The following is a 144,179-nucleotide window of genomic DNA, read 5'->3' on the forward strand; positions in this document are numbered from 1 at the left end:
AAATACAGAGAACTAAAACTGTCCTTTCCCAAAGGAAAGGGTATTAAGACTATCATTTACTAAGGGAAAGGGTACTTAACCTAGGCTTTCCCTTAGGAAAGGATACTAAAACTACCATTTTCAGAAGGAAAGGTTACTAAAACTACCTTTTGCAAAGCAAATAGTACTAAGATTACCCTTTATCAAAGGAAAGTATACTAAAACTAACCTTTCCCAAACCATTCCTAAAGGAAACGATACTAAACCAGTACCTTCCCCAAAGGATAGGCTACTAAAACTACCCTCTAGTCCCAAAAGAAAGAGTACTAAAACTACTTTTTAGTCCCTTTCCCAAGGGAAAGGGTACTTAATCTACACTTTCCCAAGAAAAGGGTACAAAAACTACCATTTTCTAAAGGAAAAGGTATTAAAGCTACACGTTTCCAACAGAAGGGGTACTAAAACTACCGTTTTCCAAAGAGAAGGGTACTACAATTCCCTTTCCCAAAGAAAATTGTACTAAAACTACCCCTGCCCAAAGGGACGTGTACTAAAACAAAACCTTTCTCAAAGGAAACCGTACTAAAACTAACCTTTTCCAAAGGAAAGATTACTAAAGCTACACTTTCCCAAAGGAAAGTGTAAAAAACTACCCTTTCCCAAAGGAATGGGTATTAAAACTCATATTTCCCAAAGTAAAGGGTACTAAAACCAACCTTTCCCATAGGAAAGGTTACTAAAACTACCCTTTTCCAAAGGAAAGCGTACTAAAACTACTCTTTCGGGTACTAACACTACCCTTTTTAAAGGAAAGATACCTAAACTACTCTTTTAAAAAGAAAGGATACTAAAATACCCTTTCCCATAGAAAAGTGTACTAAAACTACCCTTTCCTAAAGGAATGTGTACTAAAACAACCCTTTCTCATAGGAAACGGTACTAAAACTAAATTTTCCAAAGGAAAGGTAACACTTTCCCAAAGGAAGGTGTAATAAAACTATTCTTTCCCAAAGGAATGGGTACTGAAACTTCTCTTGCCCAAAATAAAGGGTACTAAAACCAACCTTTCCCATTGGAAATGCTACTAAAACTACCCATTTCCAAAGGAAAGCGTACTAAAACTACCCTTTCTCAAAGGAAATGGTATTAAAACTACCAATTCCCAAAGGAAGGGCACTAAAACTAACCTTTCCCAAAAGGAAATGGTACTAAAACTCCATGTACCCATAGGAAAGGGTACTAAAACTACCCTTTCCCAAAGGAGAGAGTACTAAAACTACCCTTTCCCAAAGGAGAGAGTACTAAAACTACCCTTTCTTATAGGAAAGGGTACTAAAAATAAGCTTTTTCATAAGGAAAGTGCTAAACCTATACGATTCAAAAGGAAAGTAACGTGTAGGTTTAGGTTTAAACTACCATTTCCCAAAGTAAGGGGAACTTAATCTACCCTTTCCTAAAGGAAAGGGTACTAAAACTAACCTTTTCCAAAGGACATGGTACTAAAGCTCCCTTTACCCATAAGAAAAGGTACTAAAACTACCCTTTCCGAAAAGTAATGGTACTAAAATCAACCTTTCCCATAGGAAATGTTACTAAAACTACCCATTTCCAAAGGAAAGCGTACTAAAACTACCCTTTCCCAAAGGAAATGGTATAAAAACTACCTATTCCCAAAGGAAGGGCACTAAAACTAACCTTTCCCAAAATGAAAGAGTACTAAAACTACCCTTTCCAATGTACTAAAACTAACCTTTCCCAAAGGAAATGGTACCAAAACTATGCTTTCCCAAAGGAAAGGATACTTAAACTACGCTTTGCCAAAGGAAAGGGTACTAAAACTACGCTTTCTTAAAGAAAAGAGTACTAAAACTACCCTCTCCCAAAGGGAAGGGTACTAAATCTTCCCTTTTCGAAAGGAAAAGTGCTAAATCTTCCATTTCCCAAAGGAAAGGGTACTAAAACTACCCTTTCTTAAAGAAAAGAGTACTAAAACTACCTTTTCCTTTGAGAAACTAACACAACCCTTTCCCAAAGTAAAGGGTACTAAAGCTCCCCCTTCCTAAAGGAAATGGTACCAAAAATAGTACTAAAGGGAAGTTTTCCTTTCTTAGGGGAAAGGGTAGTAAAACTACCCTTTGTTTGCGAAAAACATACTTAAACTCCTTTTTGTTTGAGAAAAGCGTACTACAACAACCCTTTCTTTGAGAATAGCGTACTAAAACTATTTTAACTTTACTTACTATACTTTACTACTTTACTTTAAGAAAAGCGTAGTTAAAACTAACCTTTTTTAAATGGGAGTGTTAAAAACTGCGCATCTTTAAAGAAATGGTACTAGAATTTCAGTTTTTTTTAAGAAAGAGTTAATAAAAAATATCCTTTCTTCAAAAGCAGGGTGCAAAAACTATCCTTTCTCTAAAATTGGTGTACAAAAAATAAACTTTTTTAAAGAAAAGGGTGTTAAAACTACCCTTAAAAAAAAAAGATTACTAAAACGACGAAAGAAGAGGGTACTAACCTACCCTCTTCTATAGGAAAGGGTACTAAAACAATCGTTTTCTATAGCAAAACTAAAACAATCCTTTTTCAAAGGTAAGAGTACTAAATCTAGCTTTTCTAAAATGTCGCAGAATTCCTGTTTCAGGATATTTAGCGGAACCTAGCAAAACTAATATGGACAAAGACATACCATACTTTTGCAACAACATTCTTTACAACTCATTGAAAATCCAACCAACTTGAACTTCACTTTTCCATATAGTTAAACAACTTATAATGTTTCATTTTAGTTTTGATTCTTTATTTCTTCTTTTTTTATTATTTTATGATTTTTTGCTAATTTTTATTGCAGGTTTTTTTGTCAATATTTTTTAAATTTTTTATATATTTTTTTCAAAAAGTTTTTAAATTTTTTTCTATACTTTTTTTGCTTTTTATCAATTTGTATATTGTGGTTGGTCTCAATATACTTATATTATTTATATATGCTGGGGCTTAATGTATATACAATTCAGAAAACTTAACAAAACAATAATAGTAATAATAATAATAATAAAAGTGTATAATTTAAAATACCACAAGACGACAATTATTATTTTAAATTAAAATTAAGAAAATACTATACGCTTGATTAAACTTTTTTTTGTAAAAATTATTTGGTAATTTGTTTTGGAAATAAACAAAATATATATAGTTTTTCTTTTTCATCTCTATATAAGGATTAGACTCATAAATACTGCTGTAATTAATTGAAAGAACAAAAAAAAAACACAAACATCTTTAAAAGAAAATAGCGGGGGGAAGATTTAAAACAAACAACAAAGAAAAACTATGGAAAACAATTTTTTACACCGGAAAAAAATCTATAGAAAATGGTAACATGAGAAAAATATCAGCAATTGTTTTAACTATTTAAATAAATTACTACAAATTATAATAAAAAAAAACAATTATATTAACAGAGCTTTACTTTAGAAATTATAACTTATAATAAATACCATATAACGCAATATGGGGGAGGGAAAACACACACACACATTTTTTGAGTCATAATAAACCTCGGCCTAAGAGGATGTTGAGTACAGTGATGTTTATTATTATAGTTTTTCAATTATATATTAAATTTGAACTTTGTTAAAATCATGAAATTTTTTTTTGTTTTACTTAAACTATATAAACTAAGTGTGTTTGTTTTTTTTTACAATTATTTTTGATGCAAAAGGTTAAGCCTTATTATTTGTTTTTAATAAATTTTTTCTTAATTTTATTAAACTAAAAAGTATGTTGTATATTTTTTTTTTAATTAAAATATGTGCTTCCTTTCAAAACTTAATATTTGTATATTTAATTGCCATTTATGTGTTTTGTTTTGGTTTTTTATATATATTTATATAGTTTTCTTGATTAACATAGTAGCTCTTTTCTAAATTAGTAAACAATATATGTTTATAATTATTAAAATTAATGTTAGTGCTCCCCAAAAAGACAATGATTAATTGTTCATTTGAGTTTCGTTTGTTTTCTTTTTTGTTAAATAATTTCATTTAAAATCTAACTTTTGAACAAATCACAAAATTTCAAAATTTTTCGCTTATTTGTTTGTTTTTGTATTAATTGTCGAGTTTTTGTAAAAAAATAAAAATAAAAAAAATTTTAAATTATTTTTTTTAATATATATTTAAGAAACCTTTATTGGGGCTTCAAAGAATTTTTTTGTGATTTTTTGTAAAGAAATTTTTATGTTTAGATAATTTAGAGTTGTCCTACGGAAGATCCATATTTGAGAAAATATATTTAAGATTCAGCAAAAAAAAATTCTTGTGAAAAAGGTTTACCGCCAACAGAGGGCGTAAGTAGGGTCAACTTTGACATTCTATAGCTTACCCTGTACTAAAGGTATGTGCCAATAAACAATCGAAAGCCTATGTCCTTCTTTACAAATGTCTACAAGTTTTTGTGTTGACATCAACGAATCTTAAATTGTGCCGTTTTTTCTTTTTTTTTCAGTTTGGATCATTGCATGGCGACAGTTACCTACACATCGAAATACAGAGGAGGTCTATAGATTAGACTGCCTTGTACGATGGGATGTACTTCGTATCTTACAGGGAAACTCCTGATACATTGACTTCAGCACGAATACTGAAATATGATTCGAATAGTCAGCTATGGGCTGAGAGCTATGACATTCTCTTAACTGTGTAGTGCGGAGAACCATCCCTACGAAACGTCTCAGACCAAAGGAGCTGTCATACTTAAACCCAAAGAGCTTTTAGCAATGTGATAACAAGTCTAAGCTGAGGAGACAAATGTTCCGGTTCAATCCATTTGTAGAAAAAAAAAACCGAAGCAGTTCTTCTGGTGATGGAGAAAGCCGTAAAAAAAGACAAGTTTCGAAATGCGCTAACCAAGGTAAGTTTAAAACAGCAACAGTAGTTCGAGGTCGTAGATTAAAGACGAGCAAGAAATGGAATCCCTATCGGCAGCATAAAGTTGAGAACTGACCCTAAATTCTCGCACTCAAATGCCACTTGTTCCAAAGCAAGTGCATGGTATGCATGCCACATCAAAATAATGTTAGCTAAAAACGTTCTTCATATGACAATAGAGCAAGAGTTGATCGAACATTTCAGCAATCGTTGAGTGAATGTGCTTTTCAAATTGAGTGTCGGACATCGGATGATGTTTGCGAATGAGCACTACTCAGATGAGTGCCATATAAGGCCAAAGCACGTAAAGAAATGCCACAACAGACAAACAAACGGCAGAGACACATAGTTCAGCAATGTTCAGCCCTTCACGGTAGCGTTGATGCCAAGTCACACGCATTCAGTATAGAGCTGGCAAACTATCGATAATCGCAACATTCCATATTCTCTATAGTTTTAATAATAAATATCCATAGTTTTAATAATAAATATTAATAAGTATCGATACTATCGTTAATTTCCCATCTCCTATATTCAAAGCAAATGTGAGAACTAAAAATCAGTAGATCGATTTATATAGGAACAATATCAATTCACATCAATATCAATTCCAAGATTAATTAAATCAGTTGCAAGTCATGAGAGAAATCACTCTATAGGGGGGGCCAAGAAATAAAATCGAGAGATCGGTTTAAATGAGAGCTATATCAGGTTAGGAACCGATTCTGATGATATTTAGCACGTATGTTTAAGGTAATAAAAGAAATCGTTGTACAAAATTTCCATATTGGATAAGAATTGCGCCCTCTGGGAACTCAAGAAGTCAAGTTCTAAGATCGGTTTATATGGAAGCTATATCAGGTTAAGAACCGATTCAGACCATACATGGCATGTTGTTGTTGTGTTTGTAGCCACCATACTTGGCATAGTTGTTGCAGGTCAACACAAAATACTTGAGGCAAATCGGATAAAAATCACCCCCTCAAGAAATATAATCGGGTGATCAGTTTATATGGGTGCTATATCCGGCTAAGGACCGATTTGGACCATACTTATCATAGTTGTTAAAAGTCATAACAAAAACCTTATGCAAAATTTTGGGGCAAATAGGATAAGAAAAAAGTCAAGATCCGGGATCGGTGTAAATGGGAGCTACATCAAAACATAGCCCGTCATAGCCCATGTACAATCCCAATCGACCTACAATTATAGGAAGTATTCTTTCTTTCGACAGACGGGCGGTCAGATGGACGGACACGGCTTAATCGTCTTAGAATGTCAACACGATCAAGAATATGTATACTTTGTTGGACCTCAGCTCAAAAATTGGATGTGTTTTCAACGGAATGACTAAATTAGTGTGCCCTCAATCTATATGTGGAGGGTATATAAATCCGTCCTAATCAAACTAGAAGAGGGTAAGGAACATTTTGCAATTATGCAATTTTGCCCATGAATATTCCATTAAAGAACAGGGGCACACTTCTCACATTTCAATGGATCTGCCCAATTCAAATTTCAACTCAATGATAAGGGTCCTCCTATATAGTATGAACCAAGTTCGAACGGCGTACCGCAGTTCGACACTTCTTTGAGGAGAAATTTATACATAGCATAGCACCGCACAAATGTCGCCAGCATTAGGAGGCCTGAAGACACGCACTGTTATGGTAGACAAACCTTCTTGTGATGGAAAAAGGTTACGAAAAAAGATGTTTCAATATGGGCCAAATAAAGCAGCCATAGTTAAGGCTCTTAAATTGAAGAAGATGTCATCATTAAACCGGTTGAGGGTTACAATTATCAGGCACAATTTGAAGCCCAAGGAGACAGACTATGCGGTCCAAAACAACAAAGTGAGGTAATTCTCCTGATGATGGTGAGAGACATCGTGAAAAAGCCAGCTTCGATATGTAGTATACCTCAATTCTAAAGGAAACTGTATTGAACTAAGGGTGTACTGAAGGTAGGTGAGGGTCGTACGTAAAAGAAGTGGTAAAAATCAAACCAGCAGATCTTTCATTAAATAGCTCGGAAGTTATAAGCAGAATGTAAATCCTAAAAAGATAGGCGTTACTTGGTGATGTGGAAATGTTGCCAAGAAAACAGCAGGGCTTAATGGCAGAAGTAAGTACGCTTAAGGAGCCAGCGTTAGTTCAGGGTCCAAAACCAAAGAAGCTGCCATAATAAAACCACCAGGGACTCACATCCTAGGTAAGCCAATGTGCTCCGAAGTCTCATGCAGAAAGTTAAGCCTAAGGAGACTGACATAGCAATCCAATTTATTAACAATACAAAAACGGAAAAACTATCCTGGTAATGAAAAAGCGACAGATAAAACGAGTTTCGAAATGAGCTTAAGAAGTGTGCGGTTCGAAAAGCAACAGTTGGTCAAAGTCTTAGATTTAAGGAGCTATCATAACTAAACCAGCAGAGGTTTAATCGACTTGCTTACAAGCCTCATGTAGAAGGTGAAGTCTGAGGATCCAGGAGTGGCAGCATAGACAAAAATTGTAACAATTCTCCCTATTACGGAAGAAGCGAAGAAAAAAAACGACGAATTTCAGCATGCATTTAATGAAGCAGCAGTTGTTCAGCGCCATAGAGCAAAGGAGCTGCACGAATCAAACCTGCAGAGGGTCATAGTTATGCTCTTAGGTCCGCAGGCTTTGCCAGCTGACTCAGAAGTCTGGGTCTGAATATCAAGCTTGCGGAATTCGATGTTCGATATCATCTGATGTGCATGTCCTAAGGCGTCATATGTTGTCGTAGAGACACAGATGATACAGAATGAAGTGGACGCCCAAAAGGTCTAGTAACATCCGAAGCAAATGGATGCGTGGATCCAAACGAAAAAAATCCTTGAGCTAGGCTACAAACTCCCCGGTTGTAGAGTTGGAAGCGTACTCGCACAGCCAGTGCAGGGGTTGTGGGTTCGATTCCCACCATACGCCTAGATTTGTCGCTACTGTGGTATCACAATGGACTAAAATTGTCTCAAGTCAGTTCGTTTAAAGACTGTCTCTAACTTTACCTAGGCTTCAAATCGTTTGGTCAAAGACTGTTGGAGGATAATTACACGCAGGTGTACACAACACAATTTAAGAACATCACAAGCCTCGCTTCATACTAGGCAATTTTTTTTGCTTGGTATGAGAGAGTTATATATCTGTACTAGTTAATTTAAGCAAGTTATCTAATTCAGGTGACTAAGTAAACCAGTTCACTTAATGAACTGGTTTAGTGAATTAAATGAACTGGTTCGGTAAACTATATGAACCAGTTGAAGAAATTAGTTCAGTATTCTAAGTTCAGTTTACTTAAGGAACTAGGTTAACTTCATAAAACAGCTGAAGTAACTAACTAGTTTAGTGAACTATATAGTTCAGTAGATGAACTAGTTTTGCTTAGTGAGTAATTATATCATTGTTGCATAGTAACACAAGTCTTAAAAACTTATAGCGCAAATAATTTAGTCCACATTTATACTACCCATCTATCGAAAGTAAACTTCACAAAAATTTTCTGGCGGTATCATAAATGTACAGAAAATATAGGATATCGTATAAAAAATCTCAACGACAATAAATATTTTCTCAAATCTCACATGGATCATTTCTTAACAGCTAATGGATCTCCACATTCGATTGTCAGATTGGATCTTTAAAAAGAGTATTAGCAGCATAAACACCACCACCACCATCACCACCACTTGAAGTACTAGGGGTGTGGCGATGCATTACCGTGCCATCGGTACCAATCACAGCGGTGGTACCGCTGGCTACCACTACAAAAATGTGACTAAAATAGACCACATACAAATAATAGACAAGTATTAAACAAAAAATACAAAACAAACAAATGGCTAATTCTTATCTCTTACGTCTTTTGGTTTTCTTTTTTAAAGCCCCCGCCGCAGCTGAAGCATTCAGTGTCATGGGCGCATGAGAGGCAGAACCACCAGCGGCTACCACAGCTGCCATGGACAAGGGGGGAAGTATAGAGGACGAGGCTGCCAGAGACGAGGCAACACTAGCTGACGAGATCAATGAAGAGGGGCCACACAGCACAGGGTGATCGTCGGCATCGTGAGAGCGGCCTCCACCTCCCAATTCAACGCCACTTTCTTCAGCCGATGAGGTGGAAGAGGAAGTGGCCGCTTCTATGGCCGCCATTAGATTGATTTTATGTTCCAATTTTTTTGTCTTTATTTTATGTTGACCTCCACTGCCGGAGCTGGTGCCGGTGCCGGTGTTCGTGGAGGAGGGCATAATGAAGACATTGTCATCTGAGGTGGTGGCCGGCATGGGTCCCTCACTGTCTGTGGTAGTGGAGTGGGTTAGAGTATTTGATTTGGTTATTAAAGGTTTAAGGGAGAAACTTTCATCCAGCAGAGAAGGCATAGTGGCGGAGGAAGCACTGCCTACGGCTATATTCTCTATTTGAGATTCACTCATGGCAATCAAAGGTCTCAACTCGTCATCATCCATTTGATGGTGATGGTGCTGGTGGTGATGATGATGTTGCTGCAATTGTTGCTCCTTTTGCTTTTGCAATTCCAACAACTGCTGTTGTCTTTTACGTTTTTGTTTTTTGGTCATTTTCTTCTCCTCCATAATGATGATCTCTTCGGTGCCCGAAGAGTTAGTGGACGAAGAGAATTTGTCATTGGTTGTATTGGTGTTGGTGGTGTAGGTATCCTGGGAACTTTGCTCCAAACTGATGTAAGGATCATCATTTTCCGTTAGCGATTTATAATCGGCCATGGAGGGTTCATCCAAGGCCGAAGAAGAGCGATTAGACGAAGAGGGGGTGGTGGGAGATACATCCGATTTTTCGGGTGTCAAACGAGAACGTTGTTCATTCTCATAGTGCAGCGAACCGCAGAGAGCAAAAATGAGATTTTGTTCGGTAAACCCTCGCGGTGGAGGTGTAATTTTGCGCTCCAATGCGGGATTTTCTTGCAAAGGACTTTCAAAATTAATCAAACTGACATCTTTGCCTGAGCGATTTGCCGCCTCGCCAATCAGTTCCAAAGGTTCTAAAGTAGGCAGAGGCGGTAAAGCATCCAAGGGTTTCAATATGGGAAAATCATCTAAGGTCGAGGAATTGGATTTAGATTTTTTGGGCGAGCTTTTTGTTAGAGACATTGGTTCTTTCATTTCCTTGGGAGTGGGTAGTTCAGGAAGTAATTTTTCACTGCTTGGGGCTTTGGTAGCTTTTGGTATGGCCCCTCCCAGCGAGGGAAAGGCCTTATCAGTTTTTGTATCTTGTTTATTGAGATTTTGGGCAATCATTTCAGCTCCACTCATGGTTTTCCAGGCTGAGGTTACGGGGGGTGGTGGTGGCGGTACAGAAGGGGTTGGGATGTCCTTCCCAGTGTTGCTGGATGATTTCTCTGCAGACTTCCTGGGTGAAGTTGGCGTTATCTTTGGAGTTTTACTCTCCAAGGTATCTTGGCTATGAGACTCACTAACCTTCACCTTATATTCCTTCTCAAAATCATCCGCTTTTACCGGTTTTCCCGGTTTGCTGATGGAGGCCCAAGTTGGCTTTTTGAATTCCTCCTCTTTTTCTGTGTTTGTTTGTATTTCCTGTTCACCCTTTGTGGTGTTTGGAGGCGTGGATTTTTGCAAAAGTTTTCCTGCATTGGTGTCTTCTGCTTCTTCAGATTTACCTTTGCTTAACTTTTCTGCCTTATTTTTGGGAGATGAGGGAGGTGTAGGTTTAGCCTTGCTGCTTATCGTCGCCTTAGATGGTTCCTTGGTTGTTTCCTTTTCCATGGCTGCCATTTGTTTTTCCATTTCTTCCTTTTTCTGCTTGACTTGCAATTTGGGTTGTTCTACTATGACTTCAGGTTTGCTGCTAAGCTTGGAGGCAAAATTGTCGACTTTGGTGGAAGTATCATCTTTGGAGTTGGTTTTTTTTAATTTTGCCTCTTCCAAGGATTCTTTTGCTTTGGCAGCATCTGGGACCTTGGATTTGGTTTCTGAATCTAAAGGTTGCATTGCTTTTGCACTCTCCTTCGCAGCTTCAGCCAGTTTTTGATCTTTCTTTTTGTCCTCGCGGGAGTTATCATCCAATGTCTTTCCTTGGGGTTTCTTTTTTGCCACTTCTTCATCTTTTTTGGTTTCACATTCTTCTACCAACTTTATATCTTTGCTGCTTTTAACTTTATCTTTGCCGCTCTCTTCTGATTTCTCCAAAACTTTGGCTTTTCCCAATTTTTTATCTTCACTTTCATTTTCGTTCTTATTATTGCCAGAGATCTTTTTGCCTTTTGTAGACTTCTCTTCAGTGGACTTATCATTGCTCTCTTTAGCATATTTCTCGTTATCACTCGCCTCAGAGGACATTGACTTCTCTTTTACGGTTTTTTCTTGTTTGCTCTTTTCACTATCTTCAATATTCTCTTTTGCCTTACCGGCTTTTGTGAGTTTCTCTTCTTCGCTCTCAGCAGTGTTGTCTTTTACATTCGCTTTTACCTTACTGGCTTTAGCACGTTTCTCTTTATCGCTTTCATCGATCTCTTTTAATGTACTGGCATCCTCTTTTCCTCTCTCTTTGATTTTACCGAGCTTCAAGGATTTCTCTTCTGTATTATCCTCTTTTGTTTTTATACTTTCCTTCTCTTTGTCGGATTTCTCTTTAACGTTCTTATCACTCTTACTAACCTTAATGGAACTCTCTTCATCACTCCCCTCATTATCACTTAGGGGTTCTTTAGTTTTCATATCTTTTAAAGAAATCTTCTCTTTCGCAAAGGTTTTACTATTCTTCACTAATTTCTCTTTGTCACTCTCTTCGGTGACATTTTTAACTGATTGTGTGTTCTCCTCTGCAATGCTTTCTACACTGCTTTGCTTTGACAGTGGCTTTGTTTTTCTCTCTGTGGTTTTTTCAGCTAACTTGGGAACAGTTTTCTTTTCATTTTTCTCCTCAGAAATATTCTCACCAACGATTTTCTCTGTTGCTTTTTTATTACTCTTTAATTCTGGATTTGAAAGGGGAGACTTTTCCTTGTTGGAAATCTCTGTTTCTTTGACGGCTTTCTTGGATGCTAGAGAGTCCTTGGAGTCTTTTTTTATGACTACCTTCTCCTCTTGTTGCTCACCAGAGAAAGATTTCTTTCTCTTATTTTCTGTTTCTTTCGACTCTTCTTCAAGTTTTGCTAGAGATTTCTCAGCTTTCTCTTTCGGATTCTCTTTCTCTGCTTTATCTTTGGGTTTCTTACGCTCTTCAGTCAGTGTGAAACTAACATACATGGTTTCCTCCATATCCTTATCATCTTTTCTCTCCAACAAACGATCGGCTATATCCGGAAAACTCTCTTCCGAGCTAATGGAAGATTTTTTCTTTGAAGTTTGTGGCATTTCTATAATTTCTTCAGTTTCAGAGCTTGAACCTGACTTATTGCCTTTCTTTTTATTTTTCTTAGAAACTTTGGCAGTGGCGGTGACACTTGGTATGGTGAAAACCTCTACCGTCTCCAAAGGGGACGTTAGTTTCTCCAGCTCGCTGGTGGAGTCCTCTGTTTGAATTTCCATCAAGCTATCGGCTAAATCCTTAACATTCAATTGTTCCGTCTTGATATTGATTTTCGCTTCTTTGTTAGTGGCAGATTTTGTTATTTCTCTTTTGGATGGCAGCTCTTCTTCAGTATTCTCTTTGACGATGGTGGCAGTTTTTTCAATTGAGCTTCTTTTAATGGTAAGGGCAGCTTCTGTAGGAGAGTCCTTGTTAGAATCCTCCCTTTTTATATTTAAGTTCTTGGAGAGTTCTTCACTTTTTACAGAGAAGTCCTTTAAAGTTTCTTTAGGTTCATCGGTTTTGTCTTTTAATTTTTTCTTTGAGGGAGTTTCAGGAAATTTTTCCTCTCTATCCCCCTTCTCCTCCTCTACTTTCTTTTGTTGTTCTTCTTTTTCTTTATCTATTTTCTTTTTCTCATTTATCTTGGCCTCTTCTGCTTCTTTGGCCTTCTGCTGCTGTTGCTTTTTTAATTCTTTTTTTGAGAGAGATTTTGTTGGAATAGCCACAGTGGCTTTCTCCACCTTGCCTGGTGTCATCCTCATAAATTCCAAAGGCTTATCATCTTCTGAATCGTCTGTAGTTGAGGGTTTGGTGGCCTTTTTATTTGTTACCTGCGGCTTGGGACTCATTTCCTTGTCTGCTGAACTTCTACTGCTCTCTTTCGTTGAATCTCTCTCTAGTGAGTCTCGCTCTTCACTTTTTCTTTGCCTTTCTTTTGTTTTGGCAGAGTTTTTTGTTTCAGAATTTTGCTGAGCATCTTTCTCACTCTCTTCTCCTAATTTGCTGTTTTCTTCCTCAACTTTGGGTTTATTACTCCTTTCACTATCTTTTGTTGCTGAGAGACTAGTATCGCTCTCTTTTCTTGACACTTTGCTAATCTCTTTAGTTTCATGAATCTCTGATGTTGACTTTGTTTTCGATTTTACTTCCTCTTCATTTTCTTTAGGTAATCTAGGCTTAATCTCTAAATTTTGGCTCTCTGCAGTACTGGCCTTATCTTTGTTCTTTTCTAAGGAGAGTTTTTCTTTTTCCTTCTCTTTCTGTTTCTCCTTCGTTGTCATGGGTTTCTCTTCTTCATTTCTGGACTTCTTATTCAATGCTGACATTTCTTCAAATTTTCTCTGCTCCTTTCCCCCCACAAAATCTTGCTCTTTACCCTGTAATGGCTTAATTTTGGAGATATTCTTCTGTTTCTCCTTTTTGTTGAGAGCATCATCAACTTCTTTTGCTATTACAGGCACTATCAATTTATTGCTTATATTCTCTGGAGGCTGACACAGCTCTTGATTTTTTAGAGCCTCTTCCTCCTGCCTGAGACGGGTCTTTTCATCACAAAATATGGCAACTACAGGACGGAAAAGACTCTCATCACAATTCTCATGTATAACAGTATCTTCGGCGGCCAGCTGAGAGACCACCTCATCCAAAATATCTTTTTTCACCTCGGCTGTTAGACACGAGGTCACCGTGGTCACTGTACCCAAGGGATTGACAATTTTCTCTATGGAGACATTGGGCTTTTTTAGTGAGTCTATGGACTCATAACTAGAGCTGTTGTCATACGAATAGATGTTGGGCAAAGCACTGGCCAAGGCGGCAACCGAGGCATTACGATCGTGTAGAAAATCCGATTCCTGGTCTTGATCATCGTGTTCGGCAAGAGCATCGTAGAAGGCTATATTGTCACTTGAACACCCGGTTTCACTAACACGACCTCCTCCTGGTTTGAGAGAGAGATAGAGAGGGAGAGAGAGAAAAGCAAAAAAAAAGAGAGAAAACAAATACCATGAGAAAGAGCACATTTATTTATTGTTTAATTTTTTTTTTTTTTTGGTAAGGGGAGAAGGTTTAGAAAAAAAGCCAAAGGCAAAGTTTTTTGGTTTTTTAAAGTTATGAGAATGATTTGTTTTTTGTTGTTGTTTTTACATTGTCAATTTACTGTGAGGCATGGAACGAAAGCTTTGTTTTTACTTTAGTTATGGCTTCTCAATGCATACTGTCTAAGCAATACTTTTTCTCATTTAGTTGAGGTGATTTTTTTTGAATTATTAACAAAACATAGTGCAAAAATCTAAGTTATTTGTTATAGAAGAAAAAATTACAAAAAAAAAATGTAAATTCATAAAAAATAATTTGTAAAATTAGGTTAATTTTTTTTTAAATTCAAAGCGAGATAAAAGAAAATTAGAATACCAGGTGAGTTTTTATTTCTTAATGTGTGTAAAGTTTTGGAAAAAATAAATGTGGAGTTTTGTTTTTAAAATTAAATAATAAGATTTTTGTGTTTTTTTCTTGCTTTAGTAAATTTAAGGTAAATAAAACCAAATTTAAAATTTTTTTTTTATTATTTTCTTTTTGCCAATTATTTTGTTTAATTGATTTGTCATGCTAAACAAAGGCAGTCTTGGTGATATTGAGTTATTTTCAATGTAAAGCTTTAAGCTCTTCAACCGTTAGTTTTTAAGATTTTTTCTGTTGATATCGAAAAACATACTAACACCATAAAGAAAAAAATCGTTTGGCGCAAACGAACTCATGTTGTGCTAGCAAACATACTATAGTGGTTTGTAGTAAACGGTACTTAAAAACATAGAACATTAAGAAAAAAGCCAATTGATATGGAAAACATTTTGGCAAGTAAACATTTTGAAAGGTCGGGTTTTTAACATTTGTTTTGTGTTAAATGATTAGAGGGTAAAGGGGAAAACATTTATCGAATCGAAAGTAAAGAACTAAACTTTGGCTTTTTTATGTAAGGGGGGAAATAAATTTGTACTCTGGCTTATGGCAGTGCTTTGAAAAGAATTTTCACAAAATTTCTTTCTCTCAGTGTAGTGATGATGCTCTCGCTCTCTCTCATTCGCTCTCTTGCTTGCTTGCTCTCTGCGATCACATTTTCTCTTCCACTCGTTTTTCACTCCTTCACACTTTCATTCGAAAAGCACTTATCACTTTATCAATTTCTTTAGAAAATAAAGAAGTAGTAACACTTTATTTGCAATTTTTTTTTTAATTTTTTTTACTGGTTCATTTAAAAAAAATGATTTTTTCAAAAGAAAAATCAATTTTGCAAATTTATAATTTTTTTTTTTCAAAAACAAATAAAAATATTAAATGGATATTTTTCTTAAAAAAAATATTATTAAGAAAAAATATTTTTTAAGAAATAAAAAAATATATTTTTTAAACTATTTTTTAACAAAAAAAATATTTTTTTTTTTAATATATTTTAAGAAAAAAATTGTTTTTTAAGATTTTTCTTTTTAATATTTTTTAAGAATTAAAGGTTTTGAAGAAAGACTTTTTACTTTTAAATATAGTTTTTTCAAGAAGGAAAATTTTTATGAAAGAATATTTCTTTTTAGGAAAAAAAATTATTTAAATATTATTTAAGAAAAAATTAAATAATACAAAAACAAATGATTAAAAATATTTTTCTTAAAAACAATATGTTTTTTTTAAAACAATATTTTTAAGAGCTTAATGACCATAAGAATTAAAAAAATATTTTTTTCTAAACAAAACAATATTTTATAAAAAATAAAATACACTCAAACAAATTTTAATAAAAAAAATTTAATAAAAGTTTTTTTTCTCAAGAAATATTTTTTTCTTTCAAATAGGCTTTTTAAAAAATATTATTTTTTGGTAATGTTTAATTAATAAAAAAAACTGAAATAAAATAATTAAAAAAAAATATATTGAAAAAATCTTTTTCCTAAAAAATTATTGTAAAAATATATTCTTTCACAAAAAAATATTTTTCCTTAAATAAATATTTGTAAACAAATTTGTCTCTTAACAAATATTATTTTTCTCAAAAAACAAAAAAAAATTCTCAAAAAATATTTTTTTACATATTTTTTATTAAAAAAATATATATATTTTTTTTAAAATATTTTTTATCAAAAAAAAATATTTTTTTTTCTAAATTTTTTATCAAAAAAAATTTTTTTTTAATTTTTTATCAAAAAAAATTTTTTTTTAATTTTTTATCAAAAACAAATATTTTTTTTTGATAAAAAATATTTTTTTTGAGAATTTTTTTTTTTGAAAAATAATTAATTTTTAAGAGACAAATTTAAGGAAAAATATTTTTTTGTGAAAGAATATATTTTTACAATAATTTTTTAGGAAAAATTATATTTTCAATATAATTTTTTTTAATTATTTTATTTCAGTTTTTTTTATTAATTAAATATTATAAAAAAATTATGTTTTTTAAAAAGCCTATTTGAAAGAAAAAAATATTTCTTCAGAAAAAATTTTTTTATTAAAATATTTTTTTTTTTTAATTTTTTATCAAAAACAAATATTTTTTTTTCAATTTTTAAAAAAACTATTTACTTTATCAAAACAATTTAAAAACAAAACATATTTTTCTCAAAAAAACTAAACAAGGTACTTAAAAAAAAATTTACATTAAAAAAAAATTTTATAAAAAAATTTTTTCTTAAAATTTTTTGTTTCTTATTAAAAAAAATAATTTTTGCTAAAAAATGTTTTTTTTTATATTACTTTCTTAAAAAAAAATATTTTTTTTGATTTTTTGTTAAAAAATATATTTTTTTTTGTCTTTTATTTAAAAAAAATATTTTTTGCTAAAAATAATTCTTTTTTTATTAAAAAAGAAGAATATTTTTTGCAAAACAATTCTTTTTTTATTAAAAAAATATTTTTTCCTGAAAAAAATTCGTTTTTCCCAAATAAAATATTGTTTTTTTAAGTGTTTTTCTGAAAAAAATATTTTTTTTTAATTTTTTTGCTTAAAAAAATATATTTTTTTTAGTTGTTTTATTTAAAAAAAATATTTTTTGCCAAAAAAAAAATGGTGATTTTTTAAAGTTTTTTTCTATAAAAAATATTATTTTTAGCTTTTGTTAAAAAACAAAATATTTTTTGTTTTCTTAAAAATATTCTTTAAGGAAAAAAATTTTAAAAGCAAAAAAGTATTCTTTTTAAAAAAATATTTTTCCTTAAAACAATTTATTTTTTTTGAAACGATATTCATTCCTTAAAATTTTTTTCCTTAAGAAATTAAAAAAAAGCAATTACTTTCTTCAAAATTCTTAAAAAAACAATACACAAGCATATTAAGTTTTTTTTTTTGTTCTCAATACACTCTTAAAAATGTACTTAAACAACAGAAAAGAACAAGAACAAGCAAAACAAAGTTGTTTTTGTTTCTTATTTAGGGGTTTCGGTGGGAACGAATAGTGATTTCGGTGGGCGGGAGTAACATTGGAGGGTGTTGGAAAGAATGGTTCACAATGAGAAAGTGGTGTTTTTATTTCGGTGTAAGTAAGAGTAGAGAAGGTTTATAGCATGGTTTTTCTGGCGCCAAGCTTAAGCCAAGCTTTAAAAAGTGGTTAGAATAAAGGGTAAACAGAATGGTGTTTCACTGATTGGTCCATTCTATTTTGTTGTTTTTCTTCTCAATTTTTTTTTTTTAAAGAAAATGATTATTATGATTTTATATAGTTTTTATATATAAATGTATATTATAAATAAAATATTTTTTAAACACATACTAAGTAATATAAGTCATAGAAAACAAACACCAATGAAAGTTGAACATAAACATATTTTTTTTAATATTTATTACACAACACATTTATGCGGCCTCCAGCCAACAACCGAGTTTTATCCACAGTATGAACGGGTTTAAAAAAAATTTATGATTTTTTCAAAATTAGTATGTACATGCAATGACAAATAATTTCAATGATTACGTAGTAAACAAGAATTAATAAAAATAAGAATGGAAATGAAACATATAATACAAGAAATGTTTCCCTACATCAGGTTTAACAAAAAAAAATTAAGCTTTAAACAAATATTTCTAAAGATTGTATTTCTGATAAAAAAAATGAAATGCTGCAAGTAAATCGTGATATTCATAGACTTCTCAAAGAGAAATTTTGTCATTTCTTAGAAATTTTTTTTGGTAGAAAAATTTGTCAACATTTTATTTCTATCGAAAATTGATGCAGCCGCTTACTTTCTACCAGCCGGTCAAATACCATAGGCAGTCAGCGAAACTTGCAGACGAGCTTTATAGGTTGTGCTGTTGTTGTTGGAGCAGTGTGTTATATACTGAGGCGGCAGCCCTTGCTGATGAAGAACTCCATCGCGTCAATTCGGTACGTACAACCGGCTGCAATGGGATTGGTTGTTATAGCTTTATAGGATTCCGAGAAACAACATCAAACAACATAAGAAGAGTTTGCACTTGAAGCACTGTATCTTTGACGTCTGAATTGAAGAGCTGTGATCTACGGTCACTCTTTAACTCTGGCACTTTTGGCGAAACAACATTGATTGATCCGAAAAGATGCGCCCTGTTGTTAAACCACCTATTTATTGATCATGCCGCTAGTGAAAGGGCGAGGAAAAAAGCCAGTCCTCTCATGGAGGAACAACCATCATAATTTTCAAGGAATGACGTTGCAAATGACAACTATAACATCTAGTCATCCAGGGAGGCCACCGTAGCGCAGAAGTTAGCATGTCCGGCTATGATGCTGAACGCCTGGGTTCAAATCCTGGTGAGACCATCAAAAAAAATTTTCAGCGGTGGTTTTCCCTTCTTTTGGGGTATTATGCCATGTAAAACTTCTCTCCAAAGAGGTGTCGCACTGCGGCACGCCGTTCGGACTCAGCTATAAAAAGGAGGCCCCTTATCATTGAGCTTAAACTTGAATGGGACTGCACACATTGATATGTGAGAAGTTTGCCCCTGTTCCTTAGTTACGTGTTCATGGGCAACATTTGCATACAGGACGTTGGGCTGCCCTACGTAATGCGACGGGCTGTCTCCTCTGTTGTCATTTGCATCACCTCCATCATGCGAGGGCACAACTACATGCTGTCTAAGCAGTATCTACTGGGCTGCTACCGCAGAGACCATCCCAACCGCGATTATGCGTAAGGTTCTGCGCTACAAGAGGGAACCTATAGATTAGATCTACATATTGGGTTGCCCAAAAAGTAATTGCGGATTTTTTAAAAGAAAGTAAATGCATTTTTAATAAAACTTTGAATGAACTTTAATCAAATAAACTTTTTTACACTTTTTTTCTAAAGCAAGCTAAAAGTAGCAGCTGATAACTGAAAGAAGAAAGAATGCAATTACAGAGTCACAAGCTGTGAAAAAATTTGTCAACGCCGACTATATGAAAAATCCGCAATTACTTTTTGGGCAACCCAATAGAATTCACGCAGATACTATAGCAGAAGCGGTGAATAGCTACCGAATGACCGCAGTCCTTTGAGATCCAACTATACCCATTGCACATGAAGAAGTAAGCCTCCCTTGGCAAACCAGAGTAGTTTCACTTCAATTGCGCTCAGACATATGGAGCCGGCCCAATTATTACATATATAGCTAGGATCGAGGCTGCGGAGTCGACTGGAGTCGAGTTTATGAGACCGGAGTCGAAGTCGGAGTCGGACAATTGAGTCGGAGTCGGAGTTGAGCACGCTAGCCCCGACTCCGGCTTAATACTCCGACCCAGGGTTGGGGTCGAGGGCTAGACTCCTCAGCCCTAGCTAGGATTAATGCCAGCGTGTTTTATGTATGTCCCAATTATAACCTGGGACCACACGAGACACTCCCAGGCAGTCTTACTCGACTTTAGACCAGATCCCTCTGGACTCACCCAATTTAGTCGCAGAGTTCCTAGGTCTGAATATTTAACAGAATCTAGGAGACGAATGGATGAAACACTATAACAACAACAACAACAACTCTTAAAGCCACGGCTCCAGGATGCTATTATTGCAGGTGGTGGACTCTCATTGAGACAACATGGCTTTCGGGCTGGAATGTCTAGGATCATATCATTCAAATCCGCCGTGGGATAAATATGAGCACCGCACAGACTGGAACTTTGAGCACTGATCTTAATGGAGCTATGCAATGGCATCAATCCCATCTCAGCCGGTTTTATGTAGCGGATTGACCCGGTGAAGTGCTTCATCAGCAAAGGGCTGCCGTCTCAGTGTACAACACACTGCTACAAAAACAACATGCACGATTGCAGAGGAAGGCAGCTCTTAGGGTCACATCATATCATGTTATAGCTGGAATGGTTCCGGTTTATCGGAGCCAGGCTTTACCGAGAGAAGTCAAACCCCCGAGCCGAGAGGGGACAATCGAGAGATGACAACAAAGTTCGATGAATTGGAGCAGGGGCAAGCGGACAAGACGAATTATCTCAGATATACGGAAGTGGAGAGATAGCAAACACGGCGATGTCAACTATAACATTACACAGATGTTAATTAATCCCATGATAGCCGGTTGTACCCACGGGATTGACGCAATGAAATCCTCATTGGCAAGGGCTGCCGCCTCAGTGTACGTGTTCGTCCTTTTTTCGTTATGGAAGAGGCACATCCTCGAGTGCCTTAGCCGCACGCCCGGACCCTGGTTCTGTTCGATTTGCCAGAACCACCTCCTTCATCAGTCGTTGTCGGTGAGATGTAACCGGTGCATGGAGTGGGTACGCTTCCGATCTTGCTCTGGTCTTACGTCGCTACGGGACTATAGTCACACTGAATACGTTGCAAGGTGCTGTGCGAACATAGACAGCAGTGAGTCACAAGCGTCGTGGCCTTCGGCGTCCTTGTCGTCGGACTATGTGACCCCCCCCCCCCCGAGCTCCCCTTTTTTGGCAATATACGTAACAGCAGCATCCCAGTCTCAATATTGCCAGACCAGTGCCAGGAAGTGCATCTTTTTTGCAATTGAATGCAATGGAGGCCACTGTGGCGCAGAGGTTATCATGTCAACCATGTCAATTCCCGGCGTGAACAACAACAAAATTTTCAGCAGTGTTTATCCCCTTACTGAATCTGGAAATAAACAGGGTAGTCAAGTAACATAAGCGGAATTTGTGGCTGTAACACTTGGAGCAATGTAACTTAGGTACCGGTTTAGGCAAGCTGTGGTCTATTGTTAAGTCACCCTTATACGCCGGTAGACGGGATGGCAGGACCTCAGTCACTTTGGCGACGTAACCGTGACTGATCCGAAGAGATGCGTCAGGTTGTTCAACCGTCAATTTAATGTGCATCCTGAGAGTGACAATGCAAGGAGGAGAGCCATTCGTCGTATAAGTGGTCTCCGAGCCGATGTACAGCCACCACAATTTACCGTGGGCGAAGATACAAATATCATCCGTGGCGCCAAATCGTCCAGGGCGTTGGGCTCCTATGGAATCTCTATATTAATGCTGAAGAATCCGAATCTACCTGGAGTTGAGTACCTCTGTCCTCAACCTGTCTCTACAATCTTATATTTCCCAATGTCTGGAAGATGGGCAGAGTGATCCCGCTAATGAAGCCTGGAAAGGACCTGAGTTTGGGGGAGTCGTACAGACCGTTCTCCCTTCTTACACCAGTATCCACGACTCTTGAGGGGCTACTCCTCCCGAGTCTCGTTGAAGAATTTCTTTTCGCTGGGCATCAGCATGGATTTCGAAGACTGCATAGCACTACAACTGCTTGGCATACCATTACCGCACACATTTGCCGTGGCTTCAATCAGCCCATGTGATAGGACGGTCTTCGTGGCACTGGATCTATCGAAGGCATACAACACGGTCAGCCATGTCTACCTCAACGAACTTGCCTCATAATTCGCTGCAAGAAATCTGCCACCAAATTTTCAGCCACATTGTTCATTACAAATACGCTTGAAGTGAATACCGAGCTGTCTGAGATGGTCGATGGAGAAATGATTCCGACCATCAAGTGTCCCAAAATACTTGGCGTCACATTTGACAGCTCATACATATTCTCCCCACATGCCACAGCAATTTGCGATAAAGTCAAAAGTAGAAACAGGGTCCTTAAGTCACTTGCCGGCAGCACTTGGGGCGCAGACAAGGAAACCATGTTGACCACGTACAAAGCAATTGGCCGGTCTGTGGTAAGTTATGCAGCGCCAATGTGTTCTCGTCAACTTTGTGACATGCAGTGGAATAATATTCAGATCTGTCAGAATGCCGTCCTCCGAGCTGCGACGGGCTGTCTCCTCAGCTCTCAAGTGGTCCACCTCCATCAGAAGACAAAGATCCTACATAATTATATGCTGTCTAAGCAATACCTTTTGGGCTGTTATCGCAGAGACCATCCAAATCATCATCTTGTGGCTAGATATCCACCGTCCAGAAGCCTTAAGGTAGATCTACATGATCTAGAGCGTGAGGTTCAGCGCTACAAGAGAGAACCTCTAGATCAAGCGGCATATCACGCAGGTCTAGACAACATTCATGCAGACACGGCAGCAGATAGGGTAAATGGCTACCGGGTGAATGTGGTCCTTGAAGAACGACCGCCCCCAGTTCACCTGAAGAAATTGACCTCCCCCGACAAACCAGAGTAATTCTGGCTCAATTAAGTTCCGGCAAATGCAGCCGCCTCAACTCCTACAGAGCAAGGATTGATGCCGACGTGCAAGATGTATGTCCCGATTGTAACCAGGGATCGCACGATACACGTCACCTGTTTAACTGTCCAGCCAGACCCACTCGACTCAGACCCAGATCCCGGTGGACGCATCCCATCTTAGTCGCAGAGTTCCTGGGTCTTGACACTCAACAGAATCGAGCAGACGAAAGATAGAACACAACAAACTGCTACAACAACAACAACATTGTCAACACTTCCCTCCAGCCAGCCTAAAAAGCTGGGTCGCAAATCATCTGTGTGGTCGCCTGTCTTTTGTGGAATTTAGGGATAAAAAGTCGAAGCATTGCAGGAGTTCCCCAAGGCGGGGTGATATCTCTGGCACATATTTAACCTGTACTTATCCTCCATTCCATACTGGAGAAGGGAGTGTCAAGAACAGAGTATAGAATAAATGGTGATAGCAGTCATGAATAAATTTAAGCGGAAACAGTGAACGCCACTCTGCCGTTCTTGGTGATCGTCCACCTCCCCCGTTACATCTGATATAGTAAGCCTGTTATGACTAGAGAAGGGCGATGGGTGAAAACCCAAAAGGTATTTACCCGGTAAATGAGGTAAATACCCGGATATTTACCCATTTATACCCAAAAGCTGCGTATTTATAATTTGGCAGATATCTTGGGTATAAAAACTTTTTCAAAATTTTTTTAATGATTTCGTATTCTTTGTATATGAACCTGACTTTCTGATCTTATAAAATCGGATTTTATTATATATAGCCGATATATAGATCGATTTTCAGACTAAAAGTCTTGATGAAATAAATTGGTAATTTTTCATCCGATTTCTGGTAGACTCCTACTCATTTCTGTGAAGTGCGGTTCAGATCTGACTATATTTGGATATAACCGAGCGACCACCCGATCTCTCGATATATGGTATTGAGGCCATAAAAGATCCATTTATTACCCGGATTCGATGAAATTTGGCACAGTGTGTTCTGGCAGACCCCTACCCGTCCCTGTCAAATGTGGTACAAATCGGAACATATTTGGATATAGCTTATATGGCCGATCTCCCGATATTGTTGTTGTTGTAGCAGTGTGTTGTACACTGAGGCGGCAGCCCTTGCCGATGAAGGACTTCATCGGGTCAATCCGGTACGTACAACCGGCTGCCATGGGATTGTCCCGATATTGTCTAATGAGCCTGTAAAAGGAGCATTTTCATCCTTCAATGAAATTTCAATGAAATTTGGCCCAGCGAGTTCCGATGCGCCTCTAAACCTTTTTGTTGAATATCGTCCAGATCGGACCATATTTGGATATAGCTGCCATATAGAGCGATCTCCCAAAATAGAGTATTGAGCCCATAAAACGAGCATTTTCATACGATTTTGTTGAATATCGTCCAGATTGGGTCATATAGGTAATGTGGACTAGATACTCTACACAATATTTTATACAATTTTCTATATTGGGAATTCGGTCTATATGGCAGCTATATCCAAATATGTTACGATCTGAACGATATTCAACAAACAGTTGTAGAGGTCTATCAAAACGCATTGTTTCAAATTTCATCGAAATCGGATGGAAAAATGCTCTTTTATAGGCTCAATACTCTATATCGGGAGATCGGTCTATATGGCAAATATATCCAAATATTGTCCCATCTGGACCACATTTGCCAGGAATGCGAATGTGTTTGTTCTCTTGTCAGAGGGTGCCAATGCTGGCTTGTTTGGCTGTATGTAGAACTGTTTCGACAGATGAAATACAGGTATTGCTTGCCCGCCCCCGGTTGATTTACTCGTGAGTTACATGGCCGTTTTGTATAGTTTGAAAATGGGAATAGAGGATTGGCTCACTGCTTCTGAGCTTGCGGATGAGGATGTTAGGCGGCTCAAGATACACCTTTTGGAGCGGCTTGATGATAGGTGGAAAACTAGATGGATGAGCGGGGGCGGGCATGATTTATTCGTGAGTTACATGGCCATTCTGTGTAGTTTTAAAGAATGAACTTCCATTAGTGCATGAGGATTGGGTTACTGCTTCTGAGCTTGCAAATGGGGATGTTAGGCGGCTCAAGACACTCCTTTTGGAGCGTCTTGATGATACGTGGAAAACTAGATGGACGAACAGTGACAATGGTCGGGTGACTTACGAATTTATATGTGACGCGACGTTCGTAGGAGACCGCGCGGACTTTGGCTTCGGCCTAGTCTGGGTTTCATATTCACGGGACATGGTTCTTTTAATGCATTTTTGCACCAGAGGAATTTGTCCGCGACTGATCTGTGCGACTGTGGGAGACCTGAGGACTGCAGGCATTTACTGACGAAATGCCCGTACTATGCATACATTTGAGATTCAGGCGCGATGGGGATTAGCCAGGCGGTGTGGGATTTTAGTAGGGCTTTTGAAGACGAGACGACTGTTGCAAGGCTGGCCACCTGGAAAGTATTTCTTAGGAGACTGACAAGACTTAATAATCGACTGATTTGGTGTTACGCATGACATGGCCTGGCACCTGCCTTGCCCATGTTGATGCTGCCGCGTTTGCCCATCGTTGTTTCCCGTAGCTTTTGTGGTTCTTTTCGGTCATCCGTGAGGGTGGCCACTTTGATTGAACACACTGGGCTAAATTTTATCGAATTCGGGTAAAAAATGGATCTTTTATGGCCTCAATACCATATATCAGGAGATCGGGCGGTCGGTCTTAGTGCAGCTATATCCAAATATGGTCCGATCTGAACCGCACTTCACCGAAATGAATAGGGGTCTACCAGAACTCACTGTGCCAAATTTCATCGAAATCGTATAAAAATGACCAATTTATTGCCTCAAGATTTTAAGTCTGGAGATCGGTCTATATAGCGGCTTTATATATAACTAAAATCGGACTTTATGAGATCAGAAGGAAGAATACGAATAAAAATTACAACAAATATGTAATGTGTAATGTGTTTTATCGATGGATGGTTTAGGGGAAGCATTAAATTTCGATCTAAAACATTTCGCTTCGAAATCCACAATGATAATGAAGCATAAACTTTTTTTTAATGCATGAAAATTAAACAAAAATTAGAGAATTAATCATAAATAAATTAATAAACACGAAATAGATAACAATAAGTATATTTTTGAAAATATGAATAAACTCGAACTACAAGTGTAACTCGGAGCCATCTCAAATAAATACATCATAAAATTAAACTTAGATTTTTGCAGATGTTTTTTGTAAAACAACTCTCATTTGAGAGTACAAAATTGAAAAAATATACAACAAAACCAATGGAAAAATTAAGAAAAAAACAACACAACAAGACGTCTAAATAGCAAAACTAAAAGCCAATATCAAAAAAACAAGAACAAAACAAAAGTTTTTCATTTCAATTACACATGACAAAATAAAAACAAAATTAATAAAATTAGCAAATCAAAAACAAGAAAAAAACACAACATCTATAGCATTAAAACAAATGAAATTAACTGAAACAAAAACCAGGGAAGGGAACAATAGAGGAAGTAAAAACAGACAAAGGAAGTGATTTAGAAAAAAAGAAGTTTAAGTTGCACTTACCCGATTCTTTAGAGGTGGCCGAAACAGAGGGTGATTCGCGCATAGCATCGGCCAAGTCCTCCTTTAGACGTGTGTCACCATGAGCTACAGAGTAGTCTGAATCCAAGTGATCGTGACGAAAACGATCCATTAATTTGGGACTTTGTTCAATGCTGCCTAAAAGAGGAAAAAAGGGGGAAAAATATTATAAGAAATTGCAGCAAATATATGAGAAGGGGAAAAATTAAAAAAAAAAAACAACTAAAAGAGTGCTAAGTTCGTCTGGACCGAATATTGGTAACCCACCACAATGGATTCTGATAAAAATTTGTACAAAATAAATTTTGTTGAAGGGCATTATTTGATTATAAATACCAAAATTCTGTCAAACCAGCAAAAAAATCAAGCTTCTAGGAACCAAACAAGGACCGGTTTACATGGGAGCTATATCAGTTAGTAGACTGATTTGAACCGTATTTGGCGCAATTGTTGAAAGTCGTAAAAGAACACCACATGGAAAAAAATTAAGCCCAATCGGACAAAAATTGCGGCTTGTGAAAACTTAAGAAGTCAAATCGGAGGATCGGTTTATATGGGAGCTATATAAGGTTATAGATCGCTTTAGACCGTACTAGGCACAGTTTTAGTCAAATAGGTCAAAATTTGCTGCTTGCAAGGGCTCAAGAATTCAAATCGAGAGATCGGTTTATATGGGAGCTATATCAAGTTATAGATCGCTTTAGACCGTACTAGGCACAGTTTTAGTCAAATAGGTCAAAATTTGCTGCTTGCAAGGGCTCAAGAATTCAAATCGAGAGATCGGTTTATATGGGAGCTATATAAGGTTATAGATCGCTTTAGACCGTACTAGGCACAGTTTTAGTCAAATAGGTCAAAATTTGCTGCTTGCAAGGGCTCAAGAATTCAAATCGCGAGATCGGTTTATATGGGAGCTATGTCAGGTTCTTGACCGATCTGAACGGTACAGTTGTTGGAAGTCATAACGGAACACTACTTGCAAAATTTCAGACAAATAGGACTTCCACGAGCTTAAGAAATCAAATTTCGAGATCGGTTTATATGGGAGCTATATCTTAATCTCAACCGACATGGCCCAATTGCAATCCTCAACGACCTACATCAATACTAAGTATCTGTGCAAAATTTCAAGAGGCTAGCTTTTTTTTTCTTTTTTTTTTCAGTCAGCCAACACACAGGGGATGTTCCCTATGAATGCAGTGCATTGCGTTGGCGAGAGGAAATTAGGAATTGGAGGGGGGAAAAGGATCTAGTGCTTATTGACATTTGTCATAAATCGTTGGATGTCAAAGTGGGTGGGAAAAACATTAGCCGGAAGTCGATTCTACATACTAACGAATCGGGCGAAATAAGAATTTTCTCTATAATGCATTGTGCGGTCCGCTGGCCAATCAATTACAAACGGGTGTGAGTTCCTGGAATGTCTGGTATCCCTGACATACATCCTTACACCAGGAATGAGAAGACTAATATCAGACGAACACACACCATGAAAGTACCGATAGAACAGCGCCAAACAACCCACATTTCGACGATGATGAAGGGAGGCAATAGAGTTGGATACCCCACTGTCCCCAATCAACATCAGCCATCGCTCTCCTCCGTACACGGTCCCGTAGCTGCAGGGATGATTTTGGAGCTCCAGCCCATACATGTGAGTTGTACTCCAATTTTGGCATTATGAAAGTGGTGTAGATGTTAAGAAGATCAGACGGAGTGAAGTATTTCTTACACCGTTTAAGGAAGTCTAAACACTTGAATGCTTCTTTCGACACTTCAAATACATGTTTAGGCCAAGGGACATCACTTTGTATTTTCATGCCCAGAACATCAAGAGCTTCTGATTGCTCAACATCTACATCCAGGATTCACTGAATAAGGTTAAGCCAAGCGATCAGCCGATATACTTTTTTTTAATATTTGGCAGTACTTGGCATTGAGGATGTCAACTTGTTCTCTTTTTACATTCATTCTTTGTTTACGTTTTCTCCTATATGATGACATTTTCAATCGTCAGATTTGACATCCTTAATGATGTTTATGGGGCCTATCCACTTTGTGTTTTGCATGTGACCTAACCTTCTATTAGTGAATCCTGATCTACACCGTTGATAGACAAAGCGAATCGTTTGTGTGACAACAAGCAGCACTGAGTCTTCCGTGCTCTAAAATCTACTCGATTCATTCGACCCCCACTCGAAGACTCGGACTATGGTCGAATGACAGAGATTACTGTCATCCGCAATTGAGTAGATCATATTCGATGTCTGACCCAACAGATCGTTGATGAAAATTAGAAAAAGTGAAGGAGAAAGAACAGAGCCGTGGGGTAGACCTACGGTCAATTTGTGCTCATTGGATGAGAACCCATCTATAACGACTCGAATAGTGCGATCTCTGAGAAAGCTCGAAATAAATCGAACGAAGCCATTGCCGACGCCAAATGCGCAAAGTTTTGATAGTAGTGCACCGGGCCAGACCCTATCAAATGCCTTGGAGATATCTAGAGCCACAACCTTACTCTCACCAAACTGGTGGATTGAGCGACTCCAACGTTCCGACAGAAGTGCCATGAGATCGCCCGTTGTGCGATTTCTGCTAAGAAAGCCATTCGACTCTAAATACCTCACAAGATGGTGATTAACCATGCTCTCCATGACCTTGGAGAGAGCGGAGCATATCGCGATTGGCGGATAATCCGCAGGGTTATTTGCCTCACACTTTCAACGCGGCGAGAAGACTCCCGCACGGTAGGAAAGGTTGAAAATGTTGCGTAATGGACGAGCGAGCCTCGAAGAACAATTGCGTAAGACAAGTGTTGATATGCCATCCGGGCCCGGGGATTTATTTACGTCTAGATTTTCAAGAACCCTTTTAACGGCACGAGTTCGAAAAAAAATTTTGGGCCATGACGCCAGATACATTTTCGATTGAGGGGAGTGGTTGATTGCTATCCGGCAGGGAAGAGTTCCCTGCAAATATATCAGCCAACAGGTTAGCCTTATCAAACGGGTCAGTGAACGTTTGATCGTCCTTAACAAGAGTTGGAATGGATGAAGAACTACCCTTTACTCTTTTCACGAACGAACCTTAGTACGCAGACGCTGTTCGTAAAGAATTTTTTCGCGCCTAAGCACATTGACACACGAAGATCTTGCCTGCTTGTGCAGCAGTTCAGTGTTGGCATTTATATCCAAACGCCATTACCTGAATGCCACCTCTTTCGATCTGACAGCATCTCTGCATGTCTGGTTAAAACAACTTTGTCGTCTGATTTAGCCGATATAGTCTTAACTGGAATAAATGCCCTCATTCCATTTAAAATTATCTTCTCAATCGTTTCAGCAGTAACATTTATATCGTCATCTAGAAAACATAGTTTCCAATTAAAATGTTATTCGACCGCTATCGTGATTTCGACAGACGGGCGGACGGAGGGACGGACATGGCTAAGTTGACACAGAACATCGAGACGATCAAGAACATATATAGTTTATGGGGTTTCAGATGAATATTTCGAGGTGTTACAAACGGAATGACTAGACTAGTATAACGCCATTCTATGGTGGTGGGTATAAAGATCTAAAGACATCTTCTACATCTTCTTCGAGAGAAAAAGGGGTTTCCTATGATTTGAGTTAAAAAAAAAAATCCGCAGGAAGAATGATGCCCTATAAGGGCACTTTAAAACATAACAGCATGGCCAATAATGTCGAGTCTAAATCTCTGATAATGAATATAAGTTGCTCAATCGTGAAATCATTTGGTTTAAAATATAGGGTGTCCTGTTTATCGGTTTTCCCCCCACTATAACTTCCCATCTTATTTTCTATGGTTCTTCCTTCTACATACTGTAAGATCCTGATTCAATGAGTACAGGCACAGCGCTCGAACGTCCTGCAGCCGTAAGTGGCATATTTAAGGGACTTGAATGCTCGGGTTTTGTTGTAGTTGTAGTTGTCTTATTGGTGCCGATTTCAACAGCCTCAATATCAACGTGGCTTAAATTTGACCTTAAAAAGAAAAAAAGGATATATTCCATTTAACTCCAAAGCTTTATAAGTCAACTACAAGTTCTTACCCGCTGGGTGTATTGTAGGTTTTAAATACGAATTGTGGACCCATCCATAAACGACGATGTGGTCCAGCGTGAGTTACAATTTCTACTTGTGCCAGCCATGATTCACCCCGATCATCGGAGTCATCATATTGTCTAGTGCTATCGGTTAACATGCAGGAATTACGATTTTTAACCAACCAATTGTCCAGTGTTAGCGGAGGTGTTATCTCTTGAGATCCTTCTTTGCGACGTCCTAAATTCCATTGAGCTTTAGCTTCGACTTCCAATTCAATGGGAGTATCATCACATATCTTTTCTTTGGCAACATCTGAAAACAAAGAAATTATTAAAATAAAAAAAAATAAATGCGTTGTTTATAAATCCTATCTCAGTATAGATTTCCTTAAAAATCCAATGCCGATTCTTTCTCTAATTGTTTTTTTTTTTGTATATTTTTCCATACTTACTGGAGGCAAGCTTTGTATCCAAATCGTATTGTATCAGTGCTCCATGCCCGGCCATTACAAACAGCGAGTCAACAGCTTTACGCTGCATACGATGCGGAGCTTCTCGTGTCACATTTGGCGGATCCAAAAGCCATGAACGTGATTTAGCAAATATAGCACAAACACTTAGTGGTTTGCCACTATCATCCGACAGCGAGGATAGCCTTTGTCGCTGAGAACCAGAACCCTGAGCACCAGGACCCGACTTCCCACTTGCTATGGTGGCCGAACCTGGTGGCGAGCCGAGAGCAAAGGGTTGCCGTAACTGAGCCAAAGGCATAACCACAGTGGGACGCGGATAAGGTGGCAATGTGGGATTGTGATACGGTTGCAGCGACAACGAGAAGGTGGTACTTTCCGAGTGTGTGATGGGTGAGTTGGAACGACCCTCGGCTGAGAGACCGGCAGAGCGATGGAATCGTGACAATTTGTTAACCACATGCAGTGATGTATGGGTTCTTACACCCATGGGGCCACCATATGGGGTGATGGGGAACACATGGGTAGTGCCGCGCAATGTGGAGACAGCCACCCAGCGTGAGTCCAAAGAAAATGAAATATTTTGCACTTTGGCACTGGTGTCACCGCGATGCAAAACATACAGATGGTGGACAGCGGCAAGGCTGGAGCCCACCGGATTGGCTTGTATGCGAAAGACATGGAAGTCATGGCCACGGCGATCGGCTGTAACTAAAAGCATGCCAGAGTTATCAAATTCCATGGCCACCAAAGCCTCAGAGTGGGCTATGAAATGGGCCACTATGGGATCGGTGCCGGCCGATTGCGAGCTGGACATGGGTACACCGGAGGTGGGACTAAAATCCCTTAAGGGGTGCTGTTAAAAGAGTAAAGTTAAAATTAAATTCAACACAAAATTGAGTACAACCTACCTTTATATCTATTATGGTTACAACGCCGGATTGTTTGGAATCAGGCCCAATGCCAGAATCGAATGAGGGATTCTTGGAGCTGGAAGTGCTGCCTGTGGTACCCGTCAAACCGGCAGCCACTTGTTCACCCAATTCCCTTAGACCCTTAACCAAAGATTTGGAGGCATTTAATACTGTGGCCGTATAACTGGCCACTCCCTCACCATCACAGCCACCTCCACTACGCTTGGAGTGTAGAAGTTTGTGTTCAGCATAGGCCAGCCAGCGGGGACCCAAGGCAATGGGATTGGGGTTGATGCTAAAAAAATGAAGAAAATTTTGTATCACTTTTTTTTTGGCAAAATTCTTAGAAATAACCTACCCTGGACTGGGATAACAAGTTGTTATGGACAAACGATCCTCCAGTGTGCGAGCATCAAAAACCGCTATGCGTTCATGAAATGTGATCACAATTGAGGAGCGATTGGCCAGCACATCTATGACGGGATTCTTAAATTTGATGGCTTTTACTTGGGTACCAGTCTTAAGGGAAATGAAATTAACAGCACAAAATTGTGGCTGGGCGCCCGACGAAGAGCTGCCATCAACCAAGGCTATGAGGGGTCGTTTGTCAGCAAAGACATCTATGGGCTCATCGGCCCGACCATTCTCTTCTATGGCCCCTGTTGATGTTGAAGGTGTGGGTAAGACTCTTAAAGCTGAGACAATGCCATGACGCCAGGATAGAACCTCAACAGCTTCACCATTGGCGGGTATGGCCCAAACTTGCACGCCCAGACCATAGCCTAGTATAAGCAACAAGGGAGGTGCAACATTTCCATCCAATTCCCAATCTTCACCAAATCGAGGATCACTAATATCGGCTGCGGTCTCAAATCTGGCCCATGTTATGGTGTCTTTGGGATCTGTGTGAGGTGGATGGGCCAAGGTGACCTCATTGATGAAACCAATGGCAGAGTCCAATATTGATCTGTCACTGACTACTTGTGGTGGCACTATCGAGGGCACAGCTACCAGGCCACGTGATGTATTGCCCGTTGAACGTCTTGGTGAATCTGCAGACATTTTGTAATGCTTTGTCCTTAGAAATCAATGGTGTAGGGTGAGTGGGGGGAGCAGCCTAAGGGCTCTTCAAGCTTGGCTCGTCTTATTACTCTTTGTGTACGGTATATCCCTTTCTCTTTCTCTATTGTTGGGGATTTTTAAGATTTTTTCAAGACTCTCGTTCGAAGCATAAAAACTCCAAGAGAGTGAAAAAATCGTAAGAGAAAGTCTAAGCAAGAGAGTTTGGCAAAAGAGAAATTTCGTTCGACAACAACAACTCCTTTCCTTTTACTGTTGTTTAAATCGAGTTCTCTTTGAAGATATTAATTATTTATTTGTGCTTTTTTTAATTAATCGAACCTTGGTAGTTTTTTTCTTTCCTTTTCAGTTTTATTGTGCAGCGAGTGTGTTGTGTTTGTTCTCTTTTATTTCTTGTATTGCACTCAACGATGTGGTTATTGTCACTTAAATTTCCACATCGGTTGGAGACAAACTGTCTGCCAAGTGTTTATGTCTGACACCAAGAAACCTTTTGTTTCCTTTTTTTTTCGTATACTTTACGAACGCTGATCGCAATCGATGGCTGATTTTGAAACGTTGTTACAGCTATCAACGAAATAATTTTTGTTTTTTCTTATTTCTGCTTTTATGGTTGTGTGTGTCGTCAGCGACCCCAATTATCTGCAAAGAACAGGAAAATATAAAAATTATTAATGGTATTATGAAAATTTTATAGCACTTTTATATCGTGTTTATGGTAAAGAAATTTCATAATAGCAATTTTTAACAATCCGGTTTCATTTAATTGAATAAACTTGTAGAAAATTTGTGTGAGTGGGATTTTTAGATATAAAAAAAGTTCAGTTTATTGCTTTCACAGACACTGGGGAGAATTTTTTCGGAGTGACTAACTTTTTTCAACAAGCAAAGCAACACTACAATGTATTGCTATTAGGAGTTATTTCATAAGTTTGTAAAATTCAAATGGATGAAACAAGTTCAATGTACTTCCCCAGCAATATTAGATTAGCTTTTCTTGTGGCTTCTTTCACAGCCTAGAACTATGCTACGATAAATTTCACTTAATCAATATATTTGATAAACTGGTAAACTAACTCAAAACTTGGAAGAAAAGAATTATAGGAAAATAATTTGTGTAGAAAACATATTATGTATAAAAAAAATTAAATTTGTTTATTAGAAAATGATTATTATTTGTTTTGGAAAATTATAATTTTTTAAACTGTTTTTTTGGATTTGCTTTAGAAAAATTTCTAATAAATTTTTAAAATATTCAATAATTTTTAAATATGTATATTCAAAATACTTCAAAAAAATTATTTGTTTTAAAAATTTTTTTTTTATTTAAAAAATTTTTTTTCCGCAAATGATTTTTTTCTGATATTTTTGTATTATTTTTTCAGAAAGTTATTTTCGCCAATTTTAGTTTCTTCCACAATTTTGTTTTTTAATTTTTCTGATAAAATTCATTTTTGAAGCTTGGTGCCATTTTTAAAAATTTGTATTTTTTTAAAAAAATCAACCATTTATTAAGAAAAAATCTCCCATGTTTTAAAAAAATTTTTCCTCCCAACCAATTTTGTTTTCGTAGAATTTGTATTTTATCAGCATATTTTATTTTTTTGGGAGAACAAAATTGTTTCAGAAAATAAATTATTTTGATTTGTCTGTTTGCGATCAAAATAAAAGAGCGCAAACAGACAAAATAAACGAACCTGCTGCTGGTGAATGTGGCGTAAGCACAAAAATCACTTGCAGAGGCATTCAATTAATGTTTAAGTGCACTGCAAAAAAGAGTTTGGCAATGTTGATGTGTTTGTTGTTCTTAGAATTGACAAGTCGGAATAGTGGAAAGTAAGGCTTTCTTCTCTCTTACTGCGCTTAGGAGAGTTGGAGCGGTTATTGGGCAGTGTTTCAAAACAAAAGCGCGCTCTACACCGTACTTAATACTCGTTGGGTAGGTAGAGCAACTACAACTTTGCCCCAGAACATTCCATTGAGGAACAGGTCAAACTTTTCAAGTTTAGCACTAGAAAGACCAACCGGTCATTATGACCGATTTTTGAAATTCATTCCAAATTTTCTTCGAAAAAATTTTTTTTCGGAAGTTTGTGTAGCTTTTTATTGAATTGATGTAATCTTACTATGTGGTACACCTAGACCGTTCATTTTGACCCCTTGTATAAAAATGTACCAAATTTTTATCAAAATACTACTACAACCCAATTTGGTCCCCATTATTAGGACCTAATTTTTAATGTCATATCTGTAATCTACTTCCGAATACCTTTCATTTGAGTTCCATATTGACATGATCGTACAATATGCCTATTGTGGTAGTTTAGGGGTCGGGGAGGACCCCTAGGTACTTGGATCTAACTTTCAATATCATTTTCCTACTCTACTTCAAAATACTTTTCATTTGAGTTCCATATTGTCGCGATCGGTACACTTTTGATTTTGGGTGTCGTTTTATCGGAAGGGGGGATGGTCCTCCCCGTAAAAAAATTTGCACGTGGTGTTATATTATGACTTCCAACAACTGTTCCAAGTATGGTCAATTCGATCTATAACCTGATATAGATTCCATATAAACCGATCTCCCAATCTTTGACTTCTTGAGCCCCAGGAAGCCGCAATTTTTGTCCGATTTGGCTGAAGTTGAGCAAGTAGTGTTTTGTTATAACTTTCGACAACTGTGTAAAATACGGTCAAAATCTGCCTATAACCTGATATAGCTCCCATGTAAACCGGTCTTTCGATCATCCTTGTTCGGTTCCTAGATGTATTAATTTTTGCTAGTTTGATTCCAGCGATTTCGCTTAAATTGAAACATTGAGTTGAAGTAGGCTTCCCCTAAAAGCTTCATTTATTACCCGAATTGAATGTTTTTTTGAAACAGTGATCCGATCCAAATATGGTTCATATCGGACTATGTTTAGATACAGACCGCTCTGCTGATAAAGGGTGTGAAGCCCTTAAAAACTTTTTTATTACCCGATTTCGCTGAAATTTTAAACAGTAAGTTGTTGTATGCTTCCCGACTTCAGATCCAAATACGGTTCAGATCGGACTATGTTTAGTTATGGCTGACATATAGACCGATCTGCCGATGTAGGGTCTGAAACCCATAAAAACTTCATGTATTACCCGATTTGAATGAAATTTGAAACAGTGAGTTGTTGTAAGCTTCCCGACATCCGACCCAAATTAAGTTCAGATCGGAATATATTTAGTTATAGCTGGCATATATACCAATCTGGCGATTTAGGGTCTGAAACCCATAAAAGCTTCATGTATTACCCGATTTTAATGAAATTTGAAACCGTGAATTGTTGTAAGCCTCTTGACATCCAATCCGAATATAGTTCAGATTGGCCTATATTTAGAAGCTTCATGTATTACCCGATTTTAATGAAATTTGAAACCGTGAGTTGTTGTAAGCCTCCCGACATCCAACCCAAATATGGTTCAGATCGGACTATATTTAGTTATATCTGCCATATAGACCGATTTCTTAATCTCATAAAAAGCGGATTTATTGCCTGATTTCGCTCAAACTGTGACTTGTATAGGAGTTCTCGCCACCTGATTAAAATGTGATCCAGACCAGACCCTATTTATATATAACTGTGGCTATGGTAGTGGAGTTAATAATAAAATAGGATGATTAATATATCCATGGTGGTGGGTATCCAAAGTTCGGCACATTTTTCCTTTTTTAAATTTTCAAAAAAACTGTTTAGACAGGCACCTAATCAACCAATAAGCCCTCGAGCACTTTAGAGTACTTAAACATTACACATCTTTAATCACATTTCTGCTTATCGAATGGCCTAAGGCAACTCACTGACCCAAATTTCAACAAAATCGGATAATAAATGCGGCTTTTATGGACCTAAGACATTAAATCTGAGGATCGGTCTATATGGCAGCTATATCCAAATCTGAACCAATCTGGGCCAAATTGAGGAAGAATGTCGAAGGGCCTAACATAACTGACTGTCCCAAATTTCAGCAAATTCGGATAATAAATGTGGCTTTTATGGGCCCATGACCCTAAATCGGTGGATCGGTCTATATGGCAGCTATATCCAAATTTGGCCCGATCTGGGCCAAATTGACGAAGGATGTCGAAGGGCCTAACACAACTCACTGTCCCAAATTTCGGACAATAAATGTGGCTATTATGGGCCTAAGACCCTAAGATCAAGATATAGTCAGATATAGCCCATCTTCGAACTTAACCTGCTTATGTACAAAAAAAAAGAGTCTGTGCAAAATTTCAGCTCAATATCTCTATTTTTAAAGACTGTAGCGCGATTTCAACAGACAGACGGACAGATGGACGGACATGTCTAGATCGTCTTAGATTTTTATAGGGTCGGAAATGGATATTTCGATGTGTTGCAAACGGAATGACAAAATTAATATACCCCCATCCTTCGGTGGTGGGTATAAAAATGACACTTATTTTGTTTTTTTACCCCCCTAAGCGTTGACAGACCAGTATCAGCTGGACCGCCGTCTCAGGAAGTGCAATATGAGAATACAACAACAGGTACAACAGTTTCAACAGAGGTCTCTCACAGTTTTACAAACCTTGTGACCACTAACAATTCTCTCGATCCCATGGTTCGAGTGTATAAAAGTGAATCACGAAATACTTTTTATTTCCATTCGCAATTTTTATTTTTTCAATTCTATTCTCTTTGCCATTAAACAAAAGAAAACAAAACCAAAATGCTGTAATTCATTAACTAAAATTGAGACGCATTACGTAGAAATTATTTACATGTGCATGCACAAAGTTCCCATGCATTTCATTAAAATATTTTCATTTTTCAAGACGACACTGTCAGCGACCGTGCATGCAATGGTTGACACCTAAGAATGATTAGTCACTGGATAGTCATTTCTTTGTGAAGAACTACAACAATATAAGTATTATTTAACAAAAATTAAAAAAAAAGAAACAAAGAAAGAAAAAAAAAAAAAAATAAAAGTCTGATGGAAATGTACACACTCGTGCAGAAAGGCAAAAGACAAGTTTTTTTTATGAAATTTTTTTAAAATACCAAGCACTGCACGATCTGTGTTTGTGAGTCTATGGGTTTGGTTTTGTTTATTTTATTTTGTTTAAGTTTGAAAAAAAAAAACACATTACGTTTCAAAACGCACACAAACAATGGGTGAAAAACGCAATAGAATACCCTGTCTACATACGCCAAGATTACCACCTCATTCGTTGTTTATGGCCACACTCGACTTGTTACGACTGTTTACAATTTCGTTTTGTTTTGAAGGAGTGGCGATGCTGATTTCTAAGAAAAACATTATTTTTAAGTCTTATGCCATCCTATGCAAATAAAATGCATTTTAGTAGATTTTATAAGGGGCAAGCTTCTCGCATATCAACAAGTGCAGGCTGATTCAAATTTAAGCCCAATGATAAGCCTCTTTGGAGAGAAGTTTTTTTTACATGGCATAGTACCTCACAAATGTCGGCAGCATTAGTAGGGGAAAGTCAACGCTAAACATTTTTCTGATGATCTCGCCAGAATTCGAACCCAGGCATTCAGCATCATAGGCGGACATGCTAACCTCTGCGCCACTGTGGCCTCCTACTAATTTAAAGTATTTGTACAAAATTTCAAGCCCTTAGTATTAGGTTGGTTTGGCTTGAAAAGCTACATTAACATTTGCCTGTGGAGGTGGCGACCCTCCCCAAGCTCCTGTAGGTGAGCAAGCTCGTTCCTGCTCAAAGAACCGATCGCCGTGGGAACATGTTGGCCGTTGGTTATTTAAAGGCGCCAATAACTCGCCGTGACATATTGAGCATCATAGGCACTCAGTATTTATGCAAGAGCCAATGCCGCCCGGCCTCTCACTGAGACTCTTCGTTCGATACTGCTGATTGTCCGCGACTGCTACTCTGTAAGGAGCATTCCATTATCGGCAATCTGTGGAAACGACCGTTAGCTCAGAGTTAAGCTTCTTGTTACAGCTAGGAGCACCACACAGATTGCACCTCAAAGTTCCAGCCTGCGAGGTGCTCAAGCTATCCCGTGCCGGGCCGTACTGGTGTCTATTAGCCGTGGAAGCTGGGCAATCAAATAGGAAAGGCGCCAACGTCTATCATCTTCCCCATAAGCCCTACACATGCTATTACTTGCCACACCTATTTCGAAAGCTATACTGACCTTCGTCTTACTTCCTTTCAGTAATAGCATCATCTCCCGAATCGAATTTCCTTATAGGATTTTCGTCGTCCTACCGACAGTTTCCCTGCTCCACAGTGTTACATGCGCGTTCGTCGCCCACTCTCTTAAGGCTTCGGGTTAGCCAAGTTTATTGACGGCAGTTCTCTGGCCCTTCACTGTTAAATCGTTTGTTCTTTCATTCCCCTTACTCCGCTCAGGCCCGGCACTTAAAGCGGAGTAATGGGTAATGGAAGAGCAGACAATTTGGCTATGAATTCCCGGTAGAACATTTATAGCAGGATACGATGCGACATTGCTGCTGTCATCACGTGCAGCAATAAGGAAGAGATCGAACGCAAGCTAAGGCTGGTGGAAATAAGGGCTAAGAACCGGCTGCACTTACACTATTAGTAACTGGCGATGCTCAAGACAGGATTACTCTTTTTACCAAAAAGAGTATCCCAGTACAAGCTGCGCATGTGGATAGTTGATATACTTGTAACGACTAATGGACCAGTCAAGTACTTCAAAATCTGTATGGACACGAAGCGGACCACGCATTCGACGTATGATCACAAAGGCTGCAAAGGTAACGGCAAACTTCTAAGGGATACATGTAACAAGAGTTGGACGTTACCTAAAAATATTGAGGGAAATCTCTACTTTCGGTAAGGAGAATTGTTGATCTAAGGGTTACAATTTACAGAAGAACTATAGCGAAGTCCGTAGCCCTTGTCATAGCTGCAATGATCCTCAGAGGCCTACAGACTAGAGAACGGGCAAAACTCAAACAAGCGTACAAAGTTCGGCCGGGCCGAATCTTATATACTCTCCACTATGGATCGCATTTGTCAAGTTCTTTGCCCGGTATCTCTTTATAGGCAATCAAAGGATAATGGATAAGAATTGCTATGCTATTGTAGCTATGCCAGGTTGTTAACCGATTCGGGCCATACTTGGCTTGGATTTTAGATCCCATTGTGCAAAATTTCAACCAAATCGGAAGAGAAATAAAATGGGGAGATCGGTTTGCATGGTAGCTATATCAGGTTATACCGATTCGGACCATATTTGGCACGTTTGTTAGAGGGCATAGAAGAAGTCACTGTGCAAAATTTCAGCCCTCTAGAGGCTTAAACAATAAAATCGGAAGATCGATTTATATGGAAGCTATATCAGGTTATGGACCGTTTTAGACCATATTTGGCACGTTTGTTAGAGGTCATGAACCGATTCCGACTATATTTGGCACGTTTGTTGGAGGTCATGGACCGAGTCAGAGCATATTTGGCAAGTTTGTAAGAGGTTATAGATACAGTTACAGTGCCAAATTTCAGCAAAATCGGATGAGAATTACGCCCTCTGGAGGGTCAAGAAATAGAATCGGGAGATTGGTTTATATGGCTATATAAGGTTTTAGACTGATTCGAACCATGATTGATACATCCATTAAACGTTGTACAAGACGCCATAGTAAAAAATTCAGCCAAATCCGATGAATTGCACTCTCTAGAGGCTCAAAAAGTCGTATCGTGAGGTCGGTTTATATGGAAGCTATTTCAGGTTTTGGGCCGATTTGAACCATACGTAAGTTGGAGGTCATTGGAAAAGTTATTGTGTAAAATTTCCCTCTAGAGGCTCAAGAAGTAAAATCTGGAGATCGGACCTTCACTTATAGGAAGTATTTATGCAAAATTTGAAGCGGATGGATTTACTCCTTCAAAAGTTAGCGTGCTTTCCACAGACAGACAGACGGACGGACATGGCTAGACCAACTCAAAATGTCAAGACGACCAAGAACATACATTCTTTGTGGTGTCTTAGATCAATATTTCGAGGTGTTACAAACGGAATAGTGAAGTTAGAATACCTCCATTCTATGGTGGAGGGTATTAAAAAAAATAGGGAGACCGTCTATCGGACACAGTTTGCAATTCGACAAGTGACAAAATACCGTAACCTGACGATTAAAATGGTCAAAACTTTGGATTCTCCAAAAGGTTCTTCCATTCCTTACAAATCAGTTTAAGGTTGACGTGTTAATTTATTTTAGATCTATATTTCGTCGCATTACAAACGGACCGAATAAGTTAATACTCCTTTTTTGAACAAAAACACAAATTTCCTCCTAGGAGTATTAACTTTTCACTTTATTTGTTTTCGTGATTTGTTTTCTTATTTCACTCTTGCAAAAGTTATACTTAATATCATAAAACTTGGATATAATTGATATAAAGTGATAGCACTTTTTTGTGGGACATAATGTTGTCAGTCAAACATATGCATAAGTATGTACAGTGTTGGAAAAAATAATAGAGACAACAGTTACTAAGAACAATATTGAACAAAAAGAGTAAGAACAAATTTTTGCTTCTGTTAAATTCTGAATCTGGTTGTTCGTAGACCTGTTGAGTTTTTAATTATAAATTAAATTTTAATTATAAATTAAATCTCATTTAATTCACGGATGCTCGTTGTGGTGAAAAAATTTTCAGCGGTGTGTATCCACACCTAATGCTGGCGACATTTGTGAGGAACTATTCAATTTGAAAGAATGGTATGGCAGCCATGTAAAAACTTCTCCTCAAAGAAGTGTCGCACTGTGGCACGCAGTTCGGCATCGGCTATAAGAAGGAGGCCCCTTACCATTGAGCTTAAACTTGAATCGGACAGCATTCATTGATATGTGAGAAGTCACTTTTCCTTAATGGAATGTTCCACATTTGCATTTACTTTATATGCCTAGGGATGCCAACATAGATAACTGTCTCACATCTTTATAATGGTTGTTGAATGAAGCAGAGCCTTTTTGTAGCCTTTTTGATAGTTATCACACACACACATGTTTTTAATCCCATAAATTTATTTTTAACTTTAATATCTTTAATGTATTCATTATTGACATGATTTTAAGTGAAAGTTTGAATTTTTTTTTAAATTTTTTTCTGCTACTTTCTATAAAATTATTTATATCTTTAATTCGCATATTAACTTAAATTTGTAGCAATTGATCCTGATGTCTGGTGGGAGCAAATTAAAATCGCAACACTTGCACTTGTGTCGACACATTGTTTTAAATATTTTTTATACCAATATAAGTAGATAATTTTTTATACTTTTCTTATTACTAAATAATAATAAATTAATATTTTTTTATACGCATTATATTTTGTTTTTGTGGGTTTTTTTCATTTTTTCTTTATGTTTTAGCCAAAAAATACAGCTATCCCATTTTCAGCAGAGTTTCTGCTGCTACAGCGAAAATTTTTGCTGTTTTTACTCACAATTTTTTTTGAGTGGTCTATTTTTTATTATTTTTAATATTAGTGTTTTATCTCATTTTTTTAATGTTTTGTTTTTGTTTTTATTATTTTTTATTTATTTCCTATTTCATTTTTCTTACTTCTTATTATTATTTTTTTTTAACAATTTGACACAAGTTGGCATCCCTGCACTCACACGTTTTGCACTTCTTTATTAAAATATATATAGATTAAATTATTTATATCCAAATTCAATTCAATCTATTATAGTTTTACATGCTTAATTTTATTTTTTTTTCTAATTTTGTTATTTATTTATAATGTATTTTTTTCTAACAAAAATTTACTCTAGTTGGCATCCCTGCACTCACACATATTTCCTTTTTGTTATTAAAAGCTACCTAAACAATTCCATTTTTGTTTTTTTTTTATTTGTTTTACACACTTCAAACGAAATCTTAAGAAAATATATTCATGTATAATCTACGCACTTTTTGTTATATTTGATTTGATTTTTTTTCTTTTCTCAAGATTAGCGATATTTATTGTTGTCACACATTATTTTTTTTTATTATACCTAATAATTAAAATTCACAAGGTTCACACATTTGTATTTGATTTCCAGTTTTGAAAAAGTATTTCCGCAAAATTTTTAATAATTTTATACGTTCCGTAAGTATTTTGTAAAATTTTTGTTTGTATCACTTAAATTGCGTGAAAGTTTTTGTTTCCGCTTGAAACGCGTATCTATTGGCTTTTATCACTAAACTTAGACTAATTTAAGTGTTTTGTGAATAAATTCGCGTTTACCTCTCTTTTGTGTCTAGTTCCCCCACATAGTTCAAAACAAAGTATAAATAATAATAAAAAAAAACACACATATAAACAAAAACAAAAAATATGTATGATGAAATCGAAAGAAAAACAACAGCAGTATGAAAACAAAAGGGGCCAATATAGCTCTGACGATGTTGTTATCACAGAAAAACAAAAACATGTCTAAAGAGTTGTTGGTAGGATCTCTCTTCTTTGCTTGCCATTGCGTTTGACGACGATTGTACGTACGTCCGTCTGTCCGTCCCTCAGTCCGTTTATAAGTTTGTGGTCGTTGTATTCAATGTATCTGCGAAGGCAATAACAAAAAAAATTGCGTTTTAAGTGATGTTAATATAGAAGTCTTTGAGAGAGCAAGAGCATAGCAAAGCGAGAGAGAGAGAGAGAGAGAGCAAGCAAAAGAGTTATTGTGAGTGTATGTTATGAATCGATCGAGTTAAAGTGGGTGGTGAGAAGGCTTCTTTATGAATCAACGCCGTAGTGGCATTAGTTTTACTTGAAATAAAAACAACTATTTTGCGCGCCATAATATGCAAACGCACAATAAACAACAATAACATCGACCCCAACGTGAAGGAATGATGGAAGTCACTCAGTCGTCCGCACACAACTCATAGGAAGGTATTATAATTCCTCAATTCCTAACTATCAACAAAGTTATTTACTGCGTGTCTTGATTTGAAGTGTGAATGAGAGAGTTACTCAATGGCTGACTGCTGAGGTTTTTGGTGCTTGTCGTACTTTGACGTCAAGGTTTCTCGTACGATTGATTTCCAACATACCAGATGAAAAAAAACTAAAACTGGAACTATTTTATAGGTATAAAAAAAACAAACACCCGAAGTAAACAATAACAACTTTTAAAGTTTTTAACAGTGAATGTTAACAACAGTATTTCTACAATAGATGAGAGAACCAAATGCAAAAGATATAACGAAAAACCCTTTGTTTGTTGCAGAGACAAGCAATAAAAGATTGGTCGATTAAGTCAGATGCCAGAAATAGTAACTATTTATTTTTGTAATTTTGTTTTTCATTTCTTTTTATTCTCTTTTTTTTATACCCACCACCATGGGATGGGGGTATATTAATCTAGTCATTCCGTTTGTAACACCTCCAAATATTGATCTGCGACCCCATAAAGTATAAAGTCCGTCCGTCTGCGAAATCACGATAGATGTCGAAAGCGTAAAGATAGCCACTTGAAATTTAGTACAGAGACTTAATATCGATGTAGGTCGTTGGGTATTGCAAATGACCTATATCGGTTCAGATTTAGATATAGCTCCCATATAAATCGATCTCCCGATTTGACTTCTTGAGCACCTGGATACCGCAATTTTTTGCCCGATTTGGCTCAAAATTTTGCATGTTGTGTTCCGTTATGACTTCCAACAACTGTGCCAAGTACAGTTGAAATCGGTCTATAACCTGTTATAGCTCCCATCTGAAGCGATTTGTCTTCTTGAGTCCCTGGAGCCCGCAATTTTTGTCCGATTTGGCTAAAATTTTGCACGTGGTGTTCCGTTATGACTTCCAACAACTGTACAAACTACGGTAAAAATTGGTCTATAACCTGATATAGCTACCATATAAACCGATCTCCCGATTTGACTTCTTGGGCCCTTACAAGCCGCAATTTTTGTCCGATTTGGCTAAAATTTTGTATGTAGTGTTCTGTTATGACTTCCAACAACTATTCCAAGTACGGAAAAAATTTGGTCTACAACCTGATATATCTCCCATATAAACCGATCTTCCGATTTGACTTCTTGGGCCCTTACAAGCCGCAATTTTTGTCCTATTTGGCTGCAATTTCGCAAGTGGTGTTCTTTTATGACTTCCAACAACTGTGCCAAATACGGTCCACATCAGTCTATAAACTGATATAGCTTCCTGATATAGCGGTATCTCGATCATTGTTCGGTTTGATAGAAGTTCGGTATATAGAATAAAATAATGCCGTTCAAACAAATTAATTTTGTATAACTTTTTTGCAGAATCTATGGTGGTGGGTTCCCAAGATTCGGTCCGGCCGAACTTATCACGTTTTTACTTGTTTTTCATTTCTTTTTATTCTGTTTTTGTTTTTTTAATATTTAATTAATTGCTATACCCTACCCTTCGCATGGGGAGTTGGCAATGCTTATCGCGTCATTGCTTATAATATTGATTTGAGATCGTATTTACATTTATTAAAATCCCAATACTAGTGTTGCCAGATGCAAGCTCGTGTTGCTATTGGAAGGCACCACCGCTAGTCATTACATATGTAACACCTGAAGAACAATCTGCGACTATTTATGAATTAAATATTCTTGATAGTCTTCACATTTGAAATCGATACATGCAAGTCGGTTAATCGAAATCGCTAGAGTTCAACGTTGAAATACAATATCGTTAAACACAGTACCGTTAGACACACTACAACCAAAATGTTTTTAATTTCTTATTAACAAAATTTCTTTCAATTAAAACTGACATTGCCCTAACACTTCACTTTTCTCTAATAAAAGGTTTAATTACAAATTAGGTATATGTTAAAAACTTAGGCAAATTACGAAACCTACAAAAATAAAAACACCAAATATGAAAATAAAAGGGGACACCACACACACACACACATTAGAAGATGACCCACAAAACCACCCCCATTTGTTTCAAAAAGGGGGAATGAGATAAAAAAAATACAAATTACAATGTTTTTATATTTTTATTATTAAATTAGTGTTGATCATGGCGATAATAAAGACGACTTTGTTCATTGACCCACAATCTGTGTGAGTGTGTGGCGTATGCATTTTGTGTTGTTGCTGTTGTCGTTGATTGTCTAATATTTACATATTTAAATTAGTTTTTAACAACAACAAGAACAACACACGAGAATACAAACAAACCCACTTAGCAGGCATGCACGTATTTACATACACTGGCGTTTTGTAATCTAAAGAGAGAACAGATATGTTATGGTACATTGTACCTTTGATGGTAGGTGAAAGCATGGGAGCAGAGAGTAACTAACATTAGGGTGATAAGTTTTAGCATTTAAAACTAAAATTAACCAGTAAGGAAAGGTAAAAGTCGGGCGGAGCCGACTATATAATACCCTATGCCAACTAGTCTACGTACTATTTTTAATATATAGAACTTATCTCCAAACCTAGTCAGACTTTAATATTGCATACCTATTGATATATCAAATAGAACCTTCTAAGATTTTCATACGATAAGACAAGTAAAATTGTCCTATCGGCCGGGCCGAAATTTGGACACCCACCACCTCGGGTATATATGTAAATCACCTTTCGTCATAATCCGGTTAAAAATTTATAATTTATGCCCCCATAGCAGCTTTATCGAAATATGGTCCGATTTGGATATTGAGAGGTCTAATAAGTACAAGTCATTGTTCAATTTTGTAGAATAAAATATTGGTCTTTTTGGTGGCCATATCCAAACATAGACTGATCTGAACCATATACGACACGGATGTGGAAACGCCAAACATAAGTCAAATTTCAGAGAAATCGGATTATAAATGTGATTTTTATGGGGCCAAGATTTTAAATCGAGAGATCTGTCTTTATGGCAGCTATATCCAAATCTGAACCGATCTGGGCTAAATTTCAGAGGGCTTTCGAAGCGCCTAACACAACACCCTGTCCCAACTTTCGGCGAAAACGGACAATAAATGCGCCTTTTATGGGTCCAAAATCTTAAATCGAGAGATCGGTCTATATGGCAGCTATATCCAAATCTGAATCGATTTGGTCCAAATTGCAGAAAGTTTTTGAAGAGCCTAACGCGACTCACTGTACCAAATTTCGGCGACGTCGACTGTCCCAAATTTCGGCGACATCGGACAATAATTACGCCTTTTATGGGTCTAAAACCTTATATCGGGAGATCGGTCTATATGGCAGCTATATCAAAATCTGGACCCATCTGTGCCAAATTGAAGAAGGATGTTGAAGGGCCTTATACAACTCAATCTCCCGAATTTCGGCGAAATCGGAAAATAATGCGCCTTTTATCGGCCCAAAACCTTAAATCGAGAGATCGGTTTATATGGCAGCTATATCTAAATCTGGCTTGATTTGGCCCAAATTGAAGTGACTCGACTGGCCTAACTGTCCCAAATTTCAGCAAAATCGGATAATAAATGGGCCTAAGACCCTAAATCGGCGGAACGGTCTATATGGGGGATATAGTCCGATATAGCCCATCTTCGAACTTAGCTAATGGACAAAAAAGAACCTGTGCAAAGTTTCAGCTCAATATCTCTATTGTTAAAGACTGTAGCATGATTTCAACAGACAGACGGACGGACATGGCTAGATCGTCTTAGATTTTTACGCTGATCAAGAATATATATAATTTATAGGGTCGGAAACGGATATTTCAATGTGTTGCAAACGGAATGACAAAATGGGGGTATATTCACCTAATCCTTCGGTGGTGGGCATAAAAAAAATTGAATTTCTTCAGCCTCAAAAGGCCATATCGGATAAAAGATTGCAAAATTTGCAATTAAGACGACAAATAAAATTCTAACGAATAAAAATCTTAATTTTTCGGTCACCTTTTTTTTCAGTGTAAATTTTTGTATTTTTTGTTGTTTTATAATTTTTTTCTATATACAATTTTTGCATACAAAAAATTATTTTCAACCAAAAACAAAGTAACATAACCGAATATTTGAGTTTATTTAATAACCTCCATTTTTTGGCTTCTGTTTTTGTTGTTGGAAATATTTTTTTTTAACTTTGCATGGACTATTAAGTTTTTAAGTTTATTACAATCCATAAGGAACATTTTCAACATATATGGTCATATCAAATAAATCTTCAACACCCATTTTCCACCAACATCATATCCATGGATGATAAATGAACAAAACGAATAAGTGAATAATAAAAACGTTAACATGATAAATGTAACAACAACATGTTGCACTTTAACAAAGTAAAAAGTAATCAGTGGCCATATTTCGCCAGACTTCAAACTGCCATTGACCAGAACTATATATAATTTTTTTTTTTTTTTTTTTTTGCTACTTCCCTAGAGAATAATCGAGTCATTGGTATGGAACAGACATAGCAATGACCATATTGTATATCGTACGAGTTGGTTTATTTTTTTCATTTGCATTAAAACAAATGCTTTAAAGTTATGCACTCTTTACTATATACACTGAAAAAAAAGGAAAACAAATTCTACATAAAATGAACTTTAATAAGAGCCTTCCCTTTTTTTGAGGGAAATTGGAGTTGGAATTCAAAATGTAAATTATGTAAGGAAAACTTTCCTATTTTTAATAATGACTTATGTTTTGTAAAGGGTGATTTTTTAAGAGCTAGAAAAATGCATGAAATCTGAGTTTGAATCGATAGAACGGTCTATATAACTTAGGCGACCAATTGATGGGTCCCAACCATGAAATAAAATGTTAAAACTTCTCACATATCAATGAGTGCAGTCCGATTCAAGTTTTTTTAAGCTCAATGATAAGGGGCCTCCTTTTTATAGCCGAGTCCGAACGGCGTGCCCCAGTGCGACACCTCTTTAGAGAGAAGTTTTACATGGCATATTACCTCGAAAATGTTGCCAGCATTAGGAGGGGAAAACCACCGTTGAACATTTTTTCTGATGGTCTCGCCAGGATTCGAACCCAGGCGTTCAGCGTCATAGGCGGACATGCTAACCTCTGCGCTACGGTGGCCTCCGTGTGGCATGTAGCACCGTCTTGTATAAATTTGCTGTAATGCCCAATAAAAGTTAAGAATTTTTATATCCACCACTATAGGATGGGGGTATACTAATCTGGTCATTCGGTTTGTGACACCTCGAAATATTGCTCTGCGACCCCATAAAGTACATACATTCTGGATCGTCTCGACATTCCGAGTCGATCTAGCCATGTCTGCCCGTTCGTCTGTAGAAATCACGACAGCGAACGGACGCGTCAAGCTAGCCGCATTAAATTTTTTACAGATACAAGTATCTGTAAGTATAGATGCGGGTCGTTAAGGGTTTGCAAATGGGCCACATCGATTCAGATTTGGATATACCTCCCATATAAACCGATCTCCCGATTTGACTCTTTTGGCCCCTGGAAGCCACAATTTTTGTCCGATTTAGCCACAATTTTGGACATTGTGCTCTGTTATGACTTTAAGCAACTGTGCCAGTTACAGTCGAAATCGGTCCATAACCTGATATAGCTCCCACATAAACCGATCTCTGCATTTGACTTCTTGAGCCCATTGAAGCCACAATTTTTGTCTGATTTGGCACATAGTGTTCTGTTACGGCATAGTGTTCTGTTACAGCTGTGCCAAGTACGGTTCAAATCGCTCTATAATCTGACATAGCTCCCATATAAACCGATCTCCCGATTTGACTTCTTGAACTCCCAAAAGCCGCAATTTTTGTCCGATTTAGTTACAATTTTGCACATATTACTCAGTTATAACTTCAAACAACTGTGCCAAGTACTGTCCAAATCGGTCTATAAACTGATATAGCTCCCATATAAACCGATCTCTCGGTTTGCCAATTTAGCTGAAATTTTGCACATATCGTTCTGGTATGACTATCAACAACTGTGCCATATATGGTCTAAATCGATGCATAACCTGATATAGCCACCATATAAACCGACCATCCGATTAGACTTCTATGGCTTCAAGAGGGCGGAGTTCTTATCCAATTTGTTTGAAATATTGTATATGTCATTTTGGTATGACTTCCAAGAACTGTTCCGTCTTAATCCGTTGATAACCTGATATAGCTGCCATATAAACCGATATCCCAATTTTAGTTTCTGAGCCTCTGAAGAGGTTGTGTTTTTCTATGACTTTAAACAGCCATGACAAGTACCGTCAATATCGGTCAATAATTTGATATAGCTGATATATATTTCAAAGAGGCATACAAAGAACTTGACATGCGATCCATTTTGGAACTTAGCACGTTTTTACTAATTTTTATATTGTTAAAAAATTTGTTCTACATGTTGTTTTTTTTTTTTAAGTTTTTTTTATATAACAATTTTTAACATTGTCTTATTTTTTATTTTCTTATTTTTATTTTTTATGTTTTGATATATTGGGTTGCCCAAAAAGTAATTGCGGATTTTTCATATAGTCGGCGTTGACAAATTTTTTCACAGCTTGTGACTCTGTAATTGCATTCTTTCGTCTGTCAGTTATCAGCTGTTACTTTTAGCTTGCTTTAGAAAAAAAGTTTAAAAAAAGTATATTTGATTAAAGTTCATTCTAAGTTTTATTAAAAATGCATTTACTTTCTTTTAAAAAATCCGCAATTACTTTTTGGGCAACCCAATAGTAAACATTTTTTAAATATTTTAATAATTATTCTTTTTTATATTGTTTATATATTCGTTAAAGTATAAAAACCTTTTTTTATTCATTTTACATTTTATATCTTTTCTTTTTTTTGAATTTTTGATTTTTTTTTTTATTTCTCAATTTTTTTTATATTTTATATATTTTTATATTTTTTTATATATTTTTTATTTATTTTTTAATTTTTTTATATATATTTTTATATTTTTGCTATTTTTTTATTTTTATATATTTTTTATATTTTCTTTGTATTCTTTTAATAGTCTTCTTATTTACATATTTTTTTTAATTTTTTATATATTGAGATTCTTTTGGGTTAAATCTTCATTATTTATTTTCTTGTTTTTTTATTTTTTTATGATTATTTTAAAATTTTTTTATATTTTTATTATTTATTATATTTTTATAATTTTTTATATTATTATTTTGTTTTGTATTTTTATAATTTTTTATATTTTTATTTAATTTTATTATTTTTTGTATTTTTTATACTTTCTCTATTTTATAGGTTTTTATATTTTTCCATTTTAATAAAAAATATTTTTTTTTTAATTTTTTTTGAGTGTGTGTATCTATCTTCATCTGTTATGAATATGACGGCATATGACAACAACCATGACATCGACCGGCGTCAAAAAAGACACGCCGTCGGATGATATTGTATCCCATTACAAATATGATATCCACCAAATGGGGGTGCATTGTCCATGACTTTAGTTTAATTTTTGTATCTGACACCTGCCTAACAGAGGGTGTGAACAACAAAAAAAAAAACACACACACACACACAGTCTATTACGAGAAATGTTGAAATATTAATACAAACGTTGTAAGGATGTAGACTGGCTCCAGCATTTTCAGTTGCAAAACTAAATATAAAGTAATAACATTTTTCATTATACACAATTTGTATATTGATTTAAGAGTTAGATATAATTAAAGGCAGAAGCACTAGATCCGTCAAACGAAATTGTTTCCTGCGATCGCTCCATACCACTTTCAAACCCCAGGATTTATGTGGATTAGCCCAAATATATATACTTTTGGACTAATCAGTGAATATGTATATGCTATGTATCGGTCTCGGCAATCAAACCAGTAACCAACATCGTTTACCTACCATTTATGGAACTATTCAATCTGCACGCAAAAAAAAAAAAATTGGTTTAACATAAAGGAAATTTTTATCTACCAAACTTCTTTTCTGAAAAACGTTGGACTTTGTTTACGATAAAAGTACATTTTTTTGCGATAAATTCTTGTAAGAATCGGTGACAGATATAACGTTTTTTTACCCTGAAAATACCTTTCATTGTTGATATATAGGACTTGTTATTCGGGGTTTCACCTGGTTTTTCTTTATTTATAAATTAATTCAGCGTCATGCTTATGTTTAAGTATATTTTTATACCCACCACTATAGGATGTGGGTATACTCATTTAGACATTCCATTTGTAACATCTCAAATATTAATCTAGGACTTCATAAAGTATATATATTTTTGATCGTCTCGACACCCTGAGTCGATCTAGAGATGTTCGTCCGTCCGCCCGTCTGTCGAAATCACGATAGCGGTCGAACAGCTTTACGCGTTCGCTGAAATTTTGCACAGATTCTTAATATTGATGTAGGTCGTTGGGGATTGCAAATGGGTCATATCGGTTCAGATTTGGATATAGCTCCCATATAAACCGATCTCCCGATTTGAATTCTTGAGCCCTTACAAGCAGAATTTTTTTTTCGATTTTGTTATGACTTTCAACAACAGTGCCAAGTATGGCCCAAATCGGTCTGTAACCAGATATAGCTCCCATATTTTAGCAGAATCCATGATGGTGGGTTCCCAAGATTCGGCCTGGCCGAACTAAGCACGTTTTTATTTGTTTTATTTTAATTTAAAAATAGGTTTTGCATATTGAAGAGGATGTCAAGTTCAATTTAAGGTTGTAGCATAATTGAAACTCGATATTTCATCAATTATAAGCATATCTCTAATTTAAAGTCTTCCATAGTATATTTGGATTTATTTATTATGTAATGATACACAATTATATAACTCGCACAACTCCATTATGTTTTTGTATTATAATTTGCTGTATTCATTATGTTACAAATAAAACAAAATAAATACTCATGGGAGTTGTTGTTTTCGCACATTCAAATAGCTACTTTGAGATGGATAGTTCTTTATCGCCAAAATGTTACTTAACAATGAGTGTGCCTTAGAAATTCTTATTTGTTTTTTTTTTTTTTGTACCTGGCAGCTATTTGTGTGCGCTTGTAGTGGCCCTGGAGAACAATCGGGCGACATATGTATATATGGGAGATATATCTAAATCTAAACCGACTTGCATCGACAGAATCGGTAACAAATGACCACACCAGAGACGCATCAAGGATTTTATTTTGGGGGGGACCAACCCCACATTTGTTTCAAAATCTAAAAATGCCAAAATTTGTCTGTTACAGTGAAATTGGTTAAGATACCTCAATTTTCTTTTTTTTTTTGAAAATTGTCGTAGCTATTGGGTGCAGGAATTGGCTCATTGGCGGTGACATGTGGTTAAAGTCAGAGCTAAATTTTGTACGGTTTGCCAACACACTATTTTCAGGCCGCCCCTAATCTTGCAAATCCTTCAAAATGTGATTTTCTTTGCGAATATTGTAGTTTTATTGTGATAGTTGTGGCTTCAGTATTTTGATGAAATTTTTTCTTTTGCGCATATTCTAATTTGATCTCAAACTAGATTTATGATTTCAAAAGGTTATTGTTTGTTAAATGACATCTATTTTCATAAAATTTTACGCAAATGAATTAAAAAAATTAAGGAACAATAAAAGTTAAATATTCAAAAAAAAAAAAAAAAGTTGACCAATTTCTACGACGAGCCATCTACGTTCTACTTAAACCACAAATTTTATGGTGCAATCCGCCAACCAAAGAAACTTGCCCTCGTTTACGTACGTGCGCCAGTTAAATGAGAGAAAGAGACACTTAAACAAAGAGAACAAGCAAAAAATGGAATAGTTTGCTGAGAATGTAAACACAGAACTAACATTTTAATGCCGTAAAACTGGATGTCTGTTTCAGCTGATCGTGACACACCACCTTCATCTACCCACGTTGTTCTCCTCCGAACTTTATTAAAATCGATCGAAATCGGATTTTGCGGGAAAAGATGTGCGATGTGTGTTCGGACTCGGCTATAAAAATGAGACCCCTTATCATCATATGTGAGAAGTTTGCCCCTGTTCCTTAGTCGAATGTTCATGGGCAAAACTTTCATTTGCACTGTATTGTGAAATTACAAGGAAAAAAAGGAATGGTTTCATTTAAAATAATTATTTTAAAATGTAAATCTGGGTGACACGGTCTTTAAAGAAAATGTCATTAACCCATTTAATACGAGAGGGTAGAAAAATACCCAAGAATGGAGCTGTCTTAGTAAAATTTCATTTATCCTAATGAAATTGGGATTGGCGTAAAAATTTTTATTGAAATTTTGTCGTTAGGAAAAATTGAAAAGAAATTTTGGGGCTGATGAGAATGTTATGCTGAATTATTACAATTTTGTCTTTAGGAAAAACTGTGATGAAGTTTCGTCTTTAAAAATATTACGATGAAATTTTGTCTTCATTAAAATTAGTTTAGAAAAAATGTCATTAAAATGTTGATCTTAGGAAAAACAATTTTGAAAATTGCGACCTGTACTTTGTACGCAAGTCAACATGGACAGGCAGACAGGCGGACATAGACAAATCAAATCAGAAAGTGATTCCGAGGCGATGGATATACTTATCAATGGGTCTAGCTCTCTTGCTTATGGGTGTTACAAACAAATGTACTTAGTTATAATACCCTGTAGTGATGTAGGGTATAAAAAAAAATCTCCGATTTCACAATGTAAAGACAAACTGAACTAAAAACCTAATGGTTGCGGGCGGGAGGTGGGGAAAGCATTTCGTTGTCGTTCTTCCTGCAACTCTATTCAGCAAACTTATTTGAATTTGAATTGAATTTCACTGTAGCTGAGTGTGTCACGTTTTTTGTTAACGTTACTCGCCGCGTATACATTTCACAAAGGCCACCAATAATTGAAATAAAAAAATATATATTTTTTTTGTTTGTTCATATAAAACCCGCTTTAGTTCATAGACATTGTGGCGTATACTCATGCGATATCTTTGTTATTTTGGTGCATAGTTGTTTTTTTTTCTCAAATCTTTTTGTTTTGTTTTTTTTTTTGCCTCAAATGCATTTCAAATAGGTTTTACGTCGAAATTGAATAGATTTTTTTTTTTGGCTCTGTTTGTCTGTCTTCTGCGGACACATTTGATATTCTGGTGTAGTTAGTTGCCAGTATTGATTATGGCTGCTGCTCTAGAATTCGTTTGTTTTTTTTTTCTGTATTTTTTGCAGTTTGTGCATTTTGTGTGTAATGATATGAAATTAAAATTGATTAATTAGAACAAAAGCCTTTGTTGCTATTGTTTGTGCTAATGACATTTGTGAAAAGCGGCATTTGCTTGCCCACTGATTAAATATTTGCTCGACTATCATTTAGAATAAAATCAAGGCAATATCAGTAGAACCTTATCATTTGAAGATTTAGGGCTTAATCACGAAAATGGATGAATGTGCTAAAAATAAAAATTTAAATGCTAATTTAAAAACAAATATTCATTTTGTCCTATCGAGCTGACTAACAACACGTTTGTCGTTATGAATACGAATAGTTAATTTTAAAATTTTATACATTTCTGCTACAAATCGAAATATTCATCTGGTTACGTCTGTATAATATATTCTTGATAGTCGTAAAATTCTAAGATGATTTAGCCATGGCCTTGTGGCCGTTCGTTCTAATCATACTTGAAACTTGTTTGGGATTATTTTTTTTTTATATTCAAAGATGAAAGATGAACATAGACCGACAGCTCGATTTACCATTTAAAGCTCATAAGAAGCACATTAGTCATACGATTTCGCAGGCGTTTGGAACAGTGCTCAGTGATAGATTTTCCTACATTTGAGTCCAAAATGACCGAAATCGGATCATATTGGTATATATGGTAGATACCATATAAACCGATCTCAGGTATTGAGACCGAAAAATGTATTGTGTACCCGAACATTGTATTAAGGACCAGGTGAAACTTTTCACATATAAATGAGTGCTGTCTGATTTAAGTTAATGATAAGGAACATCTTTTTATAACCACCACCAAGGATGGGGTTATACTAATCTAGTCATTCCGTTTGTAACACCTCAAAATATTGATCTAGGACCCCATAAAGTATATATTTTCTTGATCTTCTCGACATTTTGAGCCGAACTGGCGATGCACATCCGTCTGTCGAAATCACGATAGCAGTCGAACGCGTAAAGCTAGCCGCTTGAAATTTTGCACAGATATTTACTATTGATGTATATCATTGGGAATTGCAAATGGGCTATATCGGTTCAGATTTGGATATAGCTCCCATATAACCCGATCCCCTGATTTGAATTCTTGAGTCCCTGGAAGCCGCAACGTTTGTCCAATTTGGCTGAAATGTGCTAAATACGGTCCAAATCGGTCTATAACCTGATATAGCTCCCATATAAACCGATCTCCCCATTTGGCTTCTTGAACACCTGGAAGTTGGAATTTTTGTCCGATTTGGCTGAAATTTTGCACATAGTGTTCGGTTATAACTTCTAACTACTGCGTCAAGTACGGTCCGAATCGATCTATAACCTGATATAACTCCCATATAAACCAATCTCCCGATTTGACTTCTTGAGCCGCTGGAAGCCTCAATTTTTGTCCGGTTTGGCTGAAATTTTGCACATACTGTTCTGTTATGACTTCCAACAACTGTGCCAAGTACCATTTTAATCGGACTTTAACCTTATATAGCTCCCATATAAACCGATCTCCCGATTTGACTTCTTGAGTCCTTACAAGCCGCAATGTTTGCCCGATTTGGCTGAAATTTTGCATGCGGCATTCTGCGATGAAATTCAACAACTGTACTCAGTGAAGCCTTAATCGGTCTATAACCTGGTATAGCTCCCATATAAACCGATCTCCCGATTTGACTTCTTGAGTCCTTACAAGCCGCAATGTTTGCCCGATTTGGCTGAAATTTTGCATGCGGCATTCTGCGATGAAATTCAACAACTGTACTCAGTGAAGCCTTAATCGGTCTATAACCTGGTATAGCTCCCATATAAACCGATCTCCCGATTTGACTTCTTGAACCCTTACAAGCCGCAATGTTTGCCCGATTTGGCTGAAATTTTGCATGCAGCATTCTGCTATGAAATTCAACAACTGTACTTAGTAAAGTCCAAATCGGTCTATAACCTGGTAAAGTTCCCATATAAACATTTCTGCCGATATGACTTCTTGAGCCCTTACAAGCCGCAATGTTTGCCCGATTTGGCTGAAGTTTTGCATGCGATGTTCCGTTACGACTTCCAACAACTGTGCCAAGTACGGTCCAAATCCGTGTATAACCTGATATAGCTCCCATATTAACCGGTCTCACGAATTTACGACTGTACCCTAGAAGCCGCAATTTTTCTTCGATTTGACTAAAATTTTGCACGGAATGTCTATTACTATTAAATCGGTTTATTATCTGATTTAACTCTCATATAAATCGATATCCCAATTTGAGGTCTTAGCGCCGTGGAAACCAAAATTTTTTCTTACTTGGCTAAAATTTTGCAAGTAGTGTTCTGTTACGATTCTAATAACTGTGCCAAGTATGGTCTAAATCGATATTTAACCTAATATAACTCTCATATCAACCGATCTCTCGATTATCTTTGTTCGGTTCCTAGAAGCTGTTTTAGTATGTATAATAACAAGTAAGAGCGTGCTAAATTCTGCCGGACCGAATCCTGATATATACCCTCCACCATGGATCGCATTTGTCGAGTTCTTTGCGCGGTATGTCTTTTTAGGCAGATAAAGAATAATGAATAAAAATTGTTATGCTATTGTAGATATATCAAGTTATAGTCCGATTCGGACCATAAGTGAATTGAATGTTGAAGACCATAGTAGAAGTCATTGGGCAATATTTCAGTTCATTCGAATAAGAGTTGCGGCTCGTAGGGGCTCAAGAACCATAATCGGGAGATCGGTTTATATGGGAGCTGTATCAGGCTATAGATTGATTAAGACCATATTGAACACGTGTGTTGAAGGTCATGAGAGAAACCGTTGTACAAAATTTCAGCAAAATCGGATAAGAATTGCGCCCCCTAGAGGCTCAAGAAGTCAAGATCCCATATCGGTTTATATGGCAGCTATACAAGGTTATGTTCCGATTTGAACCATATTTATCGCAGTTGTTGGAAGTCATAAAAAATACTTCGTGTTGAATTTCAGCCAAATCGTATAAGAATTACGCCCTCTAGTGGCTCAAGAAGTCAAGATCCAAGATCAGTATTTATGGCAGCTATATTTTCGCACATACTTCGCACAGTTGTTGGAAGTTATAACTAAATACTCTGTGCAAAATTTCACCCAAATCGGCCCTTTAGATGCTCAAGAAGTCAAGACCCAAGATAGCTTTATATGGCAGTGGTGTGAGGGGTAGGCAACCTCCTATCCCGTGAATCTAATTTTAAATGTCATATTCGTAATCCACTCCCGAAAACTTTTTATTCCAGTCCCATATTGTTATAATGGTCTAATATGCCCACTTGGAACGGTTTTTGGTTTTGAGTTGGCACCCCACCAAATTTTTTATATTTGATAATCATATTCGTACTCTACCCTCGAATACCTTTCTTTGGAGTCCCATATGGTCCCGATCGGTCCACTTTTGATTTTGGGCGGTTTTGGGCTTGGAACGGCTCCCAATATACTTGGATCCAATTTTTTATATCATATTCATCTAATCTATCTCGATCTATATCTAATCTCGAATATATTTCATTGGGGTCCTATATTGTCCTGATCGGTCGAATTTTTATTTTGTATTTTATTACGCCCCAATTGCTTGGATCCAATTTTTTACATCATATTGGCATTCTACGTCCGAAAACCTTTTACTTGAACCCCATATTGTTCCGATCGGTCCATTTTGATTTATGGTGGTATTTTTGGGGTGGTTTTGGGCGTTGGACAGCTCGCTAGGCACTTGGATATCATATTCATGCTCTAATCTCGAATATCTTTCATTTAGGTCCTATATTGTCCCGATCGGTTCACTTTTTATTTTTTTATTTTATTACGCCCCAATTACTTGGATCCAATTTTTCACATCATATTCGTATTCTACTCCCGAAAACCTTTCACTTGAATTCCATATTGTCCCAATGGGTCCACTTTGATTTTTGGTGGTATTATTTTTTATATTATATTTAGGGTGGCTTTAGGCTTTGCACAGCTCGTTTGGCACTTGGACCCAATTTAAATATCATATTTATTCATACTCTACTCACAAATAACTTTTATGTGAGTACCATATTGTCCCGATCGATCCATTTTTGATTTTGAGCTCTAGTTGTGGGGCAGTTTTGGGCCTAGGGCGGCCTCCTAAGTACTTGGACTCAATTTTTAATACCATATTCGTATTTAACTCCCAAATACCTTTCATTTGAGTCCCATATTGTCTCGATCTGTAAGTTTGTCTTGCTGAGGAGTTTTGGAAGATGGAGAGGCCTCTCAGATACCAAGGAATAAATTTTTATGTCAGATTAGTCCCATATTGTCCTCTACTGTACGTTTAAATACCTTTCATTTTAATTGCGGTAAAAGTGTCCTGTTGGGTGGTGTTTTTGGGGGTGAGTTGTCCCCCAGATACTTAGTTTGACATTTGTATGCCAAGTTCGTACTGTACTCTTAAATACCTTTCATTTGATACCCATATTGTCCCAATCGGTAAATATGTCCGTTCGAGTGGGTTTTGGGATGGGGCGTCCCCCCAGGTTATTTTACACCAAAATTTTATACCAATTTCGTGTTTTTTATGAGTACCATAAGGTGACATACAAAATTTAAGGGGGAGGGTCACGGGGGAGGCCACCACAGTGCAGAGGTTAGCATGTCCGCCTATGACGCTGAACTTCTGGGTTCGAATCCTGGCGAGACGATCAGAGAAAACTTCAGCGGTGGTTTTCCCCTCCTAATGCTGGTAACATTTGTGAGGTACTATGCCATGTAAAACTTCTCTCCAAAAAAAGAGTCGCACCGCGGCACGCCATTCGGACTAGACTAAAAAAAGGAGGCCCCTTATCATTGAGCTTAAACTTGAATCGGACCGCACTTATTGATATGTGAGAAGTTTTCCCCTGTTCCTTAGTGAAATGTTCATGGGCAAAATTTCCATTTGTATGTTGTTGTTGGATTTCTTTGTCCAGCTGAAACCAATAGGGTTTATTTTTGTTTCTATTTAACATAGACATTTTTAGTCGTTATTATTTTATATTTTTAGATTATTTTTATACATATTTTTTAAATTCCATAAACTGTTTATAATTTTTGTTTTTGCGTTTATGATTTTATATTTTATTACTTTTCTTACTATTGTCAAATATTTATATTTGTGTTGTTCTTTTGTTTGGCCTTGTTGGGAAGAACTTTTTCAGTGATCTCGTAATTTTCATCTATGAGAGTAATCCTCTCAGTGCCTATATTTCTTTCGCATTTATTCTTTGTCATATTTCGTATTTAAAGACTATGTTAATTTTGCTTTGTTTAGACGTGAGTGAGAGTGAATATTGTTTATTTGGTCGAATAGAAAATGAATGCCAAATGTTTTGTTTTAATTGCCTATATGACAGTTCAAACATAAGTAACGTTCGCGTCTTTGTCACCTCAATATATGGTGATAAATAAATGACGTCGTTTTATTTGAGTTAAGCAGAGCAATAAACTTATAATTTATTCCATTAAAAAAGAAAAAAAAAAACAAAAACAACAAAACAGTTGATATGGACACATATTGGGAGGTTAGTGACGTGGGAGATACCAAATACAAAAAAAAAAATTATTAAGACGTCAAAATTAGAATAAAGAATATTGATTTTACTCTTCTTTATAAATGAAAAACAGCTGAAAGAAATATTCACAATTTATATGGGGTACCAAAAATATTAACCACGAAGCCTTGCTACTACAAGAAGTTTAGCGGTGCTATTCGAAGCAAAGATTATCATACAGAGCAATCCTGAGAAGAGAGGGAGAGAGAGCATGAACAGCTGTGCCCGAAAACGACAATATTGAAACAATAACAAAGAAAATACTTGCACAATAATAATGCAGTGTGTGCCGATGGGTTGCCATCTGAACTGTTTCAGACAGGCTGTGTTACAAAATGTTATCTTGAGTGCCCTTGTCAATGCCGAATAGACTTCGCCTTCCTTATGTTCTTAAGAATGTATTTTGATTTTCTTTTAAAATCAGCACATCTTAAAATCTCAAATTAATTTTGTTTATGTTATTTTTCCAATATTTTAAACAAACATCATTACACACACACATAATTTATCCAAGTGAATCCCTTTGGAAAATTCTCTTCGATAATTTGTGACAATATTTCCATGCTCTTTATAACAATCGGCCACATTCTATGGTTAATACTGATAAAGGAGGGGCAGGCAGGCATACAATTATTTTATTATGACAAGCCATTAATTGCCGCAGCACGTGTTATAACCTCAACACTTCCGAGCGCTCTATATTCTCCGTATCACCATATTACAGAGCTTTAGTGCAAATAAAGAACTCAAATGCAACTATTCCAAATGCAATCGCCCCTAAAACCAAGCCCCCCTTATTAGGGGTGTGCATATAAGAGTGGGTATTATTATTGGTAAATATGGGTGCATTTCGAGGCATCGAAATTGACAGACGGCAGGCAGTCCAAAGTTTTGCATTATCAGTCAATAGCTTAGATTTAGAAGATGTCAGTCAGCTAGTCAGTCACAATCCCACACTAAGAATTTGCGACAAGAACACATACACAAATACGAGTACATTATCAATATCAACATCATCATCATCACCCATATAGGGCATCTTTTGCGTCGAATGGTTGAAAAAATATTCGCGGGGGGCAGAAATACGCTTTGATGCATATGTGTGGTTAGGGAATATGAAAATTGCCATAACGTCATCCATATTCTATTCGTACCTCAATATTTATTTTGCCCCTAGCCTGCTATACTGCTCTGTATTTACCCAAGTCACTGTCATCCTGGCCTGGCCCGACCACACCGCTATTTGCATATTCTGTCTATGATGCAGTGCCGTGACTTTCTGTTCTTTTTCTATTAAAGTTTATTTTGAAAAAAAAAAAAAAAAAATAAATAAAAAAAAACAAAACAAAAATATTTCTTTGTTTCCCAGTCAGCCATAGAATCAGTCCATACTACAAGCACATTAGGGTAGAACGAAAATAATGTTGAAAAAATTTAAAAACAAGTAAAAGCGTGCTAAGTTCGTTCGGGTCGAATCTTATAAACGCTCCACCATGGATCGCTTTTGTCAAGCTCTTTGATAGACTTTTTCAAATAGAAAAAACACCAGTCATGGAAACACCACCTGTAAAATTTCAGGTAAATCGAGTAATAATTTTCGAGATCGGTTTATATGGCGGCTATGTCTGGTTATATATCGATTTAGACCATACTTGGAACAGTTGTTGGAAGTCATACCAAAACGACATATGCAACATTTCAACCATATTGGATAAGAATCTAATCGGGAGATGGACTGATTTAGACCATACTCGACAAAGTTGTTGGAATTCAAAATAAAATAATTCATTCAAAATCTCTGCCAAATCGGACAAGAATTGCGCCCTCTAGAAGCTCAAGAAGTCAAGACCCAAGATCGGTTTATATGGCAGCTATATCAGGCTATGGACCAATTTTAACCATACTAAGCACAGTTATCGGAAGTCATAACGAAACACATCATGCTAAATTTCAGCCAAATCAGATGGAAATTGCACCCTCTAGAAGCTCTAGAAGTCGATGCTTCGAAACCAAATTGGCCCATTTACAATCCCAACCGACCTACACTAATTAGAAATATATGTGCAAAATTTCAAGCGCCTAGCTGTACTTCTTCGAAAGTTACCGTGTTTTCGACAGACGGACGGACGGACGGACATGGCTAGAATGAAGAAATAAGTATACCCCCTGAATCGGTTCCCTTGGTGATCGGTCCTCTTTGAACCGGAACGAGCTTGCTCACCTAAAGGAGCTAGATGAGGATCGCCACCTCTATATATAGACATGTGGCTACAACAACAACAACAACAACGATATCCCTGGAAATAGAAGTTACATAGACTTCTTCACGGATGGTTCAAGACAAGACGACCAGGTGATTTTTGGGGTGTACTCTAAAGATCTAAAAAGAACTGGTTATATCGTAAAGGCTGTCTGACCACTGCAGTGTGTATCAAGCGGAGTTCCTTGCAATTAAGGAAGTGATGGAATGACTGAGATAAACTGTCATAACGACGATTGGCATAAATATCTTCTCAGACAGCCAGGCAGCCATTCGTACGTATTTCGTACACAAAACCCGCCCTTGACTATCGCATTTCTTTGAGAACCTGTATGATTTAGCGGATGTGAACATATGCAAGTTGTTGGGCTTTTTAAAGCGATCCAGATCGTTCAACGGTAGTAACTAGAAGGAATCTTCCTTCTTCTGTGGTATCTTAATGGACGAAAACGTCTATGTGAGTCTGATAGCAGATTGCATCTTAAACCAACATTTTTGTATAAAAATTTTTCCAAAATTTTTTTGTATATAAATTAAAAAAAACAAAAAATCTATAGAAATTGTTGCTATTTTTTTCTATTTTAAAGGAAAACATTGTACGTTGTTGTTGTTGTAGCCAAATTTTCATGTGGAGGTAGCAATCCTCGCCGGGCTCTTATAGGAGAGCAAGCACGTTCTAGCCCATGGTACCGCTCGCCGGAAGAACGTGATGGCCATTGGTTATTTAAAGGCGCCAAAATTTTGGCTTGTTACATCGATCATCATAGGCACTCAGTATTTATGCAAGAGCAGGTGCCGCCCGGCCTCTCACTGGGACTCTCCACTCGATACCGCTGCTTATCCGCGGATACAATTGCAGTAACCATTCCACTCCGCTGGTTGCACAGCTTCTCGCGATAACGATGACCACCACACAGATCGGAGCTCAAAGTTCCAGCCCTTGTGGTGCTCATAGTAATCTCGTGTTGGGAAACAAATTTCGTTCCACCCTATTCTGCACTACAACCAATATTGGAAGCTTCTACACACACACACTTAGTTGTTATACCTCCTGTTGGATATTATTATCATCATCTGGCCGATAATGTCAAGTATTACGCTAAAGGCATAAACTGAGTAAGCGGCGATTGGCATGGCAGCCCAACTGTCTGGTTGAACTGTCTGTCATTGCATTATTGTCAGTTTGCTTTCCAAGTACCACGATAATGATTTTTCTTGTCATTGCTGACATTTAAGCGAACATGCTTTTCTAGGATAACACAGAGAGAAATAAAATAAAGAAGAAGAGAGTAATGACAACGGTCCTTCTATGTATTGGTAGTCAAGTTCAAAACGAAGAGCAGCAGAGTAACTCAACTTTAGGGAGAAGTTCTAACGTTTGTTGACTACCATTTTCTCTCTCTCTTTTAATCAATATAAGCTTCATTACTAAAACATTATTGTGAATGAATAATATCTAATCACAGTTGTTGTTACAGAGAAATGTCAAATATTCCAACTATAAAGTAAATTTACCAAAATTTAAATCAAACGCAAATTTATCATAAAATGTTATTCATATTTGGTATAAAACATAAATAATTATTAGAAAACCACAGAAAATTTAATGCTTCTTAAATTATAATAGCCTTGGTTGGATAAACTTTTCCTATTGTTTTTTCCCTAGTCTATTTTCTAAGTGTAAAAAGCAAAAAGAAATTCGCATATAATATTCCTAAATATTGGATATTTTGTTTCATATATATATATATTATTAATATAAATAGATATATACATATTGTCAATATTTCCTATTCATTTGCCTTAATGTATATTCGCGCTTGGTCGCACACAAATGTGCAATAAAGTACCCACCACTCATTTTCGAATTAAACAATTCAAAATACTCGTCGTTGTCGTTGATTACTTTTCTGCGCATTAATTTTTTTATTTTTTTTTTTTAATTTTTTTATGGTTTTCATAAAACAAAAACCAAGAGAATCATTAAAACCAAATGCTCAGTAAAAAAAAAAACATTTGTTTATATTTTTCCATATATAATACTTATGGGCACAATACAGCAGTAATGAGCATAAACATAGCAACAGTTTTAAAATATTCATGAAACTGTAAGCATACGTGATTGAGTGCGCTTTCGAATCGAATGAAATTTCATCTCGTATTTATAGGTTATACCAATTTTATAAACATTTTAACGATTTTTTTTTTGTAAATTAAGATATACTTAAACATAAAGAAATACGTAATTCACAATAGAGATTTTGAACAATTTTACTCGTGCACGTATGCGGTAATTTAGCCCCTGCTCTTCTTTGCTCTGTAACCTATAAATTATTGTGTATAAACAATATCAGATGCCAGCTGTTGGAAACATATGCTATCTCCCTCACTCCTATTAATACTTCGCCCGTTTATGTATGGAGTTAACTCGTAATAAAATCAGAACAGGACTTGTGTTGGTGTTTTATTTCTCTTAAGGACAGAGGGCGCTTTTCTATAAGCAACAGTGAGTAAGAAGTCCACAAACTTAATATCAACGTTTAAAGTTCATGGTCATTTTATTCAAATCTAGAAATAATTGTCCAAATCTTATTTATCATCAATAGCTCTCTACGATTACATGATCATACCTGACTGTAACTAAAAGTAATTGTGTCCATGTGAATATCGAGTTGCCGCTAAGTTGCTAGGTGCAATGACCCTCCTTACCAGTTAATGATCGATATTCGCGAAAAAAGCAGAAAGCTTTAGAATATGTTTTAAAGATTCGTTGATCTGCTCTGCCCACTGTATCGCACATGTGTTATGTAATAGGTGTGCTAGTAAACCCATGTAGTCATACATAATTATCTCCTTCCTATTTTTTTAGTTTTCCACTCTCTGGATCTCGTTTCGGCTTGTCAAATGCGCTTCTTCCGTCCATATCCTTAACTCGGATCGGTTTGCACTGAAAGTTTTCGCGTTCGCTAAGTTTATCGCTAGCAAATCTGAGGCCCTAACCCCAGAATGCTGGTTGGGCCGAGCTGAGGCTACTATCGGGGTCAGCTAAATAGCTAAACGACCTATAGGTCAGATGTGAGCAGCGAAGACCAAGGACATGCAACAAAAAGAAATTAATACCCGACGACGTCTTCGCGATATGGCGAACAGATGCCAGATGCCTAAGTATCCATCCAACTCTCGCAAGGATTTCAAAGCTTGCAAAGACGGTCTCGAGGTCAACATAGAGACGGTCTCGAGGTCAACATTTTCGAACACAAATAGCGGCTCTAAGATGGAACCCAATTAAACCGGAAACACCAACCAACACAGCAGCAAAGGGAATGGAATCGATCTTTGGAAAGAGATTGAAAGTACACCGTTCACCAACACCATCGACTTAAACGAAATAATTCCTCATAAAATTCCATCTTGCTATCTACTTTTTATATTGTTTATCTACTTTTCACTGCTATTATATTTACCACCACTGTCATTGTGGTTTACCTATCATTTGTTCTTCGTCGATATTATTATTGTTTATGTTTTTATATGTCAGCTGATTTTTGTTTATATCGAAGAGTACTAGGTGCAAAATTAAACGATAAATTTAAACAAAAAAAAAATACAAACAACAAAAACCAGTTCCACTTCAAGTTTTGTTTTAATGACGTCTTTCGTTTAAGAGATGGTGGTTTTGTTTTGTTTCTTGTTTTTATGTCAATTTATTCGTTGTGGTTGCTATATGTGTGTGTGTGTGTTTGTGTCATTATTATTAGGGGGAGGTGTGAGTGTAGTGTATAAACCGAGTATATGAGTTGATTTTTATGCCCGTCCTCCCACTCCAATTTGAAAGCTTTTATAAAACACTTTCACATTTACATTCATTACAACCATGTCTGAATATGTGTGTAAATGCTAGCTTGTTAGCATTACATGTGTTGGTATTTCCAGTTTTTAAAAAAGATCTTAACCTATTGATTTGTTTTGTTTTTGTATTCACAGAGCCAAACAAACAACTTACAACGAAATGTGTGTCAGCGTTGTAAACTTTGTGGTACAACAACAACAACACAAACTACTAACCATCAACGACAACAATCGTTGCAATTATAACACGTACGCCATAGTACAACCTAAACTGTGGATTCTATTTACACCACACTCGTTGTTACAGTCATTCGACTCTTACCATTAAGTGGTGAAATTTTCAAGGACTTGAGATTAAAATGCCTACAGAAGAAGAACTGATGGTATTTTAAAGGGTATTATAGCAAAAGAAAAATAATTCATAATGAATTTAAAATTCAGAGAATATAAATAGGGGCATCCGATAATGTAGAAGATGAAGATTTTGAAACATGACTCTTTACCGGATAGAGATATGTACACGAAACCCAACATAGTCAATGTTGAGATGCTTTCCAATAAGTATGCGAATTTTGAAGACCATGGGCCTTGAGAATGCCGAATTTTTAATTGCTTGCCAAACGGTCATTAATGGCCGATTGGCTTGAATCGTTTTTGAAAATATAGAGCTCGAAAAAACGCTACAAAAAACAAATGAAATGTCTGGAATATCTTTGACGGGTTATGTGTTATTGGACTTATAACAAATTTATTTTTGAAAAATTTTGTCAAGATGTCGGTATTTTTGAAATTCTGGGACTATTTGTAAACCGATTATGCGATTTGAGAAATTTTAGAAACATTTTTTTGTCTAAAAATTGTCAGTTTTCGGACGGCCTTAACATACAGAGGCACAAATATGTCAACATACGTTTTCATAAATAGCAGTTACGTAAACTGACAGTTACAATGTTAGGATAAGATTTTACCCTAAAATTTTTAACAAATTATAATACTGACAAGCATGGTAAACAATAGTCCTATGTTTTCCTTTAGGATACCGACAGCTATACTAACACTCTTCTTACTTCCTTTCAATAATAGCCCCGTTTTATCACGATCCGAATCTCCCTATAGAATTTTCGTAGTCCTACCAACAGTTTCGCTGTTCTAAAGTGTTACATGCGCTTTCGTCGCTAACATACTTAACTCGAACCGAGTTATTTGACGACAGTCCTTTGCCCTTCATTGCCAAATCGTCTGCTCTTTCGTCATTCCCCGTTACTTCGCCATTACCCGGCACCCAAACGAAGGCATTTATCTCCTTTTTACACTCCAAAACTGTTCGTTATCTTTTAGTCCTTGTTTTATTGTCCTGATGTCCGGTTTACAGTCCGAAAAAATTTTTACACTAGACATCCTCGCGTTAATACCACACAACCTCACGCATTCCGTGATCGCCCGCATCTCCGACTGCAGGACCGTATTATAGTCAGGCATTTGAAACAGATCTCAGTCCCTGGGTTCTCAATATAGACCCCCAGGTCCATTCTGTCCTCTAGCTTTGACCCATCTTTATACCATGAACTTTCAAATGGCAATCCCAGAATTCCGACAATACAAGTCCGTGCCGCTGGCAGCAGTGCTTCGCACTCGACCTTAGGTATCGTTTCAGATATCGGATCTGCCTATAACACTAAACGCCTGGGTTTAAATCCCGTCGTAGAAATCAAAAAGTTTTTCAGCGGTGGTTATCCCCTTACTAATTTTGGCTACATTTGTGAGATCTTCTGCCATGTTTTAACTTTTCTACCAATCGCTATGCGGCACGCCGTTCGGACTCGACATAAAAAAGTAGGCCCCTATCAGTGATCTTATACTTTAATCGGACTGCACTCATTGATAAAAGTAAAGTAAGTATCCAATGTTCTTCAATGGAAGAATGTTCATGGAAAATTTAGTTTTTAGATCCGAAACATCTTCCATTCCTTCCAGGTTTCCTATCGTCGCTGCGATTATACCTGATCCTATCCTCTATCTATTTTTTCATCGCATGGCCGCAGTGGCTGTCTCACACTTAATCTGTATGTCTGCGGGTTGGATATCTAGAATAGTCTCCAGTGCCCTACTGGGCGTGTTCCTCATTACTCCGCATATGCCAAGACAACATGTTCTCTGAACCTGCTGTATTATCCTTACGTTACTCGTTGTCTTCATCGCAATCTACCAAACTACTGAGGCATAAGTAAGTATTGGTATAATCAGCCTCCTGTAGAACAAGTGAACTATCCACAGATTCAGCTCCATTTCGAGCCTACCGCCCGTCTACATAATGATCAACATCTGTGAGCTTTCTCGGTACGCTCCTGAATGTGACACTTCCAAATCAGTTTCTTGTATAAAATCACTCCTAAGTATTTGACCTTGTCAGATATCGAAATCGTTCTACTGAGGAAACGTGGTGTGTCAAATTGGCCCACCTTCGCCTTCCTTGTGAACAGGCAGATTTCTTTCTTCTTTGGGTTTACATTGAGACCCCAGTCTTATGCCGTCTCCAAGATCCTTTCGACCCTTCTACGTAGCTGATTCGGATCCTTACTCCTTAGAAGTGTTTTACGATCGTCTGCATAGCAGACGTGTTCAAATCAGTCAGCAGACGTCATATTTATGGTGGCCATCCACAAGAGTGGCGATAAAATGCCCCCTGTGACATGCCCTGTGACATGCCCTGTGCCACTTTCTCCCTTATATTTATGTGATAAGACCCACAATTTATCCATTTGTTTCATAGCATACGATTTATCCAGTCTCTAAGAACCCGGTCCAAACGATGTTGGTCTAAGGATCCGACTTGTGTGTCAGTCCGCACATTGTTAAAACCCCCTCGATGTCAATGCGTACGCCTAGATATCGAAGAATTCTTATATTTTATGCACAACGTCGAGATGGGCAGTCCCCACCTATATTCCCTTGTTGCAGGCATTTGCATTTGAGCAGTGTAAGAATACCACCATGCGTTCCGTCGCGAAATTATTGCCAGATTGAAGTTTAGCTCTATGAAAAGCATGAGATCCCGAGCGGTGTGTTGTAGAAATACTCGCCTAATGTCACCAATATAAATGAGAGCGAAATCACCGTTGAAAAAGAGAGTCGGAAGAAGAAGTACGATGTCACATTAAGATAAGAAATGATTTTTGTAACACATATCGCAGCGTGAGAGTGAAGAGGTAGCTAAGATGGAGAGTAAAATGTACCAATCTCAACTCTACTCTCAAATAAAGACGATAAACATGTGTATCAAGAAGGGATGGAAAATACAACATTTTAAATAGTACTAAAAAGGTACTTTTTATTTTCCAAAAATATTCGAGTGCAGAAATCGAAAATTTCTTCTAGAAAAATCCTGACCTACCGATTAATGTTTACACTGTACAACGACCCCTTATATATTACCATAACCGAAGACGAAAGGTTCCCATTTTTTGCGATATTAGTGAAGTATACATCAGCTATGGATGAATCGATTTCAATTTTTGATTGTACATTGATGGAAATTCAAATTGCCCATGAGCATTCCACTAAGGATCTGGGACAAACTTCTCACACATCACTGAGTGCTGTCCGATTCAAATTTTAATCTCAATGACATGGGGCCTCCTTTTTATAGCCGAGTCCGAACGGCGTAACGCAATGCTAGACCTCTTTAGGGAGAAGTTATAACATGGCATAGTAATTCACAAATTTTGCCAGCACCAGGAGGGGATAACGACCGCTGAAAAATTTTTTTTCTGATGTTCTCGCCAGGATTTGAACACACGCGTTCAGCATCATAGGCGGATATGCTAATCTATGCGCTACGGTGGCATCCGGACTGTACATTGTTCAAATTTTGAGTCAAGTACCTAGGGGAAAGCCCCAACTATAAACCCTACAAACCGACATATAGACCAATAGCTTCAATATGGGAGCTAAAAGAAAGGAATTTAGGAGAAGAACACGATTCTCATACAGAAATTGGGTGCCAAGTATAAGGGGCATTTCCCCTCCCAAAGCCTTTTAGAGGCTCAATAAGTGATATAAGGCGACTTATGCAGGATTTTTTTTATCTAAATATGAACTGCTATTGCCCCATTAAAATCCCAAACGGACATAATTCGATCGATTGACTGACAAGCGAATATCACTATTTTAGAGTGGTGCATTTCCTAAATAAAGAACTACTTGTCAATAAAAAAAAATAAAAGCTCGAAAACATCCGAATACTTAAAAACCATTAATAGTGCATCAAAGGGTACTAAATCGGTCACGGGGGTACCACGGTACTCTTCGGGTGGAAAAAGTATTGAAAAAATTACTAAAGTCCTGACTTTTCGATCACTGGTACCAAGCCATTAGTCATTACTCACCACCCTATGCCTTCAAATTGTGCACAAATTATCAAGCAATATGTTCGAGCATTCATTGATTTGGTTTTCAAAAAAATGTGACTTGTTCAATTTATGTACTCTACGGACGAATCATACATTTATTGATATTATCACTTATTTTGTTTGTCTTGCAAAGCGTAATTTAACTAATTTTAAAAATGCATATATTTTGAATCTCTATGGCTATTCATGTCTCAAGGGCACTCGAAATTCAAGTGGGAGTTTAGCTAGTTTTAAGTATATTAACAATTACTTACGAATAAATTTAAAGATGATAATGATGATGAAGTGAATATAACATACCTGAAAATAAAATAAATATGTGTGGTGTTAGTCAGAAAAAAAAATACATTGTTTGAAGTAAGTTAAGTTAATAATTTTGTTTAAAGAGTGCTTGTGAAAATGTACAGCCAGACAAAATAAGGACTGTGTGCCAGTCAAAATTAGATGTTAATATAGATAGAAAAATAGCTGATTTAAAAGAATGAGGACAAAGATATAAATACTTCATCACAGTTCTTGTAGGTCTGGCCCTTTCAACAATTGAATTGGCCAAAAACCAATTTTCATGGTTATAAATATACAACATTTTGCCCACATGTCCTCAACTTTCGTTTAAAACAAACTCGAATCCCTTATAATTGAAATACTGTGCCCCAACATGAAATATACACAGAAATTGAGTTATCCTTTGTTAGATCACCATTTGTTTTCAAATCAATACTTGCTGCTCGCCCTTTGCTTTGGCCCAGTAATTTAGACATTTTGATAGCGATTTCGACATAAACTTATACAACTCGTGTCAAAAGAAAAACTTTTTTTTATCATATAACATATTTGGTATTGTGGAAGTTTTTGTTCTCAACGTTTTTATCATTGACCGGAATAAATTGTGTTCTTTAGTTTGAATTGTGGTGAGGAGGGACCATGTGTTATTTATTACAATGGCTGATTGGTATTTCAAATACATAGTTGGCTGGTCCAGAGCTTGGAGGGGGTTAGCTTGTTAAATTCTCCTTCTTCCTTTCCCTTTCTGGTCGCCTTTGGTTCCTCTTTATTAAGTTTTTTTATTGCACTTAAGCTTCAAAAAGTCGAATGAAGGAATAAAAAAAACCAAAAAGTCTTTGTTGGATGGTAAAATAAAAAAACACATAAAACTATATAGCCAATTAGCTTAACTTGGTACCGAGTAATACAAATATACACTGAGAGATACTTGTCAGTAGAAACAGTAAGTCTGCTAAAAATGGGACAGCAGCAATTTTTTGCTCAAACAGCAACCATAATCTGATGTTTGCAGATGGTAACAAGTAAAAGCGTGCTAAGTTCGGCCGACCGGCCCTCCACCATGGATCGCATTTGTCGAGTTCTTTTCCCGGTATCTCTTTTTAGGCAAACAAAAGATAAAAGAAAAGAATTGCTATGCTATTGGTGCTATATCAAGTTATGATTCGATTCGGACCATAATTGAATTGAATGTTGGAGACCATAAAAGGAGTCATTGTGTAAAATTTCAGTCAAATCCAATAGGAATTTGCGCCCTTTAGGGGCTCAAGAAGTAAAATAGGGATATTGGTATATAGGGGAGGTGTATTAGGCTATAACCGATTCAGACCATATTTGACACGTATGTTGAAGATCAGGGGAAAAGCCGTTGCACAAAATTTTAGCCAAATCGGAAAATAATTAAGCCCTCTAGAGGCCCAAGAAGTCAAGATCCCAGATCGGTTTATATGGCAGCTACAATATATCAGGTTATGGATAGATTTGAACCATATTTGCCACAGTTGTTGGAAGTCATAACGAAACACGTAGTGCTAAATTTCAGGAAAATCGGATAAGAATTATGCACTCTAGTGGCTCAAAATGTCAATACCCCAGATCAGTTTATAGGGCAGCTCTATCAGGTTTTGATCCGATTGCAAACATACTTAAGCACAATTGTTTGAAGTCGTAACAAAACTCGTCGTGCAAAATTTCAGCCAAATCGGATAAGAATTGCTCCCTCTAGTGGCTCAAGAAGTCAAGATTCAAGATCGGTTATATGACAGCTTTATCAGGTTATGGATCGATTTAAACCATACTTAGCACAGTTGTTGGAAGTCATAACGAAACATGTCATGCAAAATTTTAGCTTAAGCGGATGGAAATTGCGCCCTCTTAAGGCTCCAGAAGTCAAGACCCCAGGTCGGTTTGCATGGCAGCTATATCAAAACATGGACCGATATGGCCCATTTACAATCCCAACCGACCTACACTAATAAGAAGTATTTGTGATCGTCATGTTGGAAGTTATGACTTCCAACAAACAGCAGATAATGTTTGCTGATATCAGCAAACTTATTTCTCTGCGTGTGTGTTTGTTTAAGGAATTTAAGTATGTATGTACGTTTGTCTGTCTGTTTGCTCTGTATTTGTTTATTTAGAGATTACTAATTGATTTTTTTGAGGTTAGGATTTTCATGCATTAGTATTTGACAGATCACGTGGGATTTCAGACATGGTGTCAAAGAGAAAGATGCTCAGTATGCTTTGACATTTCATCATGAATAGACTTACTAACGAGCAACGCTTGCAAATCATTGAATTTTATTACCAAAATCAGTGTTCGGTTCGAAATGTGTTCATTGGACGCAACGTTACGGTGAATGAACACATTTCGAACCGAACACTGATTTTGGTAATAAAATTCAATGATTTGCAAGCGTTGCTCGTTAGGAAGTCTATTCATGATGAAATGTCAAAGCATACTGAGCATCTTTCTCTTTGACACCATGTCTGAAATCCCACGTGATCTGTGAAATACTAATGCATGAAAATCCTAACCTCAAAAAAATCACCCTTTACAAGTACTTGGCCCAATCCACCATGACAATTAATGTCTACAGAGGAGTGTTGCTTTAACTCTCCCACCCGTTCTACCTAACGCGCACAAAACACTGAGTTTAGGGTTAAGTTGTAAAGTATAAATTGGTATAAGTCAACATCCAGTGTAGATAATCCATAAACGTAGACACACAGTAGGCTTTCAAAATAGGCTAAAAGAAAAACCAATAAAAAAATAAAAACAAAAAAAATAGAAAAATAACCAGTAACGAAAGGCAAAAGTCGAGTGGAGCCTACTATATAATACCCTTCACCACCGAGCCTATGTACATACTACTTATAATATATGAAACCTATGTTGGAATCTAGTCAGACCTTAATTTTGCATACCTTTTCAAATATTGAATAGATAATTTTAGGATTTTCTTACGACAGGACCTAAATTGTGGCCTTAAAAATTCAAATTTTGCACACATATTAAGATGGCAAATAAAACACCTCACGTTAAATTTCATAAAGGTCGAACCAAAACGGGGGCTCTACAGCCTTTAAAGGCCATATCGGTTAAACAAAAGTATATATATATATATATGGGATCAGACAAAATTTGTGGCTATTACAGCCTCAAAAGTTCGAATAAAGCATCACTTGCAAAGTTGTGTAAAGATTGAACCAAAATGGTGGCTACTACAGACATAAAAGTACATATTGGATAAAATATATATATGGGAGCTATTACTAAATCTGATACGACTTTTTTTTCAAAACCAATAGCATTCGTCCTTTGGCCGAAAAAGCGATATTTTATGATAATCGGGTAACAAATGCGACCTGTACCTTGATCACAAGGCACAAATACGGAGCAAAGACGAGAGCCGTTGCCGTTGACTAGCGTTCGAAACAATCAATACAAGTTCCAACAGAGGCACAGAATCATGTGCACCATTGAAGTAGTGTAATTGTCGCAGACAAAAAACTTTTTTTGCCCAAAATGCTTGCATGATACGGGTTTCAACAAGACGATACCACATGCCACACAGCACGCGTAACAATGGACTTAATGAGAGGCGAATTCGGAGAATATTCTATTTCAGGTTCGAGACCGGTCAATTGACCGTTTAGATCGTGCGATTTAACGCCTTTAGACTATTTTTTGTGGGGCTATGTTTAAGCTCATGTCTATACAGACAAGCCCGCTTCAATTGACACAAGTGAAGACAACATGGAAGCATTTATTCGTGAGATGCCGGCTGAAATATTGGAAAGATTATGCCAAAATTGGACTAAGCGGATGGATCATTTGGGGCGAAGTCACGCTCAACATTTGCATGAAACAATCTTCAAACATTAATAAATCTTCAACGCCGGAAATATTCTTTCACGTCTAGGTGAGCTTCTCAAGGCTTTTGTTTGCCATAAATTGATAAGCCTCCGATCATTAGAAAAAATTTTCTATAAAACTAAAATTTTAATAAAAATATTCTGCAGAAAAAATTTGCAAAGATTTCCTTAGATATTAAATTTTGTCAAATTTTCCATAGAAACTAATTTTGTAGACCAGAGACCCATGTTACTACACTGTAGTCATATCGTAATAGTAGCAGCATTTATCGCGTCATAAACAAAAACAGACACATTTTGTTGTCTATGTTACAACTGCCATTTAGCGGGCAAATAAATAAACCTTTTGGTTAAATAAGACCACCATACCATAATCTGTCAGCGTTAATTAACGCTATTAATCACTTAGAGGCCATAGTACAAAACAATTATAACGCCAAAGTAGAAGCGGTTAAGAAAAAACGGTTAGGAAAAAAGTTAAATGGAAAAAATTATAAATAACTGTTTCTCTCGCCTATGATGAAAAAGGCAATTTTCATGATGTAAACGTTAACAACAGATGGTATGAACCAGAAATCTCGGAGAAATTTTTCAAAAGAAATTTTTTACAAAAAGTTGCGATTAATTTTCAAATCTGATATCTTTAAAAATGTAAGGAGATAAAATTTTTAATACAAAAACAGGTGAATTTTAAAGGTAAAATTTGGATGGGATTTGTTAAAATAAATCAAAATTTTGACAATTTCAAAGAAAATGACTTCAAATTCTTCTTTTCTATGAAAATTACAAAATTAAAAAATATATTCCAAAAGTACAAAATTTTTAAAAATCTTAATTTTTAATTTAAAACAAAAACATTTGTAGCAAAATTTCTGAAAAAATTCAAACTTCTACGACAATTATTTATATATCATCCGCAGCGCCTTCTTTAACTCTCTAATATCTTTTTGGGTTGGTGACACTTCGCCCTGAATGCGGATATCAAATTCGTTCCATTGTAGTCGATGACGCTGAACGCATTCGAATCTTGGCGAGAACATCGGACAAAGCGGTGTTTATCCCCTCCTAATGTTGGCGACATTTGCGAGGTACAATGCCATGCATTGTCATTTAAAAATTTTTCCCCAAAGAGGTGTCGCATTGCGGGACGCCGTTCGGACTCGGCTATAAAAAAAGGTCCTTTATAATTGAGTTTAAACTTGAATCGGAAAGCACGGTTCCTGGTGGTAATGTTCTTTCTTAGGGAATGTTCTCATTAGAGAAGGGATGGCACCTCAGACATTTCGACTCAAAGGGTGTTTTGGGGCTGGGGGGCAACCGGCATTTTGCACTTACAGTAGATATCAAATTCGTTCTTTATTCCCAACGGAAATGAAGTTCAATTTAGGCGGTGCTTTAAGACGTACCCAAAACACTTGGCTCCAAAATTGGATATAATATTCGTTTTCTACTCTCAAATACCTTTCAGTTGAGTCCCATATTGTCATAATGGGTCAAATAACCCATTTAACGTATCTTTAGGAGGAAGAAAAGCGCCACCTAGACTTGAACGCAAATTTTGATGTTATATTCGTAATCTACTGTCTAATTTCTTTCATTTGAATCCCTTTGAGCAAAGGTCGGCTAATATGTCCATTAGTGGAACGGCGACCTCCCATACTTGGAACTAATGTTTTATGCCATATTTGTAATCTACTGCCTAATACTTTTCATTTGAGTCCCATATTGAAACAATCTTCGAATATATCTGTTTAGAGGAGGGGGCCCGCTGGGTACTTGGACCCAAATTTTTATACCATACTCGTTTCCTGGTCTCCTGTACCTTTCATTTGATACCCTTATTGCGCCCATCGGATCACTTTCGGATATGGGTGGCATTTTTGCGGTTAGGGGGAGGGTCCGCCTCCACCCGTGGCTAATGTGCGATATCCAAAAATTATATAGCCTATGTTTTCTTTCAGACAAAAGGTACACAATCTATGAAAATTTTAAGAAAATCGATTCAGCCAAGTATCATATAGCTATAATGGGTCTAATGGCATTTTTAAGGCTTGGCGTGACCCCCTATACTTCGATCTGACTTTGTATGCCAGATTCGAAATCTACTCCCGAATACCTTTCATTTGAGCCCCATATTGAAATGAACGTCTAATATATCTGTATGGCGGAGTTTTGGGGGTGGCAGTCCGATGGGTACTTAGACTTTCATTTGATACCTATATTGTCCCGATCGGTCCACTTTTGATTTTGGGTTGTGTTTTTGGCATAAGGGGGAGGGTCCATCCCCCTTCCGATACCGAAAAATTATGTAGCCTATGTTTCCTTCCAGATCAACCTACACAATATGCGAAAATTTCGAGAAAAAATCGGTTCTGCCGTTTTCAGTCTATACGGAACAAACAAACCTAATATATATCCGTGATTGGCTAATGTGCCCATTTTGGGGGTTTTTGTGGGAGTGGGGTGACCCCCTATACTTCGGCATGAATTTGTATGCCAGATTCGTTATCTACTCCCGCATACTTTTCATTTGATACCCATATTGCCCTTAACGGTCCACTTTTGATTTTGGGTGGTGTTTTTGGGGTAACGGTGGAGGGTCCGCCCCCTTCCGTTATCAATAAATTATAAAGCCTATTCCTACTTCCTGACCATATTTGTAATCTACTCCCGAATACCTTTTATTTGAGTCCCATATTGTCATGATCGTCAAATAAACCTATTTTAAAGTACTTGGACCCAACTTTTTTTTTGAAATTCGAACTCTACTCTTAAATACCTTTCATTGGAATCCCATATTGTCCCGATCGGTACACTTATATTTTTGAATAGTACTTTTAGGGTAAGGGGGAGGGTCCGCTCCCCTCCCGATATCCAAAAATTATATTCCAGACCATCCTACACAATATGTGAAAATTTCAAGGTAATCGGTTCAGCCGTTTTTGAGTCTATACGGAACAAACAAACAAACAGACAAACATACAAACAAACAAATACAAATTGAATTTTATATGTAAGATTTTGTTGAAATTTTCTCTACAACTAATTTCAATTTTCTTTCCATAACACCTTTCATACAATTCATTGTTTGACCCATTTTGCCTTATTGCAATAACCAACCATTAAATCAATGTTGCACCATTTTCAATGATTATTTCAAATGTGATATTGCCATGCATCAAGACCTGTGTGTTTTACGTATGCAATTAAAGATTTATTCGTTCGTTGTTTATTTTGAATGGGTGTTTATTTGTCAAATTTCCCATTAGTTCAGCAAATTAGTTTTCTACTGAAGCCGGAGATTGTAGTGCAGTTTTTCTATGCTGATTCCAGGGAAAATGTTATTGAAATCAGTGCTGGTGTTTATTTAGTATGCATTAATTTTACTGTGTTCTGGTTTCCGCCTGATTGATTACAAATTACAATTACAAATGTTTACTTTTCACTTTCTTTGGTGTGCCATAAATAGTGAACGTTTAGTTACACTCATAGAAAAAAGTTTGCTGAAAATGACAAACACTGTCTGCAGAATATTAGTTGTTAATTTTGCTGCTATTGTAGCAGTAGTTCTGCTATTTCAGAGTAGCAGGCTTACTGCTGAAAAGTCTATTGTTTGCTGAAAATGGCTGCTGCTTAATTATGAAGGGGATGTTAGAGAAAAAATTGAACACAAATGTAAATGTGTGTGGATGTTTATAATCACCACTGAATGAATACTTTCCATTACCTTATTTCTTTAAATTTAAATACAAAAGGCCATGCCAGTCATGTGTACATTAGTAGAGCAATAACAAAAAATGCGAGCTAGCTCAGCCACATTTCGAAATGTATACCAAAAGAGAAGCTACCTTCTCTACAATAATGTTCTACAAATAAAATCAACTCTTCCAACAAAATTCTAAAAAATTCCTAAAGTAATCAAAACAAGTAACAGGCAACCCTAAAAAGAAGCCTACACATTTTTTTTCAGCAGACTTGTGTATTGAAAACAGCAGATTTTGTTAGTTGAAATAGCAGTAAGAAATGTTTGCTGATACAGCAGCCCTATGTTTGCTGCCACAGCAGTAAGGCCTGCTTTCCCATTTTCAGCATACAAAAGCTGCTGCAAAACAGCAAACATTTTTGCTGTTTTGAATAACAAATTTGATTAAGTGTAGTAAAACATTAGCTAACGAAATAAATATTCTATAGAATACTTGACCAAAATTTTATTATTCAAAAAAAAAATCTAAAAATTTTATTTCTATAGAAATATTTTTCCAAACTTTGTTTTAGTTTATTTTTCTATTAAAAAATATTGGCAAAATTTTATCTCTGAAGGGATAAATCTTAACATGAAAACTATTGTAAAAAGAACAATTTTTTAGAAATCTCATTGAAATTTTATTTCTGCAGTAAATTTTGTCGTAAATTTAGTCTGAATTTTTGGGGTTGCTTAGAACATTTTTTTAGTTTAAATTAAAAAATTTAAAATTTTTTATTTCAACTTTTATTTTCTTTAATTTATTTTTTTGATATTCATTTAATTTTATTTAAAAATTTGTTGTTTTTTTAATGCATTTTTTTTAATTTTTTTTAAAATTTTATATTTGAAAATTTTCATATTTTTTTTTATGTTAAAAAATTGTATATTTTAAAATTTTTACAGAAATTTTTCGAAAAATTTAATTTTTTCAATAGTTTTGTGAATTTGTTTTTAAATTTAATTTTTGGTAATTTTTAATTTTGTTTATTTTTTCAAATCTTTTATTTCATTTTTTTTAAATTTTATACTTTAAAATTTTCATTTATGTTTTTAATTCTTACATTTTAACATTTTTATTATTAAAAATTTAAATATTTTAAAATTTTTATTTTTTAAAAATAAAAAAAATGTATTTCTCTAATTTTTATACTTTTTTTTGAAAATTTTATTTTTTATAAATTTAAGCATTTTTATTTTTTTAACTGATTTGTTTTTAATGTAATTTTTTGTAAATTCTAAGTTTGTTTATTATTTTATTTTTATTATATTTTAAAATTTTATTATTTTTTTATTTGTTATACATTTTAAAATTTTTATATTTTTAAATTTAAATTTTTAAAATTAACTTTTTTAATTTTATTTTTATATTTTTATTTTTTCTAATTCTTATATTTTTATTTTTTATTTGTTTTTTCAAAATTTTATACATTTTTTTTTATTTTTAATTTTTGAGGCCACCGTAGCGCAGAGGTTAGCATGTCCGCCTCTGACGCTAACCGCCTGGGTTCGAATCCTGGCGAGACCATCAGAAAAAATTTTCAACGGTGGTTTTCCCTTTCTAATGCTGGCAACATTTGTGAGGTACTATGCCATGTAAAACTTCTCTCCAAAGAGTTGTCGCTCTGCGGCACGCTTTTCAGACTCAGCTATAAAAAGAAGGCCCCTTATTATTGAGCTTTGAAATTAAATTGGACTGCACTCATTGATATGTGAGAATGTTTGCCCCTGTTCCTTAGTGGAATGTTCACGGAGGACATGTTGAGGCTATTGACCAGATTGACCTGTTGAAGTCCTTCATCGGCAAGGGCTGCCGCCTCAGTGTACAACACACTGCTACAACAACAACAATCACGACCATAAATAACCTATTACGGAAAGAGGAATAGTTGTACCGTTTTTGGTAGGTTCCTAACAAAATTGGTAGGCTATTATTCTCCTCGTAATAGTTGGTAGGCTGACCCCAATTATTGGTACAATTTCTCCAACATACATATAAATGGTGATTTTTTTACGAGCTATAGGAAAGTTTTGGAAAAAAAAACATAAAATTCAGAAAATTTTTGTTTTCGATAGTACGGTTCATACAATTTAATGTTTGAAGATTATTTCATGCAAATGTTTACCGTGACTGCGCCTCAAATGGTTCATCCGAATAGTCCAATTTTAGCATACTTTTGGCCGGTAGCTCACGAATAAATGCTTCTATGTTGTCTTCCAATGCGACAATTGAAGCGGACATGTCTGTATAGATATGAGCTTTAACATAGCCCCACAAAAAATAGTCTAAAGGCGTTAAATCGCACGAACTAGGCCACCAATTGACCGGTCCCGAACGTGAAATAAAATGTTCACCGAACTCGCCTCTCAGAAAGTCCAATGTAACGCGTGCTGTGTGCCATATGGCACCACATGTCATGGAAGTCAATCTCTTGCATTTAGGGCAAAGAGTTGGATATCATCTCTATATATAGCATTTCTATCTATAGCGCTCCCCATTCACAGTTACGTTACAATTCGCATCATCTTTGAAGAAGTACGGTCCAATGATGCCACCAGCCCATAAACCGCACCAAACTGTGACTATATCGTTAAGAGTGCAGCAAAAAAACATGAAAGTCAAGGAGCCAAATACTGGTTTCACTGATTCAAATTTCCTGTAAAAGGGCGTTAGTTGTGATGTTGACCATAACTGGTACGAGTGTAAAAGGATCTCTTCTAAATTTCGTAAAGTCTGGATAGGCTTTTGTGCGTTCAAAGCCTTCAATTGGAAAACGGGGATATGTGGCAGCCACATACAAATATGGCCAAATCTAGTGCATACTCGGGGTCCATGCAACTCATTGTAACTGCAAAAATGGGTAGTAAAAGCGCGTTTCTGGCTTAAAACACCTAAATTGGGGGACAGCTTTATCCAAACTCGTCACGGTTGTTCATTGAAATCGGTGCAAGAATACGACTTTATGAACTCAAGATTTCTTATCGGGAGATCAGTATAAACGGTATTATATCAAGATAGAGACAATTTTTAAACTTAAGGCTGTATAGTGATTTCATCAAACAGACGGGCCTGTCTAGATCCTGTATAAATAACGGCGATCTAGTACTTTGTAGCGTTAAAATTGTATATAATTGGAATGGCAAAAAGACCAAAATATACATCCTATAGCACATGTTTGGCTTGCACAGCATTTGGTTGGTTTTAGTCGGGTTTGGTAGGAGTTTTCTTAAATTTTGGTAGGAAATAATTTTCTTGAGTGGCAACACTGGTCAGTATAGCTTTCGGTATCACAACGGGACTACCAGCTAACTTTGGCAAAATAGGTGCGGCAAGTGATAGCATGTGGGGAAGATGATGAGACATTGTAGCATATCCTATGTCATTGCCCGGCCTGCGCGGCTAACAGACAACAGGACTTAGGTGGGGACAAAATACCAGTAATGAACCAACTAAGGGGCCTGGTATGGAAAACAATAAAAAAATGTTATGTGACAACAAAATCCGGACTTTTTCGAGGTTTCTATTTAGTATATTGAACGCACAACCAGCCGATTACTGGATTAGGTGTATGCATATAGCTGTCATATAGACCGATATGCCGATTTAGGGTCTTAAGCCTATAACCGGCGCATTTATTACCCGATTTCGCTGAAATTGATAACAATTAGTTTTATAAGGCCCTCTAATATCCGAACCAAAAATGGTCCAGATCGGAACATATTTGTATATACCTGTCATATAGACCAATCTACAGATTTTGGGTCTTAGGATGATAACAGGCGTATTTATTACCCGACTTCGCTAAAATTTGGAATTGTCCCATATTCGGGACTGATGTTGAGAGTCTTGCAACATCTGTCCCTAATACGGTCCAGATCGGACTATATTTCGATATAGCTGCCATAGAGACCGATCTTCATATTTAGGGTCTAAAGACCATAAAAGGCGCACTTATTCTCCGATTTTGCTGAAATTTTAAACTGTGAGGGGCCTCGACATCCAACCCGAATACGGTGTATATCGGACCTTATTTATTGTACATATCGCTGCCATATAGACCGATATGCCGATTTAGAGCCTTAAGCCTATAACAGGCGCATTTTGCTGAAAATCAGAACAGTAAGTTTTATTAGGCCCGTCAATATCCGAATCAGATCGGAATAAATGTGGATATAGCTGTCATATAGACCGATCTGCCGATTTTGGGTTTTAGAAGTATAACAGACGCAGTTATTAACCGATTTCGCTAAAATTTGGAACAGTGAGTTGTATAAAGACTCCCAACATCTGTCCCGAAAATGGTCCAGACCGGGCTATATTTAGATATAGCTGCCATAGAGACCAATCTTTAGCTTAAGGGCCTAAAGACCATAAAAAACGCATTTATTCGATCCAATTTTGCTGAATTTGAAACAGTGAACTGCTTTAAGACTTCCGAAATCCAATCCAATTGTATAATTTTTTAATTTAATAATTTTTTGGAAATTTTTTTACTTTTTATAACATTTTGTATACGTTTTGTATACCAACTAGTGACGTCATACAATTATTAAACTATTAAAACTTTTTCACCAACCCTCGTTGATGCAAACGAACTATATATTTTGTGTACCTACTTACGTTATGTTTTTCTAAAGAGAATAAAACGCTAACTATCAAAGGCGAAAAAAAAAACAATGGAAATGGAAAAAATGAATAAAAAAAATAACACAAAACTCGAGTAAGAACAACGAAGATCAACAGACAAACAACTGCAGTTAAATCTACTGCAGCAGCCACAAACTAGCGAACATCAGCTGTAGCTAGAGCAGCAGCAACCCCAAGTGACGACTGCAACTGACTTTTGATGACTGCAACTAAATAAAAGCGGCAGCAACAAGTTCGAGGTTACAAACACAACAATTGCGATCATTCACTCGACTTTGAGGCAATGTATTGTTTTGTTTTGTATTTTTTTTTTTCACAAATATATTTTTTTTTATTTTTAATTTGACTTTCAATTGTGCATGCGAATAGGCATGAGTGTGTGTGTGTGTATGTACGTTTCACAAGCTTACTTTGCTTGTTTTGTAAGCTCACTTTAGTTCAAGATGTTTTTTTTGGTTTGTTTTTTTTTTGTAGGCAGAATGCTTAAAAAGAAACTAGTTTTGGGTTTTAATTCGATTGTGTTTCGCCACAACCAAAAATCATCAAAACATTTTAAATTTGCCAAACCGACGAACAGCCACAATTGCAGCGTGGTTGCTTCAACAATGTCATGATACGATTCCAAAACCAGCTAAAATAGCAAAAAACACCAAAATAAGCCATAATTGTTTCTGCCTCAGTGAAGACTTTTTTCAAAATGAGCCAAACAAAACATATAAAAAAATCTAAATATATACACAAAAAAATTTGAAAAAATATTAATTAAAAAAACTAAAAACAAGAATAAAATAAAAAAAAACTAAAAAAATAATAGAATAAAAAAAACTAAAAAAAGAATAAAATAAAAAAAAAACTAAAAAAAAAATAAAATAATAAAAAAAAAACTAAAAAAAAAATAATAAAAAATAAATAAAAAAAAAATAAAATAATAAAAAAAAAAAATAAAAAAATATTGAAAATAAAATAAAATTCAAAATAAAACCAATAAGGAAAGCCAAAATTCGGGCGGAGCCAACTACCTAATACCCTACAGCACTTAATCTACTTTTAATATATAGAACTTATCTCCAAATCTAGTTGGACTTCACCTATTGCATACCTATTGAAATATGGTATAGAACCTTGTAAGATTTTCATATAATAAACAAAAATTATGGATTTTTACAGCCTTAGAAGGCCATATCGGATACACGATATATATGGAGAAACATCTAAATCTGGAAAGTCAAATATAATATCTCACGCCTAATATTGAGGGCATCTGACCAAAATTGTGGCTTCTACAGCCTTAAAAATCCATATCGGATCAAATATATAAATGGGAGTTATATCTTAATCAAGACCGATTTTAATTAAATTTTGCGCACTTATTGGGATGCCAAATAACACGTCTTATGCTAAATTTTATAAAGATGGCACCAAATTTGTGGCTGCTACAGCCTTAAAGTTCCATATTGGATGAAAGTTATATATGGGAGCTATATCTGAATTTCGGCCGATTTTTACGAAATTTTGCACACATATGAGGAAGTCAAATACAAAACCTCGTGCTTAATTTTTAAAAGATCGGATCAAAATTGTAGCTTTTACAGACTTAAAACTCCATATCGGACGAAAGCTTTATTTGGGAGCTATACTTAAATCTAGACCGATTTTTATGAAATTTTGCACACGTATTAGAAGGCGAATAAAAAAGCTAATCAAAAATTGTGTAAAGATCGGACCTCCTCTTTACCCAAATTTTTGCGATTTAAGCGAAATTTTGTGTGCTCTCTTATAGTAACCTAAAAACAAAAATTTGGATGGGGTACCTATACCTATACCTATATAGAATACGAATCTTACATCCAAATGTGGGACCAAGTTTCTGGGGGTCCACCCCTTCCTCAAAACACCCCCATGGTGTAGCCAAGTGTAGAATACGAATCTGATATTCAAATGTGGCACTAAGTGTTTCGGGGGCCGCCCCTCGGTAAAAACATCCCCCAAAGAGGACAAATTTACGATCACAGCAATATGGGGCTCAAGTGAAAGGTCTTTGGGCGTAAAGCTCGAATCTGATATCAATATTCGGGAAAGCCCCATTACACCACCCAAAAAGGACGTATTTGCTGAGCATTGCATTATGGGCTCAAATAAGGGATATTTTAGAGAAGAACTCGAATCTGATATATATTTTCAGGACCAAGTCACTGAGTGGTCGCCCCATTCCCCAAAAGACCCCCAAACCGGACATGTTGCCCGACTATGGAAATATGGGGCTCAAATGAAAGGTATTTGGGAGTAGACCACGAATCCGATGTCAACATTGGGGCAAACTTTATAGGGGACGCCCTTTCCCTATAACAGCCTCAAAGAAAACGTATTTGCTCACCATGACATTTTGGGTCTTAAGGGGCTCAAATAAGCCTCAAAGAAAACGTATTTGCTCACCATGACATTTTGGGTCTTAAGGAGAGTGGAACTCGGAATTGATAGTTTTTAGGGCCCTTACCCCAAACCGGACATATTTGCTAACTTTTGCAATAAGGGATTTAAATGAAAAATATTTGAGATTAGAAAACGGATTTGATGTCCAATTTTGAGGCCAATGGCAATATGGGGTTCAAATAAATGATATTTGAGAGAAGAGCACGTATTGATTTATTTTCATTTATTTGGGAGTAGAATATAAATCTGATATCCAAAGGTGGGATCATGTATTTAGGGCACACTAAATTTCACTAAAAGCTCTTTAATTATCGAAAATAAATATTCATCGGATTATTTAAATTCCATATATTGTAAAAGAAGGGGCAGTGGAGCGGGCCGGTTCAGTTAGTCGTATATATAAAAATCCATTTGTGGGCTGAACCGATTGCCATGAAATTTTCACAGATTGTGTAGGTTGGTCTGGAAGGGAACATAGGCTATATAATTGTTTGATATTGGAAGGGGGGTCGAACCCTCCCCTTATCCCAAAAGTGGAACGATCGGGACAATTTGAGTGTCAAATGAAAGGTATTAAAGAGTAAAATACGAATATAGGCCCAACTACCCAGGAACTCGCCCTGGCCCCAAAACTCCTCTTTGGAACCCAGCACCATGGATTCTGCTAAAAATTTATACAAATTAAATTTAGTTGAAGGGCATAATTTTATTCTACATACCAAACTTCTCTCAAACCAGCAAAAATTAAAGCTTCTAGGAACTGAACAAGGATAATCGAGAGACCGATTTGGACCTTATTGGACCTTAAAGTCCTAACGGAACACCACATACAAAATTTCGAAATCGGATGAAAACTGCGGCTTCCACGGGCTCAAGAAGTCAAATCGGAAGATCGGTTTATATGGGAGCTATATCAGGTTAAAGACCGATTTGGAGCGTATATGGCACAGTTATTAGAAGTCATAACAGAACATTACATCCAAAATTTCAGCCAAATCGGACAAAAATTGCGGCTTGTAAAAGCTCAAGAAATCAAATCGGGAGATCGGTTTATATAGAAGCTATAACAAGTAATAGACCGTTTCCGACCGTACTCGGCACAGTTGTTGGATGTCGTAACGGAACACTTCGTGCAAAATTTCAACTAATTCGGACAAAGATTGTGGCTTCCTGGGGTTCAAGAAGTCAAATCGGGAGATCGGTTTATATGACCCATTTGCAATCCCCAACGACCTACATCAATATTAAGTATCTTAAGTATTAATATTTCGAGGTGTTACAAACGGAATGACTAGATTAGTATACCCCCATCCTATGGTGGTGGGTATGAAAAACTAATTTGATATCCATTTGAAGAGCCATGTGTTTGGGTGGCCGCCAAACCCCAAAATAACTCCCTAGTCGGGCGTATTTATCAACCATGGCAATATGTGACTTACACAAAAGCTATTTGGGGATAGAGTACGAAATTGATACTCATTTTCGGGACAAAGACCCTAAGGTCCACAACACCATCAAACTTCTGTTTGAAAATTTTCTATAAAAATTAAATTTGGTCAAAATTTTCTATATTTCTATAGAAAAAACAATTTTACAAAATTTTCTATAGAATTAAATTTAGACGAAATAAAGTGTTGACATAATTTTCTATAAAAATAAAATTTTGACGAACAAATTTTCAACAAAATTTTCCTAGAGAAATAAACAAAATTTAAAGTAGAAATTAAATTTTAATTTAATTTCTAATAATAAAATAAAAATTTAAAAAATTTCCTCAAGGAAAAATTTTGATGGATGTGCATAATTGGGAACTATTCGGTTGCCCAAAAAGTAATTGCGGATTTTTCATATAGTCGGCGTTGACAAATTTTTTCACAGCTTGTGACTCTGTAAATGCATTCTTTCTTCTGTCAGTTATCAGCTGCTACTTTTAGCTTGCTTTAGAAAAAAAAGTGTAAAAAAAAGTATATTTGATTAAAGTTCATTCTAAGTTTTATTAAAAATGCATTTACTTTCTTTTAAAAAATCCGCAATTACTTTTTGGGCAACCCAATATATTTTCTAAACACAATTAATTTTAATAAAACATTTCTAACTAAAATTTTGACTAGTTTAAAATTGGCGTACTTTTTTATAGAAATAAAATCTTGACAAGTTTTTCTATTTAAATATAACTTTGAAAAATTTTTTTATAGAAATAAAATTGTCTGCTTGCGCTTTCTTTCTTTGGTCTTAAAATCTTATTGAGATTCTCTTGCAGGATATTGTCCGGCTTTATACAATTGTTTGATGCTTTCTATTCAAAGAATAGTACAGCAAAAAATATTTAAAAATCAGCAAAAAGTGTGTTGTTGCTAGAAGCATTTGACTAGTTTCCTGTATCGCGATTTCATTTTCGACCAAGAAAAATCATCAGTATGATCACCGTGATCCATTTGACATCTGCTGATGATTTTTCTTGGTCGAAAATGAAATCGCTATACAGGAAACCAGTCAAATGTTTCTAGCAACAACACACTTTTTGCTGAGATCTTATCTTTTGAATGTTACAACATGTAATTTTTTTTTATTTAAAATTTTTTATATTTTTTTTTAATTGAAATTTGTGATAAAATTTTCTGTAGAATTAAAATTTTAACTTATGATTTTCCAATTCTTTTTACTAGATGACAACTTTTTACAATTTTACAATCTGGTTTTAATGAGATCTTATCTTTTGGATTTTACAACATATACAAATTAATTTTTTATTTTAAATTTTTTTATTGAAAAACCTAACACACATTACCTTCCGTTCTTTATACGGGGACTTCCTTAGTTGTCTATATATATATATGATTTCGTAGTTTTTCTTTTATACGATCTCTTAGTTATATTGTGTCATTAAGAGACCAAGGTGTTTTTCCTCTTATTTTAAATTTGTTATTTTTTTGGTTTTGTAGCCTAATGATATGCAAAATTGGCGATTACCAAGTGGCAAATGAATATGGTTGGCTTATGCGTTTCTAGCTTTTATGTTCAGCGTAGGCGATTTTGAATTTTTCAACATGAAAAAAAGTTTTTTTTTTATTGAATGTATGTTAGTGTGCTTGGAATTGTTAATTTACCCATATGCAACAAAAAAATAAAAAGGCCTTAATTAATTTAATGGAGGGTTCATTAAATGCATATTAATCAAGCATACATACATATATTCTTATTGCATGTGGTAAGGAGGTAACAAAACTTAAAAATTGTTATAATGACCTCAAATTACAGGAAGACGTTGAAAATGACATAGCTTTCCTAATTGTGGAGAAGATTCGCATGGGTGTAGCCAGAAGGTGGGGTTTTGAGAAACCGATTCTCCTAAAGTGACGAAAGGGAACTCAACAGTTAAGGTCTACTTATTGCTTGCACATTGGCTCACTTGATTAAAGTTTGAAAAAAGTTTAATTGCTTAAGCCCACCAGCAGATGGCGCTGAATTATGCTCAATAGATCTATATCTGAGATGAGATTTGAGACCTTGGGATTTAATTCCTTAAAAGGGGGACTCATAGTTACCGGTGTATGACAAAATGTTATTTCTAAGGAAAATTTTGTCAAAATTTAATTTTTGGAGAAAATTTTGTCATAATGCTAATTTTATAGAAAATTTTGTAAAATAAAAAAGATTTTCTATATAAATAAAATTTAGACAAAATTTTTTATAGAAATTACATTTTAGCGCACAACTGTCATACACCGTTCCCCCCTTGAGGGAACAAGATCCCAAGTTCAAATATTATTTCTATAGAAAACGTTATCAACGTTTCATTTGTGGAGAAAATTTTGTAAGAATTTAATATTTTGCCTATTTAGAAAAAAAAATTAAAAAAATTTAATTTTTTTAGAATGTTTTTAAAAAATTTATTTTCTTAATACTTTCTCAACATTTTTTAGAATACTTTGCAAAAATTCTACTTTCTTTAAGAAAATTTTTTCAAAATATTATTTCTATCATTTTTTTTCCAAATTTTTGTGATACGTATAATTTTGTAAAAATTTCATTATTATGTACCATTTTGTCAATGTTTTTTTTTTCGGTTTTTAACAGAATATTGGAACTGTTATTAAATTTTTATGTTATCTTACACAGGCTAGACCCCTCTGTTAAAATCCTACAACCTTTGGCACACTCATAGAAAAAAGTTTGCTGAAAATAGCAAACACTGTCTGTTGAGTATTAGTAGTTAATGTTGCTGCTTTGTAACAGTAGTTCTGCCATTACAACAGTAATACTGCAATTTCAGAGTAGCAGGGTAACTGCTGAAAAGTCTGTTGTGTGCTGAAAATGACTGCTGCTTAATTATGAAGGGGATGTCAGAAGAAACATGTAAAAAGGCGTTAAGCTCGGCCGGGCCGAACTTTGGATACACACCACCTTGGGTATATTTGTAAACCAGCTTTCGTCTTAATCCGGAGAAAAATGCATCATTTATGAACCCATTGCAGCTATATTGAAATATGGTCCGATTTGGATCAAACTCGGCACAGACGTCGAGTGGTCTAAAAATTACAAGTCATTGTTCAATTTTGTAGAACAAAATATTGGTCTTTGTGGTAGCTATATCCAAATATATCTGAATCATATACGTCACGGAGGTCGAAAAGTCACTGTCCCAAATTTCGGCGCACAAGACCTTAAATCGAGAGATCGGTCTATATCCCAGCTGTATCCAAATCTGGACCGATCTGGGCCAAATTGCAGAAAGATGTCGAAGGCCCTAACACAACTCACTGTGCCAAATCGGACAACAAATGCGGTTTTTACGGGCCCAAGACCTTAAATCGAGAGATCCGCGTATATAGCAACTATATCCAAATCTGGACTGGTCGGGGATGACAACTATCCTAACACAATTCACTGTCTTAAATTTCAGCAAAATCGGATAATAAATACGGCTTTTATGTGCCTAAGACGCTAAATCGGTGGATCGGTCTATATGGGGACTATATCAAGATATAGTCCGATATAGCCCATCTTCGAACTTAAGCAGCTTATGGACAAAAAAGAAATCTGTGCAAAGTTTCAGCTCAATATCTCTATTTTTGAAGACTGTAGCGTGATTTCAATAGACAGAAGGACGGACATGGCTAGATCGTCTTAGATTTTTACGACGATCAAGAATATATATACTTTATAGGGTCGGAAATGGATATTTCGATGTGTTGCAAACGGAAAGATAAAATGAATATACCGTTATCCTTCGATGGTGGGTATAAAAATAGAACACATATGGAAATGTGTGTCTCAGTGGATGTTTATAATCACCACTCAATGTATACTTTCCATAACGTTTTTTATACCCTCCACCATAGAATGGGGATATACTAATTTCGTCCCTCTGTTTGTAACACCTCGAAATATGCGTATAAGAGCCCATAAAGTATATATACTCTTGATCGTCATAACATTGTAAGTCGATCTAGGTATGTTCGCCCGTCCGTCCGTCCGTCTGTCTGTCGAAAGCACGCAAACTTTTTTTTTAGCAGATTTGTGAACTCAAAACAGCAGATTTTGCAAGTTAAAATAGCAATTAGAAACGTTTGCTAATACAGCAGCCATATGTTTGCTGAAACAGCAGTAAGGTCTGATTTCCCATTATCAGCAGACAAAAACTGATGTTTTCACAAAAATGTTTGTTGTTTTGAATAACAAATTTGGTTGAGTGCATCTGATATTTATTTACCTGTTTTGTTTTTAGTTTTCGCACAAATATTCCAAACATTTGCAAACGTCAACAGTGTTAAATTGTTTTTTGTTTAATTTTTTTCTTTGTTCGCCTTAATATGTAATAAATTTTGTTTTGTTTCCCCTTCATTTTGTTTGTGCTTAATTTATTTTCGCTAAGATGATGCAATTTATTTTTGAAATTTATATAATTTTTTGTTTTGTGTTCTTAAGAGAAGAAGAGCCACTGTTTTTGTTTGGGGAATGTGTTTGGCTGCCTGCTCAGAAAAAATAAAAAAAAAAAACAAAACAAAAAATACCTACCCATCATTTCGTGAAATATGAGCAATGGGCATAGAGTATATGGGTGGTATGGGTACCTCTAAATACAGCCCAGTAACCCAGAGAGTGTGTGTCCAAGTAAATTAATATCACTTATTACTATAAGCGTTTCATGAAACTGGGCATGTGAATACATGTACAAATTTATACATTAATTAACGAAATTGTACAATTATATATCGTTGCAAGAGGAATATATGTAACAAAATAAATAAAAAAAAAAGTTGACAACATTTTCTATAGAAATAAAATTTTGACAAAATTTTCTATAGAAATAAAATTTTGACAAAATTTTCTATAGAAATAAAATTTTGATAAAATTTTCTATAGAAATAAAATTTTGACAAAATTTTCTATAGAAATAAAATTTTGACAAAATTTTCTATAGAAATAAAATTTTGACAAAATTTTCTATAGAAATAAAATTTTGACAAAATTTTCTATAGAAATAAAATTTTGACAAAATTTTCTATAGAAATAAAATTTTGACAAAATTTTCTATAGAAATAAAATTTTGACAAAATTTTCTATAGAAATAAAATTTTGACAAAATTTTCTATAGAAATAAAATTTTGACAAAATTTTCTATAGAAATAAAATTTTGACAAAATTTTCTATAGAAATAAAATTTTGACAAAATTTTCTATAGAAATAAAATTTTGACAAAATTTTCTATAGAAATAAAATTTTGACAAAATTTTCTATAGAAATAAAATTTTGACAAAATTTTCTATAGAAATAAAATTTTGACAAAATTTTCTATAGAAATAAAATTTTGACAAAATTTTCTATAGAAATAAAATTTTGACAAAATTTTCTATAGAAATAAAATTTTGACAAAATTTTCTATAGAAATAAAATTTTGACAAAATTTTCTATAGAAATAAAATTTTGACAAAATTTTCTATAGAAATAAAATTTTGACAAAATTTTCTATAGAAATAAAATTTTGACAAAATTTTCTATAGAAATAAAATTTTGACAAAATTTTCTATAGAAATAAAATTTTGACAAAATTTTCTATAGAAATAAAATTTTGACAAAATTTTCTATAGAAATAAAATTTTGACAAAATTTTCTATAGAAATAAAATTTTCTATAGACATAAAATTTTGACAAAATTTTCTATAGAAATAAAATTTTGACAAAATTTTCTATAGAAATAAAATTTTGACAAAATTTTCTATAGAAATAAAATTTTGACAAAATTTTCTATAGAAATAAAATTTTGACAAAATTTTCTATAGAAATAAAATTTGACAAAATTTTCTATAGAAATAAAATTTTGACAAAATTTTCTATAGAAATAAAATTTTGACAAAATTTTCTATAGAAATAAAATTTTGACAAAATTTTCTATAGAAATAAAATTTTGACAAAATTTTCTATAGAAATAAAATTTTGACAAAATTTTCTATAGAAATAAAATTTTGACAAAATTTTCTATAGAAATAAAATTTTGACAAAATTTTCTATAGAAATAAAATTTTGACAAAATTTTCTATAGAAATAAAATTTTGACAAAATTTTCTATAGAAATAAAATTTTGACAAAATTTTCTATAGAAATAAAATTTTGACAAAATTTTCTATAGAAATAAAATTTTGACAAAATTTTCTATAGAAATAAAATTTTGACAAAATTTTCTATAGAAATAAAATTTTGACAAAATTTTCTATAGAAATAAAATTTTGACAAAATTTTCTATAGAAATAAAATTTTGACAAAATTTTCTATAGAAATAAAATTTTGACAAAATTTTCTATAGAAATAAAATTTTGACAAAATTTTCTATAGAAATAAAATTTTGACAAAATTTTCTATAGAAATAAAATTTTGACAAAATTTTCTATAGAAATAAAATTTTGACAAAATTTTCTATAGAAATAAAATTTTGACAAAATTTTCTATAGAAATAAAATTTTGACAAAATTTTCTATAGAAATAAAATTTTGACAAAATTTTCTATAGAAATAAAATTTGACAAAATTTTCTATAGAAATAAAATTTTGACAAAATTTTCTATAGAAATAAAATTTTGACAAAATTTTCTATAGAAATAAAATTTTGACAAAATTTTCTATAGAAATAAAATTTTGACAAAATTTTCTATAGAAATAAAATTTTGACAAAATTTTCTATAGAAATAAAATTTTGACAAAATTTTCTATAGAAATAAAATTTTGACAAAATTTTCTATAGAAATAAAATTTTGACAAAATTTTCTATAGAAATAAAATTTTGACAAAATTTTCTATAGAAATAAAATTTTGACAAAATTTTCTATAGAAATAAAATTTTGACAAAATTTTCTATAGAAATAAAATTTTGACAAAATTTTCTATAGAAATAAAATTTTGACAAAATTTTCTATAGAAATAAAATTTTGACAAAATTTTCTATAGAAATAAAATTTTGACAAAATTTTCTATAGAAATAAAATTTTGACAAAATTTTCTATAGAAATAAAATTTTGACAAAATTTTCTATAGAAATAAAATTTTGACAAAATTTTCTATAGAAATTAAATTTTGACAAAATTTTCTATAGAAATAAAATTTTGACAAAATTTTCTATAGAAATAAAATTTTGACAAAATTTTCTATAGAAATAAAATTTTGACAAAATTTTCTATAGAAATAAAATTTTGACAAAATTTTCTATAGAAATAAAATTTTGACAAAATTTTCTATAGAAATAAAATTTTGACAAAATTTTCTATAGAAATAAAATTTTGACAAAATTTTCTATAGAAATAAAATTTTGACAAAATTTTCTATAGAAATAAAATTTTGACAAAATTTTCTATAGAAATAAAATTTTGACAAAATTTTCTATAGAAATAAAATTTTGACAAAATTTTCTATAGAAATAAAATTTTGACAAAATTTTCTATAGAAATAAAATTTTGACAAAATTTTCTATAGAAATAAAATTTTGACAAAATTTTCTATAGAAATAAAATTTTGACAAAATTTTCTATAGAAATAAAATTTTGACAAAATTTTCTATAGAAATAAAATTTTGACAAAATTTTCTATGGAAATAAAATTTTGACAAAATTTTCTATAGAAATAAAATTTTGACAAAATTTTCTATAGAAATAAAATTTTGACAAAATTTTCTATAGAAATAAAATTTTGACAAAATTTTCTATAGAAATAAAATTTTGACAAAATTTTCTATAGAAATAAAATTTTGACAAAATTTTCTATAGAAATAAAATTTTGACAAAATTTTCTATATAGAAATAAAATTTTGACAAAATTTTCTATATAGAAATAAAATTTTGACAAAATTTTCTATAGAAATAAAATTTTGACAAAATTTTCTATAGAAATAAAATTTTGACAAAATTTTCTATAGAAATAAAATTTTGACAAAATTTTCTATAGAAATAAAATTTTGACAAAATTTTCTATAGAAATAAAATTTTGACAAAATTTTCTATAGAAATAAAATTTTGACAAAATTTTCTATAGAAATAAAATTTTGACAAAATTTTCTATAGAAATAAAATTTTGACAAAATTTTCTATAGAAATAAAATTTTGACAAAATTTTCTATAGAAATAAAATTTTGACAAAATTTTCTATAGAAATAAAATTTTGACAAAATTTTCTATAGAAATAAAATTTTGACAAAATTTTCTATAGAAATAAAATTTTGACAAAATTTTCTATAGAAATAAAATTTTGACAAAATTTTCTATAGAAATAAAATTTTGACAAAATTTTCTATAGAAATAAAATTTTGAAAAAAATTTTCTATAGAAATAAAATTTTGACAAAATTTTCTATAGAAATAAAATTTTGACAAAATTTTCTATAGAAATAAAATTTTGACAAAATTTTCTATAGAAATAAAATTTTGACAAAATTTTCTATAGAAATAAAATTTTGACAAAATTTTCTATAGAAATAAAATTTTGACAAAATTTCTTATAGAAATACATTTTTTGTTTGTTTCTCTTTGGAGACGAGCTTAATGATCGGAGATGCAAATGGAAAAGGAAAGCCAAAGATAGCAACACACACCAACCACTATGGGACGCGTTTCGTCTTTGGTTAGAAGACTTTTCAACCATATTAGGTGTTGTTCAACCATATTTGGTATGTTGTATTTGAATCGTATTAATGCGAAAACGCATCTATGATGCAATTACCACATTAACGAAGCTCGACAACCTTGCTTATAAGCTGAACTTTTCCCAATGCATGTATTTTTGTGTAATTGAAGACATTCTGTCTGTGACAAATTACACTTCTTCCGTACTACACATGATTTTGTGCATCTGTTGGAAGTGGTATTGATGGCTTCGAACGCTAAAACAACGGCAATAGCTTTCGCTGTTGTTCCGTGTGCCCAGGTTCGAATCCTGGCAAAGCTCTGCCGAATTTTTCATTTTTCAAGTTTTTTTTGGCTGTTAGGGCGAAGATTATTAAATTTTACAATTTTTGTTTGTTCCTATTTCGAGACGAGCTCAATGATCGGAGATGCAAATGGAAAACGAAACCAATTTTTGTTTCGTCTTTGGTTAGAAGATTTTAAAATTTCTTAAATTTTGTTGCATTGTATCGGCTGGCTATAGGTCCATTGAAACACAAATATTTAATGTTTTTCTTTTATTTTTTCCAATATTTCGGTAGACTCCGCCTACCATTTTCAAAGCTAGATGGATTTAAACAAGTTTGGCTTATGAACAGTCAATGCACATGGTGCTGTTAAGCAGTTTTTTGCTCGATTGGTTTATCCTTGGCTTTTTGGTCAGATTTATGTGCAGATAACCTAGTTTTTAATTTCGTTATGGTAGTGCCAATATATGCCATCGAGCATATATTGAACTTGTCGCCATTACATTTAATTTTATATACCATGTTTGATTCTTCCTCATTTTTAATTTTACATTTTGTCTTGTTGAATAATTCATTCACAGTTCTACTTGTTCTCTACGCGATTTGCCAAATCTTTCGGAGAATCCTTGTATGTATGTCAGCGATTTGAAAAGTTTTCCTTCTGTATTCTGCTTTTCGTCACTGATTTTCCCAAGACCTTCCCTAGCTTTGCTTAATAGTGTATTAATTGTCCAAATGGGGAAGTCGTTGGCTCTAAGAATTTCCTTTATTTTCCTCTCGTTCAATTGAAATTTAGTTTTTTAAATTCAAAATATTGTTTTGTTGTAGATGTTATTATAAAAAATTTAAAATTATTTTATATCTTAAAATTTTCAATTTTATGAAAAAAATCTCTTATCCTTATTCCTAACCCGACACGGGTAACGACGAGCACCACACAGGCTGGACCTTTGAGCTCCTATCTGTGTGGTGTTCATCGTTATTACGAGAAGCTTAGCTGCGGATTGCGGATAGTGGAATGCTCCATACGGAGTAGCTGCAATTGCAGTCGTGGACAATCAGCGGTATCGAGCCGAGAGTCTTATTGAGAGGCCGGGTGGCAGCGGCTCTTGCATAAATACTGAGTGTATATAATACTCGATATGACAAGGCCAGTTACTAGGCCATCATATTCCCGCCATAAACCGATCTCTTCTTGAGCTTCTAGAGGGCGCAATACTTATCCGATTTGGCTGAAATTTTGCACGAAGTGTTCTGGTATAACTCCTAATAACTGTGAAAAGTATATATATATATATATATATATCTAAATCAGTCTATAAACTGATATATCCGCCATATTAACCGATCTCCCGAATAGATTTATTGAGCTTCTAGAGGTCGCAATTCTTATCTGAATTGGTCGAAATTTTGCATGAAAAGTTTAATTTTGACTTCCAACAACTGTGTCAAGAATGGTATAGTCTAAATCAGTCCATATGCTGATATAGCCGCCATTTATACCGATTTCCTGATCAGACTTCTTGGGCTTCTAGAGAACGCAATTCTTATCTAATATGGTTGAAATTTTACATATGTTGTCTTGGTATGTCTTCCGACCACTGTTCCCAGTATGGTCTTAATCGGTATATCGATATAGAGCCTCTGGAGGGCGCAATTATTACTCGATTTGCCTGAAATTTTGGAGGCGGTGCTTTCTATGACAGGTGTATTTCCATTTGAAAAAGTCATTCAAAGAACAAATGCGATATTTGCTTTCATTAAATATTATTCTGGATTCAAAATTTAAATTTCTCTACGCCTTCTGAATTTAAAAATCGATACCTCCACTAATTTTTTTCTTAAGAACAGGCACTTTCACAATTGTTGATGGATGCCCTCTCACTCAATGCGAAATTCTGACGTAGTCTGAAGCTCAGCTCAAATATTTTTTTGCTTACAAGGAGAGCCGAGAATATTGTTGACGTTTATTGACCACTTTTTTAAAGTTTTATATATTATATAAAGTTTTACATATTCTTAGTAATTTGAGTTTTAAAAAACAAAAGTGGCGACTTTGGGTACATGTCGAACTTAGGAGCACTTACCCTATCTATCTATAAAAGTATTTATTATTTACTTTAGTCTTTTAATTTTTTTTTTTTAATTTTTTATCTTAACATTTCGTTCTTTGTTTTCTTTCAAAGTAATAAAATTCCCCTCATGTCGTTCACTATTCAGAAATACAATCATGTTATAACCCCTTAACTCAATTAATTCTCTGTCATATCTACAAATAACTCAATAACAGCCCTTGCTGCTGCTGCCAGCAACAATTTACCCCAAAAAGCTACCAATAAGCCCAAATGGTAAAACACAAAAACAAAAACTCCTCAAAGATTAAATGCAGTGAAAATTACTATTGTTCGTTGCGTCAACAAATGATGTATGTAAATATGAGGAGAAGGAGAAAAAAAAAACAATAATAATTATATATAGAAGAGAGGTGAGCACATACTCAAACGCACACACAAATTAATGTACCCACCGAATGCGGCGGGTTTCTTTGCTACTTCACCGCATAGAGAACAAAGAAATTCATTTGAATTGTGAATGGAAAGAGTCAGACAACCACCGACTGGCTGTCTGTCAGTGGGTCGGTCAGAGTGTCCGAACAACAAAACCATCAAGAACAACAAGTAGCAATGGCAAAAGAATCATATGCATATAGCCAATGTAGAAGGCAGGCATAAAATAAAGAGTCCAAAACAAAATTGCACTTAAGGAAAGTTAAAAACAAACAGAAAATTAATAATAAAAAAACACAACAAGAAAAAGAAAAAAAAAAAACTAAATACTAAAAAAACAAAAGGTGGTTATTCTTTAAAGTAGAGCAGAAGTCATAAAAAACCAAACTGCATGGAATCGTAAAGTAATAATACGAGTAGGTATATATTTAATAATATCTAAAAATAAAAATTGCAATAGTATGTATTAAAAATTCATAACTTAAATATGTAAATTCTTAGTAAAGAGCCTTCAAGCAACCCCTCATCTAAAGAGAATGTGAGAGTAATAAATGATAGTATGCGATTGAGAGCATCACAGCTTTCCAATGACATTTGCGCAGGAATTGAATATTGCTCTCTCTCTTTCTCTGTAGCTCACACCGTGTCCAATTCATAACAATGGACATGAATATTCATTGAAAAGGACATCAAAGAATCAAAATGCAATAGGGAAACTCGTACAAAAATAAACCAAACAATTATTCATGAAATTGTTGCAAAAGAAATTTGGGAATATAATGGAAGCAACTAGCAGAAACTTAAGAGGGTTGCCGTTGCAGTCATATTTTAGTACATAAAATATTTGCTTAGAAATCAATCAAAATTATTTTTCACCACTAAATTTGTTGAAAACTTATTTTTATTGAAGTTCAAATTCTAAAAAAAATCATCTAACATTATTTTAATAGACACCTTTGTTATATAGAAAATTTTTGTTAAAGGATTATTTCTAAACACCTATACTTTTCTAAAATTTTTATTTTAAAGAAATTTTTCTCAATTTATTCTCATTTTCTCAGTTTATTTCTATTAAAAAAAATTAAAATTGTATTTCTTAAGCAATTGTGTCAAAGTTTTATTTCTATAAAAAATTTCTACACGCAAAAAATAAAACGTTTGAGACATTTTTACGAGAAACAGAATACTTTTAATTAGAAGTTTTTCTTTTATTGTAACTATGAAACGTTTCGCTTCAACATATCTAACTTCAGCCATAATTGAATGTAACTAACTTTGTTTATTGTAAACCCTTGAGCAACTTCATCTGTTGCAAATGTCCCTTTCTTTTGCTGTAAAATCAAAAAACCTTTAATGACAAAAGCTTTTCGATACCCGCAAACGATTATTCGTTTGCCGGACCAATAATTATTATCTTTTGGGTCTATCCTACTAGAGAGAATGGTTGAATTTTTTAGCATATAGACCAGTGATGGGTAAAATACTCACACTTTTATTATTGCATTACTGTGCACGTACACAAGAAAATAACCCCAAGCAAGGCCATATGCTTAAACATAATTGCAATTGTGTGTGTTAACCACACTTTCCCACAAACAATATTTTTTCCTTTTTTGTTTTGACTGACCAAAAAGCAGTCAACATCTTGTGCAGCTCGAACGAGCAAAGATGGAAAATGACAATTTTCAATCTCCACTTAGGTACATTAAAAGACTAATGGCTGCCGGGTTCAAGGGAACATAACCAGAATTTCTAAGGAACATACTTTGTTTGGGAATATTTAAGCGATAAACAAATGCCTATCTCAAAGTGTGTATTTAAATGTGCGAAAACAACAACTCCCATAAGTAATTTTTGTTCTATTTACATATAAAATCATAATAAAAAACCATTATGAAGTTGCGCAAAAATGGAAATTTGAGTTTGAATTATGTTTCAACATTAAATTGAACTGGGAATTCTTTTCAATATGGAGATTCTATACGAAAAAAAAGAAAATAGAATACACATATACATACAAAACAATGACATTAAATTAATTCATAAAAAAGTAAAACTAGTTGAAATTCAGCATAACATGTTCTATATACATATCTAGAATGATAGCTATTATCAGGGTAAAATAGCTTTAGATTTGTCACACTAAAATTTTTGCTTATTTGAATAGAAGAAGTTAAACTAAAACTGTTCTGGGCATTAAAGCTTGTTTTAAGGCGTTCTTGGCATAATTGGTCATTTCCGACCGGTCATCTCTGGATCTCATCTAACCGATATTAAATTTTAACTACAACATATAGTTAGAAATGGTAAATTGCTTTAATTTTTGGAAAATATTCACCTACATATGCTTTTTTTATATTTTCGAAATTCACCACTAACAAAAAGAAATTCACCACACTAAAATTGTTTGTTATTTGGATAGAAGAAGTTAAACTACAAACCGCTCAGAGCATTAAAGCTTGCTTTTAGGCTTTCTTGGTATATTTTTATAACTACCAAAATTTTTCTTAGAATTTTTTTTTTCTTTTTTCTAAAGATTTTTTTTCTTGCATATTGAAAAATATTCAAAATTGAAAATTTTTAAATTTTTTTTTTAATTCTATAAAATAATGTCAAAATATTACTTCTGTAGTAAATTTATAATAATTTTATATTAATAGAAAATTTTGTCAAAGTTTAATTTGTATAGAAGAATTTCGCCAAATTATATTTGTTAAGAAAATATGATCAAAATTTTACTTCTATAGAAAATTTTGTCAACATTATATTTGTATAGAACATTTGGTCAAAGTTTTGTTTCTATACAAAATTTCGACAAAATTTTAATTTTATAGAGAAATTTTCAAAAACTTTTTAAAAATTTAGTTCTATAGTTAGAAATTTTTTGTAAAAAATTTAATTCTATAATATATTTCATTGTTAATTATTATTAATTCTATTTTCAGAAATCTGTTCTCCCATATCTGCCATATTTTCGTAGATATTTAGCTTTGAAATTGGCAACTCTGAAGCTAACATTCCTTCAAATACTTTTGCATCTGCTCTTGCTCTTCTCATTCTTCTACTGCAATTTAGTTTACTGAGTTGCTTTTGTCAGCAAGTGTTTATCATAAAACGAAATCAACAAACACAAATTATTATTTGTACTAAAGCAAAAAACGTAACAACAAAAATAATAATAGTCAATTATTCATATTTACTTCACACCAATTTGTTGTAGCAACTTTATATACTATACCATTAAACTTTGTAGTATAATCGAGCATTGACTTTTCTTTTAGCGAAGAATAAACTAACAATACCTACATCGGGTTGTATTTGTTGCTCCTCGTGCATTTTTGTAGGAGGAAATAATAAAATTGTAATTTTTGTTATGGTATTGAACAAATGTCGAAATAAGTACCATACATAAATACTGCTTATATGTATAATTTATATTTTTGACAATATTTCACTTGTAAATTAAGAAAAAACCGAACTAAACTAACCATCCGCCTGTTAATGTGCAGGTAGATATATGGGTACATACATCTATATGAATCGAGAGTGAAAACACAAGAAATCCCAAACCCACCTGCATGAATCGAATGATTCGCTAGCCAACAAATGTACATGAAGCAAAAACAGAAATGACTAATCTCATCAGGTTTTCTCATATTCCCTACCTTACGTTACGGGATGATGTAGGATGTAGCACAAAAGAGAATTAAATTAAATTCCATTGTTTTGTGGCCATCACCAAAACCAACTACAAAAACCTAACGAGACTAATACAAAAAAGCTAAATAAAAAAAATTAGTTATGAAAAGAATGACTGACTGGTCGTTGGTCTTTCATATTCAGAATGAAAATAAAGACAAAATCCGTAAAAAAATATGTGAAATGGTTGCCGAAAGAGAGTTTAAATAAAATGATTTGAGAATGCAAATTTTTAAATCATCCTAAGCCAAACAATTTTTAAAATGATATGAAATCAATATAGGATTCTGCTACCCTTTCTTGCCTAAAAAATGGCATCGAGAAACAAACAAATAAAACTCAAAGCGCCAGAGATATGTAGCCTCAATTATACAGCAGCGCCTACTGCTACTACTCGCAAGTAAATTGCAAAATTTGCCCATGAACATTCTACTAAGCAACAAGGCAAACTTCTCACATATCAATGATAAGGGGCCTCCTCTTTATAGCCGAGTTCGAACGGCATGCCGCTGTGCGACACCTCTTTAGAGAGAAGTTTTTACATGGCATAGTAACCCACATTAGGAGGGGAAAACCACAGCTGAAAAATGTTTTTGATAGTCTCGGCAGGATTCGCACTCTGGCAATCATGGTAATCGGCGGACAAGCAAACCTCTGCGCAATGGTCGCCTCCGCGCAACTAGAATGGTGAATAATTACGAGAATAGTGAACAATTTGAAAGATCAACTTTCTCAAGCGCGCAGGGCGTAATTATCAATGAGTAGGAAACGCTAGGAAACTTAATTCGGGGAATCAGTCTATATATGGAGTATATCAAGATATACCCCGATATAGCTCATCTTCGAACTTATCTACTATGTGCAACAAAAGTTATGCAGACTGACACTTACAAGGATATTCACAAGGTTTAGGCATAAGTTTAGGTAGAATGGGTATCCATCCCACCATGAACGGTGAGTTCACTCGAAAGCTAGTCTGGCCAACGGTGATACCCTAGTAAGAAAAAAAAAAGAAGTTTGGTGAAAAGGTAAAGAAAAAGTGTGAAATGTGTGAAGCTCAAAAAGAAACTAAAATTGCAAAAATGGAGAGGAGGGGGTGGGGATAAACGCCTATCCGGCGCCCCACATGCATGTGTATTCCTGGAGTGTTGGTACACGCTCGTCTGAACGTATACTGTGAATGTGAACCAGTGATCCTGGTCCCCCACGCATGTGTAGGGAGTTCCATCGGTCCCACCCTCTTATCTACTTAACTTAAAAAACTTCCCACAGACATATCTGCAAGATTGTCGAAATTGGTTTAAAACCGCCTCCCTAGTATTGAAACCCTGTGCCTCTGCAGATCCGCACATGGGCAAAGCATATGTTTAATCGTCCCCTCATCAGCATCAAGGCAACTTCCGCAGTAATCATTATTCGAGATCCCCATATGAACTATCGCACATTGTCCGATTATAACGGGCGTAATTGTACTCAGCGACCTCTTATCAAACAAGCCCATGGCAGGCGGTTGTACGTACCGGATTGACGCGATAAAGTCCTTCATGGGCAAAGGCTGCCGCCCAAGTGTACAACACATTGCTACAACAACAACAAAAACCTCTTATCAAAGGCCAGCAGATGCTTCGTCCTCCTCAGGTCGATGATAGGCCAGAGTGTCATGGCAGTTCGGTATGCAAGAATAACCGCCCGACTCAATGTTTAGTAGTTCGACAAGTGGCATGTTTGCAGATCCGGCGACTGGTTCGCTCCCATTAGAGAAGCCCCCATTGCATATACGTCCACCCTCCCGTTTTTCGGAATACCTTTATGAGCCTGGAGTTTATTCAGGGTATCCAAATATTCCGCCACACTCTTCAAAATCAATGTCCTCGAACCCAAGACATTGAGAACCGACACTGTGGCCAAATAAATTCTGAGATTAGGCCAATCACCTACTAGAATTTGAAAGAAAGACCGCATCTGACCTGAAAGACCGTACACTCGTCGCAGTCTCACCGACATATTAATGTTGAATGTCTCGAAGTCCAGATCCTGGCTGCATCTGTAAAGATCGAGATCTCACTCTCTTCAAACACAACATGCGCCACCCATTCCTCTCTCCCAGAAAAGCGAATCCCGAAAAATCCTATTTCGGATCAAACTCTATATCATGTTGTTTGATATCGTTTATCAGTAGAGTCTAGAACATTGGCGAGAATACCCCTCCCTGAGGCTTTCCCTTATCACCCGCCTTCTGGCCTTACCATCTCCTATGTCTGCGTTGTTGTTGCAGTAGTGTCTGTTTTCTATCTTTCGTCTGCTTGGTTCTGTTGAATATCCAGAATATCTGCGACAAAGGCTTCTGGGTTAAGGCTTCATTATAGGATCACTCTGCCCTTCTTCTGTGTTGATAATACTGTCATGTGGATAAAATCCATCTACCGGAAGCTACTCGACCGGACCCCGTTTCTGTCCATGGCGGCGACTATCCACATTATCTCCACGTTACACACTAAATATCTAAGAAGGCCGCCATCGCATACTCCTTTTATCAGAGAGTCGTCTTGACTTCTCGTGCCACTTGTAGAGGGCTGTCTGCACCGACCTACCCTTAGGCTATGCACGATGTGAACCATTGATTCGGACGCCACCGTAGCGCAGGGGTTGGCATATCCGCCTATGACGCTAAACGCCTAGATTCGAAACCTGGCGAGAACATCAGAAGAAATTTTCAGCGGTGTTTATACCCTCCTAATGCTGGCAACATTTGTGAGGTTAGGATAGGTTGTTAAAAGCGTGCGGATATTAAATCCGCCCCATGCCACTATGGACATACACCTAAGCCAGTAATCGACTTGTTGTGCACTCTAAAAACTAAAAAGTAACCTCGAACAAGAAAATTAAAGTTTATGTTTAAGGAATTCCGTGCTACTTACAAAATCCTTAATTGTACCATACCACTTCCCTAAGTTGGTTCATGTCTGGAATTGTGTCCCCATCTAAGTACCGGTGTCTATTAGCCGCGATAGCCGGACAATGGCTCCAATCACCTTCCCCATATGCCCAACACATGCTATCACTTGCCGCACCGATTTGCATAAGTGCCCCTTATGATACCAAAAACTATACTCACCTTCTTACTTCCTTTCAATAATAGCCTCGTCCTCTCACGATCCGGATTACCCCACAAGATTTTCGCCGTCCTACCGACTGTTTCGCTGTTCCACAATGTTACACCTAGCGTTCGTAACCCACGCCCATAACTCGGACTGCGTCGACCCGAAAGGCTTCGGGCTAATCAAGATAATTGACGGCAGTCCTCTGGCCCTCACTGCCAAATCGTCTGCCCTTTCATTCCGCCCTAATCCGTTATGGCCCGGCACCCAAACGATGCGGATTGTGCCATCCTCAGAGAAGGTGTTAAGGTACTATGTCATGTAAAAAATTCTACCCAAAGAGGCGTCGCACAGCCGCATGCCGATCGGAATCGGCTATATAAAGGAGCAGCGCTCATTGTTATGTGAGAATTTTGCCCCTATTCCTTAATGGAATATTCATGGGCAAACTTTCATTTGGAACATTGAAGTTCTCAGTTTCTCCCTTCCTTCAGATCTATCAGTCCTTCCGGTGTTTGGAGCAAAACCGATGATATGCTGAGGGGCTTTGGTTTTTTTGTTGTCTGCCTAGGGGAAAAATTCCGCCCTGACCTCGGTTTGAAGGACAATGCCTGGCTCGCCCTAAAAGTCCTTTCCAGCCATGGCAGAGTAACTCCAAGAGACTCCTGTACCATCGTCAAGATGATTCTGTGCAGTCCGGCCGTTTTGAATGGCTAGAAGGTGTAAATCGCCCACGTTCGGCAATATTACCGATAGGACATCACTAAATCGGAATGACATCGACTAATATATCCCGTTATTTTTCCATAAAAAACACATCAGATTGACTTTTTCACACTTTCTGGTTTGAAATAAATTTTCAACAATTTATTTGCATCTATTATTTGCTTGCTGGCTGGCTGGCCATAAAAACAACTTTCAAAAATTAACCAAATAAATAATCACCTCATCAATGGGCCATAAATGGCCAATTAGAGAATTGTCGCTCCTGTAGAGACAAGGTAGCTAAACGCCAGGAAATTTTATGAATTTTAAAACTCGATTTAATTGTTTATACGATAGTGGTTCCTTTTCGTGCATGAAATTAATTCGACGCGTCCGTCTGAATCCAAAAAAGGTGAGAATGAAAAATAAACGTAGACGACACCAACATCACCATCATCCCAGAATGGTAGCGCGCTTCTGTAACAAATAAATCTGGTTTTGTTTTGCTCGTGAGTTCTGAGGGTTGGTCAGTCTACTGTTTGTTGCTAAGTCTGCTTTTGAAAAGATTTCGATTCGAAATTTTATTTAATAGCTGCCTGGTGCTCGTTTCTTTTTTTTAAATATAGCAAAGCTTACTACTTAATCAGAGACTAGAAATAAGAAGAGCAAAAACAACAACGAAACGAAACAAAAAAATGATTGTCTAGCAGAAAATCTAAAAACAAAAAAAACTCACGTACATCATTACTTTGCATTATTCTGCCGTAGAGTCTTTTTTGTTTCTTTCATTTTTTTCTAGACTTTGCATTTTGAGAAAAAAAGGTAGGTAATAAGAGGGCGTCGACTGATTATTTTTGCCATATACGAACATGTATGTGAATATATTTGTCTGTCTTAGAAGTTAATCAAGTCTCAAGTCATCAATTTTATCGTTGATAGAAATCTTTACTTATAATTGTAAATAATTTTTGGACAATTTGTTTTGTTGTTATTGTAGAATACAAACTAGTTTTACCAGATAAATAGAGTTATCTATCTAGCCAAGCACAAAAAAAAAACACAAAAGAAGTCGTTTAGTTCAAAAGAAAAAATTTTATCGGACAGCTGTTTGTGTTTGAGAAGGTGAGAAGCCCCTTTAGTGGTTCGATGTAGACAAACAATAACAAAACTTGTACTTCTCACCTGGGGCAATGTAGAACTACAAATACAATTACACTATAAATACATAGTAAAAAAATAAAAAATAATACAAAAAACAAGTTTGGTCGGGCCGAATCTTTGGAACCCATCACCATGGAATCTGCTAAAAATTTATACAAACTAAATTTAGTTGTAGGGCATAATTTTATTCTATTGGGTTACCCAAAAAGTAATTGCGGATTTTTCATATAGTCGGCGTTGACAAATTTTTTCACAGCTTGTGACTCTGTAATTGCATTCTTTCTTCTGTCAGTTATCAGCTGTTACTTTTAGCTTGCTTTAGAAAAAAAGTGTAAAGTGTAAAGTTTTATTACAAATGCATTTACTTTCTTTTAAAAAATCCGCAATTACTTTTTGGGCAACCCAATACATACCAAACTTCTCTCAAACCTGCAAAAATTAAAGCTTCTAGGAATCGAACAAGGATAATCGAGAACCGGTTTATATGAGAGCTATATGAAGTTATGGACTGATTTGGACCGTACTGGGCACAGTTGTTGGAAGTCGTCACAGAACACCAGACAAAAATTGCGGCTAGTAAGGGCTCAAGAAGTAAAACTGGGAAATCGGTTTATATGGGAGCAATATCAGGCTATTGACCGATTTGGACCGAATTTGACACAGTTGTTGGAAGTCTTAAGAGAACACCAAGTGCATATCTAGCCAAATCAGACAAATTTGTGGTTTCCAAGGGCTCAAGAAGTCAAATCGGGAGATCGGTTTATATAGGAGCTACCACAGGTTATACACAGATTTGGACCGTACTTGATACAGTTATTGGAAGTTTTAACAGAACACCACATGCAAAATTTCAGCCAAATCGGATGAAAATTGCGGCTTCCAGGGGCTCAAGACATAAAATCGGGAGATCAGTTTATATGGGAGTTATATTTAAATCTGAACCGATATGACCCATTTGCAATCCCCAACGACATCAATATTAAGTATTTGTGAAAATTTTCAAGCGGTTAGCTTCACGATTTCGACCGCTGTCGTGATTTCGACAGATGGGCAGACGGGCGGACATGGCTAGACCGAATCAAAATGTGGAGACGATTCAGAATATATATTGGGTTGCCCAAAAAGTAATTGCGGATTTTTCATATAGTCGGCGTTGAAAAATTTTTTCGCAGCTTGTGACTCTGTAATTGCATTCTTTCTTCTGTCAGTTATCAGCTGTTACTTTTAGCTTGCTTTAGAAAAAAAGTGTAAAAAAAGTATATTTGATTAAAGTTCATTCTAAGTTTTATTAAAAATGCATTTACTTTCTTTTAAAAATCCGCAATTACTTTTTGGGCAACCAAATATATTTTTTATGAGGTCGCATATCAATATTTCGAGATGTTACAAACGGAATGACTAGTATACCCCCATCCTATGGTGGATATGTGTAATGCCGTGTATACCTTGAGGTGACATAACAACGGGGGAAAATTTCCTCACTTTGGAATTTTTTTGTAAAAAATCCTTGCAATCCTTTTATAAGAGGATTGTTGAAGATTCATACCGCTCAGGGATGAATATGAGTACTGTACAGGTTGGAATTGTGTGATCCGTTTACAAGTTGCGAGTAGTGTAACGCTCCCTACACAGAAAATAAATGTTCCGTGCCGGGACTGGAAAGAACCTCACACTCTGGCTTTGCTCAGATTGCCTGAACCGCTTCCATCGTCGGTCGGTGTCGGTGAGAAGTAATCGGTACATCCTCATCGTCGGATTATGTGAGTCCTCCTACCTCTCTCGTGCAATATTATACGCAACAGCAGCCCCCAGCCCCAATATTGCCGGGTCAGTGCCGAGAAATGTATTATTCTAGCAATAATTCTACGTAATGATCGAAGGATTGGCCTTCGTGATATACCATTCCGCGCAGTATAGACCCATATCGTCTGCTCCTGGCGCTAGTGACCCCTACATCCAATGTATGGGGATAGCAGTCAAGTGCGGTACTGCCGAAATAAAGCTATACAACGTATACATACTGCGGGTTGGTTCTTCCATCCCAATTAATGGGTACGACGTTAGAGGCGTATTGTCTGGCCATAATCGCCTGGTTCTTAGAGACTTTAATTTGTATCACATTTCATGGCATTATCCTCTAGGTAACGACTAGCAGAACATAGCTTTGGCAGAGTAGATTGAAGGTTCAGCGTTTAGCACGGTTCCCTCTAGGAACTGACACCGCTTCAGTGAACTGACACCCCCTCAAATGTGCTAGTTGTCGAGAGGAAATTCGAGCGAGCTGAATTTGGAAATAAACCGGATAGTGGACGAACATAGGGGGCCAGTTTTTTTTGGGGCTTTTTGTTACATGTTCTGAATGAATAAAAAAATGTGTAGCTGGAACACTTATGTACCGGTGTTGGCAAGCTGTGGTCTACTGTTAAGTTAATCTCGAACCCCGGTAGAAGTGATTATATCCGAAGAGATACACCAGGTTGTTCAAACGTTAATTTATTGTGCAACCGACGTTAACGTTAATTTATTGTGCAATTCGTCGCATCCGTGGTCTTCGATCTAATGGACATCCACCACAATTTACGGTGGACGAAGTTACGAATGTCATCCGTGGCGCCAACTCATGTAAGGCGTTGGGACCCGACAGATTCTCTACATTGATCTTGAAGAATTTGAATCTATCTGGGATCGAGTACTTTACTGTCTAACTAACTAACTGTCCTAAACTTGTCTTTGACACTCGTATAGTCATTGATTCAATTATTTAATTGTACACCAACCCAAAATCCTATAAAGAATGCATGAAAACTTTTTCCAAAAAAAAACAAATAAAATGTTGTTAAAACTCACCAAATATAAGAATTCCGGAACTTTTGCAGTAAATGTTGAACAATGATGTTATAATTAACCACTGTCGCCACCATCAGCTGAGCTAAGAGCTCAAGACATAAGTATCCAATGAAAAAATAACGATGATGATATCCAGAAACAATCAAGTTTTGTAGGTAAGTATTTATGTTTGATAATAACACCAGCTGTCGCCAGACTTCCGATTGGGAAGATATGTTGAAAGGCTTGTGGGGAGATACGCAGGAGAGTCCAGAGAAAAAAATAGCCAATAATAAAACTGATCACAGCGGACAGAGGTGTAGATAGATGAAGAACAACAAGGTGGCGTTTAGAGGAGCAAACAAACAAACATCGACAATGCTCAACAATCAAATCACAAAAAGAAGAAACTGAACGAAAGACCCCCACCAGCATACATTCACACAACTCATATACACGTATACAAATAAGGGAGAATGATTGACGACTATTGTTTGTGTGGTGGGTTTAGGAGGGAACTTGCAGAAACATAACAAAAATCATCTGTTTTCCGATGCAAGAAGTTTTTGTTGTCTTTTGTTTGTTGTTATTGTTGTATTCGTAGATTGCTTTCTCTCTCATTCACTTTTAAAGTCTCTTTCTTGCTCTCTGCTATTTTCTGTTATTGTACAATTATTTTTTATTTACATTCGAAATGTTTTGCTGTTGTTGCTTTTAGTGGATTTGTTGCTGACTGCGATAATGGGGCTGCGCTCTGTTGTGCTTTTGCTTATTCCCGACAATTCCACGACGCTGACGTTATATTTTGCTCTGTTCTTGGCCAAAGTCAAAGTCACAACAAAGAAGAGTAGAGAATGCTGGCAGGCAGGCAGAAGCAGCGGCAGCTAACAGCAAAGCAAGTAAACGACGTAAATGTTGGAGCACACTCACGCACACACACTCATATTGGTTATGGGCGAAAAAAGGGAATACAAAGTACTCCTGTTTTTTTTTTTCTTATTTTTCAAAAGGATGATGTTGACCTGTTTTAAGGGGGTGGAGGCAGAGTCAGCGGATGGATGGCTGTATGGCTGCAGGAAGGTAATTTGATTGATTTTTAACCGAAAATTTGTTACTGCTGTTTGCCCATGATGATATGTAAAAATGTTGTAGATTTTCTCCTGGGTGTAGTTGTTTGGCTATTTAAATTCCAAGTCTTCTGGGGGTCAGATGATATTGCTGCTCTCTTTAATGACCTTCATTAAGAGCAATGGACAGGTTTAATCTGAAGGTTAAATAATAAGTGTATTTTTCAAATTTATTTGTAAAATAAAAGATAAACCTTGGTTCATTTTAATGTTTTCAATAGAACTTTTCACCACATTTTGTTTTTATTTTCTTGTTTGCCCGTTTTAGGGATGTCGGATTGCTTTAATAACTTTGATTGCGTGGGAATAGATAATGGGTGATTTTTCATCCACTTTTCTTTGATTTTTTTCAACTAGCTGGGGGTGTGTTAAGACCTTTGGGATCCACCATCTCCACATTCACAAAGTGCGTTTCATTTTGATTGGAAAACTCCTAGCTTCACTCCACATTGGTGTAGTATAAAAATTTAGTTTAGAAAAATTCATTTACATTCTTTTAATAATTATTTGAGAAAAACACTTTTTCAAAAAAGAAAAATCTTATCGTCTCTCGAGAATAAGAATAATGTATGTGTGTCGTTTTACTTCGTCGTCTACGTCGACGTCGTCATTTGGAAACGAACAAAGAAATATTGAAAAAATATATGATGATGATGTGTAGTTGGTGTTATTGCTGGCTGGCTATGTGTTGTGTGCTGCTACACCACAAAATTGTAGAAAACGAGCAAGAATTACGAAATCTAATAAATTAAGATTTTCGCCTCGTATGAGTTTCTTTTTAATTTCAAACACACAGTAGAACACAAAAGTTTAAAACGTTTTCTTTTCCTTTGCTGGTTTGAATCATTGTTTTTAATTTCATGGAATTTCTACTCCTTTCCTTTCAAAGGGTCGGGTCGGTTCGGTCATTTGCTATAACTACAACTGCTGCTGTTTCGTTTTGTTGCACTCCACCACCACCTTTAACTCACTCACTCACTCATAGTACATTGGTTGATGCGTGTGTGTGTTTTCTTTGTGTTGAAAAATCATCAAATCACTCACTCACACACTCAACACACAAAATAGTACCAATTCTTTTTTCGACTTACTTCCACGAAATTCAAAACAAAACTGTTTTCATTTGTGGCAAACAACAAAAAAGGTAAACAAAACTTCCAAAACGTACAAGAGACATAGAAAACAGCTGATTTTTCCCCCAACCTAGTGAGAGAGATTCTATTACATATTTGTTTGTGGCTCGCTCATTTGTTAGCTCACTAACTCTCTGGGGAAGCAAAGAAAAGAGATGACATTGTAGCGCTTTTTATTGTATTGGTTAACATTTTTCTATAAAATAGTAGCCAATAGGGAACTTTGATGTGAATTTAGCTGTAAATTTGGGGGAACTAAATGAACATTAATTTTCAAAAAAGAAACAATGTTAAAAGCTTAATTTCTATAAAAATTAACTAATTGCACCCATTTTTTGCAAAGAATTTTCACATTTATATAAAAATATTTTAATTTAACATATTTTGCGCTAAATCTATTCGGTCTATAAAGCAAAAACACATTTTCTGCCTAACTTTGGTTTTCGTAGAAAAAATTTATTGGATGATACAAAATGTTCTCGAAAAATTATGTTATCAAGTGTTGAAAATAATGTCAATATTGGAATTATGTATCGATTTCATCTAAATATTTTTTCAGTAATTTTCATTTTGTACGAAATTTATTTAAAATTAGCTTTCAACAGAAACTTGATTTAAATTGGTATTCATAAACTAGATACGCTTTTTCGTTGATATTTCGCAATAATTTGATTTCTATAGATACCAGCAAATATTGTTTTTTGCTTTTTTAAGAATTTTTCATCGATATTTGCCTCTTTGCCTTAAGCCAGTAATCGGCTTGTGCGCTCTTAAAACAAAAAAGTAACCGCCGAAAAATCATACATATATATTTTGTGTTTATTTCATTTTCGGGGCAAGCTCAAGCAGGGTACTCTGATTTTAGTTGTGAAAAACTTCATCAAAATATCTTGATTTACTTAAACATATTTACAGCTAATTTTGTGTACCAACATAATCATTTGATTATATTACTCTGGAATTAATTGTGCCTAATTGCCCATTTTAAGGCATTTGCCTAAAAAAAGCATTAATTTTTCATTTACAATTTCAATTTTTTTTTTATGGAGTTTGACACTTACCTTACGAAAATGAATTTATCATCATTTTTTCCTATGGACTATTTTAAATGAAATTTTATGGAAGAATTTTTCACGCTTTGCTGTTGATACTACAGTTGACAACACTGAATCAACACTGTCTATCCCAATTCTAGTATACCGATTACTCAATAGAAAACAAGAAGTCTAATAAAATACCACAAATTTCGCAACACTAATTTTTCACTTCTTTTTGTTTTGATTTTCTCTGAAAGAAACGACCAAAACTACTTTTTGCTACAGCCCTATTTCATACAAGTATTAAAGATTTTTAATGACCAAATGTTTTGTTTTCTTTTGCAGTCATTAACTTATATGCTTGACACAAGTTTGGTTCTTAAATTCACTTGTACATCCGTTTTTCTGGTCGCTCTCTATTGCGTCGTTATTTGTTTTGTTTCACAGATTAAAAAGTACTGAGTCTATGCAGAGCCATAGTGAACGCCGTTAGTTTACCAAAAAATCTCAAAAGAGAAAACGAAACGGCAATGGAACAAAGCAAAAAAGAACAGGGTCGCTAACACTAGATATGGTTATGAAGAAGAAATTCAAACAAACGATAAATCCATTGCAAGGAAGAAGGTTGCAAAAATTAAGTGGAGCTTTTTATCATCGATTCAAAATTGTTAATATTAATAAAAGTTAATAGTTAATATTAATAAAAGTTAAATGTATTGTAACGGTAAGACTTCAGAGCAAAAGGAGGGAAGAAACATTTATTCAGTAGATTGAAGAAAAAGTAGAAAATCGTATAACAAACGTTCACACAACCCTGCTTTTGTAGAGATGAAGATGAAAATCTTTTCAAGTGTTATTATTTTCAATATAACTTGTTTCCGTTGTAGTGGCAAGAGGACACCTCCAAAAAAAACTAGTGGCGGTATTAGATGTTGGTCTGGTAGTCGCAATGGGATCAAAGTTGCAGTATCCCGGCTTAGAATATTATGAGAGTGAGCGGCGTTGGCCGTTGGATCAGCCAAGTTATTCAGGACCGTAAGTAATACAGAGAAAACAAAAGCACACACATCAGCTTGTTTTTGAACTGTGGCTAGAAGAATGCATAACCAATGATTTGAACTTCAGCATACCATAATCCCAAGTGCACAAGACGGGAGGTCAAACGTATGAGATCATAACAGAGGAGATCTCTATTGGCCAATAGTTCTTTGTTGACCTACCTATGTAAGAACTTCAAAAGCAAAATCATTGCTCGAAGGATGAAGCTCAGTTCTGCGACACACCGAGACTATGGAGTAGAAGCAAGAGTAACTGTGAAAGCATATGGGCGGTACAAAAGCATTCGAAAAGAAAAATGCTTTATAAAAAGCACAGAGAAGGTAACCCTCCCTTGTGATCATTACTAAACATTGGCACGACACAGGTCACCCCAATCAGCTTGTGTACAAACAACCAAATACCAAACTCAACGGATATTGCAATACTTGGTTTAAAAAAAATGGATTAGAAGTGGGACAAGAAAGAACTGCTTGGAGAAATTTTCTTCGCTCGGATATGAAATCATAGATATTGCCTTGGTAAGTAACTCACTATTTATTGAAATTGTAATGCATATAAAACGCAATATTGAGGAGGAGTATTCCTTGGCAATATGCGATACTGGGTTGATTGCGATACGAACCAGAAAATAATTACATACATAATAGTGGTGCGCTTTGCTGTCTGTTCCGTATCGATTCAAAAATTGCTGGGGGAACGCCCCACCCCAAGACACACCTAATGCGACATGTTAACCGATTGGGAATATATGGGCGTCAAAATACATGATATTTAAAAGTAGAGTACAAATCTAACCAAAGAAATTTGACCCTGGATTCTGGAGACCACTCATCTTCAAAAATCCCATAATAAATATATATATGTAGATTATTATATGGGATCAATTAACAAGACTCCCAAAAAAACACATGGATCGACAGGGACTTCAATGAAATGTCTTGAACAATAGAGTATGAATCTCAAAATATTATTTGGGGGTCCAACGGTACATTTGGACAGATCGGTACGATATGAGATTCAAATAAATTATTTTTGAGAGTAGTGTGCGCTTCTGAAATAACCCCAACCCTCCCAAACAACTCCAACAGTACATGAAACTTGGTCGGGACTCTGATGAATGGTCTTTCGTAGTGGAGTACAAAACTGATAATACTAATTGGGCCAAGTTTCACCTAAAAAACCGAAATAGACATGTAGGCCGATCGGGATTAAATAAAGTTTCAATGTTTGTTGCTGTTGTAGCCACATTTGCATGTGTAGGTGGCGATCCTCGTGAAGCTCCTATAGGTTTCGGACAAAAGTACCGAACGTTTTGGGAACATGGTGGATATTTAAAGGCGCCAATAACTCGCCTTGTCATATCGAGCACCATAAGTACTTGTATCTATGTAAAGCCGTTGCCGCCAGGCCTCTCACTGGGACTTTCCGCTTAATATAGCTGATTGTCCGGGACTGCCATAGCAGCTACTCCGTATGAAGCATTCCACTATCCGCAATTTGTGAATGCGCACGGTAGCTCGCAACTAAGCTTTTTGTGACAGCTATGAGCACCATACAGATAGGCCCTTAAAGTCCCGGCCTGTGTGGTACTCACAGCTATCCCGTGTAGGGCTTCAATTTTAAAATTTTTGAGAGTAGTGTAGAAATTTTGCACCCAAATATGTATTAGCAAAGAAGGACCTATGAGTCTTTTATAATGTTGTATCCGATGTGGCACCTCTTTGACATGATTTTATCAGAACAAAGACCATTAACAAAATAATTAATTTGCATCTAAGAAGGATTTATGACCCTGTGTCTTGGTCCATTTGGCATCAGTCATTTTGGGTTTAACGAAGCGCACCCGTTCAGCTCATTTCTATAAATAAACTAAACTGAATAAAATTTGACAAAATTTTCTATGGGAATTAAGTTTTGAAAAAATTTTCTAGGGAAATCAAATTTCGGTAATTTTCTGCAAAAATTAAAAATGCGATAAAATTTTCTATAGCAATTACATTTTGAAAAAATGTCTACAAAAATTTAAAACTTTTTGACATTTTATGAATTTCGAACTAAATTTTCCAGAAAATCAAAATTTCACTTAATTTTCTACAAAATCATATTTTACCAACTTTTTCAATGAAAATTAAGTTAAATAAAATAAAGAAGAAATTTTTTATGAAATCCAAAAATTTTCGATTATAATCAGATTTTTTTGAAAAAGTCTATGAAAAACTTATTTCGACAATATTTTAGATGAAAGTCAAATTTTGTAGAAAATTTTAATAAAAATCAAATTCTAAGAAAATTAAATTTATCCAAATGTTATATGAAAAACAAATTTTGTTCTATCAAAATCGAATTTTGATTAAAAATTTAATGAAAATCGTAATTGTAATTTCGATGAAATTTTTTCTATGGAAATCAAATTTTTGAAAAATAATTTCGATAATTTTAACGTAATTTTCTACGAAAATCAAATTTTGAAAATTTTAATTTGAAAACTTCATTAAAAAAATTTGTCATATTTTATTTTCAAAGAAAATTTTTTTTGAAATTTGATTTCAAAGAAATTTTAATGATTTTTTTTTTTAATCAATTATGACAAAAATTTTTTAAATGAAATTTCGACAAATTATTATATGAAATGCAAAATTTTTAGATATTTTCTAAGAAAATCGAATTTTTAAAAAATTTACTATGAAGATCAAATGCTATCGAATTTTCTATGAAAATCAAATTTCATAGAATCTTCTTCTTATATATAAAAATCAATTTGTGTTCGATGGTTCTCAGTTTGTTTGTTTAGCCCGTATAGACTCAAAAACGACTAAACCAATTGCCTGGAAATTTGCACAGATTGTGTAGGTTGGTCTGAAAGGAAACACAGGCTATATAATTTTTTTGATATCGGAAGGATCCTCCCCCTTATCACAAAAACACCACCCAAAATCAAAGGTGGACCTATCGGGACAATATGGGTATCAAATGAAAGGCATTGAAGAGTAAGATCATTAAAAATGGATCCAAGTTCTCAGGAAGTCGTCCTAACCTCAAAACTCCTCCAAACAGACAAATTGGTATGTATCCCGGCACGCGATAACTATGAACACCACACACGCTGTAAATTTGAGCTCCGATCTGTGTGGTGATCATATGTAGTTATCACGAGAATTTCAGCTGAGAGCTACCGGGCGCGTCCACAGGTTGCGGATAGTGGAATATTTCGTATACGGAGTAGCTGCAGCTGCAGCCGCGGACAATCAGCGGTACCGAGGGTTAGTGAGAGGCCGCACGGCACCGGCTGGCCATCATGTTCCCGCAGCGATAGGTCTTATGAACCGGAACGAGCTTATTCATCCTTACGAGTTTGACTAGGATCACTACCTCCTCATGCAATGTGGCTATAACAACAGGAATTATATGTCGACCATTGCAATATAGCGCTCAAATAAAAGGTATAAGAACGTTAAAGAAGGTGCTGCAGACCGGGCCCGGTTCGACTAGTTTTCTATAAAAATCAAATTTCGATAGTTTTTATGCGAAAATCTATTTTCATGTCAAGTTTAAAGGAAATTTTTTCAAAGATTTCTGTGAATATTAAATTTAGTTGATTTTTTTTATTTTTCTGTGAAAAACTGGTTTTTGCCATATATTCTATAAAAAAGAAACTTTGGCGTAAGCCAAAGTAGAAAATTTAATTTTCTACTTTATTTTCTAAAGCCTTTATTCACAAAGCTTATGAAGTCTTAAAATAGGTTCCTTTGATAGGTCTATAAAGGAAATCTGTCAAGTAAACCTATGTCAAATCTACATTAAGCTTTGTGCATACCGCTGTAAGAAAACATTTTTAATTAAATTTGATAAGAATATTCACTTTTTTCATCCATATATCTTCCATCATTTCGTTTAAATTAAATCTCAACATTTCATTTGTCATAGGAAATTTTCTGTCAATTTAATTATATTTTGTTTTCATGCAGCTTCTATATGATACACAAAACGACAACATAGTTGTGAATAACTCTGTACCAAAACTATACTTTCGAATATGGTGTGAATATTGGGAAGGCAACTGTTATACTGCAAGGTTTTGTACATGGCTAATAATGCCCCATAACAAAAATTCCCTTTTTCAGTGTTGGGCAGCACTTTTTTTATTGACCATAGACAAAGACCTAGAATACAACAAGATACGGCATTTGCAAAAGCATTCATTTGCATTGTATTCATTGGGGATACCACCCCAATGAATCACATAATGTATAAAAAGTACACATGCATGTGCGGATTAATTTAATCGTTTGATGTATTTATTTAAGAGCTCACAGATGCAAAATTATACTTATATCAAACTTAAGAAAACCGCTAGAAAAGATTTGTTCAATTTTGACCAACGACAACTGTTGACCACTTGTAACTAAAATATTACTGAATGATAGGGCTGTTTTTACTAACGACATCTGGCGGACAAAAGGGGCAATTGAAATAAAGATAAATTATATATAAAAAAAGAATTTGAGCTTCGCACATAGACTGGTTGGTGGCGCTTGTGAATATAGATAAACGAGAATTATCTAAGAATATGCCGCAATTTGCGTCATTTGAATTTTCAAAATATGCATTATTTATTTCCTTTCTCGTGAAGGAAACTATGGCGCAATACACATATATAGGGTTTCGGCAATCATAGCTTCTATAAACTTGACATTTGTGTCAAATTTTAAGAGCACAAAGATTTCTCTTTTATTTTCATCCTCTATGTTATTGTATTGCGAACCCTCATATGCATCAAATGTTTTACTATTCTAACTTGTCGTTAAAAAAAATAATGGAAAGAAATCAAATACGAGTTCAAAGCCTTTGCTTTTTAATGATATATATGTACTCGTACACTACATCAAAGACCTATAAAAATTAACGCATACATAGATGGCTTGGTATTCATTGAGATGGCACCACTGTACGTATTTCCTAGCCCAGTGGATGTGCGGATTAATTTAATCCATGAGTATATGTATTTAAGTGCTCACTGATGCAAAATAACAGTTTAAATATCCAATTTAAAAAAATCGCAAAAAAACATCGTTTCCAATTTGACCAATGACACCTGTTGACCACTCCTTGTAACATAAATATAACTGAAGTGGGCATATTTCTACTAACGACATCTGGCACCCAAAGGCGCAATTAAAATACTGTATCTGTACATATTGGATGCCTTTGCTAGCCATTCGTTTGGCCAATCTGCCACTCTCTTTTGCTGATAACGTACACAATTTGGTGTTGCAAGGCTTTAAGTCTTGATTTTTTTAACAATCGTACAAAATAATACGGAATTCAACTGCTTAGTGTGTTGAAAAGATTATTATGTTGCGATGATGCGTACATGCATGTGCATGGGAGAATGGCGATATTTGTGTTTGATCTTGTGTGCAAGAAGATCTTGTGTGCAAGCAGTGTTGCCGTTTGGAATATTTTTGACAAATTTGGTCGGATGGATCTAAAATGTTGAAGATGCGGTAGGAAGGACAGCCAGAGCATGTTGTGCCGCCGCTGTTTGTGGTGATTACATTTCATTAATAACACCGTTATGGACGGAATGTGTGTGGGCAAAAGATATTATACGATGAAATGTACATGAGTGCACTCTTGACAGTATGCTGAGCATTTAAACGGCATTGAATCTCATTTGGATTTTTCCAAATGAAGGTATTTTTTGTATCCATGAACTGCGGAACGATCATTACACGAATTCTGACAGACAGTTAGTTATAGATATAACGTATTTAGGCAAACAATTTTACGAAGAAATAAAAATTAAAACATTAACCGCTGTTCCTTAATGGAATGTTCATGGGCGAAAATTTTGTTGATGACATGCGAAGTTATGCCAAGCAATATAACCGCATTCAATAATGTTACAATATTTCCAAATTAAGTCATCGCTGTCCGTCCACATGTGCTTCCCTTGAGGTGACAGCACCCCCAAGCGGATGCTAGATAAATTAGGTTTGTTCGTTATTAACAACCCTGTTATTCTGCAAACAACACAGGGTAATCATTTATAGTAGCTACCAATTATCATGAATTCTATTTTAAAAAGTGCTCGATCATAAGGCTGGTAATACGTTCGCTTTTCCCGATTACTTTTTTAGGTAAAAGATTTTTAAAAAACTTGCAGATTTCATTCAGTAGAACACTCCCTCACTACTTATGGAAATTTTTATTAGAATTATTATTTTATCATTGATATTTTTTGTAGTGCAAAATCGCGAAAAAAAGGATTTTAAACTGTGAAAAACGAAAAAGAAAACCATAATGAAATGACAATTTTTTTTTAAAGTTGTGGATTTTTCTATTGGGTTGCTCAAAAAGTAATTGCGGATTTTTCATATAGTCGGCGTTGACAAATTTTTTCACAGCTTGTGACTCTGTTATTGCATTCTTTCTTCTGTCAGTTATCAGCTGTTACTTTTAGCTTGCTTTAGAAAAAAAGTGTAAAAAATGTATATTTGATTAAAGTTCATTCTAAGTTTTATTAAAAATGCATTTACTTTCTTTTAAAAAATCCGCAATTACTTTTTGGGCAACCCAATATAAGAAATTGAGTCTGCTTACCGAAATATCTTAACTTACAACTTTAAACTAATATCGTTACAATAATAAATAGTGAAAAATTGATTATAGTTAAGGCCTGTAACAAACACAAACAATGAAAAATGGCGCGAACTAGTAACATACTCACAAATAAGGTTGCATAAAACATTGATTTTGAATGATATAGCACTCAATTTTTTGTTGTTGCCCAACTGCTCCTTCCTGTAAATGAATATATCTTGAGTGGTACTAAGTTCTATGAGCAAAATAGAAGCGACATGGCGTTGGTGAGCAATCGGGGGTAAACTTACCGTTATAGATTAAATTCGCAAATGTGAAGATTCGCTAGTTGTTTGGATTGGGTTTGGGTCAGCGAAATATTTTCTTATCACAATGGCTTCAAATGTCGGAGTCTCATTGTTGACTTTCACTATGACCTACCTCCTACCGATGCTGTCGACTTTTGTGGGCATTTCTGTCTTATATATAACTTCTTGCTAGCGAAATGTCTCTCTGCTTATCCTCAGATCCTCAATCCCACACGTACTGAAGAAAAACGCAAGTAATCCGATTGCTGATAGCCGCTTAAAGTCTTGTTCTATATCGAAATTCTCATGGTCAAAAGAAAAGTTTCTTTTAGAGAGTTGTCACTGGGGATGGGAAATTTGCCGATTAGCATTAACTTATAGCACAGCGGGGATACTGTGAGGGGGAACTGAGGTTTAGTTATTTATCAGCTGCTTGAGGAGACAAAACGATTGAAACTGACCTCTATAAAGCCAAATTTTATCGAGAGGAAAAAAACTGGGAAATTTCTCTTCACGACAAGAAAAGTAGCTCAAATTGGAGGTTCCCTAGTTTCCCAGATATCAGATTCAATAGAACTTGCGTCAACACATTGCTACGTGGTACAATTAAGAGGCAGCGTCATTAGCAAAGCAACAAAAGTCTACACCCAAAAAAACTAACTTGATTGGCAAATGCCGTAAATGCAAATGTCAAAGTGGTTATAGAAATAAACGTTGTTTTACAATTTATCTTCTTCAAATGCGTTTTAAAGTTATATATTCAGTCATTTTAACAGTGTATTATTCTTATGTGTGGAATATCGAATCTAATAAAACCTCGTCACACCTGTGTTAACAAGCATTTGACATTTAGATTTATTGCAAACTCAAAATCAAAACAAAAATAAAAAAACTGTACTCAGCTGCTCCATGACCTCACCTTATAAGTGCATCCTGACCTTACTATAATTTTCGCCAGCCGTCATACCAAATGAATAGTGTAAGCCACGACAAGTTTTTGAAAACATAAATTTTTTATTATTTTAAAGCTGGTTGGATCATTCATTCCACAATTTCTCGTGTTCATTTGGCATCAAATTCGATTTCAAAGAATAATTTTTTGTTAAATTTTTTTACATATTTTGTTATCGCTTGTTTGCTAACTCCCATTCTTGTTGGGTACAAACACTTGTCATTTAGCAGCAATGTGTCAAGATAACATTTTGCTCCAAATTCTTATGTACATGCTTACATTTTTTTGCATCCCTGATGTCATTATTCTGACTCACTCTCTGCCAGTTCTCTTTTTCTCTGGTTAAAAGACATTTCGTTTTGTTGTTTACTTCTATATAAAGGTAGGGTTGTATTTAACTACCAAGTACTTGTAAAATATGACTACCTACCGCGTCGTCTATCATGGCACAAGAGACTAGAATTTTCTCTCTCTGTGTTTGCCCATGGGGGCAACTCTCTCTGCAATTTCAATTTCGGCCCAAACAAAGCCATAACGCAAGCCAAACAGAGAAACAGTCGTTTTTCAATATCTCGAGTGTAAGCACGTTCGCGTGTAACAATTTTAGAATTTTTTGTCCAGGAGTTCAGGAAAAAAGTCACAATCAAAATGAATTTCGGATAAATCACAGTTGTTTCCTTATCGCTGAAAGAAGCAACGACGAAAAACACCAAAAAAGATAGGAAAAAATATAATCAAGTGAATAATCATGTTTTTCTTGGGCCAAAAAGAAAATCATTGCTAGAAATTTTAATTTGGAATTTTCATAACTGGCTGTGAGGAGCCAAAAGGAAATTCGTCAATCAAATACAAAAAAGGTGATTTGCCAATCTGAATTTAAGGAATTGAGTCTTTTTCTTTTAATTTTTTGTTGTTGCTGTTGGCTTATAAGAATCGTGTAAGAAGTCCCAAGACGAATAAGAAGCCGTGTGAAATGAAAGGCCAAAAGAAAAAAGAATTGGATAGAATTGTGTGTAGCCCTCAAAAATATGAGAGTGTGGGTGTGCGTGTGTGATTTTGCAAATGTTGCAAAGGAGAATAAGATAAGAGAGTGTGAGTGTTGTACAATTTTGTGTTTTTTTTTGCTTATGATATTAACAAAATAAAGCCACAAAGGAAAAAAAGAGAATTTTTCAAAGTTTACCCCTAGAAAAAGAAGAAGGGCCTGTGAAAAGTGTAAGTGGTGAAAAAGGGAGCAAGAAAAATTTTGAAAAAAAAAATTATAAAAAATGGAAAAATATTAATAAATACAGTAAATAAAAAACAAAAATAGGAAAATTTTGAAAACGTTAAGTGCTACCCTCCATAAAAATAATAAAAAAAAGGAATTTGCTATGGTTTCCTAGTGTTGTAGCACAAAATCAGCTATAATGTATTTTTTTGTGGAGGGGGAGTTAAGGGAGTTTTTCCTTTTCATACATCCCATCCATCCATCTTTTCATTTTACTGCCTACTGCTGTTATTATTATAATTGTTGTTGTTGGTGCTGCTGCTGTTTGTGTTGTCATCCTTGCCTGTCACACACTACACACTTGCTTGTTCTTCCTGCTGCGAATATTTTACGAATAGCTCTTGTAAAGTTTTTTCTCAACTACTTACTATTTGTTTTTTGTTTTTGTTAAAAACAGTGGTTGTTTCGTAACGTAGTTGCTGTTGTTGTTTTTGTGCTAGTACGCTAACGCAAATGTGTTTTAAAGAGTCCATTCATTGATTTTTCCAAAATGTGGTTTTTGGCTTCAAAACATTGCAACAACTCTGGTTAGTGGTAAAATTAACTGCCTTGGATGAAAATCCAGCATATCGAAAATAAACAAAAAATTGTGAAATCCAGCCTTTTAGCAGCCAATGGGAAAATATGGCCAGCAATTTCTCCTCTATCAAATAATTTATACCGGTTTTTCTCACATTTACCCCCATAACCGAATGTGAGGTTATGGCCTTTCCTGAATGAGTAAAAAAATACAACAACTACAAAAAATACATTCATCTCATTTTAAATATACCAAATTTCAATGGGAACTTCCTTTGGGAAGTAGGTAGTTTGCAGTGCTAGTGATTTCTTTTCCATTGAGTGCAATTGGATTCTTATTTGATTCCTTTTAGTAAAGATACTGCCATTTAATAGGTTTTTGTATTACACTTGTCTCTGTCTCAGCATTTTTTTTATATTGGATTACTAACAGACAACCAACAACGGATGACAATAATAATAATAACAGCAGCAAATATGAAAACAACAAAAACAACATATAAAACACTACACGTTCATATGACGTTACTCAGTGAATACCATTTTTTTTTTCGTTCGTATCTACTTTGGTTAACGCGTGTGTCGGTTTGTTGTGTGTGAGTGAATTTTTTGTTGCTCTCCCTTTTTAATGATAACTACTCTCTTTGATTTTATTTTCTGGTGTTCTATGCCATTCTCCCTTCTGACGGAACTTTGGCAGCAGCAATAGCAATGACAACAAGAACAACAACAATTAAGCAAAAGCAGTAATAGTAAATTAATGTTACCTTAGTATATTTGGTGTGTTTCAATGTTCCCGTGTGTGTGTGTTTGTGAGTTGTGTTATTATTATTTTTTTATTTCTCATGTGCAAAGGTGCCAGATTTGTAATAAATTGTTTTGTGTAAAATTCCTATTGCATGATGTGATAAAAACACAAAAAAGGTTAAAAAAAATGGAAAATGTTTTATGCAGTAAGCATCCACATTATTGGTAATATGTGTGAAGTACCTACTGTTGCAAGTAATATATATATATGTAGGTATAATATTGTCAAGATTTTGATTATGGAGATTTGATAAGAATTGCTATTAAACTATTCCTTTAAGGAATATCTTTCGGAAGATTGTGTAATAGAAATGTTCATTTGAAGTTCAAACGTAAAGGTTGACACTATGTTAGCTTTTTGCTAGCGAAATCATGAATCAAAATATGAATTTTTTAAATTTAGATTTTCCTGAAAGGAAAGTGTCTGCGAATGGACATATCTTAAATTACAGCTTTAAAGTAATATAGTATATAAACAAATAATAGGTAAAATTTCTGTGACACTTGTAAATTTCATATGATACCTTTGTTTCTATACAAACCGTTTGATACAAAAACCGCATTATCTTCATTTAATGGTATGGTTAAATCGAGTATCCCCTAAATAAAACTTTCGACAATTTAGTAGACGCAGTAAAAGAAAGTATAGCAAAACAAATTTTGTATGAAACGTGCTTAAATATCCAAAGAAGTTAGATAATTGATAATAAATCATTGCAGCATGGTTTGTCCTTGCATGATATAGGTGCTATTGTTCAAAGAAGTCAGTCAAGCTCAAGCCACGACAAACAAAAAAGTTTTAAAGAAAACAATTCTGTTGAAAATAGGCTCAAGCCAGGACAACCACAAAAGTTTTCTTCTTCTGATGAGCAATGGATTATACATAAAATAAAGAAAAATCCTAAACTAAGTGCATAAAATAAACAAAAATGGTGTTTGCAAGCCTGCAAGATATACGTTATTTCCGAAGCTAAGAGAGTGAAATTGGTTGCCGCCCGTGATGGAGCACTGTTTATTCACGGACGAAAGTAAATTGAATTTCTTTGTTCGGATGGACAGATGAACGTTTAGCGAAAACCAAGTGAAGAACTTAGCCCTACAGTAAAACACGGCGCAGGAAGTGTGATGGTTTAGAGTTGCATGTCAGCGGCATGACATGGCCTGCTTTTATGTATTGATCTATAATGGATCAATATTACATAAGAAGTATATGCGTGCATTATACGCCTTGTGTTTTAGTTGGTTATCCTGGTAATATTTGAGTCTGTCCCAAATACCCAATTTTTCCATCCTAGGTACCAATTTCTCCTTCAAAATCTATAGATTTTGGGACAGACTCAAATATTACCAGGATAACCAACTAAAACATAAGGCGTAGAATGCACGTGGGGTTCTTATGAAATTGCGACAGCAATATGGATTCGCACCCACAATCCCTTGATATAAACGTTATAGAGAACTTGTGCTCCTATTTGGAAAATAAATTGGAGTTTCCACAAATATCCAATATCGAAGAACAAAAAATTGGCCTAAGTGTTGTTCTATTCTGCTTTCGGAATAGTCGCTGAAATTTTTAATTGTTCCACAAATATCCAATATCGAAGAACAAAAAATTGACCTAAGTGTTGCTCTATTCTGCTTTCGGAATAGTCGCTGAAATTTTTAATTGTTCCGCGAAAGGGGAATATTACAGCAATCAAATGTTTTCGTTTCAATACTAAAAAACGTTTTTTTTTAATTGCACTTACTGTTTCCTACATTAATTTATTTTTTCACAAATAAATGAAGATAAACAAACGATTGAAACCAATAAAACATACAAAAATGATGACGGCAACGGTTTCAAGTGTTGTCACTTTGATTATTTTTGTAATTTTCCTCACTTTTAGCAGAGCACTACTTTTCCGCATATTTTTAGCCATCGTTTCGCCGACTTTTTTTATATGGAGTTTGTCAGCATTTCGCTCTAAAAGCTGAAAAGAATACTCAGCTTAAAGGAGGAATGGGACGAACTATTGAGTATTTGGTTCAGTTTCCAACCAAATACTCAATAGTTTGTCACACATAAGAAAACCGGTCTACACGTATAAACCGAGCTAGGTTCTAATCCGATTTGGGAGGGATTTAGTGTGCTGAGTTCTTTTATAACTTTGAATATTTGTTGAACGCTGTTCAACACGCCGTTTACTTTTATATTCAAAGTATGAAATTGAATTGTGTATAATTAAATTATCTCTTTTAATTGAAATGAGTTAAACTATCAGGAAAACCTCTATCCAGATTTAAATTACTATAGAGAAATGTTTTACTCAATTAGATAGAGTTTAATTTTCTTACAGATTTGTATAATTTTTTTGCTTTCCCGACTAGAGATTGGTGGTCGTCATTCGCCGAATGCCTTTAGTTTCTTTTCTTCCAGGATAACGATTCCGAATCCATTGAACGCTTTGTACATCGACAGATTGTACATCGCCCGATAGCAGTCACTTTTGAAGCTTATTGACAAGTAGAAACTACGCCATTATTAAAAATGGAGCAATTTTATTGAAATTCACCACAAAAATGGTGAGAAACTTGCAGTCACAGTTCGCAAAATTTAAGCATTTTCGGGTCGGTCCGCTATACAGCAAAATTGCCGCATCTGGGGCTCGGAAAACCCATGAGCCATTGTTGAGAAACCTCTCCATCCTCAACGTGTGATTGTTTGGTGCGATTTATGGTCCGGCGGGATCATGTGATCTTACTTTTTCGAAAATGAGGTTGATCAACAGTAAGGGTGAATGAATTTCGCTATCGAGAGATGATTAATGACTTTTTTGCATTTTCATAATGAATTGAATTATTCATTATAGGATTCATTAGACTTTTTTCTGAAATATGATCGAAAATGCTGCAAAAGTGATAGAAAATTGAGCATCAGGGCTGGTATTTATCCGAGCCAGTCGCGAGGTTCAAAAACAAAAAATACATAATGTACTCGATGATTAGCTCACCGATTTCATGAACATCCAAACTTCTTGCTTTTAGGGGATGTGCATTAGCATCGCATCACAACCTACAGAGAAAGTTTTCCCTAGCGGAAGTCTTTTCTACCAGTATCATTAGGTTGAAGGTAGGCATCTCTTAACATAATATTATGCACTTTTAGTCTATTGTTATGGTTGAGTAGCAGAAGGTTTTGTCACTTGCGGAGAAAACAAAGAGGAAAGGTCCCATGAACATTAAAGATGTCAGAATGTGCCGATTAAAAATGTCACAAATAGGAGAAAACGTGAACAAAGAATGAAGGTAAAAAGAGAACAAGTTGACATACTCATTGGGAAATACTATTAAAATTTAAAAAAATAATTTATATATGTCGGCTAACCGCTTCCCGCTATCTTACTTAATGAACCTGTACTGCAATTCTGTAACTTATAACGAACATCGTTTAGTTAAATTTGTAACGAAACCTAACGATTATATTATACCAAAACAAAATTGTAGGTATTAGGATCGTTCACTGTGGAGTTTCCACAAAACATTGTTTCCTTTATTTTAAAAATCCTCAAAAAAGCGTTTTCTGCAATAAAAAGACATATAGGCACCTATCTAATCATATGTTTCACCACCAGGAAACAACACAATTTACCAAAATAACGTAAATAGTGTTGTTTCCGTAGTTTTATCACAAAAAAAAATAAAAGTGGACGTGGTATATTTGCTAAATATTTATTTAAAAGACTGAACAAAAATGCAACGAAAATTCCTTTCTTTTTATCATGTTGGCCCAACTTAAAAAACGTGTTGCACACGCATTTTGACCGATTTCTTAAATTCATTCGAAATTTTCTTCAAAGAAACAGTTTTTTGTTGTTTTATAAATTGAGGTAGCTTTTTTATTAAATTGGTTTACCTTTACGTTTAACGCATTCTTTTATTTAATTTTTTTACGGAGATAACTGTGTAGTACACCTAAATTGACTTACCGGTTATTTTAACTCCTTGTATAAAATTGTACCACTGTTAGCTAAATTTTATCAAAATACTACTAAAAACTAATTTGCAGAATAATATATGAACCATTTTATCTAACAAATTTGGTTTCCTCGTACACTTTTAAGGTAATTTAGAATGTATGGCAACATTACGCAGCAATCAGAGTGTTCGCGTGTTGAAAAATTTGCATAAACGTTTGCGGAAAGTCTTTCGTTTTTAGTAAGAGAGAAAGAGAGTGTGAGGGCGAAGAACATTTCGAGAGCTTTGTAATTGAGAGGTTGGACATTTCTGCTGGATGTTTTTTCCCACAGAAGCAAATTTTTATTGGCAAATTGTTACTGGATAAGTGCAGCAATCGTTAAACAAACCACAGCTATATTTATCGGGCCCATAAGTTGCTAACCGGCATTATCGTTAGGATAAGCAATAAGCATATATTCAGAAAATCAGAAGATTATCAAACCAGAAGATAATCAAAACGATAAATTGCAACCAGACAATGAGAAACCCGGCCTTACATTTTGTTTAATAATTGATACCTATTTTATAAATATAGTCTATCTCTTATTTGTAATTATTCTTAGCTACTTTGATTTGTGGGGCTAAAATTTTCCCTTAACCTTAATAATCTATGCTCTTTCTAAAGAAAACTATTCAAATTTACGTAATACCTTTTATGCTTCGTTTATAACCATTCGGTTTTGCGATCACTACTGATCTGGCAACGCTTTGTTTTTCCACTTGGCGCTCTCAAATTAATATGTATTTTATTTGTTTTTGTTTCTAACTACGCCGATATTCTCTTCCCCCAAAATATATTTAGCCTCTCTCTGAAACTTTTATTTACCTTTCATCATGGGAGTAGCAAACGACGTGTCTATATTAAACGTGGTTCGTTAGCTTTGTGGTTCGCTTTTTTCACTTTTATTTTGGTGTTCCCAAAAAAATATGTGTGCGGTTTATTAATCAGAGAAGACCAAGAAAAACAACGCCTCGTAAATGTGTATAACTAATGAAAGTGAATGCCTTTTTTTATAAAAATAGCTCATAAAAAAATCGATACACCTTCTCATCCACCGGCTTTTATGTGAAACAAAATAGGAATAGGGTCGCAACAGACACCCGGCGAATTGTTGCGGACAATCAACCCTCTTTGAAGGTTAACATTGAGCCAATGTAGTAGGTATGTATGTATGTATGTCTTTAAAAGTGGTTCAGCGGTGTGGCGGGAGCAGAAAAAAAAGCAACAGTAACATTAATATATTGTGCATTTTATTTTACTATTTGTTTATCTCATTTATAGTGTTTTTTTCTTATATTTTTCTGTTCAGTCTGTGCATTATTATTTTGTCAGTCATGTTTGCTGTTGCTTGCTATTTTGTATTCCTTTTCACATGGGGATTATTATTTGCTTTTTCGGCTTTAAAAATCTTACCAATGCAGCAGCAGCAGTCATGCATGCCTTGCCATTACCTTCGTTACTTGACTCCGTCATTTATTTAGTCTACCCCTTAGGTCGTGTTCGTTTAATTAACATTCATAACGTGTAGAATCGCAATTACAATTACCCCATTGCCTCCAAATTCATTTTCTTACCTACTCCTGACGTCAGATGATGGCAGAGAAGTTATGAGAGGTTGATAATGCCCCTCTCTCTCTCACACTCGAACTCTCCAAGTCATTGTGCTGACAAATAAACACTGCTATTCATTTGAATTCTTCTTAAGCCCGACTGTCTCAGTCAGAATCGATATGTAGCCAGGTATATGCGATGCGTAACTTATGAGGTAATGACAGTTGACTGCTTTTGTTTGTTTTCTTGTTATCTTTTCGTTTGCTGTCTGGCTATAGTTTGATATTGCTTGTTTGTTGTTGTCTCTTTAATGCACTTGTGTGGCAAATCACTTTTCGACTTTAATTCTTCTTCATTTACGTGCTTCCTTTTAGGATTTCCCCTCTAGTGTTGCTAAACAGTGCTACCTGTCATTTGTCTGACCTAATGTCGTTCATTGACTTTAGAACTAAAATCGTTCATAAAGGGGTTTGGTTAGAATTTTGATTAGAGGTAATTACTATGGGAGAATGGAAGCTTTAATGGCAGGGATGAACTTAACTTTAATGAAACCATTATAGTTTTTTCGCCACAAACAAGCAGGGTACTCTGTTTGTAGTTGTGAAAAACTTTAACAAAATATCTTAATTTATTTTAACATATGTACAAAAATTTTCTGGATCAACACAATCCTACCATCATATTACACTAGGATTAATTGAGCCTAATTGCTGCTTTTAAGTCTTTAGTCTTAAAAACAGCATACACATTTTTCACACATTCTTCATTTAAATGTTTATACCAGCTGAAATTTGAAACTTTGAGCTGTTCTACGTCTCCCGACATCCGACGCCAATAGGGTTCACATCGAACTTTTTGTTTTAAATAAAGCTGCCATATAGACCGATTTTACGATTAAGCTCATAAAAGCAATTATTACCCGATTTCGCTGAAATTTGAAATGGTGAGTTGTTCTAAGCCTCCTGACTTAAATATGGTTTAGATCGGATTATATTTCGATATAGCTGCCATATATAGACGGATCTGCCGATTAAGGTTCTTGAGCCCATAAAAGCCGCATTTATTACCCGATTTCGCTGGAATTTGACACAGTGACTTGTATTCAGCTTTCCGTCATTCCACCAGCACATGGTCCAGATTAGACTAATTTAGGTTGTTGTTGTAGCAGTGTGTTGTACACTGAGGCGGCAACCCTTGGCGATGAAGGACTCCATCGGGTCAATCCGGTACGTGCAACCGGCTCTCATGGGATTAATTTAGGTATAGTTGCCATATAGACCGATCTTCCAATTTAGGGTCTTAGACCCATAAAAAGCGTATTTGTTGTCCGATTTCGCTGAAACTGTGATTTGTATAAGAGTTCTCGGAACCTGAATCAAATATGATCCAGACCAGCCCCGATTTTCATATCACAATGGATATGGTAGTGGGGTTGTTATAAAAGAGGATGGTTAATTTATCCATGGTGGTGGGTATTCAAAGTTCGGCACGGCCAAACTTAACAAGTTTTTATTTGTTTTTGAGACAGTTCCCGTGAAAACCCGAATAGAGTACCAATCCTTAAGCAACAGGGAGAAAAATCCTCACATATCAAAGAGTGCAGTCCGGTTTGAGTTTGAGCTCAATGCTAAATGACCGGTTTTTTACAGCCGAGTCCGAACGGCGACAAATCTTTGGGCGAAATTTTGTCATGGATGCCATACCATTTTTTTTTTCAAATGGCACAGTGCCTCACAAATTTCGCTACCATTACAAGGCGAATAGCCATCAAAGATAATTTTGCTCGGATGTTCTCGCTAGGATTCGAACCCAGGCGTAAGGGGGCCATGCTAATCATTGCGCCACAATGGTCAGATTTTATAAACATTCTTTATAAGGGTGTTTTATTTACCCATTCAGCGGATTTTCTCATGTAGTTTGTGTGGAGAAAAATGATATCCCCGATTAGCTTTGCGGCTAATTTTATCGCCGCTAATTATCGCCGTTTATAAAAACACATGGCTTTATCATTCAATCGGAATGACAAAACCAGAAGAGGAAGAACACAACATATTAAGAGCCTGGTTATGCTCTCGTGAACGTACTGTTAATGTAAACGAGCAATTGACATATCAAACAAAACAGTTTTATTACCAAAATAGACTTGAATGTGAGGGAGGGTCATATGTCCAAGAACTTCAGGTATGCCCAAAAGAACACAACATGCATTCCTCAAGGGCAGATCGGAGAAGACGGCCCTCCGCGAATTGGTGCGAGAAGTCGAGTCATCTTTCCAACCGAAAGAGGAGAGAATGATATATTGGTCTTTATAGATAGCTCCAATATGGGGCCAGGGACTGTATAGGCTCCGGTTTCAAGACATACATAGTCCTAACATGGTTTCGTAGATACGATGGCGCCGTATTGGTGCTCGACCCCAACACTTATCTTGTAATTTCTCCTTCTGTATATGTACTGGCCACCAAGTGAACTCACCTTTTCATGTTGGGCTAGCCATTCAAACTAAACCTGGACTATTGACAATAAATTGTAAAAAAGTGCAGAGAAATCATAAAACAGGAATAAGAGTTTTCTAAATGTATATTTTTGGTTTTGAAATTTGTGCAAACTTCAAATATTTTTACTGAATTCTACTTTCCAGTTACCGTCGACAGACGTTCGGTAATCGTTTTTATGTGTTTTCATAAGGCAAAACAAAACAGCTGACATGTTTTTCTACATTTACAGTACATTTACGGGGCCCTTATTCCATGATTAAACGTTCTGGAATGGCAAAATTGTTTAAGATTTCAAAAAAATTATATTTATGAACTCCTAGAAACATTTATTTAAAATTAAAATGATCTATTTCGTTTGTTTCGTTGATATTTGACTATTTCGGATCATAGATAAATTATATATAAATAAAGAATTTGAACTTCGCACACAGACTGGTTGGTGGGGCTTGTGAATATATATAAAAGAGAATTATCTAAAAACATGCCGCAACATGCATCTTTGTTCGGATGTGTGTCAGCGCCCCCAACGTTAAAGTATAAAGCATTTAGCGGGAAGAGTGTATTATTTATCAATAAGCTAGCGAATCCGCTAGTCTGGAAAATAAAACACAGCATATATTGTTCTACAAAATTTCGTAAATTTATTTTTCCCCCAGTTTTTTGATAATCTTTTTTTTTCTCAATATTTTTTTTTTATCATGTTACTCCCAACTATATAATCCAAAGGTGGCGCTGTGTTATGCTACTCCATGTAACGGTATCCATATGTGAATGAAAGACATTGTCTAGACAAGTCCTTGCACATCAATCCTTGTCTCAGATACGCCTTTATTTAAGATGCAAGGCAATTAATATTCGTAGCAATTGCTGCTGCTGCTGACACTGACCTTCCCTAATGGTCATCGTCTCACAGAACGTTTAAATATTTAATTACATAGTCTTCTTCTTCTTCATTGTGATTCTTTGTTTAATTTATTGTTTGTTTTGCACTCTATGCTTACAAAATATGATATATGAGACCCTTCGGCATACATACATACGTAGATACATAAATTTAAAACGAGTAGAGTTTTACATTTTGTTTATTTATGCATAGAAGTCAAAAGAGCAAATTAGCAAAATTTACATTGTAAAAATATTAAAAGGTATCAAATTTCTCAATGTTAACAGTGCTGCCATTGTTTTGATGAGTTATGACTGCTAATGTTTGAAGATTAAGTGGTGAATATATTTGGAAAATTTTTTCTAAAAACTAAAATTTCTTCAAAATTTTCTAAATTTTTTCACATGTCAATGAGTGCTATCCGATTTAAATTTAATCGTTATGATAAGGGTCCTCCTTTTTATAGCCGAGTCCGAATGCCTTGCCGCAGTGCGACACCCCTTTTGGGGAGAAGTTTTTACATGGCAAAGTACCTCACAAATGTCACCAGTTTTTTTCTGATGTTCTCGCCATGATTCGAACCCACGTGTTGAGCGTCATAGGAGGTGGCCTCTATATTTTTTTTTTAAATGATTCGAATCCATGTGTTGAGCGTCATAGGCGGTGGCCTCTATATATTTTTTTTTAAATTTACTTTTGACAGACCTTAAGGTATGCAGTGTTTTTATATACCTAAACATCCAATTTCTTTATAATTCTGCCTTAAAAATCTAATTTCGACATAAATTTCTGTAAAAAACTAAATTCGACGACACGAAATAGAAAGATAGAGAGACATTAAAGAATTCTCCGGACTAATAACCTTAACATAATTGTTGTATATATGGCAGCTATATCAAAAATGAGCCTTACACAACTAACTCTGCCAAATTTCAGTTAAATCGGTTATCAATTGAGCCTTTTATGGGCCCAAGAACTGAAATCGGGAGATCGGTCTATATGGCAGTTATATCAAAATACACCGATCTGGACACCATAGAGCAGGGATGTAAAAGAGCCTAACACACCTCACTGTGGCAAATTTCAGTGAAATCAGTTATCAATTGCGATTTTATGGGCCCAATAACTTAAATCGGGAAATGGGTCTATATGGTAGCTATATCCATATGTAGCCCGATCTAGACCATACTCGGTACGAACGGCCTACCACATCTCATTGTGCAAAATTTCAGCGAATTCGCCGTGATGTTTTGTAATGACTCCCAACAACCGGGCTAAGTATGGTCCAAATCTGTTCATTATCTGATATAGCTCCCATATAAACCTTTTTCCGGATTATATTTCCTGAGCCTCTAGAGGGCCCAGTTATTATCCGATTTGGCTGAAATTTCGCAAAAAACGTTTTTTTATTACTTTAAAAAACCGTGCCAACTATGATTCAAATCGGTCCATCAGCTGATATAGCTCCCATATAAACCGATCCCTGATTACACTTCTTGAGCCTCTAGAGAGCGCAATTCTTATCTGAACTGGCTGAGATTTTCCACTTAATTTTTCGTTATGACAAACGTGCCAAGTATAGTCAAAATCTGTTAGTCACCTGATATAGCTCCCATATCAGGTGACTAACAAACCGATCTCCGTATTATACTTCTTGAACCTCTACAGGTCTCAGTTATTATCCGATTTGACCGAAATTTTATTATGACTTTAAACAATCAAATCGGTTCATCCCCTAATATAGCTCTCATATAAACCGATCTTCAGATTTGACTTCTTAAGCCTCTATAAGGCGTTATTACCAAAAATTAAAACACAGAACTTGTCAGATGCGTTCAGTGGTGGAGGGTTAATAAGATTCGGCCAGGCTGAACTACAAAATCTTCTTAAAACAAAATGTTTAATACAATTTTTTGGGGAAAATATTTTTTTTTTTCAATGATTGCTGACAAAAATCTGAAAAATATTCTACGAATATTAAATTTCAATGAAAACTATGTTGTGAGAATATTTTCATAAAATTCTAACTTTTATAAAATTTCCAAATTTTGACTAGATTTTCTGCGAAAATCTAAATTTTACAGTTTTTTTTTTACAAAAACAACGATAAAAAATTTCCAGCAAAGCTTTCCTTAAAAATCACACTTCGGTCAGATTATCTGGAAAATCTACTTTCCACCAAATTTTTTATAAAAATATCAAATTGGACATAATTTTTTGGCGAGATTTTCCTTGAAAATCAAATTTGGCTATTTTCCGTAATTCCGAAAAAAAAAATCAAAATCTGAAAAAATTTAATACGAAAATTTCATTAAAGTTAAAATTCGACGAGATTTTCTATTAAATTCAAATTTTTGTAAAAAACGTGTATGAAATTCTGAAAACTTTTTTTAATCAAAATATTACATTATTTCGCTTCGCCCTTAATGGGCTTCTGAGAATCTGTTGAATATCAAAATATAAAAACTCTGGAAGACGAATGGGTTACGCCTTGAATGCTCAGTCGAGTGGGATTGGCTGGGCAGATGACGGGGATGGTATGGCTCCTAACTGCAAGCGGCGACTTCATCTGCCGTATTGTTTTCGAGGTAGTACTACTCTGTTTTGTCGGAATTAATTGAAAATAGATCAAATTTTGATATTTTGCCTAAAAGCATGCTTTAAATTTTCTTTGATCTTGAAAGTATGCAACATGATATGATTACTGTGTTATAAATTTTTTCTATTTATAAAGGTTGTTGCAATAATTCCCTTTTAGTTTTTTATTAAATAAAAACAAATTTTGGTAAAATATATAAATTTATTGTAGTTTTTTCTTTTTGTAAAAATTTAAGAAAAAAAACCTGTACCCTTGTAATTGTGCCATATGTTCATAAATTGTCTCTGTTTTGTTTCGTTTTCAGTGTTTCTCCAAAATACAATGTAAAAAAATAATATATGTGAGCCTAGAGGAGTAATTCCATCCCGCTTAGCCTGGATGTAAAAGGCAAGAAAAAAATTTTATTGTGTGCAAACCAATAGAAAAAAATATATAACAAACAAGCGAAAATAGTCAAAGAAAAAAATATTTGTTGCCCCCCCAATAAAAAAAGTAAAACCCGTAACAAACATAATCAACAACAACAACAACATAAAAAGTGCAATAATAACCCCAACTGTTGTGTGAAATAATTACCCGTCTCTATCTTATCTATCTATCCTTGATAAAAAAAAAACAAAATAAATAAAAATATCAAAACCAAGCTAATCGTTAAATTCAAGAGAAAAGAGTAGAAAAAATTGCTTTGCAAAAAGTTAAATCTAACAAAAGAAAGATAAACAAAAGTTTGCTTAAGCAACATTGTAAATATTTTTCTTAAAAAAAATATAAAAATATTTTAAATATAAAACAAAATTTAAAGGAAATAACACAAAACCAAAATAAAAAAATCAAATCCCAATTCGATTTAATCTATGTGTGCGCTGCGTTTCTATGTCTAAATGTATGTGTATTAGTGTTTGAAAGCATTTCTAGTTAAGAAAAATCCCTTGCTTGCTTTTTAAATGTTAAATCTTTGAATGCTTAAAATAAAATAACAACAACAATCACAAAAATACAAAAACAAATAACATCTACCAATTATTCAATCGTAACCCATATGCGAAGAAATAATTGAGCAAAAGTTTAAGCCATAAAATCTTTAAAACACCCAAAATACCATTTAATACAACGAGAAGATAAGAAAAATGAAAAAAATCAAGTGTTTAATAATGCACATCTTAAATCCTTTCTATCACCACCATTGAATCCTTGTGCTCTCCCTAACGTATATCATAACATATTGTGAAAATTGTGTCTATTGTGAATTGCTTGGACAAAATCTTAACTAAAACCAACTTGAAAAAAAAATTATCAAATAAATATACTCGGCTCTTATTTGACTCGGAAATACAAAAACAAAAAACCTTCAACATGGCGGACTTAATACGTCCGCCGTTTAGTGACATTAAACGGCCGGACGAAATCGTCAGGATGACAACGCCCGATAATCTGAAGTTTGCCGTACTCATCGGGCTCATCGAAGTGGGGCAGGTGACAAATCGTGAGGTCGTGAACACCGTTTTACATTTGGTAAGTGATGTTTAATTTGATCATATAACAAATTTTATTTTTAGAAAATATATTTTGAGGCTAGTTGATTGTTCTTTCAAACCTGGGAAGTAAAAGTGTTCGAAATCGATCTATTGTGAATTATGCATTTCCTTATTGAGAGAGAATTTTTGAAATTTAAGAACGCAAATATGTAAGTCGATCATAATTTATAAAAAGTTTGACCTTAAAATACTTATAACAATCATTAAAAAAATTTGCAAATATTGCCCATGAATATTCCACTAAGGAACAGGGTCAAACTTCTCACATATCAATGAGTGCCGTCTGATTCGAGTTTAAGCTCAATGATAAGGGGCCTCCTTTTTAAAGCCGATTCAGAACGGCGTGCGACACCTCTTTGGAGAGAAGTTTTACATGGCATTGTACCTCACAAATGTTGCCAGCATTAGGAGGGGAAAACCACCGCTGAAATCCAAGCGTTCACTCATACGATCACTCGGTCCCTGGGCTAGTTCGAGTATACCGAAGATCTGGAGAAGGACCGGTTACCTTTAGCCCATTCTTGTTTTTTGGTAAAAGACATCTGAGTCATCCATGAAGAAGGTTCCCCCTCCAGTCTGCAGCCGAGGTGTATGTGTAATAGAGATGGCAAAATATCGATATCACTATCGATATTTAATTTTTTGACTGCATATCGATTGATATTTCTCCGATGGATACTATCGCAAAAGTTAATTTTTTTGCAAAAAATTAGCAAACCAACACTAAATGTATCCTTTAAGACACATTGCGCCTATAGAGGGCGCAATTTTCATCCGATTAGACTAATATTTTGTACAATGATTTCTCTCATGACTTCCAACTGACTTTATTAGCCTTCGTTTTATTTGGTCTGAGCATTGATATTGCTTTTATATAAATCGATCTCCTGATTTTTATACCCTACACCACCACTGTCGTACAGGGTATTATAAGTTTGTGCATTCGTTTGCAACGCTAAGAAGGAGAAGAGCTAGACCCATTGATAAGTTTACCTATCGACTCAGAATCACTTTCTGATTCGATTTAGCCATGTCCGTCTGTGAGTCCATATATTCTTGTAATCAAAGTGCAGTTCGTATTTGTTATCCACTCATCACGAAATTTTGCACATTACTTTTATGGCTCAAGGACGAACGCTTTTGATTTTCGGTTCAGATATAGCTCCCATATATATGTATCGCCCGATTTGCACTTAAATGGCCGTAAAAGCTACAATTTTCAACCGATCTGCATGGGCATTGAATGTTTTGTTACTGATCTTAATATGTCAGAAAAATTGAGATTCCATTGCAGGATATTGTCCGGCTTTAGGTGGTGCTTAACAACCATTCCAACTAGAGTAAGTTGTAAAGCACCTTGATCCATTTGACATATCCTTCTGATGATTTTTCTTGATTGAAAATGAAATCGCGATAAAGGTTCTGCTTCTGCTTCTAGAAACAACACACTTTTTGCTGACTTTTTAAATGTTTCTTGCTATACTATTCTTCGAATGGAAAGAAAAAGAAGAAGAAAAAGAAAAATTAAACAATGGTTTAAAGCCAGACAATATCCTGCAATGGAATCTCAATAAGATTTTAAGACCAATAAAAAAAGCGCAAACAGACATGTCTGAAAAATTTCATCAAAATCGGTTCAGATTTAGATATAGCTCCCATATATATCTTTCGCTCGATTTGCACTTAAATGGCCGTAGAGGCTAAAATTTTCAACCGATCTGCACAAAATTTGGCACCGACAGTTTTGTATCCTAACATAACTGTAAGATTTCATTAAAATCGGCACAGATTTGGATATGGCTCCCATATATATGTATCGCATGATACATAGTAGTAACAACAATTTTCAAACGCCCTGTTTGAAAGTCGGTTCAGATTTAGATATAGCTCTCGTATACATATATATTTATGTATTGCCCGAATTTATAATTGCAGGGTAGGTGTAGGGTATTATATAGTCGACTCCGCCCGACTTTTGCCTTTCCTTACTGGTTACTTCTCATTTTCGTTTGTAGTATAGGTAATGGGAAATTAACGATATTTGTTATTAAAACTATCGATAATATCGAATGTTGCGATTATCGATAGTTTGCCTGCTCTAATGCGTAACCCCCAGCAGCATTCAACTGAGATCCACCCGCTTATATCGGTGTACAATCAGCCCATTTCCGTCTTTTCATGTGAACGGCGTCTAGGTCGTCAATGAATTATAGTTCGTAATTGTACTCTTGTACTCCCTTAGGGTACATGAAAATTGCCGATTTTGAAACCATCTTTGTCCTATAGGGGTATTTTGGTAATCAAATTCGGGCAAAATTAATTTAAATTTATTAGAGACACTTTTATATGCAAAATTCAAAAAGAATTACTAAGGTATCGATTTTTTTCTTGGAATTTTTTCAATCTGTATCACAAAATTGCAGTTTTCCCGTATTTCTAAGATAAAACGAATAAATATAAGCAATTTTTTTTTGTATTTTGCTGATAATAGTGGTCTTAAAAAAATTAAAATAAATTCTGCTCGTTGTAAATTTTGACACAAATCCAAATCATGCTTTAAATTGACAATGGAACTACAAATGCCTCTTTTCACATTTTTTGACTTCCAAACTGTATAACTTTTTACTGAATAATTAGATGTGAAGATTTTTGCAGCAAAGTCGTTGTAAATTTTGTCACAAATCCAAATCATGAAAAAAAAATGAAAATCAAAATACGAAGCAAGTCAAAATTGCAACAAAAAAAGAATTAAAAGTTGAATCTCCGAAACCAATGGAGATATTATATACCCCAAGCGGCCTTTTTTAGGGATTTTTGAGCACTATTGAGCAAAAATTTTGGAAATCGGACCACAAACGAATATTGGGCAACCCCAAAAATTTTTCGAAGTACCGCGGTAATCAACTTTTAGGGCCTGCCAAAAGGCGCCCGGATAACCTGGGGCCTTGAAATTTTACACGACGATCTCGCTAACACCTCAGCTCTAACCATTCCTTTTGAAAAAAAAAATGAAAATCAAACCACAAATGCCTTCGTAAATTGCAAAATACGAAGCAAGTCAAAATTGCAAAAAAAAGAATTAAAAGTTGAATATCTCCGAAACCAATGGAGATATTGTATACCTCAAGCGGCCTTTTTTAGGGATTTTTGAGCACTATTCAGCAAAAATTTTGGAAATCGGACCACGAACGAATATTGGGCAACCACAACAATTTTTCGAAGTACCGCGGTAATCAACTTTAAGGGCCTGCCAAAAGGCGCCCGGACAACCTAGGACCTTGAAATTGTACACGACGATCTCGCCAACACCTCAGCTCTAACCATTCCAAAAGGATATCTACCCGTTCTCACACGGCATATCTTTTACTATTTTTTTTTTCGATTTCTCCCACTGTGTGCCGTGATTCGTCAAAGTTTATCACCCCCGGCCTATGAAACGTGTCTCGTGTCTCTTGTAACCCATCTCTTACCTTTAAAGCTACAAAAGAAGTCGATGCACGTTTCTTTTTCAATTTAGTCTGCGGTCAAGAATTACGTACTGATACCAAACCTCCCAAGAGCGCAGCACCTGAATGGGGAGACCACCGTAGCGCAGAGGCTAGCATGTGCGCCTATGACGCTGAGCATCTGAGTTCGAATGGTGTGGAGAACATCAGAAAACAATTTCAGTGGTGGCTATCCCCTCCTAATGCTGGCTACATTTGTTAGGAACTTTGCCGTTCGAAACAAGTAAAAGTATGCTAAGTTCGGCCGGGCTAAATTTTGGGTACCCACCACCATGGATTCCGCTAAAAATGTACGCTTATTACCTGAGTTTGCATTAGAACTAGTTTGGTTTCAAGAAGTCATATCTGGATATCGGTACTTAGGGGGGCCTATATCACCATATTGACCGGTTCGGATAAAACTTGGCACCGATGTAAGTCATAAGTTAGGGTAATGGGCCAAATCAGGTTTCTAAGGGCTGAAGAAGTCGAATCCGGGCATCGGTTTATATGGGGCCTATATCTTTTTATAGACCGATTCGAATCATAATTGACATAGACGTAAAAAGTCATAACACAAGTCTTCGTTCCAAATTTCAGCCAAATCGCATGAAAATTGGGTTCAAGAAGTCAAATCCGGGGATCGGTTTGTATGGGAGCTATTGTATATCTGTTTATAGACCGATTCGGACCATACTTGTCGTTGATGTTGGAAGTCATAACACAAGTCTTTGATCCAAAATTCAGCTAAATCGAAAGAAAATTGGGGCCTCTAAGTGCTGAAGAAGTCAAATTCGGGATCGGTTTATATGGGGGCAATATCTGTTTATAGACCGATTCAGGTCATACTTAGCATGGACGTTGGAAGTCATAACGCAAGTATTTGTCCAAATGTCAGCCAAATTGGATCGAAATCCGGGGGATCGATTTATATGCAGCTATATCTGTTTATAGACAGAATCGAATAGTATTCGACAAAGATATTGAAAGTCATAGCGCAAGTCTTTGTTCCAAATTTCAGCGTAATCGCATGATCGGTTTATATGGGGGCTATGACTGTTTATAGACCGATTCAGATCATACTTGTCGTTGTTGTTGTAAGTCATAACAAAAGTCTTTATTCCAAATTTCAGCCAAATCGCATGAAAATTGGGCCTTCTGAGGGCTCAAGAAGTCAAATCCGGGGATCGGTTTATATGGGGGCTATATCTTTTTATAGACCGATTTAGATCATACTTGGCATTGAAGTTGGAAGTCTTAACAAAAGTCTTTGTTCCAAATTTCAGCCAAATCGCTTGAAAATTGGGCCTTCGGAGGGCTCAAGAATTCAAATCCGGGGATCGGTTTATATGGGGGCTATATCTTTTTATAGACCGATTCAGATCATACTTGGCATTGACGTTGGAAGTCATAACAAAAGTCTTTGTTCCAAATTTCAGACAAATCGCATGAAAATTGGGCCTTCTGAGGGCTCAAGAAGTCAAATCCGGGGATCGGTTTATATGGGGGCTATATCTTTTTATAGACCGATTCGGATCATACTTGCCATTGATGTTTGAAGTCATAACACAAGTCTTTGTTCCAAATTTCATCCGAATCGGATGAAAATTGAGGCTTCTAAGGGCTTAAAAAGTCAAATCCATGGTTCAGTTTATATTGGGGCTATATCTGTTTATTGAAAGTCATAGCGCAAGTTTTTGTTCCAAATTTTAGCGAAATCGGATGAAATTGAGGCTTCCAGAGGCTCAAGAAGTCAAATCGTGGGAGTGGTTTATTTGGGGTCACAACGACCTACATCAATCAAAAGTATCAAGCAGCCTGCTTTACGCGTTCGACCGCTATCGTGATTTCGACAGACGGACGGACACAGCTAGATAGATTCAGAATGTCGAGACGATCAAGAATATATATATACTTTATGGGGTCTTAGATGAATATTTCGAGGTGTTACAAACGGAATGACTAGATAATGACATCCTACATCCCCATCCCAAGGTGGTGGGTATAAAAATGATGGTATCATTACTTTTAATATCTTTCTTTAAATTATTTTAACATTTTGCTCACGTGCTCTATTAACTTAACCCACATCAACGCTTTTAGCAATTCCAATAATCCTACCTTTAGGTGTATGATTTTAATTAAAAGATAACATCTAGTGATCTTAATTGTATGACTTGTTGTGCAAAGAAGGCAATCATTGGGCGTTTTTGTTTTCTTTATAAAACAATGGATTTAATTTATTTTAGCTGATTTTGTTGCCATGAATTGCAAAAATGTTACTTAAGAATTGCCGTTTGGTAAT

The 144,179-nt window shown here is 35.2% G+C and overlaps 1 protein-coding gene and 2 long non-coding RNA genes across 8 annotated transcripts in view; 1 reads left to right on the plus strand and 2 right to left on the minus strand.

Annotated features, from left to right (window-relative positions):
• Positions 1–8,470: 8,470 nt before the first annotated feature.
• LOC106086219 (microtubule-associated protein futsch) lies at positions 8,471–114,249 on the minus strand. Of its 6 annotated transcripts, none has more exons than XM_013250796.2 (8): positions 113,851–114,249; positions 32,277–33,640; positions 31,916–32,213; positions 30,987–31,860; positions 30,541–30,847; positions 30,312–30,472; positions 26,442–26,597; positions 8,471–14,157 (listed from the first exon to the last, which is right to left on the minus strand). In XM_013250796.2, exons 2-8 carry the CDS (start codon positions 32,978–32,980, stop codon positions 8,780–8,782), a joined length of 7,878 nt encoding a protein of 2,625 aa, XP_013106250.2. In that variant the 5' UTR covers positions 32,981–33,640; positions 113,851–114,249; the 3' UTR covers positions 8,471–8,779. The 6 variants fall into 6 exon arrangements, with proteins under 6 accessions (XP_013106250.2, XP_013106248.2, XP_013106251.2 ...); XM_013250794.2 differs by lacking the exon at positions 113,851–114,249 and adding an exon at positions 110,551–111,685; XM_013250797.2 differs by lacking the exon at positions 113,851–114,249 and adding an exon at positions 43,257–43,494.
• Positions 111,520–111,891, plus strand: LOC106086222 (uncharacterized). Its single transcript, XR_001221097.2, has 2 exons — positions 111,520–111,609; positions 111,682–111,891. It is a non-coding gene; the product is annotated as an uncharacterized LOC106086222 (long non-coding RNA).
• An 8,566-nt stretch (positions 114,250–122,815) lies between the features above and the next one.
• The window catches only part of LOC131996654 (uncharacterized), a 25,928-nt gene continuing 4,564 nt past the window's right edge, over positions 122,816–144,179 (minus strand). The window contains exons 2-3 of the long non-coding RNA XR_009397917.1: positions 123,158–123,411; positions 122,816–123,099 (exon numbers count right to left, since the gene is read on the minus strand). This is a non-coding gene — a long non-coding RNA (uncharacterized LOC131996654). The remainder of the gene's footprint in view (positions 123,100–123,157; positions 123,412–144,179) is intronic.

Source organism: Stomoxys calcitrans, chromosome 4 (genome assembly GCF_963082655.1).
Source record: "Stomoxys calcitrans chromosome 4, idStoCalc2.1, whole genome shotgun sequence".
Taxonomy (NCBI): Eukaryota; Metazoa; Arthropoda; class Insecta; order Diptera; family Muscidae; genus Stomoxys; species Stomoxys calcitrans.

Excerpts from the sequence above, each read along its gene's own strand:
- LOC106086219 (XM_013250796.2), bottom strand. The coding sequence starts at position 32,980 with ATGTCTGCAGATTCACCAAGACGTTCAACGGGCAATACATCACGTGGC. Across the intron at positions 30,848-30,986 it reads GGATACAAAGCTTGCCTCCA|ATGTTGCCAAAGAAAAGATA; the intron begins GTAAGTATGGAA and ends CTTTGTTTTCAG. Across the intron at positions 30,473-30,540 it reads ACCTACAATACACCCAGCGG|GTCAAATTTAAGCCACGTTG; the intron begins GTAAGAACTTGT and ends TTTCTTTTTAAG.